General features: G+C 40.9%; 3 protein-coding genes across 3 annotated transcripts; 1 reads left to right on the forward strand and 2 right to left on the reverse strand.

Moving 5' to 3' along the window:
- Positions 1–3,963: 3,963 nt before the first annotated feature.
- On the reverse strand, positions 3,964–8,466 carry bambia (BMP and activin membrane-bound inhibitor (Xenopus laevis) homolog a). Its single transcript, XM_055037894.1, has 4 exons — positions 8,100–8,466; positions 7,874–7,962; positions 5,860–6,141; positions 3,964–4,987 (listed from the first exon to the last, which is right to left on the reverse strand). The coding sequence occupies exons 2-4, from the start codon at positions 7,947–7,949 to the stop codon at positions 4,569–4,571; spliced, it is 777 nt and encodes a 258-aa protein (XP_054893869.1). The 5' UTR covers positions 7,950–7,962; positions 8,100–8,466; the 3' UTR covers positions 3,964–4,568.
- A 5,455-nt stretch (positions 8,467–13,921) lies between these two features.
- Positions 13,922–34,118, reverse strand: waca (WW domain containing adaptor with coiled-coil a). Its single transcript, XM_055037729.1, has 13 exons — positions 33,888–34,118; positions 33,655–33,685; positions 32,238–32,430; positions 27,067–27,158; positions 26,583–26,698; positions 26,377–26,492; positions 21,829–22,083; positions 19,474–19,596; positions 19,219–19,367; positions 18,246–18,370; positions 16,081–16,273; positions 15,450–15,577; positions 13,922–15,363 (listed from the first exon to the last, which is right to left on the reverse strand). Exons 1-13 carry the CDS (start codon positions 33,926–33,928, stop codon positions 15,294–15,296), a joined length of 1,632 nt encoding a protein of 543 aa, XP_054893704.1. The 5' UTR covers positions 33,929–34,118; the 3' UTR covers positions 13,922–15,293.
- Positions 34,119–36,024: 1,906 nt separating this feature from the next.
- mpp7a (MAGUK p55 scaffold protein 7a) lies at positions 36,025–109,121 on the forward strand. The gene is given in 20 exon segments (XM_055037306.1): positions 36,025–36,282; positions 65,687–65,843; positions 72,455–72,573; positions 77,033–77,110; positions 79,832–79,912; positions 81,718–81,849; positions 88,380–88,461; positions 88,933–89,018; positions 89,224–89,298; positions 89,952–90,148; positions 90,649–90,713; positions 92,479–92,499; positions 93,168–93,200; positions 98,669–98,839; positions 101,782–101,862; positions 102,725–102,781; positions 102,784–102,817; positions 105,096–105,204; positions 105,489–105,632; positions 106,620–109,121. Coding segments are annotated over 19 exon segments (1,782 nt in total). The 5' UTR covers positions 36,025–36,282; positions 65,687–65,806; the 3' UTR covers positions 106,800–109,121.
- The last annotated feature ends 11,852 nt before the right edge of the window (positions 109,122–120,973 follow it).

Consider the following 120,973-nt stretch of genomic DNA (forward strand, 5'->3'; position numbering starts at 1 on the left):
CTGTTAAAATATTTTAACAACTAATCTGCACTGCATCACACATGCTCATGTTTCAGTGGAGGAAAACTATTGAAGCTTGGAAGGAAGGAAGCCATGTGAGCACTTCCAAAGCTTTAATGAAAAGCCTTTTACTACCCCGGGTGTTCATCCATTACCATGCGCAGGTGTTAACAGGTTCCATGTGTGTTTACACTTCATATATTGTTCCACATGTTGCTGCCTCCACAGTGGGCACAAAGCTTTTCAGGACAGTTACAGGACCTCTGGGAGCGCGGGGAGCAGAGCGGGAGCACCACCCAGATTTAAATCACTTGCATGCTTGTTAATCCGGCGGCAGGAATGCAACTCACCTGAGGAGGCAGGACATGTGGGAGGGGGTGGTGAACAGACGCGGTGCACACACAGGCTTCTGCTGGAAAGCAACAAAAATGAAAATGGCGACCTGGTGGTGGTGTCAGAGGGGTTGCTTGTAGTTCCTTTGAAGCAAACAGGGGCTCTTTTGACAGAGGCCAGTCGGTCCTCTCATTACATTTGCATATGAATGTAAACAGTTTGAGCGGCTTCTGCTGCACAAAGAGGCTAATGCTAATAACTGAGGTGACTGCTTGTGCGGGGTAGGCTCAGCTCTGGCACTCTGATGTGTGCGTTTACTTGTTTTTCTGCTTCTCTGGGACCTTCAGATAGGAACACTAATCTCATCAAGGCCAGTAATCCCTATGGGGACCACATGCATGTGGTTATTGGGACAAGTTCAGGCAAAACTCTCTGGATTTGAGGTGATCATTAGAGGAAACTGTTACAACTTGACTTATTTACAGCTAAAGTTAGTGATGAAATTTGGTTCAAATTAAATGTAAGTGAGTGGAAGGTCTTATTATAGATTGTCACATGGCTCTATGTGGCGATCATGGTGTGTGCGTATGTGTGCGTTTGTGTGTTCTTGTTGAACTGTTGTTCTTAGGATCATATTTATTAACAGGACTAAGGCCTGTCCTAATATGGTGGAACCCCTTGTTTAGGATTCGGTGTTTGGTCGAGATGTACGGTGTGAATTAAGTTTCAGTTAAATGGACGTAACTCTTGTGAGTTATAATGTGTTTCCCTCATCAAAAACATATCTGGGGTGTTACTTTGGTTCTTTCATGCATGTTTGAAAATTCCCTTAAGCAGTGCAAAATGCCAGGTTGGACCTAGCTCCACCTTCGAGCCTAGAACTCCTCTTTGGAGCTGCAGTTTTCAAGCTTCTGCGATTCCCCCACTCAGTTCCTTCAGACTAGCCAACAGCAATTAGCAAACACCTGGTGGAAATACACATCAGCTGATGTCATTATACCAGTTACTTCAGCTACTTTATAACAACTGGAGGCAACATAGTAACTTGATTGTGCTCTACATGGAACTACATGCATGGAAAATACACTTTAAGTTTAGGGTTAGGAATAGATTAGTACAAGTTAAGGATAAAGGGAGTTACTAAAATGAATGGAAGTCAATGCAAAGTCTTCGGTTTAAATCGAAGTACAAGGATATGTGTGTATTGGTGTGTGTGCGTGTGTTTAATCAGTGTAATTCAATCAAATCTAAGGCATAAGAAGGAACTGGTTGCTGCTAGGTCTTGTAGAGTTCTCTTCGCCACCTCTGTTGCCACAGGACACCCCTGGGTCAGCCAACAAAGTGGGATCAAGCTAAAGAAAACAGCCATCACATTAGGCTGCCAGCGGACAGTGTTATTATTACAAGGGTAATAGTCCTCTGGAAGACCCTGAGCCTCAGTAATGCATGCTGCCGCTAAGTGGTCAGTTGCTAATAGTATTTTCCTGTCCTCCTAATGGACAAAAACACAGGCTGAGCTCTGCGAATAGTGGACCTCAACTTTTAAATCCTTACAAGATGTCTTAGTTGCGGTTTCTACGGTAACCACGAGCCCTAGGGTGTGAACTTTTCAACCCAAACGCCCCCACTTGTCCCAATAATCCATTGTGCGACGCAGCCAGTACTCACGGCACCGACTTTAGGCGACTCCTGTCATGAGCGCTGCTGCATTCGGACTCTCAGAAATGTAAATAATCGAAAGGGAGTTTGGAAACTCCTGCGCCACAGAGACCTGACCTCAAGCTCCACACAAGCTGTCACCGGTGGGCTCTGACCCATCAGCTCATTTCTGCTTGCATCCCCACTTGTAGGAAGATTTGGCAGGAAGGAAGAGCGAGTGGTTTCCCAACGGCCATTTGCGGTGCTTCGCCACAAGCAAGTGGAAAGAGAGACAGAACAGAATGTGGTACCCTGAGTCCATCTTCCCAAAAACAATTTACAGCTAATTTTTTTATTGAACTTAGTCGTCTGACAGACCTGAAAGTACTCTCCTCTGAGTCAAATAAAATTAGTTGTCCTGTAGACTGCAAGACCAAACTGACCTCTGGATGAGTGGAAAAACATTTGGACTCATTTTTGCATTTTGCAAGGTGGCAACCAGAAGTTTGAAACGTGGCGTTTTATTTTGTTACCATAACACCAAAACAAAATAGAGGATAATAGAAAACCTGAAGAAAAATTATATGTTTTTTTTTTTACATAAAATTGCAATGGGTCTGCTGCTGTGTTCCTGTTACATGGGAAGTGGGAATTTGGAGACTGGTTTGATGTCAGGTTAAGAAGTCAGGATTTCATCATGCCAACACCAACAGACATTGTTCTCCGTGCCTCTTACCACCATTGTTTAAAGCTTTACCTTCCATTAGCCAAGGTAAAGCTTGGCTAATTTAAATTTTTTATAGCTTAGACCTGCAGTTGCTTCATTTAACATTGACTTTTTGCGTACTTTTACATGCTTCCATCACGTATTGGTACTGTTGACGCGAGGAGCAGCCATATTGAAACAGGAAGTCGGCCTTACAAAGGGACATAATTGGAGTTGCTCCCTCGTTCCCAGTGGGAAATACAACTTCAGAAGGCATTCCAGTTGAATTTTCCTCATGGGAAGTTGGAATTTCCCAGTTCTGACTACAACTTGAACGCAGCATAAGTATTCATGCCCTTTTTCTCTGATACCACTGAACAGACTTTGTGGCCTGCACATGAAAAACAAATGTTCGCAACTCAGAACGCAATCACGCTGAATACACCATCTTTACATGAAACATGGTGGAGGTAGAATCATGCTGTGGTGAGGATTTTCTTTCGCAAAGAGAGAGAGAGAGAGAGAGAGAGTAAATGAAAAGTATTTGGAGCTCAATACATTAAGATACTGGAGCAGAATCATATAGGCTGCAAGAGATTGAAGTTTTGGGTTAGAATGGTATAGTCAAAGTTCTGCAGTGAATCCAATAGGGAACCTCTGTCAAAATAGTCAAAAACCTTAAACTCTAGATGTGCAAGGCTGGTAGAGAAAGACCCCAAACCCATCTAATCTGCATACTGCAGCAAAACGATTGTCGACAAAGAATTTATTCAGGGAAGCTGGATTCAAATACACACCACACTTTTCAGATTGTCATTCATTTTCATTGTACTTCACAATGTTTTATTTTTTTGTATGCATCTTTTAAGTAAATAGAATACATTGATGTATGTGGTTGCAATGTAACAAAGCGAGTCGTATGGATATGTTTGCAAGGTAAACAGTAGTTTTCCAGGGAAAACATTCCCAAATTAGGGGAAAGGAAATTATTTGGTGGTCATGGATAAACGAGTCCCACTGTGGAGCTCATTTGGCTAATGTGTCGATATAAGTGCAAGTCAAACAAACTAAGTTTCCAGATTCATTTCCATTGAATCTTGCTTTAAAAAAAAAGGCATTTTATAGGAAGTTTATATCCTGATGGCTCAGAAATCCATCCTCAGTGTAAACCTGTTGGTGGAATCATGGCAGACAAAACAGAAGCTCTCCACTGCTGTGGCTGTTAAGACTCCTGTTATCACTGTCTAATAACCAGGAAATGTCAAGAAGGAAACAGAGAATCCAGATTTAAATAAAAAGTCACTTTAATTGAAGTTCTTTCACACACACGCGCACGCATCCACACTAACACACACACATACAATCAAGCTTTTAGTCTGATCACAGAAAGAAGTTGGAACATTCACTCTGAAGAAGACGCACACCGGTCAGTTTTCTCAGACAAAAATATATATAGATATATTTAAATCTTTACAATAAGCTTGAATCATGAAACATCCAGAGGAGTGTGCACACCTACAGTCCAAAAGCACCGAGATCTCTCTCTCCCTCTCTCGCTCCTCCTCAGTCAGTCCTTTTCTTGTACCCTGGTGTCAGTGTAAAAATCTTTTGTTTTTTGATTTATTTTTTATTAAAAAAAAAAGAAAAAAAGAAAGAAACAACATCAAATGTGCAAATAAGACAAAAACTTTTGGAATCCTTCAGCGTTTCAGTGTAGAAAGTCCAGGATCCTCAGCGAGCCCCTCTCAAGTTTAAATACAGATCTGCCTTTTCATTTTCAAGTAAAGTGCTCCTCTAGCAAAAAACAAACAAAACAAAACAAAAAAAAACACGCGGCATGAGATCAGTCCCGCATCGTTTTAGCAAAACAAAGGAATGTCGTTAGAGGCAGTCAGACAAACTCCAGCTTGCCGTGGCCGCTGTACATCCCCCAGTGCACCAGCGACAGGATCTTGTCGCCGCCGCCGCCCGGCTCGGCCTGCCGCATCTTGTCGCAGGTCAGGCAGCAGTTCTCGTGCCCCGACACCGGCACCATGCACTCCAGGTCCAGCTTGGCCACGTGGCCCTTCTTGGTGTGGTGGCCGTGGAAGCTGTAGTGGAGGCGCGACAGCATCTGCTGCCGCTGGTCCTGCAGCCGCTTGTTCTCGCTGCGCAGCATCCGCAGCGCCAGCATGATGAGCAGCACCAGGATGAGGCCGCCGGCGATGGGCACGGCGATCACCGCCGCCCGGAACCACACCTCCTTGGCCGAGGCCAGCTCCTGCACGCGCGTCACCAGGTTCCGGTTGCCGTCGGCAGGGTAACGGCTCTCTGCGAAGGTGGAGACAATTGGACGGTTAGCGTCACGTCGTTGAGGAGCGATGCTCGGCTTTTAACCCGCGCCCGACAGAAGAGAAAAAGCAAGGAGGAAAAACGACACAGAGGAAGAGAGAGAGGAGGTGAGGAGAGGCGAAAACAAATGAGTCACCTTGTCCCAGAGATTAATCTGAGCTAATAAACTACCGTCTGCTCTGCCTCTGAAAACAAAACAAACAACCAAAAAAAAAACAACAACTGAAAATCCCTCCGTCTCAGGTTCTGAGTGGACGTCGGGGATGTTCGTCCTGCGAGGCACATTCCAGCTGGGTGGGAAAATTACACAGCGCGCACGTAATAAAAAAAAAGAGAGAAAAAAAGAAAAGAAACATCTGATCTTCTTCCAAGAGCTAAAAGGTAAAAACTGCCCGGCTCTCTCGCCTCTGCAGGCGTGGAGCTGGGGCTTGTTAAAAGTTTAAAACGTTAAGTTCTGCTAAGCTGGAAAATTAAGAATGAGGCGGGATATGGAAAAAAGAAAGAAGAAGGAAAAACTCAGGACTGCTTCTGAAACTGAAAGAAGGAAAATCAGAACTCTCAGAATAACTCAAGGGAAGCCTGTCGCAATTAATTTAATTAATTGATTCAAATGAGTGCATTAATTTCCATTCTGATTGATGTTTTTTGAAGGGCAGCTTTGTTTAGAAACATCATAATCCATTTATTCATGGTTTGAGTTCTGTTTTGACCATCTTCTGGTTCCTGTCAGTTCTTTACTAAACGAAATCTACTTTTTCCTTCTTGCGTCATTATTCGTACGCCATCGCTTCAGCACCGCCGCGAGACAACGACGTCATTGCTTATCGCCACACTTCATCGTGCTGCCTCACCTGTGGAGTCTCTGGTGTGCGCCAGGTCTTGCAGGCCCCTGTAGTTGCACATGTCGTCGTGGCAACACTCCAGCGTCAGCGCCCCGCCGAGGGGGTCGGCGGCATGGCGGCCGCTGCCGCACACGTCGGCGGCGCCAGAGACGGGGTCCAGGCAGCCGTGGGTGAGGGGCGAGTTGGCGCTGAGCGGGTCCAGGACCTTGGTGAAGCAGGCGTTCAGCTCAGACTTGCACATGTAGCCGGTGGCCACGCAGTGCGGCGCGTCGCAGTAGCACCTGATCTCTCCTGGACGACGAGGAGGAGGAGAAGAAGAAGAAGAGTAAGAGAAACTACATTTCATGTTTGCTTTTATGGAAGTTGGTTTCATTCCATCCTCCTCCACATCCTCCTCTGGCGGCTAACTGTTGCTAGCTTCTCCTACAGTAGATGCTAATGAGTAGGTAGCTCCACCAACCAGCAGAGTTAACTCTTCCCAGCCTGAAGCCGAGCTCTGCTGGTTGGCAGTGGGCTCGACTAAAGAGCCTCACGCTAACTTCTCGTTATGGCCGCCTCGCTCTTTACAGCAACACACAACCCAGAGGCGACTCGCCCAGCAACAGCATTCGACCTGCAGGTTGCATCATCACGAAAACAATACAATGCATCGACCTGAATGCTTCAGGTTGATACATTGTATTCAGAAGAAGAAGAAGAAGACGGGTCAATGGCTGCTGGTAAACTGCACCAACTTGCAGTGCAAGGCCCACATTCATCAGATCAGTGTTTTCCCTGTGAATGATTGGAGCAGCAGGGCTAAGGCAGGTCATTTGGAGAATATTTCATTAGAGAGGAGAGGCCCCTTTGTGGGCTGCGCAGAGGGAGGGGCCCTCAGCCAGGCTGAGCGCTGAGGCTCTCTGGGCCCCTGAGTGGGTCCAATACACGGATGGAGGCTTCGCACCCGGAGTGAGAGAAGTGAAACATGGCAGATGAGATGTTATGGTTTGGGTTGTTTAACCCTCATAGGGTAAAGTTAGTTTATCTGACAAGTTAAAGTCATTCATTTTCAACGATTTTCAGCTTCTTAAGGAGACTTTACTCACTTTTGTCTTTTAAAGGTTTTTGTTTGAATATTTGCTACATCGTCCAGAGGTACCAGATGGATCTCAGAATCTGATTTGGAACTTTAATGAATTTGGTTTCTCATCTTTTAAATTTTCGTCGGGTTTGTTTTTTGCATGTTTTTTAATCCGTCTGGAAAACGTTTTGACTCTCTCCGGATCAAAATCTAAATTAAGTTCAGTAAAAATGTGGAACGCCTCAATGTGCGCTGACCACACAGTTTGTGATTTGTCAGATGTTTATTGATGTGTGTGTGTGTGTGTGTTTATATATATATAAAATAAAGAAAAAGAAAATAAAGTTTTTTTTCCTTTTCTTTTCTAACTTTTATAGGAACAGTGCACCAATCCAAGCTTTTCCTGAAAAGTACCAATTGTTCAATAGTCACTTGTTAGTTTGTTGCATTTGGTTTGTCGACAAATTGAGAAAACTAAATCGTTTTTTCCAGTATTTGAAAAACCTGATCCCGACCTCTGACCCACTAATTTAGACTGGATTGGATTAGATCTTCTATTAAAGAAGTGGGAGATAACTTGGTCCACTTTTTAATCAGACTTTGTGGTCCAACTTTCAACCAGAAATTCATCCAATTTGATCTATAAACAACAACAAAAAACGTATCCTGTTTTTTTTTTTTTTCCTAACAAGTCAAACTTTTCATTCATCACAACCGGTTGTCATCTTTGCAGCGTGATTCACTTCGGTTTAAGTGTTTACATCACGAACCAATGCAGGTGAACCAGATCAAAATAAAGTGGCGGAATTGTCCTTTATGAAGTCGCATTCTAACTTCAGCGACCGGAACTCGGAACCGCGGAGCCTCGTTTCATGTCTCCCCTTGAAACAGAGCTTCTCCCGGTCTGGAGAGGCCGACACACAGCCGAGCCGACCCAGAGTCAGAGTCAGAGTCTGAGCGTACCTTTGGTCAGAAGAACCGCCATGGCGCAGAGTTCCAGTTGGAGCCAGATGGAAATGAAACTGGACTGGCGCTCCATTTACGCCGAGTTCCTGCACAGTGACCGCGGTTATATCCAGCGGCGGAGAGCCGCGAGAAGAAGAAGAAAAAAAAAAAAAAAAAACAAGGGTTTGGGGGGAGAAGGCTTACATGGAGTTATGGTAAAAAACGAGCCATTCAGCTCACCGACCTGACAACTCCAGGTAGGAAAAACAGCTTCCGCTCCCGCATGGAGACTGAAATGTTAGCCGGCTTGTTTTTCGACGCGGTTCGGCATTACCGGAGTTCACCACCGCCACAAAAGTACAAAGTGCTCCAAAACACGGTCTTCTTCTCCAGGACTAAAAAAAAAAGAGACAGAAAACAGAAAAAAAAACTGTGAATATACTCCTTTGGAAACGGCTGAAGGGGAAGTGAAGTTGTCCCCACTGGTCCTCTTGTTCCTTTCCAAGAGGCCGGTCACAGTGAAGCGTCGCGTTTGTATTCCTGACCGTTGAAATATGAGGTGGAAAAACAGATGAGTCAGTCCGCAGGGCTGCACACTCAGACTGGAGACGGCGGAGATTTAACTGGAGAAGAAGCAGCAAGCGGCCCAGGCTCCGCCTTCCTTCCTTCTGATTGGTCCGACCACCCGTGGCAGAACGTTGGCCTGAGCGCAGCTCACGGCACTTCCGGTAGTTTCATTTCAGAATCGGACCAGCAGGCTGAGCGATGTGAGCAGAACAAAATGATTCAGCCTGCATGACTATCAAATAATAAAAAGGTTTATGCAGGACAACTGCAAAATGTTTGCTGATGGATTGAAGGGTTACGTTTATATATTTATTTGTGTATTTGCTTGTTTAAAGTTCTTAGGCATTTTTGATTACTTGAAATCTACCATTTTAAATTATGCAAATTTAGTCTGTTCTTCCAAGAAGAAACTAGCGGCTCCTAAAGTGTCAGAAAGTTTCCACACAATTATGTCTTTTACAAGCTGGGAACGTAATTGTGCCTTTATTGTACAAATAAAAATGTTACTTTCGTGATCTCTCAAATCTTCTCTCTATTTGCTGCTTCGCTCAAATTAAGCTTTTATTTTGTACATCACTTCACCCAACTTCCGGTCTGACTCGCCTCCCTCCATTCTGACCCGATCCCAGCAGATCCCCTCCACCTTTCATTCATAGCCTTTTGTTTCCATAACAGCGTGTTCCGTGTGTCATCACAGGACCGGGCCGGGTCTCATTTAAGTGACTTAATAATTAAGGCGCCGATGTAATGAGTAATATTATGGTATGTCTGGATGGTCGGACCTGTTTACGCTGCAGCTCCTCAACATAAACAGTTTAATGATTTTTTTTTTTTTTTGGCGTATGAATGAAAATGCCAGTGTGTGTGTGTTTTTTTTTTTTTTTTGTACATATAAATATATTTTTAGAAAAAGAATAACGGGATCAAAGGTGTAACCTTGAAGCTAGAATGTGACGTCAGGTCACTGTGTCCGGTATCAGCCACCTGCAGTGTCATCGCGGCAGCAGCCAGGTTGACGCCAGGCTGAGCCGCCTCCCTTCAGGCTGACACCGCCGCCGCTCGCCCTGCCGCGCCGCTGCCGCGCCGCCGCGCTGCCGCTGGGAGGAGTGGACAGCCGGTTAGAGAAATTAGCAATCCAAAAAGCGCATGGCGCCACCCAGTCCACACACACACACGCACACACGCACGCACGCACGCGAGTGCGCGTAATTACCCCTTCACCAACTGGCAATGCAAAACAAACCGGCGAAAGATCTGTATCAAGCCTCACGCGCCATCTGTATCTTACCATAAGGACTTCCCTTTTGTTTTTTGTTTTTTTTTTGTTTGTTTTTTTCCTCGCCTTTAACTTTAATTCACTTCGTGAATGAGTTCAGCCTCATCGTGACTCCGCGCCTCAGCCTGCAGGTGTGACTGCGCGGCTCCGCCCTGATCCGGAGCCACAAGCCTCGCGGTCCAGCACAGCAGGCTTCTTCATCGCGCCTCTCAGGAAACAAGACGAGGATCCTCGCTCCGGGCGGAGGAGAAGACGACCCTGCAATTACCGCAATTATGTGCAATTCCGCGGAGGCGCCACTCCACGGCTGGTGTTACATCCCGTGCAAAGGGCAGCAAAGGTGGAAAGAGACGGGTTCAAGATGTCAGCTCACGCTGTTTGCAGGATTTGTTGAGAGAAAAGATCCTGAGAGCCCCGCATTCACTGATGAGCATCCGGATAATTTAACTCTTCACAATAACGTATTCAGTGGTTTACATTTGATTTGGTGTTAAATGTTCAGTTTGTACTAGACTGTGAGTGTTTACATTTTTATCTAAGTATTTCTAGAAATGCCCTTTTAACGTCGACAGCTGAAAGTGCGACCTTACCTGATCTTAGCTAAATACCGCCATCTAGTGGCCACAGCTGATACCAAGATCTTTCCTTTTCAGTCATAACATGGAAGAAGTTATTTTTTCCCCTCACAAAACAAAAGTGGACTGACAATCAAAACCCAGCCAGATTATGAAGTATATACATATCTCTCTCCACAGCAGGATTTCACAAAATAGAAAGTTTTAGATGTCCGTATTTTACCACGTCTGGGCCAGAGTCTGAGCCAGAGACTGGATTTACCCCCTGCCTCCCCCAAGCCATGATGGATGCTGTCGTGGCCAATGGTGACAGTAACAATAATTATCTTCAGGACTTTAAAGGATAAACATCTGTTTATATTCTGGCTTGCACTGCAGGCAGTTTGAACTCATGCAACTCCAGTTTACCCAAACATCCTCTCTGCCTCAGACTGCTAAGCGCTGGGTCTTCTTTCCTGGTGATCAGTTTCAGCAGAAACCAACTTACTCTGAAAAATAAAGGTGGCAGATAAATGTGTCATCATCAGACAACACATTTAACAGGTTTGTGGTTGGATTTCAGTTTTACATCTGATTCAACTTTATGTTTGGGTAAAAAGAAATAAAATTAGTTTGATCAAATTTCACCGCCTGATCTTATGCTAACGTGGTGTGTTTTCTTCCTGCTGAGAGGATGGGTGTCACTCAGCGGGGTGGGTTTCATGTGAGCGGCTTTCTTCCTAGGTAGTCATGGTTCCCTGCAGGTTGCGTCTGGTTTCACGCATTAGGAGACGCTTACTTGGAAGTGTTACCTGTTAGCGAGCCGCATGACAACAGCTCATCCCCCGCCTATTGCAACCTCATGACTGGAATGCTGTCGCGGGAACTTGGAGTGATGAACAACTCAGTTATTTTTATTAACAAAAAAGAATTTCACATTGAATTTCCTTAAAAGCAAACCATTTGAAGGGGTTGTATGTGTTGTGCCCCGTTGTCTCAGCCAGGTCATCTCCATGCAGCAGACAGTGAGAGGCCAGACGGGGCAGAAAGGCCTCGCTCCACAGTCTTCCTCTGGTGCTTCCTGTCCTCTCTTTGATCTGAGCCATATCAGTGTCTCCAAAGAGACCCAGACAGGCAGACTGTCTCCGTCCTGCATGATCTCGTTTTGCCCTCCTGACTGTAACAAAGGGAAATGTTCAGTTTGCAGAGAGAGAGAAAGAGAGAGAGAGACTCAGCCTCTTTGGCAGCTTTGATGTTCCAGATTTGGTTAAAAGATCTGCTTATGGACACTGACTGCTTTTGACAGGAGATCTGTTTTCTTTCCGTCTGTCATCCAAAAGAGACTAAAATTTGCTTTTCTAATTTGACTTCAATGCTTTTTTTTTTTAGTCAAAATAGTTTATGCTAAGCGGTTTTTACTTACACAAAATGCACAACGCCTTTATCTTGCTCAGCGACGTCAACAAAGAGAGCGGGAAAAAGCTTAGGGGTTGACTTCCTGTCCATGACCATACCTGCAGTTTTGCCTTGATAATTGACCACAAACCCAACATCCAACATTATGGCTGTATTTGCTACAGTAATGTTCTTGGGGAGCCAACTGTCTTCCTGAAATAATCTGTTTCCAGTTTTGCTGCATTTCTCCTCTTTTTGTGTGTTTTGATAATCAGGAGACAAAGGGACTGAAATCGTTTCTGATGGCCCCGACAGAATGCTGACTGGATCCTGGAGCCACTTTGTACATAACTTGGCAGAGCTCTCAGGGTTCATGTCAGTGTGAACAACCTTTATGTGCTCGAACTTTACATTCTTGGATAATGTGGTTTCGTATCTCCATATTTCTGTTGCATGAGTTGTTCCTATCCTTCCTGCAACCCGAAGCTGCCACCACCGTACTTCACGGTCAGCATGGTTCCTGTTTTTCCTCCAAAGTTATTGACGCTCATTTTAGCCAAAGACTTTGATTTTGTACTATCGGGCCACAGGGCATGTCTGCAATCATTAATCTTTGTTTCCATGTGAATTTGCAAAACGCAATCAGGCCTTTTCATTCCACTCTTGTAGTCGTGGTTCCTTTCCGAACGGCCTTTCAGCCCATGTTGGTGCACGTCTCGTTTGGCTCCGGATAATGACACGCTCTTACTCATCCTTCGCCTTTGTTTTCGGGTTGATACCCACATTTTACACCAGAGCACATTCGTCTCGGAGACAAAGAGTCTGCCTCCTTCCTAAACAATAGAATGGCTGGATGTTCCCATGCTGTTTGTACTTGCATTTAATTATTTAAACAGAAGATTGTGGCCCCTCCGGGCAGCTGTACCTAAAGACAAACCAGGCTTTTAAAGGCTTTTTTATGACTCCATTATCGGCTGTTTTTAAATGAATGTTCTCAGAGGAAATAACTAAATCACTGAAACCCAGACTGAAGACTCTTCCAGCACACTGTAAGAAGAAGAAGACAAAAAACTAATTTATGACTTAAAGTCAACATGCTGGGTTGAGTTGGCCCTACGAAATCATTTTAAGAATGGAAACAATAATGCTGCCCTCTGCTGGCAGAAACTATGCTGCTCCAGGATCATGATGATTTAAAAAGACCACATGTATTTATAATACATTTCTTCACCCAACCACTGTGGGAAAAAGTTAAATATAAATTATTTGTAAAGTTTTTCTCTTAACAACCCCACTTTCAACAATAGTGTGAAAAAAAAAAAAGGCTGAGGCTTTGGACGGAAAACGCAAAAATAAATAAACTTCCTTACAAGAAATGAACGTCGATGTCATTTCTTACTGCAGTTTAAACGTTTTACCACGAGAGGGAGCCAGATTGCTCAGTTCTACATGCTCGGTTTTACGCCACGTTTCATTTACATCGTTTTTCACAACATCCGGAAGAAAATGTATCCGTCATTTTTGCTTAAGTTCTTCATTGGCTTAAAATATATTAAAAAAAAAGTGAAATGGTAGCTCTAACGAGCTGCAATAAACGGTCCTATTGTTAAAAATAATAGATTTTCTCACTCAAAACGGTAAAACGGTTCAGGAAAACTGCAGTTCAGTAAAGCATCAGCAGGTGTCGCCAGAGGAACTGCCCTCTTTATGAAGCAGGTGGGAAGTAACAGCGCTGCTCTGGAGGCACATTTTAATTGTAAACGATGCATTAAGGGCGACAGTTGCTCGTATATTCAGAATGTTATTGAAGGGGCAGCGTTATGCAAAAATAAACTGTTATAAAGTTATTCCCTCATGAAACCATTCCAGGAACGTTACCTTGATTTGTTAATTCATATTTGAGAAACCCTCTAATCTGGCAAAAGTTTAGGTTTGTAAAAGCTTTGGTGGGATCTGCGAAGAACAGCCCCACCCAGCTCCTTCAGACTAGCCGGTAGCAACTAGCAAACACCTGGAGGAACTGCAAATATGCTGAGCTTCTTATACCAGGTACTTCTCAGTGAAACGCTAATAAAAACTTCATTAAACGGTTAATGGGAGAGATGTGATAACTTCCTGTAGGCAGTTTAAAAAAACAAAAGCAGGAGTTCCTCAGGAGCCAGAGGCCAAATGTCAAGGCAAAATAAGATTTCTTACAAGTCATATCAGAGGTGAACTCCCAAGTGTCTCTTTACAGAAACGCTTCCCAACCAGGCACCAATAAAACATACAAGCTTTAGTTTAACATGTTTATTACAATACGTACATTTCACATTTGAGCTTTGACCTCTCGCTGCCCTGCGTTGACTGAAGAGGTGCTCCACATGCACCCACCTTGGACCTGCTGAGGCCGTCCTACCGCTCCTCCACCGGGGCGCTGGTGAAAATGTGTGGCTGTCATTGTGATTTTCCGCTCGTCACTACAACTCTTATAAATAAAACCTTTTTTTTGTTCTTGTTCTTTTTTTATTATTATTTTTTAATTCCGTCTCTTAAAACTCCACTGTTATGTTAGCAACTGTACAAAGGAATGAAAAAACTAAAACAAACAAACAAAAAAAAAAAAAAACAAGAGGCGCAACCTCAACTTGAAAAGTCAAGAGGTGTGGGAGGGGGAAGAGAGGAACAGATGACAGAGAGGGAACCCAAAGGAGAAGAAAGTAAAGCAACAGCACAGAAAGGTGGGATGTGTCAGAGAAAGAGGCGTGGCGCGGCGGGCGGGCGGGGCAGGTAGGTGGGTGAGTGGGTCAGGAAGCCAGGGCGGGGTGGTGGAGGTTACCGGGAATGGTCCAAAGCAGCACGCCGTCACATCCCACGATGGATTTTTATTTTATTTTTTTTTTCCTTTTTGTATTTTTTTCTTTTTTAAATAATCACTCACTTCACCAACCACCAGGCACTGATATTTTTTTTTTTTCAGACTGGATAATGCAGGGCCAACAGAAGCTGCTAGCAGATCACTGAAGCATTGGGAGCAGGAACCGGTGAGTTTACCCAGATTTGACCAGCTGAAGAGATTGTTCTGGTTGATTCCATGCCTCAAACACCTTTAAGTCAGCTTGCAGGCCACACACTCACTCAGTCACACACACGCACACACACACACCAGCTGACTCAATGGTTCAGAGATCTTGTGAAGTGACAGAGTGAAGTCAGATGAGTTAACGTGAAGGACCGGAGCCGCCGAGGCGTTGATTAGTCTGGATGTCCAAAAAGCTTTGATAGGCATGGCTTTCCATGGCTTCAATCTACAAAACATATTTACAACATAGATAATAACATCTACAAGAAATCTACAATGTTTTTCCACCCTCCCCCACCACGGGTTTTCACAAAAACCAAAGTCTTGTGAATCAACCCCCCTCCTCCAACAACAGCTCCTCGGTTCTCCCTCTCAGGTCTCCCAGTCCAACGGTCCAAACCAACCCGACTCAAACTTCGCTGAGAGAGTGTGTGTGTGTTTATGTGTGTGTTAAGACTGGGTTCAAGAGGAACCGAACAACTGCTTTCTTTCCAGCTTTCAACTATGTGCAATGGGTTTCCCCCCTTCCATAAACCCCCCCCAGAAAAAAACAAAACAAAAACATAACTCTCGACCCAAAAGTTCTCAAACCATGAAGGAATTTTGATTCTTCAACTTTTCAAGTTCTTTGATTTGCTGTCTCAAAAACAATATCCTGAGGGGAGAGAGATGGAGAGAGGAGAGAGTTAGACGTGTGGATGTTTTGACCGAGTCGTGACTGAGGGCGACCGGCGCTCTCACCTCTGCTCCCGCAGCGTAGCTTGGATTTCACAGACTCTGACCAACGAGCGCAGATTCTTGAGCTCAGTGCAATTCTCGGACATGCAGATGCTGCCCATGCTGTGGGCCTCTTCACGTAGCCTGGACGCCTGGAAGAGATCACGCCACAGGTCAGCCCATTGGTGTTCCTCAGGGAGTTCACCAAGTTTTTTGACTCAAAAACATGGTAAGCTGCTGGATGCTAGCGCCAGGCTAAGCACATTTTCTAGGAGAAACCCTGAATTCAAAGTCTGTTCATTTCTATGCAGATGATTCCCTGATTCATGTGGCTGTCGACCCTTCAGAGCTCTCTACATTTAAACTTGCCCTCCGTCTTTTAGACATCAAAACCCAGATGTCTGGTAATTATGCGTTGCTCAATAATGATAAAACTGAGTTAATGGCATTTGGACTCAACATCGACATTAAGAGAACGTTACTAAAACTGATGAATCCTCTTCCTCAGTTAGACCGGGGTCTTAACTGTCTTCATTTAAATAATTAGTTAAAACTTACTTTAAGTATTATTACTAGATGCATAATGTTAGTTGAGAATGTTTGGTTGTGCAATGTTTAAAAAAAAAAAAAAAAAAAGATTTCAGGAGGTCCTGACCTGCTTCTCTGCATGTTCTGCAGGCCACCCCTGCACGTGTTTGATAAGGTTCTCATTAAAGTGGGTGGCCAGCGTGGGGGTCAGGGAGCAGGAGGGCCGCACCGCCGAGGCGCCGGGGGGAGCCGAGGCCGCGTTGGAGGCGTTGCTGCCGGAGCCGACGTGGTTGGGTCCAGGAGAGGGACTCCTCTGACTGCTGCAGTTCACAGGAGAAAACGGAAAACACGTTCATGAAAGAAGCGCCTCCCTCTAAACCTCCTGCAGGTTTTATTCAGAAAGCAACGTTTTCGGTAAGTTTCAGGAGGAGACTTCTGCTAAATGCTGAAGGTAAGAATTTGATGTGCTGTTCACACACAATCTGAAATGACCAAAGGGGGAAAAGTGGTGGGTTTAAAAACAAAACAAAACAAAAAACATAAAACCTATTATTTTACTGCAAACTGCAAATGGAATTAGGGAGACCTGTCACAATATCAGCTATTTAAAATTGAATGTAATGATTTGCTTTTGTTTTTTATGTTTTAACTTCAAGGATCAGAGTAAAACCCTCTGCTTTTTTAAACTCAGTTTCTACAGATTTTAATTTTAGAAAACTCATTTCTAAAACCATCTGTCGGATTTTACAAAATTCTGCAAAACGTGTGTAGCTGGCTTCAGAAGGGAAGTTAAACAAAAACAAAACTATTTAACACTTCATATTTAAACAAAGATTAAAACCACTATAAAATCCAGAGCTGAAATTCTGTTTGTAGTTTCTGATCTTTTGGTTTCTTTGTAAAAGTTCAAAACCACAAAGCGTCAAAACTTTGATGATGATCTAAAGTTCACAACATCCGACTTCAAACCCATTTGAAACCCTGATCTGTGAGGCAGAAAAGGCGGCAGAACGGTCCTTTTGTAAAATGTTCTGATTTGGAGTATATTAACTGCTAAATTTGATCAGTATCTCATATACAAATATAAAATTAAAGATGAGTCAGCATCTTATTTAAAACTCTGTAAAATGTCCTTTTAGGACACAAACAAATTCATTGGCAGCAACAATCTCTATTTATGAATTCAAAACAGGTCTAGAAAAACAGCTGTTTAATTCTTTGACTTTAGAAATAGTTGAGAAGATTAATGTGGCATTAATTCAGCGCTGACGATGTCAAGAGCATGCAGCAGGCTGCTACTGTGGAGCAGGTCGGCTCACGCTCTGACGAATCAGGTTTCTGCTAGTGTCACTCAGCACAACTACAGCTTTAAGAACATTTAGACACGTCTGCATGAGAAAACTATGAGAAAACTATGCTTTCAGCTCTGAAGCTAGAAAAAGTAAACAGAACTTAAAAAAATTAAGTTAATAAATGAAAGAGAAAGTGATGGCATGAGATTCTATTGCCTTATGGAAATCATTGCAACCATCATTAATGTGACAATTATATATATATATATATATATATATATATATATATATATATATATATATATATATATATATATATATATGGTTTGGATATACAATAGGGTACACCCTAGACAGGTTGCCAGGGCGACAGTAACACAATATCACGGTCAGATGATGATAAACTGTCACTGAAGTCATTGTGAGAAATTATTATATTGTTGTTTTGAGACAATTTTCAAGTAACTTAATGGTAACGGGATAATAATACAAGAAAACATTCACAGAGATCAATACCTTAATTTCTAACATTGAACAAAGACATTTTAAATATTCTTAAAAAAAATACACAAAACCACAGAAACAACTAATAAAGTGAATTATGAGTCTGTAAACCAAATTATCCTTAAAGAAAAGTTTAGATGAGACCAAAGAACCAGACTGAAGGCTTTTATCATTCAGTTTTTGGTTGATAAAAAACCCCCAATTGATGACGCATTCAATTGGTTTATTGCGACAAGCCTAATACAACTGATGACCTGTGATTATAGGGATCAATAACAGCTCTCAGACTGAAGCAGCAGCTCTGATGCAGGGAATCAAAATAAAGCAGCTTCTCTTTGTTCCACTGATGACCAGCAGGTGGTGCAACAACAGAACACATTGAGACACTGGCTGAGCTCAAACTGCCCTTCCACTGGAGGAAGGAGCAGGAGCAACAGGCAGTAAGTGAGCTAAGGTTAGGGGTCAACCAGCTGAGTCCGGCGGTGTCGGTACTGACCCTTGGCGCTGAAGTGTGCGTGGGGAGGCCGCGGTGGCGTCGTGACCGTGCGGCTTCTCGCTCGACAGCGACTGCTGAGACGAGGGCTGGGAATGAGGCGGCTGCTTCGCCGCTGGCGTGCTCACCTGAAACGCAAGTTGGAAACGCTGCGTCAGCACAAAACGCCGACCCGTTCCAGTCAAGGTTCTTTAACATCACTGGAATCAGCTGGTGTCACTGGTACTCTACCTGAACAGAACATCGAATCACTCTGTGGTGTGGTTAGCTCCGAGACAACACATGCGCTCGTTTGTGCTAAATGCCGCTTTGCATATTCATATCACTACTTTCACTTCTTGTAAAGCAAGACAAAAAAATAGCACATAAAAGCAGTGATGTTTTAGTGAGTTACTAATAGAGGCACTGAAACGATATTAATGTCTGTATCAGTCTTGATATAGGAATAAACAAAAATCTCTATTGATGATATTTTGCCTGACTCATCAGGGCAGATCTATTCAGTTTGATTCTACGCTTTGTGATCCGAGTAACATCATGCTTTATTATATCTTCTACATTATATTTAAAATTTCTAATTGCACTTTCTGAACCATTTGAAAGATTTACTGCAGTTTATTTTTACAGTTAACCTGTTGTGTAGTCAGTTTCAGTTTCTTTATTATTTATTTTCCATTTGCTAGTCCACTAATAATTCCACTCACAGAACAAATAAAAAAAGATTTTTTACATGTTTGACCAAGCTAGCTAGCTTATGAAGCTATCGGTGTATTTAAGTGTGTTTAGTGAAGCAGAGTTATCAAATAAACTTGTAATTCAATACATTTCTGTCTGTGTTTAAAAAAAAAACAACATTTCAAGTCAATTCAGCACTGATTTGCTGTATAAGATCAGTACTAAACCCCAGATATCCGTATCGGAAGTAAAAAAAACAAACAAAAAAAAAAACAAAGTGGACTGGTGCATTCCTGCTTACTTTGGGTTGTGAGATGACGGGCTGTGCACTGAGGTGAGACTTTAAAGAGCCGACGTTCGTCTGCGGCGTGCTGATCCTGGGCGACACGTAGGATCTCGGCGATGAGGCGTCTGACGTTAAAGACATCGGTGACTGATTTGATTGTTGAGCTTTTGGGAGAAACAAAACCGTAAGGGACCCGCAACGAGCCGACCTGGCAGAAACAGCAACTGGAAGCACGACGCTTCCTTTCAGCTGACGTTCAACTTCCTTTACCTTGGTTAGAGAGCTGAGCAGCTTGGGAGAGGATAGTAGTGATGTTGAAAGCTGACGGTCCAGCTGTGAGGATCTTGTGGAGCATCGACTGTAATGAAGCTTGTGTGACAGCAGCTGTGAGAACTACAGAAACGAAGAAAACCACAAAACATGTTGGTGATGGATCAGATTCCGAACCAATTTAAGAAAATTGTGACCGACTTATTGGTGCACTCCATACTTCTTTTTTCTTCTCTCTTTTATAATAATGTCGCCGCTACACTTTGTCAACTTCAACATCTCAGCTGCTAGAAATATGCATCAAAATTTGGCAGTAAAAGTCTACCCAACAGACCTGATCTGTAATAAGCAAATGTTCAGTAAGCAGTGCTGATCTGGTTCCAGCGGGGAGTTGAAGGTGCTGTTCTGGATAAGGTCTGTGGTGAACAGCATTTTTATTGATCTGCTTTTCACACAATTCAACCCCACGTTTTTTAAAGTGTAAAAGAAAATAGGAATGCAAGCAGTAATTTTATAATTCTGACAATAGAGGGGTTTTTCACAATGAGATTGCATCAACATTTATTCCCAGTGTCCTGTCTTAAACACAGGTGTCCCACAGGGCTGTGATTTGTCCCCTCTGTCATTTGAATACAAATTAGGCAAACTGTAACACAAAAGGCAAACTGTAACATGATAAAAAATGCTGTTGATATGATTATTGAAGCTCCACCGCTGGATGCTAAACACACTACTTTCAGCAAGTGACTCATCAGGTTTCTTATTTTAAATGCTACATAGTAAAAGTCTTACCGACTGGGTCCAACACTTCCATGCAAATCATAACCAGCTTCAGGCTAATTGTTGTTGATTTACTTTTTCTTTATACAGCATTGTCAGTGATCAAAAAAGCAGGTAAAGCTGGGTGTGTAGCATGTAGAAAATGTGTCAAGTATTTAGTGGTTCACACGCAACTATAGATTTGTTGGGCTTCCAGAGATTGGCGTTGAGCTAGCAGTGAGACTGATGTGAGCGCATGCATCTTTGTCCACAAGGAATAATGTGTGGCATCTCAGCACGCTCACTCAATGTGTGTGTTCTGGCAATGTGATCTGCGTCTGTGCTTGTAAATTGATAAAGAAACCACACCACCAGCCAATCACAGACAGTTATTTTTCACAAATCTGCATTTGTTCACTTGGGAAAAATAACTTATCCCAGCCAACACAAAACAGCAAGCATTATTACAGACAATGTTACAAAAATGGACTATTTTTGTGACATTATTTTGTAAATCCTACAAAACAGCAAGATTTAGAAAAACACAAGGAAACTTAATGCAATAAGTTTTGTGACCAAAAAACATTTATTAAAATATTCTCACTCCTCTTACTTTATGTTTTATTTTTTTTATTTATTTTTGAAGTTTTAAATATCTATGACCAGCATGACCTATTTTGTCTTATGATCCCCTAGCTGACTAATTTGGATTAGCATTGTCAATAGTAACACAATCACAAAGTCAAATTTCCGGTCAACTTTAAGCTTTAACACAAAAACATGGCAGGCTGCTGCTGGCCTGGGCCCCATTACTGGGACCAGCAAGCTTTCTGGAGGAAAAACCTGAAATTAAAGGTCAAAATGAAGTCTCCCTTATGAGCAAGGGCTGACTGTGGTTTAAGTCATTTACTAAGAGTAAATATCTTGGAATGATAACTGTTCCTTTCGGCATGAAAACAAGTTCAATCAGGTGATCGATGAGGACAGGAAACAACTCCCACCCTGATCAAGAAGGCTGCTTAGTTCTATAAGGTTGGCTCTCATTCTATTCACTCACTCAATTAAATTGCACTTTTCAAACTCACTCAGAAAAATCACTTCCATTAGTTGGGAAAACTACAATTTCTTCTCATTCACACATTACCAAGCTGCACCATGTGCCACATGTTCAATTGATTTCATTTGACTTGTTAAACTCTCTTAGGAGACATTGAGCTTGAACAGGAAGTTATAAAGAGTGTCAAACTAAATCACTCGCACAGCTAAAGTCTCATTTCTCAATAAGTGCTTGATTAAATTGCTCACCAAACAATTTCGAAGTGCTAGGAATCAGCCTTCCTCTAATTGAATCGAACATACCTCACCAGTGAGCTTTTCTCATTTAATACATCAAATACACAAGCTTTACAACACAGATTATTTCCACTTAGATAGAGGGCAATGGTCCTCTATCTAACTTCTAGGTGAAAAGTTAAGCTGTAAACATGCCACTCTTCCACTTGCAAAGCAAAAAGCGTCACAGCAAACGCTTTGCAGACTAAGGCCAAACGACATCACATGTAAACTTGCATCGTCGACCTGTAACTTGTTTCTTACCCTCGTTGATTTTCGCCATGTCCACGCTGGCGTTGTTGAGCTGCAGGGCCGTCTGAAGCGCTGGGAGAAGCTGGCGGAGCAGGTTGGGGTCCTGAAGGATGGGGGGCGTGGAGGACTGTAGGACCGGGGAGACGGGCACGGTGGACGCTGACGAGCCTGGTGGCGCCGATGAAGGGTTCACGCTCCCCGCACCCGAGGAGGAGGACTGTGACTGGCTGGGCAGAGCCGCTGAGGGCTTCTCCACCTGAGTCGACTCTGTGGGGAGAGAAAAGGAGGAGTACTTTGAACCATGTTACCTTCAGTAATATGGTTCGTCTATTAACCTTTGAACAGTTTTTTTTTCCACCAGGTGTTTGCTAATTGCTAGTCAAAGGAGCCTCAAAGATGGTTCTAGGTCCACACTTTGAACAGTTGAATGGTTGCTAAGGGAGATTAAAGGATTTCTCAATCATGCCTGAAAAAAAAAAAAGCTCAATACAACACATTAAGCTGTGCATGTTTTTTGAGCTTAACATGACATAAAGCTCAAAAAACCAGATTGTTATACAATACTGCCCCTTTAAAACTGACATGCTGATGGAAACCACAGGAAGAATATATCTTCTTCAACAACACGATTCAAAGTCCATACAAGCAGTCTGACAATCAGCCTCCTACAGAGGCTCACCTGAACAACCGCTGGACAAAAACTAAGATGGCCAGCTGCATGTGCAGCAACCTCAGAACGAGCCTCTGGGACCATTTCGTGGACAAGGTGAAGGCTGAAGTTCTGTTCTGAGGCAGAGATGAGGAGTTTGGGCTCAGAGGCAGGAGAGCAGGAAGAGCCCAGAAGCTAACGCTTAAACCGACACACTGTCGTTTAAAAAGGACAGCCTGGCTCCTGTAGCTGCAGCGGTGAAGGAGGGGATATATCAGATGGTATAAAATCACCCGTTATGACATATGATATATATCATATGCTTCTGGATCAATCAGTGGCTGGCAGAAAGTAAGAAAAAACGAGTCTTTGTACAGCTGGATCTCTGACTTCATGTTACAATTTCTTCTCATTCACACATTACCAAGCTGCACCATGTGCCACATGTTCAATTGATTTCATTTGACTTGTTAAACTCTCTTAGGAGACATTGAGCTTGAACAGGAAGTTATAAAGAGTGTCAAACTAAATCACTCGTACAACTAAAGTCTCATTTCTCATTAAGTGCTTGATTAAATTGCTCACCAAACAATTTCGAAGTGCTAGGAATCAGCCTTCCTCTAATTGAATCGAACATACCTCACCAGTGAGCTTTTCTCATTTAATACATCAAATACACAAGCTTTACAACACAGATTATTTCCACTTAGATAGAGGGCAATGGTCCTCTATCTAACTCCTAGGTGAAAAGTTAAGCTGTAAACATGCCACTCTTCCACTTGCAAAGCAAAAAGCGTCACAGCAAACGCTTTGCAGACTAACGCCAAACGACATCACATGTAAACTTGCATCGTCGACCTGTAACTTGTGAAGGAGGGGATATATCAGATGGTATAAATTTGTGATTACGTCACAAATTTACTCTGAATGTCCAAATTCTTGGAATGCCGATTGGGGAAACAGCTGATGCAGCTCTGTACACTAACCTTCTGCAAAAGCTGTAGACTTCTGCAAAAGTTGCAGACTTTTAGTGAATTACAGAGATTTTTATTTTTTTTGCTGCCAGTAACATTCATCTTTAGACCCATTTTTAAAAATTTCCCATACATACAATAAATAGGAATGTTATGTTATATATTTGTAGATTCATTTGGATCAGCAAGAATGTAACATACGCAAAGAGCACCTTTTCATGCAGAATCACAGTGGAAAATGTAGATTTAGATTTGTCTTTCATACTCATTACTTCCATATTTGGAAGGATATAAAAGTTTTCAACTTTCTATTTGACTTTATGCAAGCTAAAAACTGGATTAAACCCCACATTCGCAATATTTCCCCATTTTACTTTTTTTTTTAAATTTACTGAACAGAGAAATGCAATATATGTACAGAGATGAATAATCAAATCTATTAAAACACAGATAGAATAAAATGTAATGACCTAAATGCAATTTCTCTCACTAAGCAGAAATGTAATTAAGTCAGGTTTAAAATGCCAGTAGGTCAAAGGTCATCCATTTTTAAATAACTTTCTATATTTGATGTTTTGCATACATTTGTAATGGAAACACAGATTAAGGTGCTTCTTTCAGCTTCTTTCAAACAAAATTTTCTTCTACAAAATGTGAAAGAACACCAGATTCTTCTTTTTGCACATAATATTGAAGATGTTTTTCTTTTTTAAATCACAAACACCTCATAAAGTCATTCAGTCCTTTGTTGAAACACAGCGCTGATATTTGTGAAACCTGAACAGTAAATGTGAAATTTTTGCTACTGATTTCTTCAACTGCTTTCATAATTACACACTTTTTGGATTAATAAATATGAAAAAAATTGAACAAGTTGATTTTGTGAATAAAAACAGATCTCACACTGTGGATTAGAAATTGAGATCCTCTTACCACAGCTGCTCTGCCGACGCGCTACAGTCGTTTCTGAGAACTCTTCGTATCTCCAGAAAACAAGACCTTGCTCTCCAAACTCTAAAACAGAATCCCCCCATGTGTGCTCAGAATTTGTGTTTTAGTCTGTCGACACACGGCTGTACTGACAAATGCAGAACATAGCAGCTCGTCAAGTTCACTGATGGAAGAACACGGCAGCTATGAGCAAGAGCCTGCTGAGATGGAGACTGCTAACTTGGTGAGCTGGTGTGGAGATAACCGTCTCTGAAAAGGATAATCAGCGCTGAACACCATGTGGTAGCCTGGATTCAAGTGTAGCTTAACCTCGGCTCTGAGATCAGGAAATGTTACAAACAAAACAGATGACCACCAGAACAAGAAGGAAGGTAGTTAGCTTCCCAACAGCCCCGAGTTTGACAGAAATAGACCAAGAGGAAACATAACCGATTAACTGCACTGGGCTTTTCATGGGTCCTTTTCATACATTATATGTCCTGACGCTCAAGTTCTTCTCATACTCCAGGAATGTTCTTTTCACCTAGAAACACAGATCTATGCCCAACAAAACAGCAGCATCCATAATGCTTTAATTAATAACAGCGACATTTTACACAACGGCATTAATGTTTGATTCCTGTGGTCTCAAAGCCGCCACTCCAAACTGTGTGGAATCGTGGGCGTTTTTAAATGAGCGACACTCCAGACTGAAGGAAGATCGGAGAAGAACGCTGCATTTAGAAACACAACCTGCTTTCAAAAAAAAAAAAAAAACGCAACAGCTTCACAAAAACATTGAACACATCCTGGGATCTTAATGCACTGAAGTCTGTGGAAGAAAAATGACATACACACGATATGTCTGCTCTGTTCAAACTTGAAATTCTGTCTGAAAAGGACAGCATAAATTTTGTAAAAGCAGCCTAACGTTCCCAGTTACTGCTGGGATTCTTAACGTTGAATCCATAAATAAATTGTCCCAGAAATAATTGAGATAATGTTGTTTTGACACCAGTTTCAAGTAATTTAACAATTATAACAGTATGATAACACAAGCTTGTCTTCTCAAAGAACAGTAAATTAAAAATTTCATAAACAAGCAAGACATTTCAAATAATCAAAACTAAACGACTAAAAACAATAAATAAAACAGAAATAAAAACCATGCACAACAAAAACTATCAATATATTAGACAGTATCAAACAAAATTGCTCTTCAAAAACATCAGAGTGGAAATTATTTACTTTTCTTTTTTATGTTTGTCTTTATAGTTTGTGTTAGTGGAAGTCCCAACAATACTCAACTAGCTGGTGATAGTTTCAAATTTCCTGTAAACTTGAAACTTTATCAACTCAAAAACACATCAGTCCCCTGGATGCCTGCTGTAACAGCCCCCTAAAAGCAGATAATAAATAAATAAAGCATGATTCTCAGATTGGTTACAGTTTAACCCTTCTAGACTGAACTTGTAGTCAACGACAGAAAACTGTGCAGTACGGTAATCCTGCAACATTTTGTGTAATCTGAAAACTAAGCAAAAAGATCCAGGTAGAGATTTGAAACTTAGGACTCTTAAACCTCTATCTGTTTAAGTCGATAGTTAACAGAGCTGGTTCCCACAGTACAACTTCTCCTCAGATCAGTCAAAAGACAACAGAGCAACTTGTGAAAGCAACATTTTGGCCAACTAAAACCAGCAACTCAGATTGAATCAAAAAGCAACCTAAAGGCGAAACGTTGCACACAGCTTGGTTCGATATTGGACCTGTCATCTTTAGAAACCTTGAAACTGAACAACGTGGGCTGGATAGTGGAGGTAAAGTCTTTGTTATGAAAACCAAAAAGAACCAGCAGTTCTTTCCGCAGTCACAATCGGAATACATCACCCTTTGAGCTGCCGAAGCAAGCCGTCTTCAACAAAGACGGCACAAAACAAAGCATCTGTGATACAGGCAGATCAAAGACCGAAAGCTCGGCGCTGCAGAACCAGACGCGGTACTTACTGGGTCCGGTGAAGCCGGGGGCTGCCGTGACTTGCATGGCCTCCCTTCTGTAGTCCCTGTCCTTGGGGAAGCTGTTGACAACGGCGCTCTTTGTTGCCTCCTTTTGCCTCTGTTCCCTGCAGAACACAAAGCAACCGGCGTGAGACGGCAACAGAGCGCAACGGACGGGACGCGCAAGAGCGCCGTGCGTTCGTCCCCGCGGCTACCTCTCCAGCCACTCTTTGGGCTTCTCCCACTGGGACACCTCCGTCCTACAGTTGTAGTAGTATTTCTTTCCAGAAGAGCTGATGTGCTCCGACCAGTCGTCGCCGGGCTCGTAGGGCTGGGTTGAGTAACGCAGAACCCAAAGGGCAGCGAGAAGAGAGAGAGAGACAGAGAGAGAAAAAGGCAAACGTTCACATTGTGACAGTCTGATGCAAGAGGCTGTAATATAATCTGAGAGAAAAAGACTGTTCCTGTTACTGCTGCTCAACTTCAGCTTCCAACATTTAGGATTTTCTGATTAAGATGTCATTTAGGTTTGTTTTTATTTTGCGTCAAGTAATAAAAATGTGTCTGAAATGACTGCAAAGTGCAGAAAATAAAACTGGAACTTTTTTGTGTGAAACTATGCGCTTAGAGGTCATTGTTGAGATCAATTCTATAGCAGTCTGTCATCGGCTCTTGCGCTCCAGCAGAAACAATACTTACTGTGTCTGATGTCTTGCTGGGGTTAGAATGTGAGTTGGAGCTATGGAGGGAACTATGGTTGTGGGAATTTTCTTGTGGAGAATAACTGGGTCCTGCAGGAAAACACACAGAAATTCATCATAAATGCCCGCGTCCAGTGCGGGACAAAACGGCAGCACAACGCAATACAATCCAGCTGTGATGCATTTAGCTTTACTGTAGTGTCCTAAGACACTACAGAAATAACCTGTCATTTCACCTGCATGATGGTTTATTTAGTCCCACTGCGAATGAGGGGGGAAAAAGTGAGGAATAAACTTCTGCCAAAAATTAAAAAAAAAAAAACTCAAAGAAATTTTATGGTTGATCTCAGAAATTTTCTAGAACAAATTCAGAAATTTTGAGTTTAATTTCAGAATTTATTTTTAGAAAAAAAAAGCATTTCTGGGTTTTGAAAGTCAAAATGTTTTAGTTTTTAAAAGTTACATTTCTGAGATTTCTAAATTTGAAATTTTTCAAGCAAATGTTTCAGTTTTGGAGCTCAAAAATTTTCTTGCTTTTTCAAGAGAATTTCTGACATTGATTTCCAAATTTCAGAGTTTTTTTTTTAAACTTGCACCTCAATTTGTTTTCTCCTCTGCAATGGCCCTAATACTCCATCATACTTTATAGATGCTCTGTCTTTCATTCACTTGACAGCAGTTCTGCATCACACTGCCTTTATTTCTTGACATTTGTTTCATCTTTAATTCAGGATCCACAGTAAAATCTGTATTTTTCAGTACGATAAGGAGGTACTTCCTTGGTTAAATGCATGTACCAGCTGCTTCTTTCACACTAAAAACACTGTTTGAATGCAAATGTGAACACCAAGCGGACCGGAGACCGCTCCGAAGGTAGGAAGTGGACTAAAGCGCAGGGCATTCTGGGTAAAAATAACCAAAACAAATATGAGGGTCTATTTATGCAAAGTGTTCTGTAGGTACTTACAGCCAATAAAAAACAAAGTGCCAATCTACAACTTCGATTAGGGATTTTCTGATCCTATTTGTAATACCAGCTTAGCGATCAAGGTGTTTTGACATGCTATTCTGGATTTGGGAGTCTCTGCCGCCACAACAGTCCTGAGAGAATATTATGTTTGACGGCTTAAATTTAATCAATCAAATCGATTTGCTCAGAAATAAATTAGATACTTTAGTAAACAAAACATTTTACTACTAGATGTCACCTGACTGAATAATATTGGTAGTAGTGTCATTTAAAGTGGTACATAGAAAATAACTTAAAAGCTCTTCACTGCCAATGCCTTGCCTGAACACCTATTTTGGACCCCCAATGAATTCTGGGAAATTATGGGATATGGTGGGTTGTGAAGGATACGCCAGATTCATCTTTTAAATCTGAGGAAAAGAAAGATGCATTTGGAGGAGTCTTCGAATTCAGACAGTCCTTTTTGGTTTTTATTTCGGACACGGCTTCCACCAAATTCATCAGTTTGTATTTAAACAAAAACAGGTTTGTGCACCAAATTCTGTAACTTAAATTACCAGGATTAGGTTTGTTTAGCTACCTAGCTTTTCTTTAAAAAGAAAATAAATAAATAAAAGAATTGTTCAAAATACATACGGCAGCCGAGTGGACGAGTAAAGCGATTCGCAGTATACTCGCGGCAACTTAAACGCATTTCGAAATCAATTTTGGAATATTCTGAATCAATTCGGAATTCCCAGGACAAGGATTTGCAATATTTTTTGTAATAGAATATCTGTTATGGCCTTCTAATAAGATATAGAAAATATCTCACAATCTACTCTTGCTAATGGGCTGTTCTTTGTCAACACAGTTCTTAACATCTGATCGTTTAAAATCCAAATTCCATGTCATGTAATAGATTACCGGCATACAGAAATCAATATTTTTCTGCTGTTTTTTTTGGTTGATCAAACCAAACGCACTCGTCCACAGAGAGAAGAAGTTCATCAACAGAAACCATAGAAAGGAAATTGGACAGAACCCTGAACAAGATCTCCGATCGAGTCATTTTTCTGTTTGTGACGATGTACACCTAGAACAGGAATATCCTGCAATACTGTTTATCGTCATATGTTTCGCTACACGCTGTCAAAACGCCCAGTTGCTTTAACATCACAATTCTAAAAATGTAAAAGTGACTGTAATTACAGGGGAATTTAAAGACATTGCTAGAGAAGCAGCTCTGAAATGGCAACAATGCTGCAGGTCATGTAGAGAGCAGCGTGCTCTCCACGTGAGTGATCCAGTCACAGAAAACCAAACATGAAAGCCACAAACTAAACTTTGATCTTCTGAGTCTGACATTCTGATTTATGCAAAAAAAAAAACAAAAAAAAAAAAACAGAATTTTTATAAGAGCTTTATTTTATTGTAGCATAAGACAAAAGGTTGTTTAATTTAAAGCAACAGTTCTGGCTGCCTGAATATATATATATTTTTTTAAATAATAAAAAAAGAGGATTGCAGATCTTTTATGCAAATTATGCAATGTTATTGCATAATTTCGATTTTAACTATTTTGGTGATGACAGTGACTCAAGTTCAGAAAAATTATTTTTGCATTTCAAGAGCAAATGTTTTTCAAACTGACTTTTTTCTCTTTCAAATCTCTTATTTGACACGATATTAGCTTTTTACTTTCATGATCAAAAAAAAAATCCTACGTCAGTTAATTTGTTTCTTTCTGAGCCTCTGCTCTGTCTGGCAGACAGACGGCCTGGTTCTGGTTCTGCTGGAGGATTCTTCCTGTTAAGGGGAGTTTTTTCTCTCCACTGTCGTACATGCATGCTCGCTATGAGAAAAGTCAATGTTGCAACTCAAAGACTCCCTCCTGTGACTTATGGCTGGATAAAAGTGTATAATGTATATCACAATAGAAACGTGATTAATATCAATACATGATACATCTGACAGCATTTTCATTAATTTGACTAAACTCTGATCTAAAACTGCACAGCATTCTGGGAGATGAAGGTTGAGGAAAGGTTTTAGTAGCTTGACCTTTATTGTCCAGCAATATCCGCCACCTTAAACTGGTTAACAGTAAAAACGGGAGACGCGTCTAAACTGCAGCGTGACAACGATGTAAACTGCTGCAAAAAACAGTAAAACGTTGTGGCTCCCTCACCTGCAGGGCTACCAGTTGAAGTCACTTTCACAAGCTTACATTAGAAGGTTAAAACTTAGAACCAATATGGGAAAATATTAAAACTTGGAATATAAACCAGCAACGTTGAATTTGATCAAAAGCTTACTTCAACTCACAAAAAAAATCCTCGACCTTCAGCAGCGTTTTCTGTGGATCGACAACAGGTGATGTAATAAAACACCAACCCAACTGACCGGTTCTTTCCAGACACATAAACCCAGTAGAAATATTGCTGACCGCTCAAGGGAGGAAGGCAACTTCTTTACTAAATCTCATACTACAGCCTGCTGATGTGGCATGCTAATGCTAGCTTGATTCCTCTCAGCATCGACCGTTTGCTGGACTCAACTTAAAGATGCATGTTCTGCTTCTCAACGTACATCACATCACGCCGCTGGGAACGACAAGCTCTGCTCGTTCACGTAAATGTGTGTGTGTGTGTCTGTGTGTGTTGGAGGAAACAGTGCACTCCTCTGTCCATGCGTTCAGCTTCCCGGATGGCAAGTCCTGCCAACTAATTTTCATAAGAATCATCTTTTGCCTGTTACATCATTCTCATGTTCGTTTGGAGCAGAAAAGTTATAGTTTTAATAGTCATGAAAGTTGAAAATTCAACTCGGCTCTGAGGCGATTCTGTTAAAATATTAGCATAAATTGTTTGCAACAGTTTCCATGATTTTACCGCTGCTTTTTCTTAATTATGTCCCAGACCACAAGCTGCAAATATGGTTCACTTAAAAGTTTTGGATCTTCCATAAGCTGACTGCACAAACAATCTTAAAACAAAACACATATCTTTAAGTACAACATAGAAAATGTAAACAGTGATTCGATGTTTGCTGACTGTATTTCAGTTTGACACAAAGTATTTTCAGCCTTTAATCTTTGCAATTTATGAGTTAATAGTAATTCTGGTCTGAACTAATGTCTAGTCTAGTATCAAGTCAATTTAACCAAACATCCAAAATTATAGATTTCAGATTTAACCCCAATTCTGATACCAAAAAAAGAAACTATTTCTTCAGGCTCTGTCAATAACATAATACATATAAAGATCACCATACCTGTATAAATATGCATTTCCTGCAGCTACATATTACTTTTCTTCCCCCACCTCGTCATTCAAACAATGAGCTCCATTTGATTCATGAATGAAGTGTCTGCAGAAATGTCCAAATGAAGCTGAAAATGATAGCTGTTCAGAAAGTCCACACAGCGCCTGGAGGAAAGCCCGGGTTAACGAAAACGACTATGTACGTCAAACCACCAATTAATTCTGATCTGGGTGTTAAGAGATCACCAGTGGAGCAGTGATGAGCCCTGGATGGTGGAATTTACCTCAGCATGGGTCTGAAAACGTTTTGACATTAAAAATTGGGAAGGGAAAAACAAACTGCCGGTGTTCTGAAGCTACTAAAGTTAAAAGTCATTTCACTTTATAACTCAACTCGAAACTGCAAGCATGGCTTCAACAGCCTGAATTGCAAATAAGCGAATTTGAGAAAAAGAGAAATGTTCAAACTTAAAAAAATAAATAAACAAACCTGTCACATTAATACATTTTACTGGACAATAAACAGTTTCAGCAATTATTGGAATAAATATTGTTGTTTTGAGGCCATTTTCAAATAATATAATTTTATAATAATGCAATTTTGTCTTGTCAAAGGTTGAGAAGCTTCCACATTTTGAATAAATAAAACACCAAATACAACAAAAATAAAATGGATTTTGACGTCTACGTAAGCCAAACTGCACTTCAAAAATATTAATCAGACTGAAAGTTAACAAGTTCAATTTATCATAATTAGTTCAATATTTGAATCCGACTCCCTCCTAAAAATTCACAAGACGCTGCAAAACTCAACAAAATTCTTAAAACGTTGGTTCATCTATGGATTGTTCCCCCCCTACCGAAGAGAAGTAGAGTTAGTCGCTTCATCCCACTGCGTAGGTGTGTGGCTTTAAAACCCCGGAACGTGTGTGTGAACACCATCGGCCTCCTCACCTCCGTCCCGTTCTCTGACGCGGTGCATGTGGAGAGCCTTCGCCCTGCTGTGGCCCATGCCGTCCGTGTGCTGGTTCTCCGGGCTGTCTGACCTCCTGAGCATTTTGCAGGGAGGGGTGACCTCTGTGGGGTCGCGCGTCTTCTCGTGGCGGTGTTCCCCTCCCGGATGGCTTTTGGATGAATACTTGAGAGTCTGGAGACACGAAAAGGAAGGAGCTCGCCGTCATCTGGTCGCCAAAGTTGCAAACCGGCTTCCAGTTGTCACAGCTCCCTAGCCAGCTCTATTACTATACTTTTAAATTGAAAGTACAGTAATACTTTTGATAATCGTACATTCCAGTACGATTATGTGTACTGGAATGTAGAATCACTGCTAAAGCAAATGTATTATAAGTCTGTGATACCCAGCCGTTCTCACAATACGTAGCACGGTTTGTTAAGAAAAGAGCGTTGTAAACTCTGGTGTCACTTTAACTTTTACCAATCCACTGCTGTTCTACAAGCCTTATCTTACTTTACATCAAACGCAAATATCATGTTTTGCTTTTCTGTTTTTTTATGTCTAAAAATTAGCACACAACAAGCCACAAAACATTCTCAAAATCTGAGTCCAAAATTGACATAATCAAGATTTCTTAAAATATCAGTCCCATTAGCGGTGAGTGGTATGATTCTAGTTATTTGTTGTAGACTTTTCCACTTATATTAGTCAATCACATATTGACAGATATTAGGTTTTTGTTGGGGTTTTTTTTGCAATCTTTCACTGTAAGTTAAGAATCTAAACCTTTTGCGGCTATCTGAAATTAGCAGCTTAAATCATAGCAAAGCTAATTAACTCTTCAAATTTGTTGCATATCGAGGCGTAATTGAGCGTTTTAAACACTTAAATATATAATTACGATGGCTAATTATGTAATAGCGAAGGTAAACAACATTTCAAAACACAGACGACGAATGGCCTCCACTGTCAACCGATTTTTTTTGTGTGTGCGTGTTTTGGTTAGAAAATGTTGGTGTTGAGAAGATATTCTTACGACTCCTGTGTTAAAAGCTAAGCTGACTTTATCCTTAAAATGACAGATTGCGGTCGGGCCCTGATCGAAACAGCTAGCAAGAAGGCTAACAGCACCGAGCTATCGTTAGCTTTGATCTGCAGTAAAACTCCCTCTGCCCTGACCCTAAACCTCTTCCTTCGACGGACTCATGTCTCTATGTGTTCTGTTGACATTCAAATGTTTGCGTTGTGGATATTTCCCATGCTTTGTCCCTTATTTCGGGTAGCATGCCCACTACTTTTTGGTGTTATTTTCCGCACCGACTGAGGCCCGTGCTTTCCAGAAGCCCGAGCTAGAGTGTCCATTTTAATCTTATTTGCTGCTAGCGAGCTAGCAGGCTACGGGGAGCTAACAAGTACCTGATAGGGCTGAGAATCTCTTCGGTCGCACCTGAAAATAGAAAACAAAACGGCAAAGAGTGAGAAGCTTTCAGTGCTAACGTCGAAACACGACTTTACGAGGCCGCGAAAGCAGCACGTCCAAGTTTTAAAATACTTATTTTGGTTTCGGCAAAAATGGCGGATTGTCAACGCGTAGCTACGAGGAAAGGGGGAAAAAATTAGAATAAGTAACGTAAGAGAAGGATGTTTACCCATCGCCGAGTCTCGGTTGTTTCCTTGCATACATTACCATCAATGCCGTGTTAGTGTGTTTAGAGTGGGATGTGAAAGACTTGGTAATGGCACTATGTTTTCTTGGGATTCGACGACCTGAAATCGTCTGTTGGCATAGAGCAATGCTATCGGGAGCGCTGGTGTGAAGAGCGCCCTCACTCAGTCCATCTCCCACTCTGAAAACACAGCTCAACCGCTTCCAGCAGAACGGAACAGTTCAGCAGCGAGCCAGGTTGCCACGTCGGAGGCAAGCACCCATACGGGATCATCTTCAGAAATCCATGCTTTATGAGTACCATCTAATAACAAAATCCAAACGTTTGCTGGATACCTTAAGTAATTCTTTATACATGCATTTATGAAAACAATGCACATTCTAATGCCGTTTTATTATCATTACTCTTACAGTTGCAAAAAAAAAAAAAACAACAACTACGGTCAGATGTAATTATATTGGGGAAACATACATAAATAAAAAAATAGAAAAATATAAATAAATAAATAAATAAATAAATAAATAAATAAATAAATTGGTTACAGGTCAAACTGGATAGCTTTGGATGTACACCATGAGAGCCGCAAACGTCAATTATGGGCAAACATGGCAACCTTGTTCCTGATAACTCATAACGCCCCCTCTGAAGTCGATGTACTGATTTAAAACAGTACATCTTTTGAAAAGTTAAAATCAGCACATTTTCGGATTGATTATTTTTCAATACCGTTATGACTGCGAGAACAAATGCTTACTTTTATCATTTGGAAACCACCGAAAACAGATAGTTTGTGCTTTAATGAATGAGGCAGGCAATGAAGTTTTCCACTCCTGACATCTAGCGGTGGAATTGTGACATTACAATCAACATTTGTTCAATGTTTATTGAAAATAATCAAATATTTATCCACTTCACTGAATAACTTTGCTATATCAAAGCTTTTTTTCTTTTTTAAATGCATAATGTCTGAACCAGAGTTCACCAAATCAAACACTAATTTCACAATTTTTGTATTATCCCAAAGCAAGTTGATTATGTGTACTGGAATGTAGAGCTACTACAATAAAGTAGAAAGTATTTAAGCAGGGGTCAATACAATATGAATTAATAAGTAAGACTTGAAAAAAAAAACTAACAAAAAAAAAACAAGTGAAGACTTCAAATATCGAAATCCATGTTAAAGAGCATCTATGTGCCCTGTTGTCCATTTTCATATATCTGTCAACAGATACATGAAAATAGGTCGAATTCATTCTATTCGAAAAGAATAAGTTTCAAATGAGAGCTGCTTGTCATTGTTCATAAACAATGTGTCTCACATCGTTTTGTAGGTTGAGGACAAAAGACACAATTGGCTCTGGTTCTCAATGCATTAACACGAGGACCTATGAATGGGGGTGGCATCTATTGTCAGCGAAATTCCTGCAACTTGTACACACAGGCACACCATGTCTTTCCCCACAAATCTACTGGGATGACATGTTTTAAAATGTCTTTCTCTTTTTCCTTCTTTCTTTCTGGATGTCTTAAAATTTAGTCGAAATGGTCAAATAATCAAATCTGCATTGATTTCTCAAAATAAGGTCACTACAGTTTGACCACCTATTGGGTTTTCTCTTCAATTGACCTCTAGAGGGCGATATTTCACCATTTTGTAACGTGAGCGCCAGAACTTTACAAATTGCTGTCAATTAAATTGAGTTTATTTAACAAATAGGTATTATTATTATTATTATTATTATTATTATTATTATTATTATTATTGTTTTTGTTGTTGTTATTATTATTGTTATTAAAATTATTGCTCTACAAGTTCAGTTTAAAATTCGGCTTGATTAAAACCAATACATATTTTTGAATGATTACAGCGGCTCTAATGGGATCTTTTACAAACAAGTGACATTGTTGCAAAGGTTTTGTTTTCTTCAGTCGTATCGAGGAGCCATGCTAATTGATGGTAAAATCATCGAATCACAAAGAGGACCTTCTCATCAAGCCCGCCTCAAACACATTTCAACCAATGAGAGCTCAAAGTGGGCGGCATCTGAAAGGGAAACCCGTCACAACGCAGATCTCAGATCAGCTCTCGGAGGAGACTTGTCTCCGGCCCAACATTGTGTCCAAATATGCAAACCGCTTCCAAGTCAGCGCGTCGGCGAAACACTTTCTCTGCCTCGGGATAGTAGGACCCGTCGAGGCGTAACATTTTAAAAAGATTTTCGTCCGCGGTAGGCTGAACCGGGAATAAAATAATGGAGTGCAGAGATACAACCCGAGACTTTAAAAGCGGAGAATGAAGAAAGAGGACGCTTCGACTGCTGAAGGAAACGCTGGAGTTGCAATTCAGTGAAGGAGAAACCATTCAGCTCCGACACAAGTGAGTGGCTCACATGCTTATTGTTTTTAGTTCTGAACTTGTATTTGTAATAGTTAGGACAGTGAAACCGACAGACTTTCCCTGTCATTAAAACAAAATAAATAAATAAATAAAAAAAAAGTTAGCCAACGTTAAAGTTTTTGAACGTGAAGCATTGACCGTGGCTCAATAATGACGTATGTGATTTTATTTGAGCGCGTGTATTATGCGGAGGCTAAAATAACAGCGACTCAATATTTATTCACTACGAGGTCACCAAATACTGAACTTCTGCTGCAGTAGAAGTGTGCAAATATGTACTTGTTGCAAAATATGTGCAACAAGTACATATTTTGGGTTTACACACAAAATATGTCTATGTATATATATTTTATTGAATTTAAACTATATCCTAAAACAATACGACACAGGGATACTGTGGTAAAACACGCGTAGGTTGTTTGGTTGTTTGGTAGGTTGTCTGTGGTAAAACACGCATAGGTTTCCTCATGACGCGGCTCTCTACTTCCACTCCCACACCCTTAGCGCGCAGTTCCTCCACTACAGGAAGTGCTCCGGGAGGGAAAACAGAGCCGTGGTGCCCTGCAGTGTCAAGTGTGGTGACATGGAGCTTGTCACTGGCTGACGACAACAAGCCTCTGGCCGGCCTTCCTCCTGTAGGAAACCCGGCACTTGGTCAAATTCCACGGCACCCAGCTGCTTCTTCAAAAAGTTTGTTTGTTTTTGCCTGTTTCATGACACACGCGAGTGTTCAGGAGAGCGGCAGTCCGTTCACCTGAGGACAGCACATTTCAGCAGCGTCCTCGCTCCACCACACCTGATTCAAATGGGGAAACTGCCTTGTCAGCCTAATCCTCCGGAGGCCAGGTGTGCTCAGTTTTGTAATCAAGTTGAAATGTCTTGCGTGAGACAGGCCAATGCAGATCAATAAACATACTGTTTGTCATTAGAAAAATAATCCGATCCGAGTGCGCCTCATTCAGACCTCAGTTGATGGTTAACCTTGTACTGTGACTGCTGGTCCTTTGACATCCAGACACCAAAATTCAGGAAGGAGCATGTATGTGAGCAATATTTCCACAGATTCTAAATTGGATTTAGATCCAGGCTTTGATTGGGCCACTCAAACTCAGGAATATACTTTTCACTAAACCATGTAACTATAGCTTCATGGTTATGGACTGCTGTCTTTTGCAGCCTCTAAACTTTAGAGTTTGAATGTGGACCAAAATGTTGTTTTTTAGCCCCATATGGCCAGAGCACCATCTTTCCCGTGTTTGTTCTGTCCACTAAATGAGTGGACAGAGAGAAGCTTGTGACAAGCTTCAAATGTGAGTTCTGATCTGGATGGGAGTTCAACAAAGCATTCTTCTACAAAGGAGAGGGTTGTGGAATGTATCATTAAAGGTTTTCCTGTTGACACATTCTTATACTTGAATGGATTTCTGTAGCCCGTCTTAGCTGCTTCTCTAATTGGCAGGTTTGCCCGTTTAGGTTGATGGTCATAACTTGGGAGGTCTGCAATTATTCCATATTCTTAATGTTTGCAGATGGTGGACTAAACCTCTCCACAACTTTCAATCATGTCCACTGTGCTCCTTGGTCATCATAATTCTGTTGATTCTCTAACAAACCTTAGGAATGGATTTTATTTAGGTTTATCTAAGCATAGCATTTTGCATACACTACAAAAGTATGCTAAATTTTTGATATTTTTATGTAAGCAATTAAAACCCAATATTTTCTATGCACTGCTTTGTCTCAGACTCTTGCACAAAATATGTAGTCATTTGTGGTTGTAATGCAAGGAAATGTGGAAAAGTTCAAGGGATGTGAACACTTCTCTGCAGTAGTGAGAATAGCTCTGTGTTGCTGTGACTGTAGATGTACCTCGTTTCCACTGGTCCGGTCGGTGCAGTACGCTGTTTGTCTGTTTCCATTGTAAAAGTGGCCCATACAACCAACCAGTTCGGTACCATTTCTGGGGCCCATTAAGCTGTAGTTCCATGGGTCAATGGTACCGTTAGAGTGGCGCTACTGGCGTCACACAATACAGTCCATTGACTAGAGCACAAGAAATACCCGTGTGCCACATTTTTCATTGCAACGTTGGTAGCAAACCTGCCTCCCCACTGAGAGTCCAAATGGTGGTGAAATGCTCACATGAATACACCAGTCCATAAAACAGTGTACTGAATTACACTAACACATGCCATCCCACTCAATGAAAATGAGGCATCAGACCTTTATTTCGAACAAATATCTACACTGGTTCGGAAGAATGTCAGAAAGAAGAGTATTTTCAGAAGTAGGAAAAAAGTTTTTAAAAGCAAAGTTGTATTGGATATCATATTGTTTTTGTTCCAAAATCTCTGATTATGTTTTTCAGTAAAGTAATTTCTAGGTGCCTTGGTACCTTGTTGGCAATTGTAAATACAGAGATGGAGTCCTGTCATGTATGTTTGAAAGCCTTTATGGAAAATAATGGAAGCCTTCATGTTTTAGCTGCTGTTCTGCTCTGACTGGGAGTAACTCGGATCTTCCTCTGGATCTCGACTAGAGAAAGGTGGGAGGCCTTTAGTCTGCATTCCAAAAGGGTAGAGAGAGTCTCCCTGGAGACTTTGATTGTAAGTACTTAAGTCAAGTTCATTGCTTGGGTCTGCCATGCAGTAAACACCCCAGCATCCTGGCATGGCTGTGATGATTTTATTAAGCCTTTCACTTAATGAATGAGTTCACTATTGGCTGAGGGTGTTGATCTGCAAAGGTTTACTGCCTAGAAATCAGCTTGCTGGCTCTGACCTCGGTGTCAGCCTGTGGTAAGAAAACACACACTTATCTGTTGGATGTTTTTTTTGTCCTGAGTGAAGTCCAAGACTATGTTTGGGTAGGTGGGAGTCAGGATGGTTTGTGGCTCTGAAAAAAACCCAGAGTAGGACAATGTGCTCCTGCCCGATGTCTGAACAGCTGAACAAGAGCCTCAGAGCTTCAGTCCTGCATAGCTTTCATTCCCAGAATTTGGTTCCAGGTTTGGACAGTCATTGCTTAGTGAAAAAGGAGGTGTGTGAACTCAAAATTCTATTGCTGCAAGGATTAAGTTCACCCAGGCAACCTGCTGATAGAGTCAAATGCCTCCTGTCATTGCTACATCCAGGGTTATGTTGATGAGAATAATCTGAGCACCCCTGCTGCAGAACTCATGGCAAGGGAATAAAGCTAAAGGCGGGCTTCCATAACTGCTTGTCAGCAGGAAGGCTGTTTTCCTGGAGCTTAAGGGTGGGTGGGATTCAGTGCTATAAGACGCCTAATCCGAGTATTAGTTTGGATCGCTATCGGCTCACTACGAATCATGAGAAACTACCTTTGTCTGAAGAAAGAGGTTGATACATTACCCTTTAAAAGACTTTCATTCCATTTAAACATTATATTATTTTACCAAAACCTTCTAATAAATCCAATTTTGATGTTAAATAATGTCATGACAAGTAGGTAAAAGCTTCTCTGATCTACTGTCACTCTGATGAAATGAAATCATAAGTATTAGTTATGTTGCTGTCTCTTTGTGAGTCTTTAAGAGCTTTTCCAGCACCACAATGTGAGGGGTGTCTCTGAGTGAATTTTACTACGAGCCACAGCTAAACATGGCATCACATGAAATATGAATACCAGGAAGCTGCCACAGAAGTGTATATAAAGTCTTAAATGAGACGCATGAAAAATTGTACTCTATATTTACTTGACTGAAACCCTGAATGTTGTTTTTCTGTGACTGGACTGGCAAACTGTTTTGGTTTCTGCGAGTGATAAGTTTATGAAGGCAAACTTTCAATGAGTCTAAGCTATGTTTTGCATGTCTGGTGCCCGAACAGTTTGGTTACCGGTATCTAGGTATACCAAGGTGTTCATAGTTATGTTTTCATGCACTGCTAAAGTTTTTATTGTACTTACAGCTTAAAATCCTTTTTATGAGATGACTGGAGATTGCAGAATAAAGTAAGACTGCTGTGTCCTTTGGCCACTCGTTGCACACGAGCCAGCTGAGAGGAGACTGCTGGACTGTTCCGTCCCTCACAAATAAAATACAATTTCAGGAGGAGTAGTGGTGGGACTTAATTCATATTTTTAATCGAGTTAATTACAGAGTCTGTACTCTCACGTTTTAATCGCTAACTGTGTATCAGCAATGTAAGAATTTTCCATTTCAAAACGTTTTTTCTGCTTAAGTGATAAATAATCATATTATTCACCAACAAAGATCTACTGTTTTTCATCCGTTACTTAGGTCATTCAACCATCAGATTGAATAAAAATGCTATTATACACCTTTTCAACTGTTTCGGCAACCCCCTGACATTAGCATTGGGGACGTTTGTGCTTGCTGCAACAGGTTTAGGACTGAGATAATATTTCAGCCGTGAATAGCTTTATGATAGGCTGAGTCCTTTTCGCACAACTTGCACACAACCGTCTTTAGTTCTGTCAGAATGTTTTTTGAAGTGAAAATTTACCCCAACTGTGAAACAAGACAGGAGGCTTTGTTCTCGACATCCATTGTTTTCAGATGTTGCTTGTGCATCAGATTTATGGGTGCAGCAGAAACGCACAAATATGAAGGTTCCAAGCAGGACCTTTGTATAATAAAAACATTATATAATAATTTTTTTGACATGTTAAAATGTGTGTAATTAATGAACAGAAATAATGTGTTAAGGTCCTGGCCCTTAGCTGCAAATATTCTGGTTGTGGAAAACATGGATAAAGAAACTCCACTCACTGTTTAAAGCTACTGTTTGCCAGCTATGCAGCCAACTGCAATTAACCAGCCCATATCAACTTGTTATACTTGTTGGTCTACAAAGAAAACAAAACAGAGAAAGATGCAATATTCTGCATAATAAGCATTTAGAACTCTTATTTATTTTCCATTTAACTTGGTTGCTCTAGTTCAGTAGAATGAACTTAATCATGTCAGTTCAACTATGCTTAGTTAAGCCAGTTTTTCTGTTAATCTGTTGTTTTCCTCCCTTTTCATTGGCCTTTCCAATCCATTTATTTATGTATTTATTTATCTGTCCATCATGCTATCCATTCATAATAACTATTATTCCCTATTGCTGCTAATCTCTGAAGCGACAGCAGACTTGGGAGCCTTCTGCTGCTCTGTGGATCCCAGATGGAGATTAAAATGACGGGCTTGTAAGGGTCTCTGTAAAGGTCACGGTTGAGGGTGATGGGCATCAGTGGTAGTGATGTTGTGTTGTTTTTGCCCCGGCCCACCCTGCAGAGGTGTAGGGTTGCTCCCAGGTTCACCCTAACCTCGCAGCGCTGCGGTGGAATGAGCCCACCCAGCAGATGCTGGCTATCAGACACCAACTTTGGCAGCGTAGCAAAGTCCGGCTCGTATACATGAAACTGCTTCGCTCACTGTTCAGACACGCCGACCTCCTGACTCACAGCAGGCTGTGTTTTCATGGAGAACGCCGTGAGACCGAATGAACGGCAGCAGCATGAATATAATTGCTTGTTGTGGGGTGACCAGTCAGGCACCGAACCCATGGAAAGAAGATTAGGCTACAATGTGTTACTGTGCTGGTCCTAACACAAATGCTCTCAAAGTGTGCTGTTCTTGTCTTGACAAAGTTTCATTATTGCTTTTAAGGCAATGCAAAGTTAATTTGTGAAATGGGCCAGTGATGTCATATGTCTATAGAACCTCATTTGTTTTTAATTTCACAATGAAAAGCATACAATCAAATAGTGCTGTAAATCTTTCTTTTTAGTCTTTTTGCTGTGAGTGGTTATTTCAAGTTGTCTGTGTGTGTCATGGTATTTGAATGTGAATAAACTAAATCCATTTTAGCAAGGTTAACATTGCTAACTGTGAACACAAGTCTTGCTAATCATTAGTGGATACAGACAGGCCTTTCCGAATCTAGTATTTCTTCAACAGACAAATGTGAAGACTGTAAAAGAATAAAAGAGAGCTGACATTATGTAATTCCGTGAGCTATCTTGCTATCTGCTACAGAACATTTCCCTCCTTCCCCAGTACAAAAAATATCCTCAGGTTGGGTAAAAATGATCTCCTATCCCAGGTGACTCCTTTTCATGCCAACAAGTTGGGTACAAAATGACCAAATCAACTAAACTACTATCCTTGTTCAAAACAGTCAAAATGACCAGCACCTATTTAAGTCTAGCTTTCTGCTGTAGCAATCTGAATAAACAGCTAACCTGCATTTATAGCATCTTAATTTTTAAAAGACTTCTTACAATGTGTATATTTTCTCTGACTTCATTTTAAAAACACCAGGATGACTCTAAAGGAGATCCTGTGTATGCTGCGAGCCATGCAGACGCCGCACACACTGCCTGCATGGTTGAGATTTCATCGTGAAGCATACCAATCGCAAACATTTCTCATGACAAATTTATTCATTTTCCTCAAATATTACCTCAAATATTTGATGATCTAGTTGGGTGTCTGTCCCTGTTTCTTCTCCACCAGAGAAACCAACAAACAAACACCTGTTAGTGCGGCAGATGCACAAAGTAGCAGTTTGGCTGTCGTGCGTCCTTATGACTGCTTGTGCCGATTCTCAACATTACTGCATATAGTGGAGTTAGATCTGGTTTTGGAGTTTCTGACCAGCCAGTTCCCGGGGAGACCCAGTCAAGCTGAAAATGGTCAATTCTGGACACCGACAATCTTTGTGGTGCAAATGTGAAGCTTGAAAAATTAAAGTTGATGAGCAAAATACCTTTATTTTTTTCCATTCACCCGACCTAGTATTATCTGTGGATATATTTGGGGTTCTTGTGCTGTCAGTGATTTGCATATAGCTCTCCATTAATGGTCTAGCAGGTTACAGAATCTTTTCGCTTGTGTTGACATTCAGAGTACGTTGACATTGAGAGTACTTCTCCACTACCTTGCACCAGTCCTGACCCATGTTTTCCATCCCCGCCTTGATCTTTATAGATGACAGAAATTTGAACACAAGTACCAGACTGTAATTTATGAAAGGGTAATTTAAGCTGACTTACATTTAATGACATATTCATGCCAACACCATCTGCCTTTTTACATGTGACTGAGCGCTGCAAATGACAGAGGTCACAATATTTTCATGACACGTTCTTATGCTGAAGTTTTGAACAACTTTTTGTCCTTTTCCAATTCAGACTCCTGTTACTTTTGTCATCACTCTGCTGCGTTGACCAGCATCCGTCAGCTACACTCTCTTTCATCCATGACTTCCTTTGATTTTGGAAAGGTTTCCATTTTTTGAGGGAAAAATATTTAAAACACATAATCAATGCTTTCAGGAGATTTTGCTTGCAACTTGGTCATGAACCATGGATATGTTCTCAATAGACCCATTCTTGTGAAATGAATCATTTCTTATTAGTTGGCAAGCAGTGTATTTACACAGCATTCCAGTTTTTTTAAGAGTAAATCCTGTGTCAGTGTGGGACTTCCTCCTTGTTGCTATGCCTCCAGTCACCACCTCATTCCTCCACAGCCACACAGGCTGCATGTTCATCTGTCTTTTACTACTTAACCCCTTTATTTGACTGTCCACTTGCTTATGAAATATGAAAATCTTTTTTTGTGGTGGAAAAGAAGCCTGTGTTTGGATGTGAATACTGGGTTTTGCCTCTGGAGCTAAAAGCAAGTTGTTAAGCAGCATGAATATGCTTGGATGTTCATCTGCCTGCCTGGTGTCCATTCATCTGTAGATCACCAGATAAAGCTATGCATAGGCCTGTCACGATAACAGATTTTGCTTGGCGATTAATTGTCTCAAAAAATTATTGCGATAAATGATTTTCAATCAGTCAAGACTGACACTCGCCACACGCATTGCAGGTAGATTGTATTAAGGAATTGATTAATGCCTGGTTTCAAAATTAGTGAACTGGACTTATTATTTTGTGTCCATTGTTGGACACCAGACGATTCGATCGAACCGTTATACCTTGGCTAATGTGTGGTCTCTCAGGTTTTGATAATGGGCCAACAATCGGCGACATAAGATCGTGCAGTGCGCGCTGGGCATTACACTAAGGAAATAAGGAAGGGAGGGTCAGTGGAGAGCACCCAAGTTGAGCCTTTTTTTCATTTAGTGTCATCAACAGAAAGAGAAAAAGGATAATTGAAATGAGGTCGATAGTTTCAATTTATCGTGCGATTAATTGATTTATCGTTTATCGCGACAGACCTAGCCATGCATGTATGCTCTTGTTGCTGCTGAGTGAAATTAGAGCAACTGGGGAACAAATACCCCTTTAAAAAGTGCTGTCTTGTTTCATTTATGACTAACTTCCTCCAAATAGTGGAAAACTGGGGTTTTTCATTTTTTTGTAAAACACCTTCTTTTTTTTTTTCTTTATCAATACAAACAATGCTTTCTTTGTCAAACAGGTATTTTGCTAGGCTATGCTGACCTGGTTTTCCAGCTCGGCACCAAAGTTTGCCTTCATACAGTGAAGACATAAAACCAACACGTGGGCTTGACATATTTGGAACCCAACTTTGCCACAGATGTAATTTGGCAATTGCCCTATAGTTGAAAGGCATCCTAAAATTCAAAACAGCTGTAATCTCCTGCATATTTTAGGGTGTGACGGACATCTGTGGCGTAGTCACTCGTAGCTCACCACTAATTGCTAAGTAACCTTATGTTGGTGCCTCTTAAGCTCGGGTCAGATTAAAGTGTTGTATTTTTAACTTGCTTGGCTTTGTCAGTCCTTGATAACACAAGGCAGATGGCGCTCATGCAGAGATCTAGTGTGCTCCATTGAGAGGTGGTTAGAACTACTTTAGATTTGAATAGAGTTTGAATAGATGTGCAGGGTGGAGTTGGGGCTGAGTTTGAAGGTTCACTGGGTCACACGGTTTCTTTAGTGGCTCATTGTTCAATACAGTGAGAGCTGCTGTTTTGACATCATGTTATGCTGCAACCATACAGAATATAACTTCTAATTTCAGTTAATACTGAAGACTATCCCTGACATTAAGGTGTGATTTCTTTTTATGAATTAAATGAGATTATTAAAAACAAAGCTCAGTTTCTCAGCTTTCTTGTTTCACTGTTGGCAATCAGAATGTCTCTGTTTTTCTATGTCCCCAGTTTCCTCTCTGCGTTTCCGGGGTCATCAGAACCAGAAAATGAAAAAAAAAACCTCAAAACAAATCAATTCTTTCTTTGTGTGTTTTGAAGTCGTTCTCTCAGAGGCTGCATGCTAATCTGACTGACCATCAGCAGCTTCTCATTCAGAGAAAGACGGATACAAAGGGAAGTGACTGAGATGGACCGCAGTGTAGGGAGGGGAGCAAGTGGGGGTTGCACGGAGGATGACTGGACCGTTTAGCATTCAGTGAACAGAGAAGTATTGTGTGCCAAAAGGTTATGAAAGAACAGAGTGATTTTATATACATGTATATATATATATATATTTTTTTACAAAATGAAAATAACAAACATTCTCAGATCTTAGGGTTACATCACTGAACATACATCTGGGAAATCCCTGCTTGCTTATATGTTGCTGTGGACTTATAAAGGATATTCACAATGTCTGTAACTCACTTAAGTTATTAAAGCTTGTAACTTGTTGACCTTCTTTTTTTAAATAATTTTTGAAGCTATCTTAAGATGGAAAATACCAAGTAGTGTAACAGAAAATCTGACAGAATGCTGCTGTTCAGGCCTGAGTATATTTGCTTACTTAGCATTTGTTTTAGTTTCCTCTATGTTTTCATTCATATGGGTGTTAGCAGTTTGCACTGTTTGGCAAGTTGCTTCACTATTTTCTTTCCCATCAGTTCCTCATTTAGTCCTAACTGCGATGCTTGAACAGTCGTACCTGATAAGGCTTGAACAGTCGTACCTGATAAGGCTTGAAAAATGATTTACCTTTCCCTGCTGACTTGGAGAAATGCAAGTGTTTATAGGGGGTCATAAAGCTCTGGCGCTTTGAGAATTTTTGTGAGTTGCTTTGTGTGTCGATTTCCAAATAATTCTTTAGCCAACGTCTGTGTGTATTCAGAGCATTCACTGGTCACCAGGCAGCATTTTTTTCCATCTTCATATTTCCGCTCTGAGTAAAGATAGCAGCCAGGTACTCCTCCACTAATCCCTGCACTTAGCAGGGGATTTTTAGTGTGAAGCTGAGGTCATTTCCAAGAATCGCCTCTCGGAATTTTCTAAATATTTCTATATTTTGCAGTAATGTGTACTCCCATTTTCATTCCAAGCAACTTCAGGTTGAAGTTGTGTTTTTGTAGGGGTTTTGTTCTTCCTGAACTTGGAAAATTTCCTGATATTTGAATTCCAGTTTGATTTTTAAATGGCATTAGTTCTTTTTCATCATGGAAAGTTAATTAACCTGGCAGTTCCAGTCAGATTTGTGTAGTCGCTTATTTCACAATATGTCTAAATGTGGTTTGAAAAACCAAATCTTCTGTGGTCAAATCATAAGATGGCACAACAGCAAGGTTCAGTTTTAAAGGTGACCAATTATGCTTCCTTGGACAGGTATCACCCATGTCTATGAGCAATACAAAACATGTTCATTACATTTTTTGCACAAAATAATTCTTGGATAATTAGATTTCAGTCTGCTCAGTTCTACCTACTTGGAGCTTGTTTCAGAATGAGCTGTTTTAGAGCCTCTTGTCACTTTAAATTCAAATATACTGCCCCCCCAACTCAAAAGGGCTGCAAACAGATGCATAATTACACAATTGTATGTCTGTGAAAAGCAGAAGTGGAGCAAGTGCTTTCTGAATGGTAAGTCAACAACTAAACACTTGTCTTTTCCAGCAGCCATTATACTGCGGGGAAACCAAACATACTGAAGCTTTGCTTAGGTTGATTGATAATGGGCAGTGCGTTGCTGGGGTTGTTAGGTAATGGGCTTTGCTTCACTGGGGTTGCTATATGATGGGTAGTACCTTCTGATTTGTGATGTTGCGTTCAGAAGGTCTTTGAAAATTCTCAGATTTTAAACTAAGTGTGTAAACAGCTGACAGCACAAGTCTTGCTCAGACTTGCGTTGTCATTTAGATTTCAGCTAAATCAGATCATCTGCTGTATTTGGTGCCATTCAATATCATTCCTTAATGCAAAATAAAGCATGAAGCATTAGTCAGTGTTGCATCACATCCTCAAATGTTCATGTGCAGTTTCTAAGCCCAACTTGAATAGTACTACTGAAGATAGGAGAAAGAGGAGAAAACATAAAACAGGTGAAAGGGAAGGTTAATGTACATCTAAATCATCAGACCTCCCCATTGATTTTCTTTGAGACTAAAACAAGGGATTGCTTTATAATCCATTGTTAGTTCTTATTTCAACAGAATCACTTGATGTTTAGGGCTGTACACTGGAATCAAAACCAGCTCTGGATGAGTTCTTGTTTTTTGTGTTTTATTTTTTAGAAAGAGCAGAAACCCAAATGGAAGTACAATAAATATGGAAAATGTAAATTTTAAGTATTACAGATTATCACAATAATCTGTAATATTTCACAGTAACTTATTGGAGGCACAAGGAGAGCATTAAGCAGAGAAGCAGCTTAGGGTCTCACTGTAACTTTGGAAGGGCAGCAGAGATTCACTGCTCAGTTGGAGGAATCTGGCAAAAGGACAACAGCAAGAAGCGACCCAAAACTTAAGGTTTGATTTGAATTTAGCCCCAAGTCATCCAGAGAAATAATTTGGTGATTGAACTCTTAATTTAACCAATCATCCTGAACACACTTTGGTGAAACATAAAGGTGGCAGCATTATGCTCTGCAGTTGTTTGTCTTTACCAGAGACAAGAAAGCTGTTCAGAATATGCTTTCCTCTACTCCCCACTCTTGTTCTTATTCTTTTCCCTTTGTCTGAGTGTCTTGTAACCCACTGGACTCATATTTCAGGGACAAAGCAGCAGGGTGACGTGAGCCAAGCCGTGGTAGTAGAACGAGATACCGTTTTGCTCTAGTGGAGGAGGAAGTGCTGGCCGCATGTTGCCATGTGTGTGGAATGCACAGAAGAGCAGAAACAAGGGCACTTCAGAGTGAACGAAGGAGGCAGGGACAGTTCGCACAGCGGTCTCTCTGTGCGATTATGGAGGTGCCGACAGGTGCTGCTCAGCTTTTCAGAGAGGCTGTTGTAGACAAATGGGGATTATTATTGACCTGAAAATGTCTCACAGTTCATGAAACTCTCCACTGTGGTAGACTTGACAAAGCAGGGAACAAATAACTGAAAGAAACAGTAACTAATTACTTCAATAACGGAAAACTGAATGGAAGGTCTGAATGGCAATGCAGATTTACCGACATTGTTGACTCTGCGTTAGAGCTCCATAATGATCCTTTTCAGCACTTTGATGACAGTTAACTACTGAAAGGCTGGTATTTAAATAGGGTGTGTTAAATTTAGAGTTCAGGGCACCGCTCTTGATTCTCAATTGAGGCATTGTTCTTCCCATTTCATGCCTTGTTCCCCTACTTCCTTGCAACCTATGCCAAGTGAGGTACCAGGAAATGGGGCTACACTCAACCATGTTTCCAGACAGCGGTCCAATATGTTCACACGTCGCCTTACACGGCGAAGGAATGCGTTAATTAGTCGATCTAACTAAGAGTAGGAAAAGTAACCCAGCTAACAGGCTTTCCCATGTGATCCACTTACTCTTTAACCCTTCCTCAGGTGTGTTTAACCTGCACAAATTCCCAGCTGGAGGAAGCGTCACCTTAACTAAAACCTCCACTAATACCTCTCGTTCTCATTCTCTTTCTAAATTTAAGCAGCGTCTCACTCTGCCCAATTACTGCATGCAAGACCTCATCCAGAGCTGGGTTTGATTTCAGTGTATAGCCCTAAACTTCAAGTGAATTTGTTCAAATAAGAACGAACAATGGATTATGAAACAATCTCTGTTTTTTGTCTCAAAGAAAATCAATAGAGAGCTTGGTAATGTAGAGATGCATATCGATCTTACCTTTCATGGTTTTATTCTTTGCCTTATGTTTTTTTTTCCATCTTTTGTCTTAAGTATTGCATGTTGAATTTAGAAACTGCATATGGACATTTGAGGATGTGATGCAACACTGACTGATGCTTCATGTTTGATCTTGCGTTAAGGAATGATATTAATGGCACTAAATACAGCAGGTGCTCTGATTTAGCTGAAATACTCTTGCTCAGACTTGTGCTGTCAGCTATTCACACATTTAGTTTATTACTAATCTAAGAATGTTCAGTCACCTCGCACTTAATCCCAACATCATTTCATCTTTTAGCTTCCACCCTGTTACCAGATTCTGAACTGCCTGAAGCTCTAACCAGGGCAAAGCCTCCTTGTTGAGTCCTGAACATTGCTTATTACGGGGCATATTTACATTTCTTAGTTTATGTTGCAACAAGGGGTGATCAAATGCAATTATTGCAGATGCATTTAAAATTAATGCTAGCACTGAAATGTTAACACTGCTGTGTTTTAACTGAGTCACAAAATGACCTGCTTGCATCATTTCAGTGAGATTAGGGGAAGGTTTTAATATGGCTACGGTTGCTGTTATTACAGGGTCATCCAGACTGAACAATAACAGCTGAAAGTGTTCTTTTTTTTTTTTTTTTTTTTTTTTTTTTTTTTTTTTGTGAGATTGTCCTTGAAAGTCTTTTCTTTTTAGAAGGAACTTTAATCAGAGAAGTCCAGCTGCTGTTTAGAAAAAAAGGTTCAGGGTGCCCAAGAAAATCAAGCAAGTGCCAGGACTTTCTTGCAAAGAGGATTTCACCAAGGGATTGAGTTGCTAGTAATGCCAGCAAGTAGGTGTGTTTTAGTTTGTGTGTGTGTCTGTGGCAAGCACAGTGAGTTGGAGTCTTTTGCTGACTGTCCTCGTTTCAGCAACTAAAAACTCTTCTCTCTACGTGAAAAACATGAATGATAAACTGGCATGCTTCCTTTTGCTTGTCAGTTTATCAGTGATCTTTTCCCAAGACTGGCCTGTGGATGATTGGGTTACAATATTTTATCACACTGAGCTCTTTAGGACATCAAAAAACAGGAATTTCCTTGGGGAAGTAAGAGATTCCCACCTCAGTTTGTTATGCAGAAGCATTCAAAGACCATTGATGTATGAGTTTGCCTCACATTCAAAGGAAATGGTCAATCATAATTTAGCCATAAAAGTTCCCAAGGGAAAAAATGTAAAAAATTATCCTCCACAGCAGATTTTACCTAGCAATTTGGTAAAGAATGGCAATTTGTTCTGGCGTAATTGAATGCCATGTGACAAGGCTGATATGCTAAGTCGCTCAAGGATCAAAATATTGAGATTTTGGCTTCAGAAATCTTTATCCTGTCATAAACATATGAAAGTTACCATTGAGACGTGACAAAAAGTTTCTAACAATGCTGAAGCAATAAAGTTTGTGAGAGGCAAAGTTTGTTTCAAAATGTTACAGAAACAAGTGGAAAATCTCACAGTTCCATGACTAAATTTAATTCATTTCAAAACTCAGGGAAAAAAATGGATGCCCACTTTATGTTTCTGCACTAAAACCTACAAGGTAACACAGCAATGCTAGTGTCATTACTAGCAGGGTTTCGTTATGTGGTTTGGCTGTGATTCTCTGTGAGGATGTGTGCACCAATTGCTCTGTCCCTGCAATTTACATGCTATTATTTCCAAATTAGGATGCCTGTTTGTAACTTTTCACATTTTTTAAACACAAAAAATGCAACTGAACAGCCTTCGTGCCCCTTCGACCATGCTTGGAAAACTCTTACTGCATATAATTTTTTTTGTTTTTTGGTTTTGGCTTGTGCAACTTAGCGCTCCTTGTTTGGAATCTATGTTGATCAGGAGCTTAATGTGTTACATTTTGGATATTGGGTGTATGATTTCCACGTCTTATCCTGGTGCATTATAAAGGTGTGTTTCAGTCTCATATAGGCCAATATAATTTTTCATGCTTGAGTTTGACAGGAAAGGCATTAAGAACCTACTCCACTTTAAATGCATTTGCATTATCCCTCATGACATATTAAAGGTGTCATTAAGCTTTTGGGGGAACTCCTCTGAGAAGTTCTTTTGAAGTGATCACTCCGCCCTTGAAACCAAACCCAGAGCTCAAGGTGAATGAGTAAATGTTTCGCTGTAAATGCAGGGAAAGCCTGGCTTTTCCTGTCTGGACTGTTGGATTGTCCTCACCTGCACCGATTCACACAAACTGAATCCTGTATGCCTCAGCCGTCTGAGCTCTAACATCACATTCTCATAAGACTTTAAAGCAGCAGGTATTGGCCAACAATAATAGCATTCGGAGTCCCATCAACATGACCACCATGCCCTGAAATACACTTCCCAGTTTCTTTTTCCTCCTGACAGTTTTATCTCTTACACTGAGAAGTCTGACCAAATGGATTTAGTGCTTTTACAGCAGCGATTCTAATCCTTTGTGTAAGTCGGCTTCCCTCAGACAGTGTTTTGTGTTCAGTTATACTTCTGCAGTTGTTTTAGAAATGCTGCCTTGTAGGGAGGGTCAGGGAGTGAGGCTGATTCAGGACGCTAGTTGGGTTTTTCTTTTAGGGAAGGAAGAATTACTCACATTGTTAAACTTACACACTATAGCACTGTATGAGTAGCTTTTTTTTTTTCAATACTACAAGTTACTATCAAGAATGAACTTGATGCAAGTTTGATGCCTGTTCTTGTTGATTTATTGAGACTCCAGTTCTGTTTCCAGTGTTGCTTCAGACTGTTGTCAGAGAGTTGCCAAACATATTTCCAATATGTTGCTTTTATAAAATCAGCATTAAGCAATCCTGCTTCAAATCACTGGATTGCATTTTGAGATGCAGGCATAGTTTCATTTGTAACTTGGCCCATAGTTTAGCTTAGCTGGATGCATAGTGCAAAGCAAAAGCAACAGTCATTAAGGCAGCTACAGTTCTGAGTCCAGCCTGGAGATAATGGAAGTACTGGTAATTATCCCAGTTATCTCTTCTAAATGTACCTTCACCATGACTGACCAAACTGTTTGTTCTTGACCCGTCATCGACCCTAGTTACCTGAAATTTGGTATCACACGACACGAGTCTCTTTAACAATATGTATGCTCTCTGAATATTCTCCTGTCATCTCAAATTAAAACAACATTCTTTAATGTGTTTGTTTGGCTTGCTTATTTTATTTTTTAGTGTTTTTTTCCCTAGTAAGGATTTGAAAAATGTGCTGTGCATTTGTATTCAGACCTCTTAAGTCAGGACTTTGTAAAACTACCTTTTAGTGCAATTACAACTTCAAATTTATTTTTGGAGTGTCCAATACATGCTCTGTCCATCTAGAAACAAATATTCCCCCCCCCTTCTTCATCACTGAATACAGACACTCCACCACTACAGCAAGGATTTAAGCTAACCATCAGATTTTAAGGCTTCGTACAGAAAGCTCTATGCGACGGATTACTGTCATGATGTTGAATAAGAGTAACAGTGGAAAAGCAGGCGAGCTGCTTCAGAGTGCATTATTCCAAAGCCAAGCGAGTTTAGGATTCTTCTGGTTTGATATGACGGCACAAAAATTAACAAAGAAACTCGTATTGGCAAACAGGAATTACCTAAGCAGCCACAGATTCATTTGAGTGTGAACAGCTCGTGGTGGCTGCATCAGAGGACAGCAGCCATGTCAAGGAAAAAGCTTCATTCCCTTAAAATCACCTCTCTGGGGATTAGTGAAATAATGTTCCTATTTTTAGAATGGGTTGTGACTATCGCATCTAATTTTAGTGATACTCTACCAAATTGTTTGCTTTCAGAGATGTTGATATGCTTCTATTAGTGTATGATTTTATCTTTGTATTATAGTGACGCTGAAGTTAATCTTTACCTCACATTAGTATGAGAACTGTACATCTAATCTGACCAATATTACAACAAAACTGTAATTTGGTTCTTTGAACATGAAAAGGGATGATGAGCTTGACAACTGAAGCTATGAGTTCTAGTTTGTAGATCTAGTAGATGTGTTTCCATTGACCATATGTGTGTGATTTGACAATTAAAAAAAAAGGTCTTAGTGGAATAACGGCAATATTAAGAAAACTCATGTTTTTCAATAAAACATCCTGGCGCTAGGATGAGGTGAGTTTTTTTTCTTTCTTTTTCTTTTGTGGCTGGATTGAAATTGGTTAATTTTACAAAACTGCAATGGAGACACTTTTTGGCATCACACAAGTCACAGGATCAATAACCGGATTTTGCCACTGGCAAAAACCCACAAAGAAGATGATGGGAAGTGGTTGGAGGATGGTGGCGCAGCAGGATTTTTAATGGCTTATTGAATGAATAACCTTTTTCACATGTGATTCTAATTTAATATCTTATTTAATGGAAACGGCACAATTGCAAAATTGTGTTTTTTCGACATTAGGGAAATGCAGACAAAGGTTTTACTTTTTTGTAATGGAAACACAGCTATAGTTGCCTGGAATGAGATAGTCCACCACTTAAAATAAATACCCTGATTTTCAATTTCTTTTAGCAGCTGTACAAGTCAGAGTAATGGAAACATTATTCATTTCTAAAGCAAACTTTCATCTAAACAGAGTTTTAAAATGTGTGCTCAAAAAAAATCTGCAAATTGAATTTCCAACTCACAAAGTCACACTTTGTGAGTTGTGAGTTGTTTTTGTTTCAGTGAAATACTGACAGAATTGAACGTATATAATGATGAAATCTTTTCTTGTAGTTTTTTTAGATTATGAAATTAGATCTGCAGTGTAACATCATACAAAATTATGACTTTTAAAAATTATTTTATTTTATCTACGTACATGACAATATTGTTTGGTTTAAAACTGAGTTGTTGTTTTTTTTTTCAAAAGACTGTTGGTTTGTACGTTAAGTGTGGCAGGTAATTAATTTGATCACTTCTAATTGTGTAATAAATTTTAATTGTGATAATGGGATGATGTTTTGTTCGTCTCGAACTGTCAGTAAAATGTTAGTAACTCAGTCTTGTGCCCGGTGAACACAGAGCACTGATTGGTATCTTTGCTTCTTTTTCCGTTCGCTGTTCTCCTCGTTCCTTCTCGGTTCTTTCACTCTCCGGCTCTATTAATTATTCATCAAATAACGGACTCACCTTCACTTCCCACTGATGCCTTGTCCTGTAAACATACAACAGCAGGCTTGTGTGTTGGCATGCTGTACAAGTGTCCATAACTCACTTTACCCTGTCAGCCTCTGTGTGTTGCATCACAGCTTTCTGATCTGCTTTATCTCATCTGTCCTTCTGTCAGACCAGCTGTCTCCTTCTTTGTCTGACATGTTTCGCTGCTGACGCTGCCAGTGCACTCCAGGTAGAGCAATGCACTCGTACTATCTGCTGAGGATGAAGGTTATTGAACCACAGGGACATTTCGGACTTGCATATTAGCGAGGCTTACTCCTCTCTGTTTCAGCCTCTGAATGCCTCTCATCATTCATAGTATGTCCATGTTTGTTAGAGCTGAGAAGTTTTCTGGGAATCCATCATAAACTTAATGTTGTAAAACCTGTTTTGGAGTGAATTTTACACATTCATTCAGCTATTATTAATATAAAACAGCTAATTGCTAATTTAATACTTTTGTTCACACACTTTGAGTGTTCTAAAGCTTTCAAAACACAATCAGAGAAAAATACAGAAGTAGATTAGGACCACTGAAAAAAAGAAAGAATTGGCACTCAGACATTTCTGGAAAAAAAAAAAGGAAATTTCTAAGTCTGTGAAGTCTGATTTTTACTAGTAAAATAACTAAGAACATTTTGATTAATCTCAGTTTTATAGAAAAAACAATTTAAATTTCTGTTTCAAAAGTGCAAGAAAAATTTGAAAATGTATTTTGTTTTCTAGAAAATATGAGATTAATCGTAAGAACTTTGTGGGTGAAAATTATTTCCTTTTTTGTATGTAAAACGGGCCTAATGTGCTGTCATACTGTCCTGTGCTGATGTCCAAATTACAGAGTAGTGTTTATTTTTCTATTTTCAAAGTAACTGATCAGTAAAAACTGAACTGTCTGTTTACCTTGTTCAGGTGAAAGTATTCAATGGCAAAGAACATATTTACACCCCTTCACTTCTTTTTATGTTTTGTTACATAAAAAAATTATTCTGAAAACTGATTTAAGACTAGCTTTCATTATCAAGAAATACTAAATTGATGATGAATACATGTTTTTACTATTGCATCCTTTTCTATGAGATTCAAATTTGAGGCCTAGTGAATCTGATCTTTACTTCATTCACACTTTCAATACAGATATCTGAGGTTTAGTTCAGGTCTATACCGATCCGATACATAAAATCGGTGTTGACTTTTCAAAAAACAAAAGGAAGAAAAAAGAAGAAAAAAACCCCAAAATAGACATAAGTGTACTGAATTGCAAATTTATTTGCACAAGTAGATGCACAATTAGCTTCACAAGGATGTAAAAATAATTAGACTTAAATCAGTTTAGTCAGTACCTTTAAGAGTAAAACAAAAACAATAGGTTTATTGACTTGGTCAGAACATGTAAAAAGTAAACTGCAACAAAGCATCTTTCAAATAGTTCAGGAAGTTCAATTAAGAATTCTAAATATAATGTAAATACAGCATATAGACTAATATAGAATTTGATTGAAGAGATCTGCTCTTATGAATTGGGCAAATTGTCACCCCATGCTTGATCTGAATAATTTTTTAATATTATGAGCGGTACTTTGGCAAGATTGGTGCATCTCAAATTATTGCAAAAATGAAGCCCTGGGTGTGAATATTTGAAATTTTGAGTTCACAAGTTTTGCTGTTAAAAAAAAAACAACAAAAAAAGCACATTTTCTAAAAAAAATCTGTTTTTCTGTGATTTTTTTTTTTTGGGGGGGGAGGGGGTACTATGTGTTTCTCTTTAAAGAAAATACATTGACTGTACTGTAATAATGTGCGGGTCAATTGAAGGTGTGTATGTGCTGCAGAGAGAGAGGGAGATGCCAGAATGTGTCAGCAGAGACTGATGGCAACTGTTACTCCCCTTCTTGGTTAATGGGTCTGGGAGAGACAAAGAGCTGCTGTGTGTGCATGGGAACCAGAGAGGGATGGGGCTGGGACAAAGAAGGGAAGAGGTGTTAAGACCAGAAATTGACCACGACGCAGAATGTCCAACCGGTGCGTTCAGTGACTATTGTGATGTGGCAGAGTTATTTTTAGAATGAAGCTTTTGTTTATAATTTGAAAACAAAAGGTCAGAATCGAAGATGCTTCCTTTTAGATATTCCTGTGAATTGAGATTTAATGATTAGTTCAGACATTGCAATGATTAGTTCAGACATTGCAAAGACCGACACTGATAGTGTGGAAATGATGTTAGTGCTGCTAACATTAATATGAGAACTGCACATTGCTGGCCTCTGAACATAGACAGAAAATACACACACGAAACATACCGTTTGAAAAGCAACACTGGAAACCAACAAGGAGACTTATATTTCTTAAAACTGTTCCATATTTTATTTCACAGCTCTAAAGCTAACATTATTTAGTGGTCATATTGCTCCATCTAGTGGTGAAATGGTGTCACTACACGTATCCATGTGTAAGAAGAGTAAGCAACATGATATGTTGCCCCAGTGATGTTCATAAATCCAATTCAGGAAGTAGCTAATTAGTATCTTGTCATATTTAAAACTTAAATTCGGTCATAAACTGTTTCCTCCAGTGTGGTTTGATCGGAAACATTGTGCCAGGAATAAGTTTAAGTGGAGGGGAATGCTAAAGTGCATTCTCACTGGTCAACTATCTGAAAATGGTTCATGTCTTTCTGTTTCCGTGTGAGCAGTTAGTGAAGTGAAAAGGGTGGAGTACCATGAGCCTTTAGGGAAGTGGAAATGCAACAGAAACAAAACAGAAAAAAAAACAAAACTCGTGTTTCAGGTCTGTTCAGGTGAGCGGAGACTCCCAGCCAGACAGGAAGGGAGGGAGTATTCATTTTGTGGGTCTACGTTTTAGTGCCTGTTCTTGTTGGTGAAACCGACTCTTCAGAAAAAAAGTGATCCAGTGAGACGCTGTGCGGGTTCTCTATTCATTCTGATTCATGTTGTCAAGATAAGAGGTTCTGTGTACTCCTTCACATCTTTGTGCTTTGACAGGTGAGCTCCTTTATTTTCACGTTTGCTTGTGCTCGCAGCAACAAGTGTTTTTGGTTTTCATTTGTGTCTTTTTGAGTGCTCAGTTGTCCATTTGTGGATGAAATTCAGAAACAAACTCCAGGGAGGCATACTCTGTAGCACTGTGCCAAGAATGGGAGGGAAACAAATGTCACCAGACTGCGTGCTTGTTTTGGTTTTCAGAGTGCTTTGACTCGTACTCTTCCTTGAATGAACCCTGAGCTCCTGAAGTACACCTATTTGTTTAGCTGTAAATTAAATTAACTACTTACTGCTCCAACACAACCTTCATTACTTGTCCAGCATGCCATCAAGTTTGCAAGCATTGGATTCAGCAAAGCAAAGTGTAAATGCAACATAGAAGGAAAATGAGAAATTATTTTCTATTTTATTCTATTTATTTTATTTAGTACACCTCTGAAATTTGGAGGGCATAGTCAAGCCCCCATGAGGCAATGCTTTGAACAACTATTCACTGCACTAACAGACTGCAGTACTCGTCTCCAGAGATGAAGATCTTTGTCCCTGCGTTCATCTGCAAACTGCAATCTGACTTTTTATGTTTCTTTTGAAGTAAAGGCTTCTTCCTTTCAGCCCAGGTCTGCACAGAGCACCTTTCACAGTGGATAACGATTCTGACCTGGTGTAGATTCAGCAGCATCTACACCACGTCTTTTGCTTTTGTTCTTTTTCTTTTGGACTGCACATTTTGGACCAAACCCTGTTTATCTTTGAGACGCAGATCTTGTCTCCTCCTCGATCGTTATGAAGGTTGGACGTCCCCATCGTGTCCATACTCGCATATGATTATTGGAACAGATGAATGCGATGCCTTCAAGCATCGGTAGATTGTTCCCACAGATGAACCAGACTGGTGCAGCTGCATGATTCTCTTCCTGATATGGCTGATTTCTTTTGACCTTGCCACCGTATCAAACAAGAAAAGTGTCGCCTTAAAATGCATCAACAGCTGTGACAACCAGTTAACTCTAAGGATCAAAAGTTTGTGGATAGAAGCTCAAAATGTTTTACATTTCAAAAGACAGTTTTCCCAAATTTATGTAAACTTATGATTTCAAGGGAAGTTACAAAATACTAAAAAATTAGGAAATGGAATCAATTTTGTTAATTCTAAAGAAGCTAAAACAAGCAAAGTTTTTGGTCTTATTTCACTTCAAACAGTAGAAAAAAGGTTTTAGTTATTCAGTGTTTATACATACACACACTGTATGTTGTACAGGTAAATATCATCAAGTTCTCGTTATATGAGAATCGCCGACCACAATTTTTGAAGAAATTGTGGTCGGCGATTTTACAAGACCTTTGGTCTCAACACATTTGAATGACAAGACTTTTTATGAACTGTTCGATGCTGTGAGAGCTCTTTTGGAGCCAGCTGCACTGTCTGGGGAGAAAAAAAAAACATCTTTTTGCTGTTTCTCCTCTTCATTGTTTCTGTCAGTTGGTAACATCCAGCTGTTGATCATGTGACTTGTGATGTGAAAAAGTGTTTCCATCACAGATTTGGGAAATGCATCCATTTCGACAAGGCTACAGAAACCGACACATCCTAGTGCAAAAACATGAATTGTGGGGAAATGGGAATGTTTTCATTAAGTACATTTATTTCTGTTATTTCAATTTGCACAATACAATGGTTAATGGAAACACAGCTACTGTGGACACACAGGAGTTTGGGGTGGAACATTTGCCATTAGCAAAGTTTCAGCTTAAATCAAGAGACGCTAACTCCTGTTTGTCTGTCGACCTGTCTTACGATGCAAACATTTTGAATTTAAACTTCTCTTTGTCAGATATTTCACTTTTACTCAACGTGAGTAAATATCGCTCCTCTATGTGGCTATCATCTGGATTAATTGGAGCTTCCAGGAGGAATTACTTCAGCACATACCACAGTGTCGTACATGTTAGCTAGCAGCTATTAAAGACAAGACGCACTCCAGAAATCACAGCCTTTGTGAACGTACTACACCTACACCTCCTTGGTAAAAAAGGAGAAATTCATTATTCAACTAAATGTTTTTCCACAAAACTGAAAAGAGAAAGAACAGTGCTGTCATACATTTCACTTTATTTTCTTTCTTTCTTTTTCTTTATTTTTTTTCCTCACAAAACTGTTTCTTTCTCCAAATGCCATGTGGATGAGTATTGTCTGAGTAGCTAATTATATGCAGCTCTCCAGAGCAGATTGAAACGTAGTCCAAGTGTGAGCCTGTCTGTAAACAAATGTCGGTCTTCACCGCAGCTGGGTCCTCTGCAATCATCGTCTGTTGGTTGCAACTCTACGTGGTTCTGTCCAACTGATTTTGCATCCTGCGGTCGCTACAAGTTATGATCACGTACAGCAGCTGAAATGAAACCTGATTTTACATCCAGTCTGTCTTCACAGATACCTCAATAACAAGCAGAGCTGAAGCTCAACACAGCAGATTTATATCAAATTAACTTTATTAATCCACATTGTAGATCATGTTTGTTACTTTCCGACAAACATGAGATGTGCCTGTGCATTTGCTGCAGGGTTGCGTGCTTAATTTTTCCTGCTAACATATAGCTGTTTACTGCACACCATTAATCTAATGTCTTGGCAAATATTTAATTTGTTTCTTTCTATAGTAGTTTTTTACAGGTTTCTGGAGAACTTGAGCAATTTGTCCAACATCTGGGCCAAATCCTAACTTAAAGGGACCCATTCTTGCCGTTCTTGGTCTTGAGTGGACCACAGTTTTTCAGCTGTTTGTCATTCTACTGTTAGAGAACAGCCCACGGCATCTTCACACAGTTTCTGGCCACACAAGGAAATTTTTATTGCTGTGATCTTTGACTCCCAAAATCATTTGATCCTTACGTTTGACCCTACTTTCCTGGACAATAACCCAATAACAGTACATATTGCAATAGACACATAATATCAACAGAAACTGACATTGATATAATTTTGATCATTTCACCGACCTCAACACTAGCTACTCGGGGGATAGAGGCAGAGGAGTAGCTTGTGTAGCGGCTCCATCTCTCATTGCAAGATAAGCATGGCTGGTGGCAACAACTGACTCGCTCTCTCTTTGGTTACCTAGCAACAACCTCTTGAGTAACTTGCGCAGCAGCAGTTTCAGTTTTCACCAACATTTCTAACTGCTTATAAATAACAAAAACGGCGTGGAGTGAACACTGTGGATAAAACAGGAAAGGTCACACCATCAGTTTGTCAGTATTTGATAAATTTAAAACAAAACAAAAATGAATATCGCGATGCATTTTTTTTGCTGTATCGTCCAACACTGCTCCCACAAAGCAGCTGCAATGTGTGATTTCAATCAAAAGACTTTCCCTACAAAGTAGCCTGTGAATTACTGCACTTGTAATCATACATAATGAGTTATTTTAATAAAATATTTGGTGGCAGGCATTACTTCGACCTTATTTTAGCTTTGTTTTTTGTTTTTTTGCCAGACTTTTTTTGCTTTGTTTTAGTTTCTATATATATATATTTTTTCCCTTATGTTTTAACATGAAGTTTTTACTAGATCACAGCTTATGAAACATTGAAAATATTCACTGTTGGTTTGTTGCAAAATGCTAAAAAGTAGAAGAGATAAGACAACCTGCAACTCTTGCAGAAGGTGCAGTGGGAGGAGGAGAAGCTGCAGGAAACAGTCAAAGTCCTTTAAGATGCATCACTTCTGACATGACGCAGCATATATAAACACTGCTATCCTTTTCTGGACAAAATATTTTCTAGATGTCTCAAACGAGCAAAAGAAATATTTGTCAGAGAAATGAACTTTGCAGCAGCCTTTTGCCGTCTATTCTCTTTCTTCTTGCAGAATTTCAGTCTGTTCTGTGTTTTTCTTGGACAAATGTTGCCTTATTTTTTTCCCCCCCTTTTGTCACGTCACTGGTGTTGTGTTGATGCGCTCACACCCACCTGCTGGCCAAGCCCTGGGTCTGTAGAACGCCCCTCTGACACCTGCTGGCCAGTTTTGGGCAACACAAACACTTGGTGATACAGAAAAGTGTACTTTGAGTTGCGACGGTGTTAGTGATATTCTTTGCATCACTGCACACTTTTCTTTGAACATAAGACTACAAATCCTGGAAGAAACTGATTTTTAAATCTCCCGACATATTTTAAGTTGCTAGTTGGATTAATGGTGATTAAAGCTAAACTCAGTCACATCTTTAGCATTGCTTTTGATATTACTAAACTGAAATGTATTGCTTCTGTGAGAGGACGAGCAATATGGTTACTACAGAATTTTATTGCAGGTTAAGTGTTTTATGGGCAAAAATCATTCATTGCAACAATTCAAAATATGTGTGGTCCATAATGTTGTCAACTAACATTCCTAAAGTTTTTTTTTTTTTTTTTTTTGCAAACATTTTAGTTTCAGGTTCTCATTTGTCAGTTTTGAAAAGCTTGACTTGCGTGCTCCTGGTTGATTTAGCCGTGCGCCAAGAACTGAAAGACAAAGGATGCCAAAAGTTGAATGTGTTAATTGTAAATTTTAATGTTGGATGTTAAAAAAATATTGGTAACTACAAAATCTCTTTTTGGCCCTCTATTTTCAAATGTGGAGCACATTCAGAATTGAAAATCACTCACAATTTCGGTTACTGTGGTTTTATCATTAAAAATAACTTATTTTTTCTTGCATACATTGTCTGTTAAGATATTTTTTGAAGAATGGCCTCAATTCATGCATAGAAAACTTTTAAACAGCTGTTGGCCAACTTCCTCCTGAGTAAGAAAAAAAGGAAAGATATGTTTCTGGACAAATAATAACTCTGCTTAAAGATTTTTTTTATTGATCACAAATTTGTGAAGACTTTATTAAGCCTGTCACAATAAGCAATGACTCAATAACTAATAAACTGAAATTAGCTTTTTACGAGATTGATTGTTTTTCTCTTTCTATGAAAAAGGCTTCAGCTGATAAAAGGCTTCAGTCTGGCATTTTGGTCTCAAATAGCCTCCTTTTCTGTTTCAGTTATCTTGTTTTAGATATTTATAATGACTTTGAGTTCTAGTCCTAATGTTCATTAAAAATTAGAGTTTGTTCATCATTTAGAGGGTGAACTTTCATTAAAATCCCTTTATTGTCTTTATATTATTTGAAAATGGTCTCAAAACAATTTTAGCGTTTATGGCAATAACTCATGGGACAATTTGTTGTCCAGCAAATATTAATGTGAGGTTAATAAAAGTAGGCCAAGTCACTATCAGGTGTACAGTTAAAAAATAAATAAATAATTAAAAAAAAAAGGATTCTTTCTATTTAACATTTAACACAGATCAACTATACGCCTTAAAATACAGAAAATGTTGAAAGTGACTGGCCAACTGTATTTTCTGTCCTATGGGTTTGGAGCGCTTGGTTTAAAATAATGAGGCTGAATCTGATCAGCAGACTCTGAAGCTGGCAGACAGCTCGGCAGCACATCTGCTTGAGCTGTAACTGGAGCAGGTGAGACGCTTCTGGGTCTGGATGGGTTTCCAGTCATGTGAAAAAGATCATCTCTGCTGTTAATGTTGGGCAAATAAAATCCATCACTCTTAACTGACCTTCCTGTCAGCTACTTCAAGTTTAAATAGCAACATTGACCTCTCCTGTAGTTGCTCTTCTTGTCCAGGTGTAGCTGGACGGCCCATGAATGTGGATCTGTTCCACCCAGTGGAGGGATTGAAGAAACACACTTTTTTTTTTTTTTTTTTACTTCTTTAGCTTCCCTGATGAGGCTCTAATTGTCTTTTGGCCCTTTGCTTTGAACGCTCGTCATTCCTCTGAACAGTCCATGGAGAGGAACAGGAACAGATTGAATAATAAAACTGATGTTAAGTTTTGGAGCAGAACTTTGAATTGATTGGCTCTTTCAGAAAGGTCTTGCAGGTCATTTAACTGTCAGTCCTTCACCTCCTGACTCTGTTGTTGTCAGAGGAACTTTAACAACATCCAGCTGAGAGCCGAACACCTCCACCCATGTTGCTCCTTGGTTGGATGGACAGGCTTGTTTTGGAAAAGTGAGGAAGAAAAACAGTTTCCTACACCTCTGTGTTCCCCATGTCCCATCTATCCATCCACCACCTGGAGCTATTTTCTCTTTAAATACTGATCAGACTGTGTGTTTCACACATCAAGGTTAAGCAGGAACAGATGGGCTGTCTCCAAAAGATGTTTTGTCTCAGTTAGGACTAGACAGCTCCAAAGTCTAAAGTTAAAAAACATAAACAAAATTCCCCACTAGATGGCAGCAGATTCATTTGTTTCTAAGACTTTCATTTCAAGAAGGTGGAATACCCTTTTTCAGTTGTACATACCATTCCATTATACCACATGGTAGAATGACTTTACTTCCCCAGAGACCATCTGATCCTGTGTGATCTGAGCAGACACCGTTGGAGCGTGATGAGGGTGGAGAATGTTTCTCTAAGCCCGTCCATCATGAGCCTGTTGGGTCTTGTTAAAAGTCCCAGGTGTTCCTGAACTGGTACTGTTCCTCCTGACCTTCTGAAAGCTCCACCAGAAATGACAAATCCTTCCTCAGACTGAAGATTATGTGGTCAAACTAAAAGTGACCAACTGATATTAGAGGGCTGTTAAACTGCTCCACTCTTCATGTCCTCTGTCCTTTGTCTTTCTCCAAGTCTGTCCTTCCAATCACCAAGTTTACAACAGAACTGTGCAGAGTCTCCCTGGGGAACACTGAACTGATTTAACATGGGTCAGTTCTCTTGGCAGCAGCTCAGTGACTGTCAGGTTTGGTCCTCTGTTCAGGATGTTGTAGTCGTGACTTGAGGCAGTGCTGCCCTTCTCTCCTCTTAACCTGTTTTATCGCTGATTGCAAAGACCTGAACTGCAGTGAACTCTGGTTTCATCAGGTTTTCCGTTTTCACTTCAGGCTCAGGCAAAGCAGTTTAAAATACTTGAGGAATCTAGACCACAAACTGGCATTTAATTGAAGCTGGGACTGGAAATCTGATCTAACTTTGTCAACTATGTCCTGTTTGATGATTCCACCATACTTTGCACATCTCGGTCCAGAACAACCCACCGATTTGATCACTTGCTCATGTCATCCTCTGACTGTCTGCTTTTTCTGAAAGGTTCCATCAGGGGCCCATTAGGTTCTGGCTGATTTCACACCTCAATAATTCTTATGCACATTATAATATATTTCCCATCTTGAAGATCCCAATTTTTCCTCCAGGTGTCACAGCAAGCAGCTAAGCAGTAACTTTTCTATTGTAGCATATATGATTTTTGGAATTCTTATGGTGGACAGAGGTTACAGACCAACAGACAGTCATTAATTGATCCAATGGATGTTAAATGGTGCAGTTGTTTGGGATGTTTCTTTTTATATGTTGCGTGGTTTGGGGTCAGCTGAACTGTGACTTCAGCTCCTGCCGTGGATTGGGTTCCCTTTGAACTTGCTCTTCAAATGTGGCGAATTTGTAAAAGCACCCCAAGGCCTTGCAGCTCAGCCGGGCAGTTGACGTAGGAGTCAACATATAACGGACCATTAAGCTGCATGCTGCAAAGAGCTCAATGTCCATTTTTCCATTCCCCGTTACCACGTAGTGTTTTTTTGGCTGGTTGCGTGACTGTAGATGGGCAGGATTTTATGGATGAAATTAAGGCCGACCAGATCTGTTTCTAGTATTTTGTGGCATTTTTAGAGGTTCCAGTTAATCAAACTACGAAGCCACGCACCTATTATAAACAATTTGTCAATGTGGCCACAATTATCTGGCTGCAGGAAGGATGTCAATCAGTCACAGACTTTGAAGTGATCATCAGATTCTTGTGTTTCCACATCTGTCAGTTTATCCTCAAGTTCCTTTTCCTCAGTGGATAAGGTTCTCCTTGTTTCTGCTAGACTGTGAATGGAGTGTGTGAAGCTGCATGTGTGTTTGGGTTCAGGCGAGGTGTGGTTGACTCATGTTCACAGCAGGATGTTCTGCAGCTTTGGGGAAAACCTGTTGGACCATAAACATCCAGGAACAACTTTGAACTTAATGTGCACACGCTCAGTTAGTCGTTGGCTCGCCTATAAAAGCATATGAATTTGCAACATGTTTTTTTTTTTTTTTTTTTTTTGGTCTGTGGTTGCATACTGCTGTATTGCCCCCTAACATGTATGCAGCTGATTTGCTGTTTGACAAGCAAGCTCTTGTTTCCTTGCAGGGCTCCATGGCATAAAGGCTGTCTTCAGGTCCAGCTGCTCTCTGGGGTTTCTCACCACTCTGACACGCTGCTGCCATTTTCCACAGCCTGAGGGGAACCAGGAAGCTGTCGGCAGGAGACATGCCTGCCCTGGCCACCGGAGCCGGCCATGAGCCAGGTACGGGACGTTCAGCAAGGAACTCATTCAGTAACACAGTTTTCTGCACAACCACACCCCAGTGCAGTATTTTTAGAAAATACATTGGCAGGCAGAATTTTTATTTTTTATTTTTTTAGCTTTACTGGAACGGTTGACTATTTTTGACAAATGTTATTATAGAGTTGTATCCAGAAAAATGAGAAACATATCACTGGAAAATTACAGTTTAACAACAAAATTATGTGACAGACACATTTTTTTTTCTTTTTCCTTTCTCTATGTGTGTTGTACTTTTTTGTGTTATGGACTTAGAATGTCTCTTGGTATATTAACCATTGTGGCTTCGGTCCAAAGACCTGTCATAAAGTAGTTGACCTGCATTGTAAAGGGTTAGAGGTTAAGGTTGGAGCAATGATACAAAATAAGTTGAGCTTAATTGAGTGGGTGGACAATATATCAATAACAATTTTCATTGCGACAGACGTAATAAATATCGGTAGATGATACAGCTTATAGAATATTCAATTTCACAGAACTCCAATCTGAAACCGCTCAGCATTCTGGGGGATGTAGGCAGAGGAAAAGCTTTAGTCGTTCAACTTCTCATCGCTAGCTAAGCTAGTCTGGTGGCATCAACTACCTTACTCACTCTTTAGTTACCTAACAACAACCTGTTGAGTAATTTGCACAGCAGCAGTTTAAGGTTTTCCCACCGTGTCTCATAACTGCTTAAAAATAAACAATGGGGTGAAGTGGAAATCATAGATACAACAGGAAAGGTCACATCACCAGTCTATCAGTATTTCATTTATTTAAAACAAAAAAAAAAAAAAAAAACCAACAAATAATTATTGATATCAGGTGAAATGAAATGCATGCCGTCTAGAGGTTAGGATGGCAGACTCAGACATGAGTAGAATTACTAAAATAAGCTGAAGTCAAATAAAAAGCTAGACTGAGGAACTTACCAGAGAGCACAAAGTCTTTCCTTAGAACCCGTATCCTTCTGTCACGCTTGCTTAACATTGGACAGCCAAACACTTTCATTACCATTTGAATAACCCCATTTTTCCTATAACCAACTCTAATATTCGTTTTTACCCGTAAACAATGAACACTACACATTAAAACTTAATTCACACCAACGGCCTAACCCTCAAAACTGATTTCTAACCAGAAGTAGGTTCACAAAAAGCCCGTTGGTCTTGGTAGAGATGATTATACCATGAAACAGTCCTAAAGAGGCACTTGCTGTTATAGTTGAAGAGAGCCACTGCAGAACAACAACAGGATATATAGGGCCTGTTCTGATGAATGCAATGTGTGTAATACTGCATTTTCTGAACAGACTGACAAAAGCCCCATCATTGTGGAAATCTCTCTGGGCAAATTAGAATGCCAGACCATCACTTTTGATTACGGTCATTGTGGGCAATTACCGGCAGGGACTCAGGTTTCCAAATAAAACTCCTCCAGCCCATCTCCTCTTCTTTCTCCTTGATGGTCCCGTGAAGCTGTGTTTGCAGAAGAATCTCGGTGAACTTTCTGCATGAGCGGTGCATCACTGATGAAGTCACGAGATCTAGTGCCCCGCATGGCACCAGGACAGTCTGGCCTTAAATTGGAGAATGTACAGAACACTGGTAGTGTCACGCCTAATATCACATTATACCTCCATCTGGATTACTGGAAGTTTCTTAGACTTCTTCGGTTCGGTTCCCACTATAGGAGATCCAGACAGACATACCCACCTCTCTGTCTGCTGCTCCTACCTGCACTTCATTAGCTGAAAGGTTGAGTTTAAGGTTAGTTTTCCCTTTACTTTTTCATGTTAATGTTGCTGCTGAGACCTTCTTACACCCACATCTGGTCTATTCCGTTTAGTAGTCACTGAGCATCCTGCTGTGAGTATTGGCTCCTTGTGCACCAATTTCCTGTCAGCATGTTGATGTCTGTGATTCTAGTTTTGTAGTGGTGGAGGTGCTTGGAGTAGATCATTCTTGCCTAGATTTTGTGAAAATAACTTTTTTTTTTTTCAGGGAATGAAACTAGCAGATTTTCTGAGGTGGTCTGAAACAAAGTGGAGAAATCTAGAGTTAGTCACTGTGTTTCCATTGACCAAAGTATTGTGCAAATTGGAATTAAGAAAATAAATTTGCTTTATGGGAACACAGCAATTTCGAAAACACTGAAGTGTTTTGATTAAAACAAAGAGTTAGGATGAGGTTTTTTTGGAGGATGGGTGGGGTGTTGGGGAGGGGGTTGTACTATGAAAACTAGCATATTTTGCAAAATTGCAAAGAAAGCACTTTTTTTTGCTTCACAAGTTATGAGATCAACAACTCGATGTTACTGCTGACAGACAAGACAAAGAAAATGACAGGAAGTGGTAGGAGCATGGTGGCAGCATGGCGGCACAGCATGTTTTTCATTACTTTTTTTTTAACAAACTTAATTGAAATTATGTTTTTGTTTTGTTTTCTTCTTACCAGAATATCGACAGAATTTTCCGAACATTTGTAATGGAAGTGTAACTAATCTTTACAAAAAAAGCCCCCTGCAAACAAAACAGAAGTGCAAAGACCACCACTTTGTGGATGGACGAGTACATTACAACCAGTTGTACACACCTGGCACACCTCTTCTTGGCAGATTACTGACTCATTCACCACATTACTTTCATGTTGTTATAAGCAACAGCCACATGAGTCAGATGAATGCATTTTGTTTTTGTATCTCATAACGATTGTTCAAACTGTAGTAGAAAACTTCGGTCTCAGACCTGCTTTAGCCTCTGGTGGAAAATCCAGAAGACATGAAAGCTTACCTGCTGCAGGTCACAACTAGTTAATCAATTCTTGGAAGAATGCCTCTTAAAAAAATCTGATCTGTGCTTTTCATGTCTTCTCCGTGTCAATGTTTGAATGGGACAAAACATTAGCAGATGTGCTAATATATCACTGTTTATAAATAATTTATGCCAGCATGCAACCTGTCAAAGTATGGGCATTGTTGACCTATGTATATGAATAAATATATCTGAGATTTTGCAGAATCCTAGTTTGTCAAGACTGACAATAAGTCACATAATGAGGCTTATTTATTTGCAATATTTCCTGTAGACCAGAACAGTCTTAAAAATTCATATAGGACTTTAAAGATTTTCACACTACTAACTTTGTATCACACTGTACAATTTTAAAATGCAACACTAATTAAAAGCTGGAGCAGAATCACATAAAAAAGCTTTGGTAGAGAGATCAATCTAGCTAGTGTGAGCACTTCTGGATTCAAAACAGAATGAAGAGGATGAAGAAAAGTGTTTAAGTCATGATCATAGCATGGAAAATGTAGAAAAATAAGTCCTTTTGTTGCAGGAGCAGTCACACAATTGTTTCTACGACAACTTCTGACACCGCTTTACATATATCGTATCAAGTCATCTTTTGTGAAAACGGTACATCAGGTTTTCACATGAAATAAACTCAGACTGATTCAGTTTTGCAGCTCTTTCAACATTACAAAAGTTTTGTGTGTGACAGTCGATCATTGCAAAGTGTGAACTTATAATATGATTGTGCAAGATGTGAGTGCATTGATGGCTTTTATTTTCAGGTCTTATTGATGCTTCACTTATTGTTTTTGTCTGGTAAATTGTTGAGGTTCCTGTTGAGTCGAATGCTAATGATCCCTGAACACATGAAGCCGGGCTCCGACCTTCTCCTGACTCTTCTAAAGATCCCATTGGCCTTTTATTAACCTCATTAAAGCTAGCAGTGTTATTCGAAGCCGGACCTGGAGGTTCTATCAAGGTTTACGGCTCCCACACAGCAGTTAAAGGTGAGGATGCTTCAGCCACGCACAGCTGCAGAGGAGGAGGCTGAAAGACGACACATGGAAATGTTTGAACGGGACAAAGCTTTTAGCAGACATGCTAATAACCACCGGCTGGATGTGGTAAAGGAGATGGCTGTATAATGACACGAAGTAATGAGATACAGATAATCTGGAAACCACTCTGTGTCTTCATTCTGACATAGCCATCACAGCCATACAAATATACGGGCATGTATAGAGAGAGAAAAAAAGTTTCCATCCTGACGGAAAAGAATCCTGAGCATCTGGTCTTTAGTCAGTTTCAGCTTGTTGGAGACGTTTGGAGGTTTTTGGGGCCGACTTGGTCTGTGCTGAGGGGGCTGGTGGATCCTCTGGGAGCTTCAGACATTTGTCCTGGTCAGTAGCCAGCAGGCGGCTCACTGCCACACTGATACTGTACCAAAACGCTGGGATTTGTTGCCACTGGAAGAGCTCCCAGTTTCCAGTTAGATCAGAGTAGTTCTAAATTTCCACTTCATCTTTACAACTGAATAACAGTATCGTCAAAGAAAGCAGATGGATAAGAAATAAATCCAGAGAGCGCAACAGAGAGGGACAGACGAAGAGCAATGATATCTTTTATTTGTTTGAATATGCACAGTTCTTCTTTTTATTGGGTTATGGTGATTTCCTTCCTCCATCATGCTCTTCCAAACCCTGCTGAGTATGAAATCACTTATTGTTGAGCTGGACATGCTCACGTATATTACAGAGAACCTTAAAGCAGCTTCTCAGTATTACAAATACAGAAATTATGGGACTGAGTGTCATATTTGTTTTGAGCATTTATCGACTACTTGTTCTGAAAAGATGGATGCAATAATTTGATTGAACCTTTTCATAAAGGACTGTGTTCACAAGTTAGAATTTCTACTTGAAATCTCAGAGTAAAATGCATACATACAGATTTTTATAGATATGTGTATATGCTGTGAAAAAGTATTTAACCCTTTACAGAGTTGCTATTTTTTACGGTTTCTGATGATCAAACAAATTTTAATTTTGGACATTGATACAAACGCATCCATACTTACGTTAGTTTTCAAATGATTATTCATTCAGAGGAGAAAAGCTATCCAAACCACTTCTTAGCCTTATAACTAGCTGTGCTATCCTTGGCAGCAATGAGTGACTGATAACCGGTGAAAAATCTTTACAGAAGTCTTTTTATTCAGCCATGTTGAAAGGCTTCCAAGTAAACGGTGAGTTTCAGGTAAAATGTTTTGGTTGATTGTTCTGCTGCAGAACCAAAGAGGAATTGGGCTTAAGGTTTATGTAATGATGGCTGGACATCCTCCTGCAAAAATTCCTGGTAGAGAACAAAATTCATGTTTCTATCAACTATGACAAATCACCTGGGACACAAAGCAGCCCCAAACCTCAAATCAAAGGCAACTTCTGAGAGATAAATAAACAAGAACAAAATAACCAGTCCAGTTTGTTTTGACCATTGTCCGCAATAAACCTGTTTAAACTTTTCTCTCATGATCTGTCCTAATCACCTCACTGTGGTTGAGTTTAAATCTGCAAGCCATTTTCTGATGGTTATTTTGAAGCCCAGTTTGAGTGATTGCTCTACAATATCCACCAAACTGAAGACTGGAGCTGAGAAACGACCATGTACCTTCTGCAGCTCCTGAAACCACCGGATCTCAGTCTGGTTCTCTTTAGAGGGAATTTTAAATATTTGTTCCCTGTATATGACAGCATGGTGATGTCTGAAAGGCCGTTTGAATTTCAGGCATGTGTTGTTCGGAGATGACTCAGATTCAGTCATGTGCTTCTTCTCGCCGCCACCGATGCACTCTGTTCGGTTTCAGCTATTTAAGATTTTTTTTTTTTTTTTAATGGGATTGTGGAAAAATGTCTGCAAAGAGTCAGGAGAGCAACAGAGATAATTTATCCCTAACACTTTCCAAAACACAGAAGCACACATCCACTTCAGTCCAAATATGAGTGTTTACATGCGAGGAAAAATTTGTGGCTATAAAGTAGAAAGACCATCTGTTTCATGGAAAAAGTCTTGGAATAGATGTTTCACCCAATCCTAAAAGAAATTGAAGATGACTGGTGTTGGGTTTTTATTCGTTTCTGAGAGGAGCGAAAAAAATAGATTATGGGGATAGAAAATGGAAGAGAAATGCTGGAAGAAATAAATCAATGTTAATGTAACCTTAGACAGTTACATTAACAGGTGACATTCCTTGAAAAAGTTAGGATAAGTCTATGTGTGTCACAAAACACGTTAATGACATTCTTGCACAAAATCATTCTTAAATGATAAGATTTTAGTTTTCTCGGTTCTCTTTTTCTTTCAGAATGAGTTGTTTTAGGCCCTGTTGTCACTTTAAATCCAAATAAACTTATGACCCAAAAAATGGTTGGGTTTTTTCTTTTTCATGTACTTGTGCTGTTTTTAGAAGCAATAGAAACCTAACTGGAAGTACAAAAATGTGCAACATGTGAGTTTTGCATAATGGGTCTCCTTTAACTGTTGACTTTTGCTTTTCTTGATGTGTGTTTGAGTGCATTGGTTGTACTTTCAGCTACTTGTGCTTCATTCTGGTGAAAAAACATCACAGGTCCTTTGTGAATGTAGTCACTACATTGCCGTTTGATGGGGTGAACATATTCATGAGTGTACATAATATTCATCTTTTTAAAAAAATGTTTGCTGTGTTTAATCAACCTGCAGGTATTCACATTGATTGTTACTTCTCTTTGTGCTGATGGGTCCTTTTCCCTCTCTGCAGGTCTGTATGCGCTGCTGGCAGCCCTGCCATCCCAGCTGCAGCCCCATGTCAGCCGTCCAGAGGACAACACCTTCCTGCAGGACATGTTTGGGGAGAGAGGTCTGCACTCACTGGTGAAGGTAAAGACATACAGATCTTCTTCAGAGTTGTACTACTATTTGGGTTTTTCCACGACTGAGACCCAGGTTCAGCGAACCGACCCAATGTTCAGACCATCTCAGCTTACAGCAGAGACTCGGTCAGAACCACCATTCAGGAGAGACTAGCTAATGTCAGCAGCTCACCTTTAAAAAACCTGTAACCTTCCTTACACTCCACCACCAAACCTCCACAGGTTCAAGCTGATATTAGACAAGGCAGCAACTGGGATAGTTTGCAAAACTGAACGCTGCAGAGAAAACACACACATCCTGTTAATATGACAGATTTTCCATCGTGAAAAAAACGCTCAGGTCTCACCCGTTTCAGAAATCCTCCTCAGGTTCTGCTGCTTCTGTCTGGAGATCAAAAACCAAAGGAGGTGATGGAGATGGAGAGAGGACAGCTTTCAGTCCCTGATGAGGACATGTCTCTGGTCTCTGACACCGGACATGCTGCTGAAGACTCTATCAGAGCTTTGGGATCAGATGATTTCATCCAGATGAATCACTTCTCTTTGTTCTCCAGACTTTTCATCAGGAACAGAACAGACAGGAAATGGGAGCTCTGCTGTGGAGCGCTAACCAGCAAAACTAAACCATCACAGCTGACAGCTAGTTAATTTAGCTAGTGTTGGTTTAGCAAGTTGTGTGACACAACTAAACTAACACTAGCTAAATTAGCTAGTATATCTGTTCAATATAGCCTCTCTTGATAAAAGCAGGTCGCTGAAGGAAACAGTTTATAAATTTAGCCTCACTCATTGTTCTATTGCCAAAAATCCACAGGAAATCTAAAGCAGTGTTCAGTTTCCACCTGCCTCAGGTGGAACTCTCTCCTCTGACCAAGTTTCTGTCAGCAGCCTTTAGGCGGCCTCTGAGATCCCTCATTTCGTGGTCAGTCAGCTTGCCATAAATCCCTCTCCTGTTAGCTGCTAATAGGCTTGGCTCCTGCTTCGTTCTTCCTCTGCATCATTGATGTGGCCTCTCCAGTTTGTTCTTCACAAAGTGCTGCAGACCTTTAATGATGGCTCACCTTGCTGCTGGGGATTCATGGACCCAAGTGGAAAGTTGAGACGGGTTTCAGTGAATGAGCTCATTTCCAGTCTGTAGCTGTTGGGTACCAGGCAGACCACTCGCCTCCCACATTTGACTCACCCTATGATATTCAGCTCTGGAAACTCTGTAAGCCAAACACAGCCAGACCGTTTTCCCATTATGAACTTAATAAATGATTTGATCCTGTTTTCTACTGTCATGTAGGATGAAGAAAATGTACTTTGACTTTGCTCTGAAACCCTCTTAAGTTTTTAATGTGTACAAGCAGGAACCTGCTTACAGCCTATTTTCCATCTAAAATGCCTGCAAAGTGCTTATCCTACTTTGGTCACAGGAGAGTCCACATATAGTTTAAAAAGCTTCTGAGGTGCTTGACCTTTGACCTGAAGCAGCCCTCAGCTACTGAGGTATTTTGACAAAATAAAGATGGATATTCAGCTCCTGTACCTTCTTGGCACGTCGTCCAATCCGTCCTTCCCCCATATTCCAGGTTAGTTTTTGTTTTTTTCTTTTTTTCAGACCACAAGTTGCTTTTGGAACTACTCTATTTGTTTAGTTTTTATTCCACCAATTTTTAATCAGCCATCAGCAGTGTTGCCTCACTGTGTAGACAGAAAGTGTTCTGCTCAAAGTTTAAAAGCCATGAATGCGTCATGGACAGAAGCTTGGAAAGCCTCCTGAACAGTAAATAAAGTGTTTGCTCACAGATGAGAAATTCCTCAGTAAGTGGAGGTGGAGGAGCAGCAAGTAGCTCAGCAGATGTTCCTGGGACTGTGGTATGTTGGAGCGTTGAACACACTGGCAGCCTCACTCGCTCATTTCACCAAGTTTCCTCCAGAGACGATGATGAGGACTGATGAAGGAAGCGGAGCCGCTCCTGCAGCAGCAGAAGAAGAGATAGAAGAGTCTTAGAGCAGGGAGGAGAACCAGAGGGTTAATCAGCAGCTACAGAGAAGCTCTGCAGAGCTGACTAGCTCAGTGAAATTAAAACTGCGACAGGAGCATTTAATAGAACCTCTTCCTGCCCTCATCTTTGCTTTACTGTAAATTCGTCACGTCACAGTGGCATCACAGGTCCACCGCTGTCTGCTGCAATACAATCGAAATACAACACCAGCCCTGTTTAGTCCACTTTAATTGAACCCTCGTCTGTTTGTTGAGAACATCTGGTTTGTTTGTTTGAATGATCAATCTGACTTGGACCAAAAAGTGAACTTTGGTCTGCCTAAAAACCTCAACCTTAGTTCAACCTTGAAGTGAACTCTACTCTGCTCCAAAAGTAGGAGGCAAACTACAGCACAGGGCATTCTGGGAAAATACAACCAAAATAAGCAGGAGAGTCTAGTGCTAGCTAGAAATGTCTTGTGGTCTTTTGCCAAAGACAAAAGAGAAATCCCACAGCTGCTACAATCTGACGCCGCTCCATTTGTGTTTCTATTTTGTGAAGACGGACGTTGCGCTCTGTGCCTTCTTCAGAGGTTTTTGTGCAATTTCCTTCAGTGGTTCTTGGTGCAGCGCCACCACAGGCAAGGAGGTGAACAGGCTTTACCACAGCAGCTGAAAGTGGAGTAAATGTTGCAATTTTGGTCCCCAATTGTAAAGAGTCAGGTGTGAAAACACTCTTAAGTTTTGCTGTTTAAATAGTGACAGTAAATCTTGCAGTTTTATCACAATAATTTTAGAGATTCATCTGCATGTGTGTGTTTTGTAAATCTGCTGCTGCAGACATGGAGCTCGGAGACCCTTCTATGTCACCACGGGGCTTTCTGTACTTTCAGCAGGAGGTTTCATATCTGAAACCAGACCTATTCTGTCCACATTCTGGGCAGATTGGGGATTTGGGGAGTTGCTGCTGGGGGTGGAAACTGGTCCCAGTCTGTTCTGTGATGAGAGCCCACAGTGACCTGCAGGCTGTCATTATAATGGCTTCAGTGTTGCTTCTAAATCAGAATACCAGAGCCATACAGATTAGAACCACTCTGTATGTCGGATGATGTGTAATGTGCTGCTCCAAAATTCAACTTTGGACTGATACAAGTGTTTCTGCGAGGACTATAATCAATGTTTACACACAGTTGAATGTGTTTGCTTCCAACTTTCCATTTCAGTAACTCCTCAGAGAAACAGCTTTGTCTCTCAACATTAAACAGCTGCAATCCTGAAGGTGATATGGAAAAAATGAGCCTGTTTTCTGTGGAAATGATTAGAACGCCTCTGTGGCCAATGAGCTTATAATGTGCTGCTGGAAAACTGGTTGATTTGTAAAGTGGGTGCAAGAGTTGTAAAAATCCTCTATTGGAAAAGCATTTTGTTTGTCTAGACTTAAAAACACCAGGAGTTTAATTTAATTCTAATCACAACGAGCTACTAATAAAAGTGTAACTGAATTAATATAAGGAAAAAACTGCAAGGACAGATAATTGATAAACAACCTATTTCTAATTATATGAAAACATTTTCACCTGATCTGACTTGTAATTGATTTAAGGACAAAATGGGAGGAAAAAGTTTGAAATTCTTTCTTCCACATTTGTTCCAGGTGCAAGAAAGAAATTTTCCACCTCATGTCAGATTGGTGACATCACATAGTCTGGATTTCTGCCCAGATTTGCTCAAAAATCAGTTTTAAAACTTAAAAATGTGGTCTTTGCTGCTCCTGTTTGCAAGTACACTGCATGTCAGATTTCTGTAGGTCGAACCACTTGGTCGTCTCACCCATTGTATTTGAATAATTCTTTTCTATTTTTTTTTTCATTTGGAAAAAAAGTCAGGCAGATAAGCTAACCTAACATTGATCATTTAAGTTACTGAATTGTACAAACAAACCCTATTTTTGCTGAAATGTAAACTGGTGGAATCTGATGCAACGCAGAACCTTTTAAACAAATGTTCTATTTTTTTACAATGTTTATTTCTCTTGTCAGTCACGTCATTTAAACAGAATCTCTAGACTGTTTGAATAGAACAAAATGCTCTCTGAATGGAAAATTGTGAGCCTAAAAATCAGTGAAAGATTTGCATTTCCAATCAGGTCTCAGCTTAAGATTCATGTTTATGAGATATGACTCTGGGCTACAAAGAAGCAGGTGGAAAACATGAATGCACAACACCCCAGAGAACATGACCCAATCATAATTAATAACCAAAGCTACCAAGTCAGAGCTTTCTAGGTCAGGAATGAAAAAACCAAAAACAAAAAAACACACACACAAATTCTAGTTATATTAGCATCAGACCTCAAGGTGTGAAATAACCATGAACATTGATTTTCAGACTTCAATTGGAGATGATCACGTGTCTGAATTGAGGAGAAAGTGTTCAAAGAATCTCCGCTCTCAGACGATTCTTCCCAAAGTTTGATGCAAGTGTTTTGCTTTTGTAGATCCATGAACGGCTGCAGCATTATGAGGAGAGCAAGCCGGCTCCAGTCCTGCACAGCGCCGCAGTCCTGGCCCAAGAAGTAAGCCTCTTCAGCTCCTCTTTGCACCCGTTTCACATGGTGATGCTTCTGGATGGAAGGAAACGCAATGTACAATGTTTCCATGCCAAAACCAGGAAACCAAAATGTTGAAAAGAAAGGGGGGGAAAGAAAACTCAGATTGTGAATCATAAACCTCTTTTTCTCTTTTGCCAAGTCTCTCTCCTTCCCAATTACATATTTTTTTCAGCTGAACTACAAACGGTTACCTTTGTGCTTCCTTGTAAATGCCCTGCAAAGCGTCTCTCTGGGATTACTGGATATCAGGCTGGAGCCCGGAGACGGTGAATCAAAGCGTCTCTCGGCCCGCCACAGACCCGAGTCTCCTGTCGGCTCAAACACGATGTGTTTTTTTAAGAAGCGGATCGTTTTTTGGCCCTCGCGCCGCTCCGAATGAGCTCTGCTGAAGCTGTGGCCGAAGACGAAAGAAAACGCAGAGAGATCCACGGTTTGATTCATCTCAGGCTTTGGTTTCAGCTAACGGGGCTGAATTTACTGACTAACACAAAACAACACTTCAACACGGCCTGGCTGCCCGGGGTTCATGTCTGATCCAGATACAATACAGTACGAGTGAAGAGATCCTGTCAAAGGTTTAATGAACTAACATCTACTGCTGGTTAGGTGGACTGAACTCTGGTAATTTCCTCGCTGGATGTTCTGCTGGTTCTCTCAGTTGAATTCAGTTTATTTGGCTCCACTTCACAAGCAAGGAATGTTAGAGAAAAAAAAAACAAGAGAAAATGAAATTTAATCATTCAAACTGAATCAAAGTCAAAAACTTCCATTCCTAGTTGATTCTAGATTTAATTGCGATCATTTCTGGGACGGTTTATTGTCCAGCAGAACTTGTTACCGTGACAGACCAAGTTACGAGACTCATTGACGCTAGCATAATATTCCAGCTGCAGGTTTCCATGAGACAAAATCAAATGTGTTCCTCACAAGTCTTTGAAGAAAGATCCGATGTTCAGTGAGCCACATTTAGCTGCTCTGCTTTTTGTCCAGTTGAAATGTTATTTATTTTCAGCGGATTCTGGTCTGTTTCTTTTAGGTTGGTTTTTTTAATCTGTTTCATTTGGACAAGACGTTGTCCCGTTGGGATAAAGCGTGGGTAGCATTACAGAAGCTGCAGCTCTGCTTCCTGATCTGAACCCTGGCTCGTATCCTTGCTCCCTTACAGAAACCTCTGGTCAGCCTCCCAAAGCTTTTATTGCCTTTCCTGTTGTTGCTGTAAAATCCTCTGGGTGTCCTCAGTGACCTGATCACTAGCCCACGGTCAACAGAAGTTAAAATAAGGCTCATTATTTATTGACTTTGTGAAAATGTAATCTAAACTTTTGTGTTTGCCTTTGTTGAAAACAGCACCTGTTTTATGTTGATCATCCAGTCTGCTCTTTTAATGTTCCCCGGGATTTTCCTAGCCCACATGTACTAGAGTTCCTCATTCTTCAGCTTTTTATTTTTCCCCCTTCCTAGCATCAGTTTGTTGAAGCAGGACTGACTCAGACCCGACTCTGACCTCTGCTGCTATTTATTAGTCCAGTGTTTTCCCTTCAGGGAACGGAAACTGGTGGAAATAATGAAGATGTTTCCCCTCGTGTTTTCTCCCCCAACACTCCAACCTGCTCCTTGCTCCTGCAGCCGTAACTCAGAAATACTTTCTCCTTCATCTTACTGAGCTTTACGTCTGAAGCTTGAATCTTCTGTCCTCCTGCTTGATGACGACACGGACAGAGAGGTGATCCATGTGTCTCTTGGTGCTTTAGGTGCTAAACGTATCATCCTAATGCCAGAGAGAAACTTCTGCTGTTATTTTATTTCCTCTGGAAGGATTTAAAATCAACTCATTCTAGTGAAACTACAAGTAAATGTATAAACTTTTCATTAAAAATATGAGTTCTTTGCATATATTTGTTTTCTGCCTTGAAACAAACACATATAAACTTTAGTATGGCAATTGGAGGTTTAATTTTAAATCTCTTCCACTGTCTGAATTGACCGCCAGGACTTCATCTGTACCAGCTTTCTTTTAGACTTGGCTTTCATCGGCTAACCTGCACACCTCCTGGATGTTCCTGCTGCTCTGAAATTTTCCTGTAGTTCCTGAATCTTCCTGCAGCTGGGAGATCGTCCTGCAGATTCCAACCTGAGCTGCTCCCTCCTCTCTACAAAAGCATCCAACTAAAATATGCCATGGCTTTGGCTTGGTGCTCAATGTGAAAAATTATATATTTTTTTATTCAGAACTGTTCTAGAATTAGAGCCTAAACAGTCTTAAAAAAAATCATTAAGCTAGAAAAGAAGTTGACCCGAAGTTGCTGATTCGGGTGGTTTTTGTAACCACGTTAAGGAATTCCATCTTCTCACTTTGTTGTATTGTTTTTTTCTGAGTTCAGGACCGCAGACAGCGCCTGAGAGGTGACAACACATCAGTGAACCCCTCACTGTCATCACATCACACTTTATTATTCACGAAGCGTTCAAAGAATGCTAAGTTTCCCATGAAACCTTTTTTCGTAACCAGTTGTAAATCTGCCGATTAAAATCGATTTACTTCAAGTTTCACCTGCTTGTAAGATGTTTAGACCTGAACTCAAACTACAACAAGTCAAGGAAATAAATCTATTACATTGCTGTTTACTATATCATATGTGGATATTGTTTTATTTGAGTCCCCATTCTGCGTGTGTTCTCTTTTAGCTTTCTAAGCAACTCGAGCTAAAGTCTGAAAATGGAGACATAAAAGAACTCACCACGCTACTGGAAAACCCCCACGTGAAGGTAAGATCCATTCCCGCCCTTTTTTATTAGAACAGTATAAACTGAAATAATATATCGTTCTCTGAATGATTAAATTATAAAAATTGGCAAAAAACATGAACAGCTTTGTATTTGTGTCTTTTCTGCTTTTGCATCATCAACACTACCGCGAACCGCAAACGGCTTCAGGCCTTTTCTCTTGTTTTTCTTCTTGGCTGCAGCCGCTGACCTCATTAACCAGATGCAGACGGCTCCAAAATAAATGTCCACACTTTTTGCTTTTTAATCCCGAACTCGGGCCGTCCATCAAATCCTCCAGGTGTCTCAGCCAGACGGAGCTGGCTTCACCCTGGAGGATCAGGTTTCTCAACACGTTGTCCTCAGGATTATTTGGCTCCTGCCAGTAATAACACTTCATTCTGAAGTTCCTTCCTAGCAGATCAGACACACACACAGCGACTGTAGGGGTGTGAACAGATCAATCATCTCCAAAGATTCAGGCTCAGAAGTAGATTTTTTTTAAGTCTGCACTGCTGACAGGAATTCAGTTGTTTTGATTCATTCTAAAAGGAAAACTGACAGTTTCTCAGAACGTATCTCGACCTCTGCTACACAGAGAGATGGTGATGATCTGCTTTGCCTGTGACAACCCCAAAGAGAAAAGGGCTGACAGATGACAAATGACAATGTCTGAGGTCCATTCATCACAGGATAAAGCTGGTAAAAGCCATCAGCTGTAACTGATGAGGTGAAAAAAGGTGGATGAGGCCGAAGGTCGGATTAACACACCCGCACAGTGAAAATAACTGTTTAAATGATTGTGTTTCCATGGCTTCCATCCATGTTTTCATCACTTGTTTTGAAGAATAATCTCCTGCTCCCTCAAAGCTCATCGAAGTTCTGCAATTTAGTTCGCTGCAGATCCATGTGCTTCATATCAATATCTCCCCCAGACTAATGAAAATAAAAATAAATCTAAAATTGTTATCCTTCAATTAAATACATTTTGCAACATTTTCAGCCAGGCTTTATTACCTCTGCAAATGGAAATCTCATCAATCCACAAGAATAAAGTTTTTATTTTTCACTGTAAAGTAAAACTATTAGAGAAAACATAATCAGGACCACACTTGCTCTTAATCTCAGTAGTAGTGGATATTTCAACATTATATTTTACTACTGTGTATTTATGCATTTATATAATGAATCAATTTTATTTTTCTTCCCAGTGGAACAACCACTATGACGGGTTTAAAAATCAGCTTGAGAATAATGGCATACTATTTGTCAACAAGAAAAGTTGACAAAGAGACTTGGTGGAATGAGGAAGTACAGAGAAAGAGAGGAGCTAAGAAGAAGTGGGACAGTGTTAGGACTGATGAGTGACCAAGAGTACAGGGAGATACAGTATAAAGTGAAGGGAGAGGTAGCGAAGGCCAAACAAAGTACGTACACTGACTTGTATAAAAGGCTGAAGCAAAGATTAGTAAGGATCTTATAAATCAGAGATCTGATGTTCAGCAGTGGAAGTGGAACAGAAAGGATGCATAAAGATGTTTCCGAACTCTTTGGTTGGTACTGATTACCAGCATGGCTGACCTGAGATTAGCTATTTGCACCCAAAAATTCTTTCTATGTACCTCGGTTGAGACATGCGGTCATTAAAAAGTTCTACATTGTTCCAACTTATTTTGCTAACTGGATCCAAGTTCAATTAACTAAATAAAGTAGGACCAAACTAACTATTTAAGCAAATCAATAGATCTCCAGTTTGACTGATAACTTGAACTTGCGTCTTTTTTCCCCCATTGATTTCTCTCTTCCAGAGCCTTCTGTCCGTCCATGATACAGTTGCTCAAAAGCGGTACGACCCTGAACTCCCGCCGCTGCCTGAAGACCTCGATGATGAGGAGAATTCTGTGAAGATTATAAGACTAGTCAAAAACAAGGAACCTCTTGTAAGTCACTTTTTATCGCATACTCAGCTGCACTGTCTACAGAAGTTAAACGTCCGAGGAAAAGTTTGGTCTCTCCAGTCGTTAATCGATTAGCTCATGGAGGCCCTTGCATTTTTTTGTTCCCTGTTGCCAGGTGTTGCATAAATAGCCTCAGTCCTCTGATGGCATGATTGAGGTATTTCACTACAAAGCCCGGTTCATTGTGGGAGGTGTGAATATTCTACTGAACTTTGATTCTAACCTGGCAAGCACACTCTGGTCTACCTGAAAACCGAAGTCTCGGTTCAGGGGAAGTAACCCAGAGACTGCTATAACAGGAGGAAATGATCTACAACGTAGGGTATTCTGGGTAAACACAATCAAAACAAACACTTGTGTATCTCTAGTGGGATAAATAGCTTGTGGTCTTTTGTCAAAGAAATCCTGTAATAATTAAAATCTGACACCACTTAATTTTGCTTATATTTTGTGAAGAAGGAAGTTGTGCGCGGTGTCTTTTTGTGTCATTTCTTTCAGCTGTTCTTGGTGCAGCACACGACAGGTGAAGAGGGGAACAGGTTATTCAGAGTTTGGCTTGCTAGATACTGTGCAGTGTGAAAGTGAACCACACCATCTAATGTAATAAATATCGCAATTTTGGTCCTCAATAACCCTAATAAAGTCTATGAGACTATTATCTCTAAAAACACTTTAAATTGTCATGGACTAGCAACCAGCTCTTGGAGTACACTGCCTTTTGCCCAATGGCTGCTGGAGATGACAACTAATGGATTAATAGATTCAGTTAAGTCTGATTTTTGAGAGCACTTTTTCTCAAAAATGGTAAGAATGGCTGGCATTATAAAAGTTCGGATGGAATTAGCATTTTCATCAAATCTCCAGAAATCCATTTGGCTTAACAAGGGATTCAGACCACATATTAGGCCAGGAGCAGACATGTTTTAAGTTAGTAGCCTGTAGCTGTTCAACCCACAGCCTTGGAGTTGTAACTCAGTAGATTAACCACGGCTGCCCTTCTGTTGGCGACGAGTATTTTTAGTCAGTCTACGCTTGACCTTTGTTCTTCCTGTGCCTCATCATTAGAACATGTGAGTCTCATTGTCCCAGACATAACGACCACTTTCCCACTCTTTTCTCTCATTGTTTAATTCTCTCTGCACCCCTTGACTTACTGTGCGTGTTTGTGGTATCGTTGCCATTTCAAACGTTCCCAACAGCTAATTGGCTGTTTAGACACTTGGAGAAATAGACTTCTTTAATGACTGGGTTTGCTTGCATGCCATACCTCCTTTTTTCTGTAGCTTTTGTCTCTATTATTGTGTTGACTGACCTCAGTGTCCTACAGCAGAATAAACACTGAGCTACACACACATATGTCCTCATTGGTCTGTCAGATGTCCATCTGTCCTCCCAGGGCTTTGTTGTGTGCTGAGGTCCCGTCCGTCTTTGATCTACAGCGGACATGTCCTGGATCCGGCCGCCTCTATTTTCACTCTGTGGTTTTCACTCCGACCGCCACCTTGGCTCCAGGCCGGCGTTCCTCTCACCACACCCTAAAAGAAGGGGAGGACAAGGGGAACACACCTCAGCCATTATGGCTTTCCTGACTGTGCCTGCTGCATGTTCTCTGGAGCTGTTGGCCTCACCAATGAGGCTTGGAGGAGGTCTGGGTTTCTGTCTCACTGCACACATTGGTGAGGACACTTCCTGCTCCAGGTTTTCCAGAGCAGGATGATGTTTAAGAAAAACATTATGGTTTTCTGAAACCATAATGTGATGTCTAGCAGCCACAATCTACTTCATCATCCAGCTCCTGCTGTTCCAGGAAGGGTTTTGATGAGTTTTGTCTCGGTGGACTGAGAATGTCAGAACAAAAATTCCAATGTGTGATCTTGTAAAGTTGAGGCTGGACCATTTCTTTTCTTTGTAATGAATGCTACATGACAGCAGTTCACAATCCTGATTATATTCCATATCCAAGTCAGTCCTAAAATTCAACATAGCGCTATCCGCTATAGCTGTGGGTGATATGGACTTCTTTCTATGACAGTATTTTGTGGTACTATTGTAATGATGACAAAAGTGATAAGAATTTTTATTCTTTTATTTTTTGGGTAACTATGGCTGTGACTGCGTGTCACTGCAATTACACAAACACAGCTCTTAAAAAAACATTCCAATTTGTAATTTGTTTCTTCAGGCTTTTGGATACAAGTCACATGAAGAAGACTGATATTTATATATTACTAAACTACAACTCATAACAGCATTTAATTATGTTTTCAAATTTATTGATATTCAATTATATTTTCATTGAACAAACGGAGGGTTAAACAATAAAACTAACAATCTTGACAATACGGACAGCTTTAGGGGTTTTGAAATCATTAAAGGGGCAGTGTTATATATATTCTAGGCATTTAGTTTCTGCTTGTAGCACAATCAAGTAACTATGTTGCCAGTTCTTATAAAAATGCTTTCTATATATCATAAATGATTTAAAAGAAATTTGACTTTATATTTTGGCACCTTAAAATTGGGCTTCTGTCTCTTTTAAAACTCCTTCTCTTTCTGAAACTCCACCTGCAGGAAATCATCACAACATGGCTTTTCATATAATACTGTCCCTTTAATTGTCATTTGTCACGGCAACAATGTCCCCAGAAATTTATTACGATAAATGATAATCATTTAGATAAATGCACATCCCCAGTTTGATTATCATTCTACAGTCCCTTCAGTCATTTACTTTGTGATCATATGCATGCCTTCAAAGAACATTATAGCCTAAGACTGAAGACGGTAATATGCATGAATTTTTCAAATGCAAGTAGCAAATATTTTTTTCAAGTTAAGAACTGAACGAATGCAGACAAACTTTTAGACTTTATATTTGCTTGTATCGCTATTAAGTGAGGTGTAGAAGTGTGTCTGTCCTGCTCAGCGGCTGAACCTGATATGAATAACTTGAAAAGTTAAACATAAAGTATATATAATAACTGAACGCCTCCAGATGGGTCCCCACAGCTGCTCAGGGTCACCAGGGCTACGACGTGAGAACATCAGAGGCCAACAAGCTGCTGTGGTCGACTCTGTTTCTCTCATTTGGATCCACTTGAAGTTCTGGGACGGATGGAGAAAGCAGACTTGGAGCTTCTGGCTGTGTGTGCCCCGCTGCGTCCGCCTTCTTCTCTACATGACTGCTGTGTCAAAGCCACTCGGTCGGTGGAGGCTCCTGTTGCTTCATTCACTTCCTGCTCAGTTCATCTTCAGTCATCCTCTCACTGACACGCCATCTTCCTCTGGTTCAGTTTAACCTTTAATCATTCTGCTCATTTTGCATTTCATTTTTCTGAGATGATGGATCTGATCAAACCAGCGGCTGCAGCTGAACTATAATGTTTGTTTTGCAACAAAATATCACATTTTTGGTGTAAAATGAACTCAGTCCTTCTCTTCCTTCATCAGATCAGATCAACATCTGAAGTTGTTCAACATCCTTAGCAGCCAGGAATATGACAGCATTAATGTCTGTCTGCTCTGTTTGTTGAACAAACATGTTGGGTTTTCCTATTATAGCTGAGAGTCGCTGGCTACCAGTCTGTGGAAACAGGAGACTGGAGGTTCGGTGGCATCCAACTGGCATCCAGCAGACGCATCGTCCTGCCTGGCATCAGCTATCACCAATCAATCCGTGCAGCTTCAGGCCATCAGCCACCTCAGCCACTAGGAACCAGCGGATCAGCTGGACTTCTCATTATGGGACCACAACTGGAAGACGTTCAGAGCCGGAGCAGCGACTGCATCTATGAACGCAGACGACATGTTGAACATTATTACTGTCTGAGTTCCAGCTGCAGGATGGATGTCTGTGGATTCTGTGTGTTAATAATGACTTGATCATGTTGATGAGACGGTTCAGAGCTGGGATCTGTCCACTTTGGTTTTCCATGAATGACAGTGATGGGAATGAGCTGCTGGCACTCCACGGTTTTGCATCGCTGACACTTTCAGGACAGTCGGATCAGAGCTGCTCTGGTTCCAGTTCATCTGGAGATCTGCTCTAGTCTCAGTCATCGTCTTCCTCCCTTCATCCTAAAAGCCACCCTCATTATTCTGAGCTCAGTGTGGGCTGATGTGGAGACAAAGGAAGCCTTAGAAACGAAGTGGCCTCCCAGTTTGTCTGCTGATCTTGAGAGAAGATCCTGATTGAAACATTGTCCAGGAAGAAAACCTGATGGATGTCCATGTTTTGAAAAGGAGAATTCTTTGTTGTCTGTTTTCATCTGATTGTTGAAAGAAAAGGAATGACTCAGACTGGAAATAAATGAAGCAACTAATGAGACTCAAGCAGACGGCACACATGTTAGTGTTTTACAGACCGACCCACGAGCTTTAAAAGCAACATATCTTCCACTTGATGGATTGCTCACAGTGTCTGTAGGGGTGAGGATACCACAGAAGAAGATGGAGAGCTCTGCTGATGTTGACTGTCATTTTTCTCAGCCTCAGTTTTAAAATTGTGCACAAAACTTTGTCAGTATTCCACTAATGTTGAGGAACACAATTTTGCAATTGTGGTATTTCCATTAAATAAGAAATGCAGTTAAAATTGCATGTGAATACATTTGTTCACACAATAGGTAATTAAAAATGATGTTGCCCCATCATCCTCCAACTACCTCCATTTGTCTTGTCGTTACTGCCTATATTCACATCCAGTTGTTGACCAGGTGGTGCGAAGAAAGTGGTTCCTTTGGAATTTTGTGAAATAAACCAATTTCCATGTGGTCAAAAAGTCCACCTCACAATTACTCATCTTTTTTGTTTTGTTTTTTTGTTAGATTGGGGTGTTTCCATTGGGTGAATGTTTTTTGAAATTTCAAATTGTTAATGTGGAAACAGTTAATGTGGTTAATTTCTCTCCACAATTTAAAAAAGACTGAGTTTTTTAATTTGTGGATAACTTTGTTTTTAATTTGCAATATTTTTTTCTTTTCAAAATTAATAATAATTCTCTCAATATAAAAATACAGCATAGACAAAGATTTGTTTGTCAGGAGATGCTCTCTATACGCTGTGTAAAATTAGTATTTTGTAAACTTTAGATTTTTCAAGGTTTTCTACTTACAAAGAATTGAGATTTGTAGTATTCAATTGCGAGACTCGGAATAAAAAAAAAAACATCCACAGGCGGTCCTGTTTCTATGACATCCTCTTGTTGGATGAACTCCGTCTTTATATGAGCTCATCCAGCTCTCACACAGACATCCAGAGAGAAACCTGTGGCTCTGTCCAGCTTCTAGCAGGGAGATGGCATTTCCACTCATCTTACACAAATCTCTGAGCTCTTCACACACTGAGTCATGGCAGCAGCATGGAGACAGAGACACACGCTTGATGAAATTCACAAACCCAAACACCCCCACCTGTCTGAAGCACTGAGGTGGAAGTGTTGTCATAAGATCTGGGTAAAGACCAGTTCTAACATTAAGGTGTGAAGGTTCAGAGGAGGAAGATAAATGAAGGTGCACCTTCCTGTCAAAGAGTCGTCTGTGGTGAATCAGATGGCAGCTTCTCCTGGAATCGCTCCTGCTCCTCATAATTATCACAACAAGTCTTCAGTTGACTTGTTAATGATGAAGGGAAGGTCCAGATGGGGGTTAAGGAAACAAAAAGGAAACCAGAACCGGTCCGGAGGCTGACAGGGAGAAAGACTAGAATAGCATGAGAAGCTGTCATTGGTCACTGCTGCTGTGAAAAGGGTCTCCCAACAGGGGGCGCTCTGTTACATCACCCAGAAACTCAATAGAGAACTTTACGTACCATAACAAAGGTTTAACAAACAGTCCAACAGCAGATATGATTGCAGGTAATTGTACTTTTATGCCCATGTTTCCACTTTGTACTTGGTTCCTCCTGGTATTTAAGGTCTGCTGTGAAGGTCACCATCTTGTGTTTCCTCTACATCAGTGTTTAGAGCTCAGCAGGAGGTCATTGTCATCGTTCCACTTGTGCTTTATTTGACATCAGGTCTAAATATGTGCGTCTCTCTGCCTCCTATTTGTTTTTCCTTGTCACTCTCAATCGAGAGGCGAACGATGTTTGTCAGATGCTCCGGTGTTCGGTTGGGTTCATGGCCGATGCTTGGAGTGGTTGTTCCGGCCAGGCGGCTGTGAGTTTAAAATGGAGCTTTGTTTGTTTTCTCTGGCAGGTCAAGAACAGTAAAGTGGTTTTAGTTGAGGCTGTGGCTGAGCTGCAGAGGTTCTAGTGCCCCTCTTTCTCCTCGGTGACCAGTGCGTTTTTAACACAGGAATTGAAATTACTGTGTTAAAAACAGGAATTTCAATTGAAAAGAGGCCGTTGCTGCAAATTACCTCACTATAAGCATCATGATACAGGCATGGAACGGCTGCTTCATTATATTTGTTATTGTGTGTCTGTTCCAATTAAAATAATTAACAAAATAAAATAAATGTAAACTCATTTTGATGTGACTGATGTTTGCAGCCTCTCTGTTTCCTCTGCAGGGAGCAACAATAAGACGTGACGATGGAACAGGAGCCATCATTGTGGCCCGGATCATGAGAGGAGGAGCAGCAGACAGAAGCGGTCAGCTCCATCTTCTCTTCTTCTTCTTCTTGCTCTTGTTCTTTCCACGTTTGTCTGTCAGCGGGTTGGAGGTGTGACAGATTCTGACTCTGTGCTTCAGAGAAATGATGTGTTTGTGCCATAGATTGAATCAATCCACTCTTTAAAAGTGAACACAGACGGCAGAGCGCTGCTGCTCGTCCACATGTTTCACATTTGTGTGTGTGTGTGTTCACTCCGTCCAGCCTGTGTGTGTCGGCTCTACCAGAGTCGAGCCAAAGGCAAATTTCCACACATGTCCTCAATAACATCATGATTCTTTTCCAGGCCCACTGATCACCGTCACTGTAAACATTAATCTGCTGTTCTGTACACAACCTCAGGCTCCGAACACGCTGCACTTTCACACAGTAGCTCACTAGAGTTGGAAGATTAGAATAATCAATATCAGGATGATCATAGAGATGTAATTCTGGTGTTTTTATATGTCAGGGCTGATTCATTCTGGAGATGAACTGAAGGAGGTCAACGGGATCCCTGTGGATGACAAGAAACCAGAAGATATCATTCGTATCCTGGTAAGGCTGGTGTTTTATTTATCTATTTATTTAAATATGTCAAATGTTTGTCATGTTTCAGCTTCTCTTTCTTGGTAAACAAGAAAAAAAAGTCTGTGTGTGAAAAAATGTTCTTAATCTTATTAATTCCAACAGGAAATGAAATACTTAAGCAAAGGAACAAAACTCTAATGTGTCTTTATTATATAATCTTCCCACAATAAAGGCCCAGTCACAGGGAGCCATCACTTTTAAAGTTGTCCCTGGTTCAAAGGAAGATGGACCTATCAGAGAGCCAAAGGTCAGTATTTTATCAGTAAATCCAAGTTTGGATCACTCTTTTAGAACATGCACTCAGGCTGTCTTGGGAGTATTTCTGAGATTCGACTGTATGGGGTAACAACAAACCGTTTTCATCAGTGCTGAACATTGTTGTGCAGCTTCTACCCTTCTTGACAGTTTTAACAACTACAGACTTCCAGATGACCCCTCAACAAAAACCCCTCACCTTCCTGGCTACTTTGATGTTAGCGCATTAATTGGCCAATATGGTGATTTTCTTGGAATCCCCCTTGTGTAGAGCAATGTTGTGTTGATGACCAGGTTCTGCCACCATTGTCTGTAAATATGTGTTATCCAAAATTCCTCAAGTGGCTTCGTTCAACTTAACTAAAGGAATGCGGTGCTATGCTAAATGTTTTTCTTATTTAAAAATATAATTTAATTATTTTCTTATCTCTATATTTTAATGTTTTTCTAATATTGTATAGAAATTAAAAATTCCATTTTATAATCTCGATTATTCTGACTATATCTCATCTGAATAATTATGTCATCTATCAACTAATTGATTGCTAATTGTTAGTTTCAGCCCTACTTTCATTAAGGCCTTCCAGATTCTGCATCAATAACCAAGTTGTTTTCTTTTGTCCGCCCTACCGCTGGTTTGTCCAGGTGTTTCTGCGAGCACTGTTCGACTATGATCCCAGTAAAGACAGTGCCATCCCGTGTAAAGAGGCTGGTATGGGCTTTAAGAAAGGCTCCATCCTTCAAATAATGAGCCAAGAAGATGCAACATGGTGGCAGGCAAAGCATGATGGGGATGCTAATCCCCGTGCCGGTCTGATCCCATCCAAACAGTTCCAGGAAAGGTGAGAAACGAACTCCAGCTGTGATGCCCTCATGTTCCAGCCTCGTTTTCTTCCTTGTGCTGGCCTTGGACTGCCAAACGTAAGCTGGAATTTCACATGGTCAGGTCCGCAATAAGTAATTACAGTATTGATAACAATGGTGCTGACACTAAGGGAACGGAAACCTTCACTCGATGTGGAACACATAACACTGGGTAGGTTTTCTGATGTCATTCAAAAGTCCTTGAGGTTGAAATGGAGAATGTAGCCTTTCACATCTGATCGAAGGGTAAAGTAGTTTTTGGGTCCTTAACTTTTGCTACTGTCTCCTCTTCTCTAATTATTAGTTTCTGTTTTTGTAATTCTGTCCTAACCCAATAAAACTGCTGGTCATTGTTGAACTGCTTCTCTGAAACTTAGAGAAGAATGAAAATATTCATCAATGGCCATGAAACTTGGCGTTTCTACATTTTCTTTATTTTTTTTCATGTCCTCCTTTGTTCTTCTTTCTTATTTTCCAGGAGATTCGCTCTACGGCAGCCCGCTGCAACTCTGCCACTACAACGGACCCTCAGCAGGCGGCCATGTAAGCATTCATCACCTGTTGTGTTTTTTACTCAACAAATCTGAACATGACAGTTTCAGTTTCACAGAGTGTGAGCATAATGGACATTTGGGTACATGTGGGACATGTCCCACACACTTTTAATCCATTGTTTAGATGGGGTAACTTGATTTTCTTAGCTGTCTAAGCTTCAACAGTGCTTCTTGGTTCTTTAAATGTCACCTTGGATGTCATGACAAACAGCTCTATGAACTGAGGTCAGACCGTTTCTTGCCTGATAGAGGAGCTCCAATATCTGAAGCTAGATTTTATATGAAGGCAGAAACATTTGGTCCAAACTAAAAAAGTTTAGTTTGGACCAAACTCTCCAGCTGCCGTTCAGAGATCTTTAACCTGCTGTTGATGCAACTCAGGAGCATCTGGAGGAAATTTAAAGGTTTTAAATTCTGGTGAAACATTTCACTTTAAGGTCCTGATTTCATTGTTTTGATTTTAATCTCCGCTTTATACAATAGTATCAAATTATTTACAGACATTTTAGCAGCACATAGTTACATTCCTTTCCAAGGTTTTTGAATCTGAATGTTTTTCCTCACAGTGGCTTCTCCACAGCCGTGCTTCACAGATTGTGTCACCCTAGGTAATGAACTACCGTAGATATCCATTAGAGAAATAGTTGCATTAGATCCATATTTAAAAATATTGAAGAGATTCTACAGTAGTTTTCACATTGACAGTGTGGCAAACATCTAGATTATCACCTTAAGTAGCATTTCCGGTGATCTCAGTGCGATGAAGGTGGCAGAGTTGGAGGTAAACTTGAATCAAAGGTCTTGACACTAATTACAGAAACTAGTTTGTGACCAACATTGGTCGATCAAAGCAAAACTGAAGAGCCACCTTCATCCCTCTGCAGTCGTCCATGTGGCGTAAATGCTTAGCTACACCCTTACCTCAAGCTACAGGGGGTTACTTGTTCTTAAACACAGCGGATGAACACGTGACTTATCCCCCTTAAAGTCAGCCAACCTTTAAACTGTCTCTGGTAGTCATGGTTATGTGCATTTATCTTGTGGTGTTAAGTTTAAGTAGCATGTTTTTAGCTGTTTATTACAGAGTGATAGGTCTGTTACTCACATTAGTGAGTAACAGACCTAAACGCTTTACATGTAGACCAGTGGATAAAAATAGCCTCAACTCAAGTGACCGGCACACATTACTGACTTGAAATGTTAAATCAATTTGGTTAATTGATTGACATTTTTCTGTTCTTTTTGTGCACAAATGGGAGGTTTCTAGGTCCTCTGCAGTTTTACCGCCAACAACATTATCATCAGTTTATTAGCAGCATCAGAGGATAGAAGTAGTTTCTTGAGCAGAAGCTTCATCCGTTCCTCTTCCTTTCTCATCCATCAGCCTTACCCATAATGAGAGCAAGTGTTTCTTATTTAGTGTCCAAAAGGCAAATGAAGGCAACAGAGTATTATTGCATCTATAAGGCTGTGGAGCATGGATTGGTCATTGCAGCTGAATGATCATCATGCTCTATCACACGTTAAAGGGAGACCATATTAACACAAATCTAAAAGACTCAAGAAAACAGTACCAATGGTATCCAACCTGCTGGTATACTGCAGGTTGTAGTGGGATCTTCATGTTGTGTGTGCATGTGTGTACGCACAACATGGGGGGCTGTATTTTGGTGAAACCCTGGCCAACATATGTTTTTTTATTTGCAGCATTATGACTTATTATATTTATCCATTTCTTCTTTTCCCTCTGCAAGATGATGTGGAGATAGAGCTTGGTAGGTTTCTTCTCTTTTTTTTCTTACCCCATTGCTCAACCGGCTTTTCAGAAACATTAGTACTTTTTAAAAGCAACTAACATTGCTTCTTTACCCTTTGTCACTCAAAGCTACTGAAATTGAAGGTACTACAACTTTTCCATCTGCATCTCATATTTTATCCATGTACTTGTTCTGCTGTCCAAAGAACCCTTGATGACTGCCAACCCCTTTATCATTTTGGTGTTCAATGAAAGGTCAACCTCAGCTTCCTGTCCTTGTGTTTCCTGCTCCTTCCTCTTCTACTTACTCAGAAAAAGAACTTTCCACCTTGTTGGAACATATTGGTTCTAACTCTTCTAAAGGTACTAATTGACAGATTTATTGATAATATAAAATGAAATCAGACAAATGGCAGGACTGAAGATAGTGTCAGCGGCCGTAACATTATTTATATTTGGTTTTGCATCTATGGATATTACAAAATGCATATCTAATAAAATTAATCAGTTTGTCCTGCTACTCTCCCCAGATAGTGTCCCGTGTATTCCAATGAATGCTTCATTTTCCCCTTTTTTACTTTGTGATGAAAGAGGTAGATTTCTGTTGCTCTCATGATTGATTCCTCTTTTTAATCAGTTGTTGTTCCTCTCTTTTGGATTCTTCTTTCCTTTCCTTCCCGTCACCAGAAGAAGCTGATTATTGTAGCGGATTCCACTTAGGTGAGAGATTCTCATCATCCTGTTTTCCAGCTTGTCCTCTCCTCTCTTGGTGTAGTTGTTTCATTGTTGTAATAACTGTGAAAGTTACAAAATCTGTCCTATACAAAGTCCTTCCCCATTCCTTTGGCAGCTCTCCCTTCATTCATCAACTTTGACCTCCTTTGATTTAAAATGTCTTCCACAGGAAACAGAAAATTCCACTTACTGGTTGTTATGGCTGACTTATTTATTAGACATATTATGTCATTGTTTTCAGTCTGAGGGTTAAATTATGGAGCCACAAATTGCATTCAGAGATTTGTATTTGTATAAAAAGTCATAATATTGGCACTACTTGAAAATGAATGATTGTTTTTGCACTTTTTTCTTTTGGAATCCATAATATAATAAGCAATAGTTCCAGAAACAAAACTAGGCAAGAGATTTTTGGGGGGTGTTCAGTTCACTAAGCCTCTTCCTGGACATCCCTTCTCGTTGGAAGAATATAAGAGAATGAATTTATCTCTAAAGCTTACGAGACTCAAAACTGGAAACATAGTTTCATTCAGTTAAAGATTATTATATATGCATCTAAATAAAGATTTTCTTTTCTGCTTTTTTTTTTAAAGCTTGGTCTCTCAGTCAAAGAAACACAATCTGAAAGGAAAAAGAATCTTACCATAGTCTAATATCAGGGGCTTTAATCCATTCAACATGAAACAGACAGAAGAGTGAAAGGTGGTCATTTAGGTGCAAAATGTTGGATTTGTGAGGTTCTGTAAGGCTGTGCTTGTTTGTAAATTTCTTTACCCAAATGTCTTCATAGCAGTTTTTCTCTATTTTATTTTATTTTTTTAATGTTTGGGTCAAAATTCAAACCCCCCTCTCTTTACACTATAGACTCTTTATTTATAAGAAATCCCTTGGATGCATGTTGATTGTTTCATTTGGATCAAACATTAAAGAGCATCACCCTTTATTTCTCAGCTGTATTTTCCACTCTCTCTGGGGATTCGTTCTATCACTCTGCCCTTCACAAAAGCTCAGTGACCTCATCGTCTCTTCTTCCCTCTGTTGGGCCCAAACGACATCCCGCACTGTAGTGGGTTCACAGCTTTTCTCGAAACCCAGTAGCTCTCTGTGAGACTTAACCGAAATGAGAAAACCTCAAGAGAAGGGAGAGAAAGAAAACAGAAGCCATTCTAATAACACGTCCTCTGGGTGAGTACAGCTGCGTGGCTTCTCAGCCGGTTGGATGTGGTTGTAGGATGTAACGTTGGCCCGTTCTCAAAGGTTTGAAACTCTAGAAGCTGCAGATGTTTTTCCAGTGCTACCAAAGCTGAACGGCGGAATAAAGGAAGTGGTGGAAGGCGAGCAGTTGTTGTTCTCAGGTTTTAGTCTTTTTCCTTCCTTCCTTTTTGTTTTTTTTTTCTCCTCCTCTCCGGGGGTGTGGCGCTCAAAATTGTTTGTGTCAAGGTGAGGCTGAACAGATTTACTTTACACAAGCGGAGCATTTTGCCATGATATTCCACTTGAGACACTTCAATTCTTTGGATTTATTTCAAATGCAATTCACACAGAGATGACAAGGAAGAGAGAAATGTGGGGAAAGGGTTTCAAGGGAAAAGGGGTAGTAGCAGTCGTGGAGAGAGAGAAAGTAAAGTCTTCCTCTAAACCTGCAGAAAGAGAAACCACGACAACAAACATGTGCATAAATAGCAGTTATGACAATCTTTCCTTTTTGTTCCTGCTTCTATCAATGGCTGAAAGATTCAGAGTTAACAGGAGGAGGGACGTCTATAAAGGCACTGGACTTAAGAAACTGTAAATGACAGAATACAGTTGAACCATTATCCAGCCAACATCATTAAAAAAAAAGATTCAACTTGCTTTTTTCTGTGGCCATCTTGGATATTTTTTCAATTTATTTTTTGTAGATATAACTTTTTATTTATTTGCTTTCAGTGTTTCAAGACTCTTTAGAGTTTGTATCATTGACTGTGGCTTTAAAGTTTCTCCAACAATCTGAGCCACTTATTTTGTCAGTGTGAGTTTTATTCTTTTTGCTGACCCAGCAGCAGCTTCTGGGTCGACCAGCACGGTTCTGAGATGAGACGTCTCTGAGCCCGTAGAGCTGCGGGACGAGACGGAGGGGAAACATAGATTGCTTCTGACGCAAATAGACTTTTAGCAACCTCAGCTCTGGAACATTATTCCACCATGTAAGCCTGTAAGAGTTGGGTTCAGACCATTTCCCTCATCCTCTGTGAGTCTCCTCTCCCCATATAACCCAGTTTAAACACTGGGATGACCAACGCAGAAACTGATTAAAGATGTGAAGCATCATTTGGTCTAACCCCAGCTCAACCTCCCTCTGTCAGAAGGTCAGAGTAGCAACCAGACCAGATATGTAGGCTGCTCCTGGAAACAGATGCTGGATGCATTCACAAAGATCAGAACCTGAACTTCACTTCAGTGCAGAACCATGATCATTTCTGCAGACGTCTGTTGTTGTAGGAGGAACATTTGGAGAACTCGTACAGTAGAGTTTGGGCCGGAAATGCTTTTCTGTGTGGGGGAAGAAAGTTTGATGTTAGGCCTGTTGCAAACACAAAATGTCTGCACACTCTTTAAACCAATAGTACGTATGACTGCATGAAGAAAATAAAAAAGAATTTGTTTTTTCATATGTAAAACCTTTCAGATCTTTTTTTCCAGTCTATAAAAACAGTCTGGATTTTAAGATAAGATTGTCTGCAAAAGTTTATTGGTAGCTTTGGACGTTGTTGATATTAATCTGAGAAGAAGAATTTCTGCTTCTCCACAATAAATATATTCAGCTGATGCGATTGGAGGATTTAATCAGAATCCTAAACGCTTCCCTTTAAATGAACCCCTTTGGCAGAATCATAAATCACCGTAGAACCATATTTTCACTCTGGCCTGAGAACTCTTCAAGGTTCCAAGAACAGCCTGAAGAGTGCCATCTAAGGATGGATGGATGTTTCATCTCTTTTGCTGATTGTTCATAATTTCTCTCTACTTTCTACTCTTTTGTGTTACGCAGAAGCACAAAGGAGATCACATATTAGAAAGTTGACGACGAGCAGTTCTCCTGTCTACTGTCAGATTAGAAGAACTGCAGGTCTTCTCTTTCTTTTCTTCCATGTTGCAATAATAATGGCTGACAGAATGGAAAGCCTCCACTCCTCCCTGGCTGCCTACCTTCCCTCCTCCTCATCCTTCCCACCAGTCCTGTAATCTGGATGTGTAACAAGGCAGGAAGAGCTGCTAATGCTTCCCACATTTGATGTCCACCTCCTGGACAAAGTGTTACAGTGTCAAACCGCAGCATTGAGCTGAGAACATAATGCTCACTTCATCGCCCAATGCCATGTCGGGTTACCTCCATGGATGTTGTCTCCATTCAGTCTGAGAAGGAGAACCAGGATGGTTCTGGAGCCCAGTTAGGCCCCGGGCCCCTGATGGAGGGTCCCTCACTACAGCAAGCTGGTTTCACTGGGAGCTTTTTCCTCTTTGTCTCACTTTCATTTTATTCTTTGAGTGAAATGATTTGTGATTGGAGGGAAAACGGCTGCTTGTCGTTTACTGATGGCCTCCCAGTGACGTCTGGAAGACCTGATGCTGCTCTCTGCTGCCAGGCTTTGTGACGGTTTTCTCTCTCTGCTTCACAGTTGTAGACGTTTGTTTTCCAGGTCCAGGGTTGTAGTGGCTCTCAGTACGTTGGGGTCAGAGCGGGTAGTTTGTAGCTTCAGCTTACACAGGCCGCCGGCTGCTTTCCTTACACACTTGCTGAATTTCCTACATGGCTGTGAGACATTATCAGACTGGAAACTGGGCTCAGAGGAGCTCTGGTGCTGAATGAGTAGATTACTCACAGGAGAGATGGCACAGACCATGAAAGCCACAGCTTGGCCAGAGTGGAACAAAGTCTGCCTCAGTTCAGTGTAAGACTATATCCAGGCCGCGTGCCTTCACTGCTTCTTATGCACACACAAGCTTCTCCAAAAGCAGTGTTGCTGTGCTGCTGTGACTTACAGCGTGTTTCATCTGGAGCTCGGAGTTGGTCGGCGGGTCCGTCTCTTATTAAGGGACTGTTTGGAAAAGAACAAGCAGAGAAAAATGTGACCGAGAAACAGTGAAACACAGCTGTCTGAGGATGTTGTGGAAAGTATGAGGCCGGCTGTTATTTAGTCTCTCACTTCATCATTTCATTTTGCTTCATTCGTTCTGCATCATGCATCTGACTTTTTATTTATGACTGATTAAAATTGAGTGAAATCATAAAAGTGAAATGAAGTCTCAGTTAAAGGCAGCAAGCAGACAGAGAGATTTAGAACTTTTCCGGTTGCAGCAACGTCTAATAAGTACGAATGTCTGCTTTTAATACTTGAAATCATTATGAGATCAGCGTTTGCACAATGAATCAGTCTATTAAGAAGTCTTTGTGTCGCTTTAGATACAAGAGACCAAGAAATTCACTCCATATGCACATAAAGAAACAATAAAAATCCCAAAAGTGGAAAATGTGAGTGAAGCGCCCGAGTGTGATCTCCAAGCTAAGTGTTTGGCTGAGGGTTGTGCTCCATTTCCTTCACCTCCAGTAAAGATGGCTGTCATCAGAATAAACTGAGCTCCTGGACATGGATGCAGAAACACACACAGAATGTGAAGCTCACACCTGCAGATGATCAGCTGGTCTGACAGCTGCACAGGAGTTTACAAAAAATTTCATTTTGTTAAGCTGCAGCCACTAAACCTAGATGCATTTTAGTGTGATTTTTATATATGTAATTATATTTGTGATGCAAGTATGCTAGCTTACTCTACTTTTATAAAGCAGTTTTCATTACCTGCGTTAAACTGAAATTGCACAATCCATCAAGTACCTCATAACATTCTTCCTTTTCTAAAGCCAATTTTAAGGAAAATACTCTCATTATGTCATGATAAACTGGAACAAATGATGTTTTTGTGGAGCTTTGACCATGTGTTTGGATGCATAGTTGGAACAAAGAGTGGCGGGTTCAACCTTTGTTTTTGTCCAGATTTATTAAATCTGTCTCTTTGCATGTATAAAAATTCTGGTGCAGAATTATTATGCGTGTCTCTTATCAATAACATTAGTCTGATAAAATCCTACATGATTCTTCAGACAGAAGAAGGTCTCTGAAAACCATCAGATATGTATTCAAATCAGTACCATATAAAGAAGTGGCTCAAATCAGATCATTTGTTTTCCTTTTGGATGAAAAGATCAAAATTGGGCAGATTCAAATTAATGTGAAAACGCTGAAGATGCATTGAATTTTCCTGCTGTGAGAATGTAGCCTCAGACTTCTTTCATAATACTCAGTTGTTGTGCATCACCTTAGGTTTGACAGTGAAAAAACGGGAACATTTGAAGTGACATGATAACTTTTGCACGGCATTGTAATGATGGCGTTTCTTTTAATCTCGACCTCCAGCTGGCTTCCGGAGAAGTTTCCGTCTCAGCAGGAGAGACAGGAAGACCAACAAGTCCATGTACGAGTCCAAGAAGAGCCAAATGTACGATATGGCCGACGTCCCCACCTACGAGGAGGTCGCCCCCTACTGCAGGCAGAGCGGAGCTAAATACAGGCTGGTGGTCCTAGTGGGTGAGTAAAGAACCTGAACTGCTTTAATGAAACTCCTCAAACACTTCTAGATGTGTGACCTCTGGGAGTCCAGAAGCTCCAGATGGATGGGCCTCAGTCTTCCATGATCCAGGAGAAACATGTGGTCCTTAATTTAGCTCTCAGAGGGACAGACGGTGCAGAGCTCGCATTAATCAGTCCCATTAAACGCTCTCACCTCCTGCACCTCTCTCTGTGTCCTTTAAACCCGTCCAGATGATGGAACTGGTAGCACCTGCCTGGAGCAGCAGCTGCTGCTCGGCTCTCCAAAGATCTTCACAATGATGAGCCGAATTTAGTGGTTCCTCCATCTGGGTTTGTGGTTGGAAGACGAGTGTTGGCAGTAAATGTTGGAACGATGCGCTGAACCAGGTGCAGCAGTGAAGCTTTAAATCTCCGCCGCCTGATGCTCCGTTCTCTAGCTGTCGACTTCTCCTCGTTTTCCCTTTTTAGGTTTCTGATGAGAACAAAAATGAGAAGAACGTCTCAGACAGAAACGGAGAAACAGCATTCCTCAAGTTATCACTGGGAATCTCTTCATTGTTTCCATTAATCAAGGGAAAGCTCATGCATCTGTTCCAGCAGCTTCAGCCGAAAAACATCTAAAGTTAGAAGGTGGAGAACATTTCCCTCTTTTATTTCTCTGCTCCAAGCTGTCACCTGATTGGCCGGGCCTTGGTACTCGGACTATGGGCTTCATCAGATCAAGCTGCTAATCAATCACCTGTTCAGCTCTGTGGATATTTGGACACTCAGTGAAGTGGAGGAAGAAAGACTGTGGAGAGAATGAAAGTGTTTGATGAACAGTACCTCCTGTTTTCTTCCTATCTGCTATTAAAACATGACAGAGAAAAGCAAAGCTTCAAGGAAAATTCAGCGTCTTTCTGCAGAGAAGTGAGGTATTTTTTTTGTTTTTGTTTTTTTTTTATCTGCAGATGGGACACAGTTCAGAACTTTCTCCTGTCTTTAGCCTGACAGTCTTCTCTCTAAAAGCTTTTTCCTAACGCCTGAAGATGTTTATTCATTGAGGTCAAGGCAGCGTCCGAAGCTGCCTCTAATGCAGTGCTTCTCAAATAGTGGGGCGGGCCCCCTTTGGGGGGCGCGGTGCGATACCTGGGGGGGCGCGTGTGATCCTGGGGAACAGGCTTTTTTTTGGCCGTACTAGTATAAAGTGTAATTGCGCACAGTAGGCGGCAGTGGCCCTCTCATTGTTACTTCTGTCACGTTTGTGACAGTGCAACATTTTACGACTTACAAGACAACAGGTTTGCCTTGGTTGGCAGTGTTAAGTCAACAAAAAGCTCCGACTACGTTCTGTCTATGGCCTCCGTTATTCAACAACCCCCAACATGAAAAAGTTTTTCACAGGGATGAAAAGAAAAGCGGAGAGAGACAAAGATAATGAGACAACAGAAAGTCAACCGAAGCTAAGAAGAGGAAATACGACGAAGCGTATTTAGCGCTTGGCTTCACTGTGACTACAGTTGGAGAAGAGGAAAGACCGGTGTGTTTGCTGTGTCTAAAAATGCTCACAGCGGACAGCATGAAGCCAAATAAATGAGCGCGTCACTTAAATACGTTACATCCCAATAACGCCGATAAGCCGCTAGAGTTTTTTTAGCGAAAAAAATGTTAATAAGGAAAAAATGTTATGCAGAGATGGATAGTCACGGTGGGGAGTGGGGGGCGCGAATAGTTTTCTTCTTGCTAGGGGGGGCGTAACGGAAAATAATTGAGAAGCACTGCTCTAATGACAGAGCTACAGCCTGCCTCTCTGACCTGACTGGAGCTGAAGAAATGAAGTCTGGATCTAGATGAATCCAGATGCTTATTTGGGCTAAAATCAGTTTTATATAATGTCAGTAGAGTTTAAAGAAACCTGATTGTTAAAGTTCAGAGTGGATGTTAGCAAACAGATCCACAAACAGAACCTTTGGAGCTTCATTAGAGCTTCTATTGATGAAATCCTGCAGGCCTGTGAGTGGAGCCATAATGTGAACGCTGCTGGGATGTTGTCTGGTTCTGATGAGAGCAGCTGGAAGGCCGGGTCGTCGGGTCGGGCTTCGGTCTGTTTGGCCTGGAAGTTGTTCAGCTCTCCACCGTGAAGGCAGCTTCTCTAATGAGAGCAGTAATGCAGTCTGACACTTTTAGTGCTGAAGCAAACTGCGAGCAGAGAGAGAAACCCAGGAGCACAGCTCAGAGAAAACAGCAGCACTTCTGCTTTATTGCTGGCTTTGGCTTCACACTGGAGCTGCTGGTTCTGTTGGACCTCCTCTGTGTTGGTCCCCCTGATCCAGAGGCTCCATGTTTCCCCCTCAGCCTGTGTGTGCAGGTCTGGCTCCTGCTGGACTGACTGTCTGCACCACTGAGATAAGGATCACTATAGAACCTTTAGTACCGCGCTCTGCCACCTTCACGGCTACGACAACAGAACCCGGTTCAAACGGCAGCGCTGCATTCCTCCCACATTCCTCAACCCGAGTCCAAACGAACTCCACTTCCTGATCTGAATAAATCAGCCGACCACTCAGCTCCTCTGTGAAACTGGTTGATTTCTCTGTGGAGGAAGGAAAGTTGGAGAATTTCACTGGAACTGAGGTCAAATTCTGTTCAAGTATTAAAGCATGTTTGGTCGTAATCTACAGCCGTCCAGCAAGCTGGACGAGTTCAGGAACAACCGGCTCTGGTTCTGTAGGATCAGTGAGAGGCTGCAGCAACAACAGAACCCGGCTGTGAACCCATCACTCATCTGACTCCTAGTCACTTTGTGCTTTTCCTCCTGTAACATATCACAATGTTTGCTGCTGTATTTCCTTTTTCCACCTGAGATCTAGAAGAGCCTGAATCTTCAAGGAGACGAATGTTTTTTTTTTTCTGCTGGTTTGCTGAACATTTATGAGACGTTTATATTTTTTTCTTTCCAGGACCTTCAGGGGTCGGCATGAATGAACTCAAGAGGAAACTGTTGATCTCTGACCCTCAGCACTTCGGTGTAACCATCCCACGTAAGTTCCCTGCAGTCGTCTGCTGCTTTTATACAACGACTCATCATGGACGCATGAAAATGCTTTACAATTAAAAACATCATACAGTCACCAATGGTGAAACAAGCAAAAAACTTTGCATTTTGTCAAATGCCATAATTGCAATCATCTGATCTACTAATCAAAGATAACTCCAAACAGTTGGACTTTCAGCCTTGATTTAGAAGAAGTCAGTGTTTTAGCTGTTTTGCAGTTTTTTGGAAGTTTCTTCCAGATTGAAGGAGCATTGAAGCTGAATGCTGCTTTTCCATGACTCCAGTTTTAGATTCAATCATTTCAACACATTAAAATAGACACAACATGAACAATGCTCATAACTACATTAAACCAACACCATAAAACAATGTCCAACCATTCTAGTTTTAATCAACTTGTCTCTGCCCACAAGTGACAAGTGTCTCTTGCACTGTGGGCAAGAGACACTGTGGGCAGTGTCACAAAGAGAGTTCCCTCTACGCTCCGCTTCCACCGCTGCACAGTTATTCAGTGAGGCGTTCGGGTGCACGGCCAAATAAGTGGGTCGCCTTCCAGCTGCTAACACCACGGCTTCTGCTGCAGGTGGGAGCTTTTAGAGCCTCATAGATACAAGACCTGGCATTTCCTGTAAGCTGCTCCTCAGGCCTCCTTCTGTAATAATGTGACTCAGGTTCAAACAGTTTGTGTAGCAGCAGGGAGTCACTCAGTCTGAGTCCATCACTCTCTCTCTCTCTCTCTCTCTCTCTCTCTCTCTCTCTCTCTCTCTCTCTCTCTCTCTCTCTCTCTCTCTCTCTCTCTCTCTCTCTCTCTCTCTCTCTCTCTCTCTCTCTCTCTCTCTCTCTCACAGATACCAGTCGGCCCAAGAAGAACCAGGAGTGTGACGGTGTGGAGTACCACTTCATCTCCAACATCTCTTTGAGGCCGACATTCACAACAACAAGTATGCATAGAGAGAAAGTGAAGCCTTTGCTGAACCTCCAACTGTTTCATGTTGATCAGACATGAAGCTGCAGAAACTCATCACATCCTGAGGTTTCAATAGAAATACAGCTTTCCTCTGCTGCTCTGTTAGAGTTTGACTGAAAAATATACAAACAAAATCAAACATGATACTGTAAGGATATGAACAATATCATCAAGACCCTTTAGAATCAGGTCTCAGTTTGTCTCATACTGATGGATTGTGTTATTGTAAATTATTGATCACTGGTTGTGATTATTTTCTGCTGTTGACATGACATGTTTATGTTTCTGCATGAACTTGTGTCAAAAGTCTAACATCAAACTCAGAGCCTCTGAACTCCATCAGTCCATCTCTTTTGTTTCCTCTCCTGTCCACTAGAGGCACTAGTGGACAGGAGAGTGCCTCAGTCACAGAGAGCTGGGAGTCTCTGTAACTCAGAGTGATCTGCTGATGTCGGGGCCGGCCCCATCATCTCCAGACAGCGGGCCCCAGGTCTCCGTCTGGGGTTCCTCCTCTGCTCTGGGGCCTCTCTCTCTCTCTCTCTCTCTCTCTCTCTCTCTCTCTCTCTCTTTCTCTCTCTCTCTCTCTCTCTCTCTGAAACTGGCCCCGGTGCCGTCGCTTTGCTTCCATATTTGTGGCCCACTAATTAAAGTGCAAGTTGTAAAGCTCAGAAGGGGGACTGAGAAACAAACACACAGTTCCATCCAGAGTTGGACATGGAGGAAGTCTGTGGTCCTGACTGAACACAGACAATCCCAGCATGCAGAGAGCAGGATTGGAGGGTGGTGGCGCTGTTGGAGGCGGTGTTATATTTAGGGCATGCTGCGGTTTAGGTGGAGACATGCGATGTTTTTCACTGAGTCGGAGGGATGAGTGGCAGAGCTGTGATGTGGGCTGGACGAGTGGAAATGTCCACTGTGAAATTACAGGCAGCTCAGTGAAGGAGAGGAGATGAACTTGTTTGTGTTGTGGCTCATTGCAGCAGCAGAAACGATACTCTCAGCTCCCAAATAAGAGGCCACAACAACCATGTGCTCAGCTTGAAGAGCTTTCCCAGAGGAAATCCTCAAACCTCATTTAAAGGGAAAGTATTATGTAACTTTTTTGAGGCTTGCATCATGCTAAAATGTCATTCCCTCATCAGAAACATACCTGAAGTGTTGCCTTGATTCTTTCATACATGTTTGAGAAACTCTTTAATCTCCTTGGCAGTCATGCACCCGTGCAAAAGACCTGGGTGGACCTAGCTCCACCTTCAAAGACAAAACTCCTCCTTTGCTGCATTTTCCAAGCTTCCAAAATTCCTCTTCAGAAACACCTCTGTACCCCACTCAGCTCCTTGAGACTAGCCAGCAGCAATTAGCAAACACCTGGAGGAACTGTGCATTTACTAAGCTCATTATACAAGCTCCTCCTCAGTGAATCGCTGGTAAAAATGTTGTTTAAGGGTTAATAGAGGACAGATGATGTGATGACTTCCTGAAGCCGGAGTTTCAGAAAGACAGACTAACCCATTTTCAAGTCTAATTTCTTTTGGGTCAAATTTGACAGATAGAGCCTTTATATAACAGCTGAAGGTAACATAGTTGCACGACTGTGTTGTAAAATGGGACTATGTGCCTGGAAAATTCTTAATACTGCCCCATTAAAATCAGAGTACAACTCTCTAATGTGGAGGATTAACAGCACGTCTTGTTTTTAAATGAAATCAGTCCCAAAGCATCATAATAGCTCCAAATTCTTTCCACCTTTTTCCTTTTTTTTTTTTTTTTTTTTTTGCTGCTCTAGTTTCACTCTGCTTGTTGTTTTCAGTTGTAAATTCTCCTGCAGCTGCTCTTGTGGCAGGAGGAAGGCGATCTGGTGGAAAACTTGTTGTTTTCTTCAACCAGTGCAGCTGCTTGAGGAGCTGAAAACCCGGAGGGTGAAAGTATGGATGGTTTCGCTGTTCAGGTGCCCGTATGGTCGTCCTGGAGCAAACGGGTGTCGCTGGGCTCCTTTCATACTCACCACCGGGCCTCTAAACGAGCAGCGTGGTAAAGCAGACAACAGCTAACATGGAGGCTGCTCTTCCCTTTAGCTTCCTTTCAACATCTAATATCTTCAAACAAGAACAGTTTTTCTTCGCCCCGGTGCTCTTCATGTGCCAATTGACTTACAAAGTGACTGGACTTTCTCCATCTCCACCCTAGAATTTCACCTCCTTTCCATATGTGGGCCAGCTTTTCAGCTGCCGTGTTGTCCTGTCCCGCCTCAGGTTCGTGGAGTACGGGGAGTACAAAGGGAATTACTACGGAACAAGTCTGGACACTCTGCGCGGCGTCCTCGCCAAGAAGAAAGTCTGCCTATTGGATGTTCAGCCCCATGTGAGTGACATAAACCCACCTAGTGCATCTGGAGCAGGTCTGGGCGACATGGCTGGAAAACTTCATTGGACATGAGCCTTTCATATTGATCGCTATAGATAATTATTGACTGTGCAGTTCTGGGCCAGAGTTCAGTAAAATTCTATCAAATGTGTTGTCTATTGGTTTTGACCTTTTCTTTTGGGAAATAAATAGTTATTGATTCATTGTCCAGCCCTTATCCCCCTGTGACATCATCAGATCTTCTCCTTCTGCTGTTTTTCTGCTCTTCTATTTGCTCATAGGCAATAAAGCTTCTGAGGACGGCTGAGTTCAAACCCTTCATTGTGTTTGTGAAACCTCCGACAATGGAAAGACTGAGGGAGACGAGAAAGAACGCCAAATTCATCTCAAGCAAAGATGACAAAGGATCCACCAGGCCCTTCACGGTAGGAGACCCAGAGTAATCTGTCAGAGTTCTTTATGTTTTAGAATACAAATAAGTCATCATGACTTTGTTCTTAAAAGTTAAAAATGATTGTTTTAGAGAACATGAATGTTAGTTTTACATAACTAAATCCAACAACCAGTGTGACAAACTGTAACAGCAACTGAAGGCGGCGTCTCCAGGAACTGATCTGTTCAGGAGTTCGAAGATCTCACCAGCCTGTGTGTTTGGGTTCATATTTTCTGCTCCCACTCAGTTTGAATCCTGCAGGATTGTTTGTGTCTCTGAGTTTCTCAGCATGAACTTGTCTTTGTGTGTTTATAATTGTCTGCTTGGGAAAGTGGTTCTCTATAAAACCATATCTGTCCTCCAGTCTAAAGCTGGATGTTCCCAGTAAAACCAGAAGGTTAAATGAGTGCAGCCATGTTCCCGCTCTGCTGCTGCACTGAGGGGGTCAGGGTCATGGGGGTCAACCAGAAGCCACATGGCTTCAGTCGGTTTAGTGAGCTGTGCAGCCAGTTCACAAACTCCCATCACAATGCAGACTGACACAAATGTTCCCTTTCCTTTCTGTAAATTACAGCTGTAAGTTTTGCTTTTTGCCTGTTTGGAGGAGATTTCTGAGGATGTCTTGTTTTCTGAGTGGAGTGGATATTCCTGTGAGTTGAGTGGAAGGAAAAACTAAACATTCCTTGAAGTTTCAGAGCATTTCATGTGTGAGAATCATGACTGCAGGAGATAGAAAAATCTCTGCACACATTGCTTTTGGAGATGTTTTTTGTTTTATTCTCTTTAATATTAAAGCTGCAGTATGTAACTTTTATTTTGATTATCATTATTTTTTTTCTACATATTTGCTAAAAAAAAATCTTTTTATAAAAGTTGCATTGTGCAGTTTTAAGCAGATAGTTGAAGCTTTTGACATTGTCTTCATGGAGCTGATTTTCCTCCCTGGTTTCTTTCTTCCTCTGTGGTCTTGACTCTGCAGGAGGACGACTTCCAGGAGATGTTGAACACCGCTGAGATGATGGAGAGTCAGTACGGCCATCTGTTTGAGAAGGTCATAGTGAACGACGACCTCAGCACGGCCTTCAGCGAGCTGCAGTCGGCACTGAAGCGAGTGGAGACGGAGACTCACTGGGTTCCTGTCAGCTGGACTCACTCCTGAGACCCACACTGTCCAGGAAAGGACAAAAAGGGAAAGGTTACAACAAACAGGATTTATTTTTTTCTTTTAAGTCTCTTTTATACCAACTGATTCTGACACTACTGTGAAGAAGACAAGATGGCACAGATTGTGTTGAGGTGGACCTGCCTTATGTTTTTGGAGGAGCTGGATTCAGGAAGTGCATCCGGATCGCAGAACACCGACCTGGAACAGAGTTTTGTCTTTGTAGAACCAGCAGTTTTGCCAGCAGAACAATTGAGACTCAAATTTTAGTGTTTTTTTTTTTTTTTTAATAAAACCAGTGGAAAACCAAAGGGATGGATGTTTCTCTGCTCGGTGGACAGATTTGATAGAAGTAAAAAAAAAAAACTGATGGAAAACAGAGAACATAAAAACATGTTTCCTGTCTTCTTTCTGCGTTTCAGTGACAAGTGGAAACACTGCCAGGTACTCTCTCAACAAAGGGCAATAACTGTCATTGTATTTAAAAAGAAATTAATATATTTTCTATAAACTTCCAGTACTTTTTTAAAAATACTTTTGATGACATTTTTTTTTTTTGACACTAAGGGAAACTTTTCCTAGCTGTAGCTCCTTGAAATCTGTTCTTTCATTGAAGTGTTTGGATCTCGTTACTCCAGAGGCATTTTGTTCCTCTCCATCCTGGATCTGTTTGAAACAGCAGCTTTCTCAGAGCGTCTCCAGCAGACATTTATAGACCTGGTCGCATTTGTCTTTAACAAGAAACCTTCACTGTAATGTTTCATGAGGGTGGAGTTTTTATTTAATTCACATAAAGGTGGTTTCAGTGAGGCTGCCAGCAGCGGCTCCACGGGACCTGCAGGATGTAGCTGCTCCTGATTTTATGATTTTCACAGCTTTATTACTTGTCACTCGTTCTTACCAGCTCATGCTTATTAATTACCATTTTCTTGACTGTGTATCAATGCCATTCTTTCATTCCTTCTTAACTGGTTTCTCAATATTCAGTTTTCTCCTTGGCTGCTTTGGCTCAGATGAGGTCACATCCACACACACAGTTACTTACAATACCAGTGATGTATTTATATAAAATTTAGGAATGATTGATTGTAGAGTTTATTCCTCATAATTATTGAACCACATAAAAACAATGTCCCTTGAATTCATAATAATAGGAAAATTGGTAGTTTGTGATGTCAATGTTCAACGTTTTATGGGTTTATTATTAGCCGTGTCTTTTTTCAAAGGTCAGTGGTGGGAACCTCTGCCACTGGTTTATGAGAAGCTGAGTTTCAGAACCATTGCTTAGCGATGGGAGATCTGGCTGCACAACTCGGTTCTGTGACTATAAAATAAAACATTTAGAACCTCACAAACACAGACACTCTGAAAATACAGCACAGGCCGCCCACTATAAAATACACTGCTTTAGGATACCAGGAACATTAAGCAACAAACAGTTTTGCATTTCTTCGTATTTTGACATGTAGTAATATTTCTGCTCTCTGGGAACCAGCAGTTGAAATAAATATTAAGCTTGCACAAGTAACACTCTTAACCAGTTTTTTGTCAAATTTCTCAGTTTGCAAGCATCTTAAAATAAAGTTTATGTTTACTTTGATGAATCACAATTTTTGTCATGACAATTATATCTCCCAATAACAATAGAGAAATAATTACCAAACTGTACAACACTTGTAGTCTGATGTAAGAGCTTCAGCTAATCAATTAGCTCTGTTCTGTTAGCAACATAGACCAGATTGGTTCTTCTGAGGAAGTTTAGTTGTTCCTGCTTGTGAACAAGAACGAACAGTTTATTTCTGAGCTCTGTTCTGCTTCAAGTGGAGCTTTGGGGCTCAATCTTTACTCTGAGCTAATTAGCTATGTGGATCTTTCTGGTTGCTTAGCTAACTTATTAGCCTTAAACCGGACTTCTGAAACTGGGAACGAAGAAGAGAAAAGTACCTGAAATACTAAATAAATTTTTACTTCAGGCTTTTTTTTTTTTTTTTTGCTTTTCAGTGTCAGCTTTATTCTTAAAGCAGTTGCATCATTAACTACTTAATGGCTTCAGACAGAGAAAAATCTTTCTGTCAATCTGAAGGTGGATCCCTGCAGAAGTTATCAGCATTTCTTCTTGTCTTTGGTCACATTCAGTCGGTGCTTCCAGTTTTTTTTACTACATGTTGTCTTTACCTTTTTGACGCCTGTTTTATGATCAGAATCCAGTTTGTACAGTCTCTAGAGAATCAACGGGTTTGAGTCCATTCTGTAAGTGATGTTAATCAAGCAAGTTGTATAAAATGATACTACATTTCTTATTAAAGAAAATTTAATTTAGTTGTTCTAAAGTTGTGCTAATTTTTGTGCATTTATCAAAGCTCTTGGAGATTTGGGAGGAGGATCATTAAAAACGATTCCTGTGGTTTAGAGATTTGTCCCACTGAGTGTCACTGGGATCTATTTCAGAGAAAAATATATTCCAGTTCATATATTTCATCTAGTAAATGAGAGCACGAGAGAGCAGTAAGTCATTCAACAAATACTTTCCGTACTTGCATACTATCCCAGCTGAATTTGAAGAACTTTGTCGACATTCCAACCTCAGTTAATTTATGAATCCAGTTGGTTTATTGCATTGCAGTGCAGCTCACTGGATCTCCTGTCTCACCTCAAACATAAAGCAGACTCGTGCATTAAGAGCCAGACTAGAAGCTGACAATGTTTTATGTATCACCCAAGTATAAAATGGTCAAAAATGGTAAAACTCCAGTTTCATGTAAACCCCTGCAATGCAGATACAAATACCTGGAAACATGAATTTTCTCCCTTTTTGTGACACCGAAATGTATCAGAACAATAAATACATTTGTGTATCAAAGATACCCTGAGTGAACATAACATATGAGATAATATATAAATATATAAAAAGGAAAAGACTTTCCAATATATATATACATGTATGTATTTGCAAAGCCAATATATATATATATATATATATATAATTCCCTTCTCACCCACCGCGGGTGGTTCTTATCCTCTGAGCTCGGGTCCTCTACCAGAGGCCTGGGAGCTTGAGGGTTCTGCGCAGTATCTTGGCTGTGCCAAGGACTGCACATTTCTGGACTGAGATGTCTGATGTTGTTCCTGGGATCTGTTGTAGCCACTGCTCCAGTTTGGGGGTTACTGCCCGAGGGCCCCGATGACCACAGGCACCACTGTGGTCTTCACCTTCCAGGCCCTCTCCAGTTCTTCCCTGAGGCCTGGTATTTCTCCAGTTTCTCGTGCTCCTTTTTCCTGATGTTGCAATCGCTTGGTATTGCTACATCTACCACAACGGCTTTCCTCTGATGTTTATCCACTACGACAATGTCTGGTTGGTTCGCCATGTCTGGATCTGGAAGTCCCACAGGATCTTAGCTCTGGTGTTCTCTACCACCTTTGGGGGTGTTTCCCACTTTGATCTCGGGGTTTCCAGTCCATATTCTGCACAGATGTTTCTGTACACAATGCCTGCCACTTGGTTATGTCGCTCCATGTACGCTTTCCCTGCCAGTATCTTGCACCCTGCTGTGATGTGCTGGACTGTCTCAGGGGCCTCCTTGCACAACCTACACCTTGGGTCTTGTCTGGTGTGGTAGATCTGGGCCTCTATTGCTCTGGTGTTTAGGGCCTGTTCCTGGGCGGCCAGGATGAGGGCCTCTGTGCTGTCCTTGAGTCCAGCTTTTTCCAGCCATTGGTAGGATTTACTGATATCAGCCACTTGGGTTATTTGCTGGTGGTACATCCCATGTAGGGGCTTGTCCTCCCATGATGGTATCTCTGGCACCTCAACCTCCGTTCCCTGTTGTCTGAGACATTCACTGAGCACATTGTCTGTTGAGGCTTTGTCCCTGATGTATTTATGGATCTTAGTTGTTTCGTCCTGGACAGTGGTTCTCACACTCACTAGTCCTCTGCCTCCGTCCTTGCGGCTCGTGTACAGTCTCAGGGTGCTGGATTTGGGATGGAACCCTCCATGCATGGTTAGTAGCTTTCTAGTCTTAATATCTGTGGCTTTTATCTCCTCCTTTGGCCAGCTAATTATTCCAGCAGGGTATCTGATTACTGGCAGGGCATATCTGTTTATCGCACTGATTTTGTTCTTGCCATTGAGCTGGCTTCTCAGGACTTGCCTTATTCGTTGGAGGTATTTAGCTGTGGCTCCTTTCCTTGTGGCCTCATCGAGGTTGCCATTTGCTTGTGGTATACCTAGGTACTTGTAACTGACCTCTATGTCTGCTATTGTTCCTTGTGGGAGTGAGACTCCTTCTGTGTGGATCACCTTCCCCCTCTTTGTGATCAGCCGACCACACTTCTCTAGTCCGAATGACATCCCAATGTCAGTGCTGTAGATCCTCGTGGTGTGGATCAGTGAGTCGATGCCTCGCTCACTCTTGGCATACAGCTTGATGTCATCCATTTTTGAGTCGGTATCCGTAGCCAGTCTTGTTGATAATTTGGCTGAGGGGGTTCAGGCCTTTGCAGAACAGTAGCGGGGACAGAGCATCTCCTTGGTATATGCCACATTTGATGGACACTTGTGCAAGTGGTTTGCAGTTGGCTTCAAGGGTGGTTTTCCACAGCTTCATCGAGTTTGCAATGAAGGCTCTCAGAATCCTGTTGATACATCTGTAGGCATTCAATGATCCAAGTATGCGGCATTGAGTCATAGGCTTTCTTGTAATCGATCCAAGCCATGCACAGGTTGGTGTGTCGGGTTTTGCAGTCTCGGGCAACTGTGCGGTCTATGAGGAGTTGGTGTTTGGCTCCTCTGGTATTTACACCGATACCCTTCTGTGCCGTGCTCATGTGTTTATCCATGTGTCTGTTTATCTTGGCCGCTATGATGCCTGACATGAGCTTCCAGGTTGTGGAGAGGCAGGTTATTGGTCGGTAGTTGGGTGGGACTGGACCCTTTGATGGATCCTTCTGGATTAGGATTGTCCGCCCTTCAGTTAACCATTCAGGGTGAGTCCCACTTTGTAGCAGCTGGTTCATTTGGGCTGCCAGTCGCTCATGGAGAGCAGTGAGTTTCTTTAGCCAGTAGGCATGGATCATGTCAGGCCCTGGTGCTGTCCAGTTTTTCATGCCTGAGAGTCTTTCTTGAAACATCTGTCACAGTGATGGTTACCGGGGCTTGCTCAGGGAGGTTGCTGTGGTCCTCTCGTAGTCTTCTCGTGTGCATTGCTGTTGTGGGACGCCTCCCTTTCCCATATGCCTTTCCAGTATTGTTCAGTCTCCAGCCTTGGTGGGTCTGCTCTGTTGTTATTACCCTGCCATTGAGAGTACACCTTAGCTGGTTGAGTGGAGAAGAGCCGGTTAATCCTTCTGGATTCATTCTCCCTTGTGTATCTCTTTAGGCGGCTGGCCAAGGCTTGGAGCCTCTGTTTGGCAGTTTCAAGTGCTTCAGGTATGGGCATCTGCCTGTACTTTCTGGGTACTGGTCTTTTCATTGTACCCTTGTGGAGCTCTGACAGTTGGCTCACTTCCCTCCTTGTTACCTTGATTTTAGCCTCTAACCGTCTTTTCCATGGTGGGTATTGGGTCTCATGGTTGCTCTTATAGCCAAGTATCTCAAGGATCACTGATGCTGAGTTGTAGATCAGCTCATTGGTTTCTGTTATGGTGTTGGTAGGGATCGTTCTCAATGCTGCATTCACATTCTCAATGAGACTTTCTGATGGTACTTCACTCAGCCGTTGTAATTGGCGCCGGGGAGGCCTGGTGGTCATTCGGGTCATGATTCTCTCTCTCAGGTCAGCAGCTGTTTCGCTCATTGGGGCCGTGTATCCCCTCATTGGGTGGGGACTTGTAGTTAAGTCCCCACAGTCCTGACATCCGGGTTCCTCCCTTTTGCCGTAGCATTTGTGTTGTATCTCGTCAATCTCAAGTTGTGATAGCAGTTGCCGTTTGCGGATGTTGGAACACTGAGCTACTAGTTGTTTAGCGCTTAGTGTTGACTGGGGATGTCGAAGTAACCATTCCTTCCCAGTCTTTGCATGTAACCCCTCTGACTAGGGTTACTTGAGTAGTAGCATTCCAACAGATCCACATTTTTATCTCTTGCCCATTTCCGTCTTGTTCCAGTAGCCCATTTGTCATCAAGGTGCTCTGGTTCCCCAACACCTGACGCAGACCTTGTTTGGCCGGGCGACGTCTGAGCCGGCATGTTACGCAACTTAGTATCTCTCATGGTATGAGGTAGGCAGTAGCTTGAAGGGTCTTGCCTAAAGACCCAGACTGGATTCGAACCCTGCCCTCTCGGGTGATATACTGATGCCTTATATTGAGCTATCCAGTCAGTCAATATATATATATATATATATATATATATATATATATATATATATATATATATATATATATATATATATATATATACACACACACACAATATTACTGGAATTTGATGTTTTGTGTCACATGGGTTGAATCTTGGCCCACTCGCCTTTGAAGAAATGTTTTCAATTCAAACGAATCATAACGTCTTTCCGCAGAAAACGTCAGTTTATGATCATTTTAAGAATCTAAATTCAAATTTTACATATGAATTTATTTTTCTTTTATTTCCTGTCTGTTTTAATAAAAGTTAATTCACACTTTAACAACACCGTTGTTATTGTTACAGTGGCACAGAGACAGATATCAACACAGTTGGGTTCACATTTACAGAGTGTTAAGCTTTGTGTTGTCACAACTAAGAGACATAAGATGTTCAATAAATGTCACAAATGTTCTAATTAAGTTCTATCTGACCTTCAGTAGAGGTAAACGGTGCTATGATGTAGATTTAAAGAACACAACTAAATGTTCAAGTTCTGCTTTTATCCTCTTATTTGTTGTTGCCTCCATTGTCCAACTCAGGCCAGTTAAAGTCAAGTGTTAAATGATCAAGTATTTCATCTGCTCCAACATTTCTGTGTTTTTTGACTCTGTTTCACTTTAAGGAATCTGAGCCGTGTTTTCATTCCACTCAGATTGCTGTAAAAATGGTCTCTGGACTCTTCAGACATGTAGTTTTCTTCCAGTGAGTTTCTGATGAACTGTTATCATTGGTACTGATGGACCCTCTGGTTCTGCTTGTCAGTTATTGAAATCCTGTCATCTTATTCCAGGAGGAGTGTGTTGCGTCGGCCCACATGTTGCTCTTTATTTACTTCCAGTTGAAGATGACAGAAACATGTGTTCACAGATCAGGCTGGTTAATGAACAGAGAGGATCAGCCACATATACCAAGGTACTTAACATGAGCGATGATGCTTTAAAACTATGTGTGTACTTTACATGTAATGTATTAAATGGCACTGCACAATATAAGCACAGGAATGAGAAGCTTTAATAAATCTTCATTTAATGCAGAGAAAGGAGGCCGTCTGGCCTTAAGTGAGTTAAGATAACAAATCCCTGTTTTCCCTTTCTTCATGTTTCTGACGTCCTTTGAAAAGTGAGCTGCCGTGCGAGTAAAGAGCAGCCAATGACTTCCCAGCTTGGTCATGACCAGCCACCAAATCAAAAATCTGCTCCCCCTCCTGACGACCAGAACGCTTTAACAGAACGTGCTGGAAGTCTGAAGATTTATAAGAAGTAAAGCTCTGCTTGTATCTCAGATCCAGGAGATTCATGTTGCTGTGTAGAAAGGTCTGATGAAGGGGCTTTCTTTCTGTGTGATGAATTTATAATCTCCATAAATCTATGAAAAGCCATTGTTTAGCAGAAGGTGGAAACAGCCAGAGAAGGACAGGAGGAGAAGCAATGGAAAAGTCCCAGTCTGAGTGAGCTGCCATACTGGGTCTTGCAGCGTTCCCCTGATGCATTTTAGAAACCATTAAACTGAAATGTCTCTGTCTCCCGTCTCGATGTATGCTGCAATCATTTTTATTTACGGACCGTGTCCCGACCAGGGCCCGGTCTGAGGAGCTCTGTCTGGATAATGTGTCTAATTGTTCAGCGCTAGCATCAGAAGGACTCCTGCTGAGAACTCTGGGCTTTTTCTTTCAGAGGGTCCTGCTGCTCTTTCTCTCTTGTTTCTCTATCCTGCCTTTTGCCCAGCCTTTCATGTGGCGACTCAGTCCATTACCTTTACTGTACCACAGAAACCAGCCCGGGACGCTCCGTTTTCCTCATTTTCTGGTAAATGGACATGGAGATGATGTTGCTGACAAATGGAGCATCAGGCCTGGAGTTTCCACCACCTCTGAATCCTCCAGCTGACAATCATCTGAAACTGACCTGAAGAGAAACTGAGGAAGGTCAGCGATGACGGGTATCTTAGCTTTCAATTAGCATCTTTGAAAATCATGAGTCGAATAGTTGAAGGTGTTTAACAGATGTATATTATTCCAGCTGAAGTTTGAAGATCCATCAGGGACACACATTCCTCGACTTCTTAACTTTACCGTGATATCATTGTTTGTCCAAGTCAAATTAAAGTGACCAGAGCAACTTTTCCTGACTTTTCACCGACCCAGTCTCTCTATTTACGACTCCATAGAGTAAATTGCCATCATGATGCGTTCAATGTTCTCTGATCCATTTCAGAAACTACTAAACAGTCACATTCATCTCCAGTCTTGGCTGGTACAAACTTCAGTCAGTGCTAAACATGTTGTGTTCATGGATGTTAGGAGGAAACCCAAGAGATCAAAAGAAGAGAAAACTTTTCACCAGTGGGACCTTTAGCTTCGAGTAAAGACCTTCTAACAACCATAAAGACTTTATGTTATTATTGCAGAACATGTTGATGTCAAGAACTGTTTCCCCTCAATGTATCAACAGAGTCCAGGCCTGAAGAGGTTTTTGATAGTCAGACAAATCTCTAAGCCTTAAAACCAAAGTTTGACCCCTGAACCTTCAATGTTTCAATCATCTTGGTTGATGGAAGATGGTAGGTATGGGAAAGAGTTCAGGGTAGCTGCATATTCTCTGACTGTTTGCTGGTGTGTGATTCTAATCAGAAACTTGTCCTGGTTTAATGGACCACCAGCCCAAAGAGAGGCATGATGGGAATGCACCTGACAGATTCAGATTCGGACCATGAAAAAATAAAAGAAAGGTGTGAGACTTTCTTCTTGGTTAAGAAAATCAACAAGTAGCAGAGTGATTTTGTAATGAGGCCTGTCCCTTTAAGAGCTGATGTCATTTCCAGTAAAGACCCACTGGTCCACAGAGGATTCCAGTATATTATGTGTTGAGCAGGCAGCAGACGGTGCTACCAGGTTCTGCTGAGACCCATCCAGTGAACAGAGAACGGATCTGTAAAAAAGTGGGTTCCATCCAACATCGTAAACTGACCAATCAGTTTGCCTACTGACAGAAACCATGTGGCCGGGTCTGAAGACAAACAAACCATAAAGCACAACACCAGTGCCAGAGACTTTTATCCTCCAGTGAGAGGACTTGAGGACCTTTGAGGTGCTGATGAGGAAGTACAGCATGAGGTCAACATGAAATGAGTGAAGAAAGAACCTTCTAATGTGTAAAAGTGTCAGAGAGAAATGTTTGGGGACTCATTAACCAAAGGCAGCAGAACCAAAGGGAATCCTCCAAGTCGACGGTCAGAACCTCCATGTCAGGTCTCAGTAGGTGTTGATGGTAGGGAGTGGTTCTGCAGTGGATGGGGAGCTTTTCAGCTTTTGGCCATAATGAGTGGTCGTCCACAGGGACTGGTTTACAACCACTTATATGATGAGGAAGTGGAGCTGTGCTTTCCAGAAACTGGAGCTTTCTGAGGAGGAGAAATGCTGTCAGGCTAAAGTCTGACTGCTTGATGCTCTGACCACTCTGCTGAGGGTTCTCATTCATCTGAAGTTCCTGCTTCAAGGCTGAAACTAAACCCTCTTTAGTCAATGCTGAGGGACTCTCACAATGACTGCAGACAGGCTGATCAGCGCTTAGAGCTCTGGGATTCAGCTAAAGGGTTGGTGTATGAAAAACTCAGTCTGGATGTCTTGGTCTGTTCAACAGTTGTACAGAAATATCTTCTCACTTTCCAACTTCTTAAACAGCAAAGTGGTCAGAGAAATATTCCCTAAGAGCTGCTTTGTTGGAGCTCTGGACACATTCCTGTTTGGGCCTAATGGGTTACTGACAGCCATTATCTGAGGATCAGGTTTTACCTTCTTGCCTTAGATTATTGCTTTAAGATAGGAAAGAAATGCCTCAAGATGCTGAGTTCCAAGGCTTTTAATGTGATCAAGCTTAATGTGTTTCATGTTACTTTTAGTTTTCTCTAATTATAGAAACTTCTTTTTTTATCTCACCTTTGGAATTTCAGGTTCTTGAATGTAAATGACACAAATGCCTCACAAATCCAACCTGCTCCAGTAAATCTTTGAATAATCACATTGGAGCACATTGGCTATTATACAGTTGAATGCAGTTTACTATTTGCCAGTACATTTAGTTTTCTTGTAAAACACCCTTCCTGTGCAGCAGCTTGGTCGGCTCCAAGCACATCAAATGAACACGAGGTTTTAGATAGAATGGTCAGACAGAAATTTCTCCTTCTGTAAAACCAACATGGGTCAGCAGAGGACCATCAATGTTTCTCAGTCATGAATCTCTGCTCTTGCCGCCTGCTGAGGCTGATATTGCTGCATACCTGCAGCCTGCTGTGGCTGCATGTTAGTGCACAGTGTGGGATTAACTGAGGCTCTTAAAGAAAACGATAACTAAGGGTCAAACATGTGAGTTCTGCTGTGAAGAAAATGAACTACAGCTCAGCCGACATGTCCATGGCAATACCTGAAACAGGTAAAACCTGTTTGAACATTATTAAGGATCAATGTTAAGACCTAATAGGTCCAAGATCATTTTGTTAAAACCAACAAAACAACAACTGTAATCAGAACAACAGAGCTGCACTCTGCTGGGCCCAGAATAAAAGAGGCGATGAACAACAGAGTTGTCTCCAGGCAGAATCTGCTCTCAACTGAATGAATCTGTTTGTAGGAAAGTCTCTTTTCCCTCTTCATGTCTTTCATAGTGATGTGTCATTATTTCCCAGCAGCAATATTCCTCTCCTGTCCTCTCCCTGATTGGTCAGGCAGCAGCAGCACTGGAGCTGCACCAACATAAAGGTCTCAGGCCGAAACTCCTAACGATGGGAGAAAAGGGAACCAGCTCGGACTCACCTCGGACTCTGACATGCTGTCTGTCCTCTTTGTCCTCTCATCAACTTCTCTTCCCACCTTTTCCATTTCCCATCTTCCAAGCAACATTCGTCTCCATGTCAGTCTTCTCTTTTCATCCACACGTTCTTCTCACCAGCAGGTCAAGATGGATCAGATACATCCTCACAGCAGCCTTCATGTGTTTCCTACAAGGTTTTATGGAAAGTGTTGTTGCCATGATTTTATTATCTTTCTTCTATTTTTACATAAATTGACAACCTGCACTGAAACCAGCCAATCAGAGCAGCTAACAATATTCCAGTTTATGATGATGTGATTTTCTCAAAGATTTTGTGGTCACATGTTCACATTAAGCTCAACGTTTTCTGAAAAAGGAGTCGAGTTCTGAGCAGAAGTAGAACCAGAAAACACATAAAAATGTTGAACTCCTGTATGCAGAGTTTGACTTTGGGTTTCTCCACAAGTTTTATGGCCATAAATCTCACAATGCTTCTATATTTGACAAAAGTCTGTCCCCTCCAAAGAAAACAGTGGCACCAAGGCCTCAACCCCTTGAAATACAAACGAACCACATTATTTCAAAGCCACAATTACAGGTTTGTGTGCATAAAACGTCCAAGCAGTGATATTGAAATCTTCTCAGAGGTATCAGGGTTTGTTTACTGAGACTCATTTAGATCAGAGCTAATTGGTTCTCATGCAGCCAACATTATGTCTCAGTTTTAAGTTGCATGCTGTCGTTTCCACTTGGGATAAATCAACATAATTAGGGATTCAGGAAGTTTGATCATTAAAGGAAGTTTAGACACCAACTGTGTTTTCATTAAAAATGAATTTTTAATGGAGCGTTTTTAAACGGTTTATTAAAAAATAAGGTTTTTTTCCAAGATTGCTGTGTTTCTATTGAGCAAATTATTTTCAATAATTTTGAAAATATTGTGATTGATGGAAATGCAGCTACTGTTGCTGCAGATCAATATAAGAAGATCGAAGACATTTCTGTGTCCTTTCAGCCACAAACAGGTTTTATTTCATCTCACTGTCTGATGCATCTTTCTAATAATAACTCAGACATTCATCTACAATCATTAAATAATCTTTCTACTATTATTAGATTAAAAGGCTCTGAGCAGCTGGACTCTGACCACAACATGTGAGCCATAATGAAGAAAGTTACCGGTCATATTTAAAGAATCTTTCAGCTCCACTTGACCAAGTTTAAAAGGTTTTAGAATTTTCCTGTTTGTCCTAAATCACAAAGGATTGTGGGAAAGGACAGGCTGGTTTCTGGGAGTATTTTACAACTTTGGGATTTGGTCACACATATCTAGCAGCTTCTTCCTCCAATGACCAGAGTCACCTTCACATTTCCCTGCTTTAACCACATGAGCCCCACTGATCTGGATTTAACAGAGAGCCTGGAAAATGAGCAAACTCCTCACAAGAGAAGAATGTGACTGAAAAATGACAACAGAGACCCGTTCTGACTCTCTCCAAACCAGGAACAGGAGCGTAGTAGGAGTCTGAGCACCTTCATCACTCTTACTGCTCACACTCCTTCTGTGTGTGTTTCATTTGAGCTTTAATGGATTGTTGGACACACTGAACTGATGCAGGCTACAGTAGGTTTCTGTGTGTCATCCAGAAGTTTCCATGAAGCTTAATCAAGGCCTGAGCCTGCAGTGGGAGAAACAGTATGGAGAGCAGCCTGTGTTTATTATGCTGTATTAAGTTTTAGTCACAGAACATCTAAGAGAGCAGGTGCTTCTAAACACGCTGCAGATCAGTTTTCCTTTGGAAAAGACCCACAGATCATTCCATTTAATCTCTGCTTTAACAAACAGCAATTAGGTCGGCTAAAGAGACCTGGGTTAGATATATAAAGACCCTCGTTTATCCTGCTTCTGCTTCCACATTTTCACCCAGTCTTCAATCCATCTTTTCTTTGTTTTTCCTGTTCAAAGCCAGTCAGGTGCTCACATTAAATCATGTACTAAGTTAACTCTCTAGTGTGTCTGAACTCTGTTGCTCACAGAACTCAACATTAGCTCCAGCAGCCAGTGGCACATTTTCAGAAACTCCTCCAAGTAAAATACCTGCAGAAGGAGGAAAGCTCATAAATTCACTTCTCTAACAACAACGGCATCAGAAATGATTTGTCTTGTTTCTGTAGAAGAGCTGCTGCCTCTCCTCCCCTCAGGGGGGAATTTCACTGATCGATTCACATTCTGACCCCATCAAGCTGATTCCTAAAAACTGTGGAGACAAAGACACTCCACCTGCTCTGACTTTGTTCTCAGCGATCTGAAAGACAGAGCTCACCTTCCTATTGGTTCAGCGGGAAGATAAAGAGCTAATCAGGTCAGCATCAGAGGAAATCATTGATTTTACTGATGATCAGAAAAACGTTCTCTGGGTCAGACATCATGACTGTAGAGGATGGTTGACAACAAGAAGGTTGGGACAGTATGGAGACTGGAGATGTCTCCTTGTCTCTGTGGAAGATCAGTGTTTGGTTTCAGTGGTTTAATTACACAACACCATAGCATTGGTTCTTATCCTGTTGAGGAAAATCAGAGAATGCTGAGATGAAACACCTGAAGAAGAACTTGTACGTTCGTCTTAAAGCAGGACCTTCCAGCCTGTGGTGAATAACTCTGAACTGAGTGAACCTTTGGGTCCAAACAGAGAGAGTGAACACAAACAGAATATTTTCAGTCCTCAGTGTTTGTCTGCAGTACCAAGCCAAACCAGGAGCAAGAGAGGAAACAAGCTCTCAAATATGAGCTGAGGTGGACGATCTTATTGAGATAATATTTACTTATTTTATTTTTTCACGTCTTCTTGTTGCATTTCAGCCTCACATATCAAGAAGCTTGAAGTCTGTATGTTCCAGGGCAATTCTGCTTTACAAAAAAGACATTCTAAGTTTCCTATGTGTGAAAAAAAAGGCGGTATTAAGGCAGATGTAGCTTTTGTCTGGATCTGTTCCCCTTAGATTCCTTCATTGCTTTGATC

The sequence above is a fragment of the Poeciliopsis prolifica genome, unplaced genomic scaffold (genome assembly GCF_027474105.1).
Source record: "Poeciliopsis prolifica strain line A6 unplaced genomic scaffold, Auburn_PproV2 SCAFFOLD012, whole genome shotgun sequence".
Taxonomy (NCBI): domain Eukaryota; kingdom Metazoa; phylum Chordata; class Actinopteri; order Cyprinodontiformes; family Poeciliidae; genus Poeciliopsis; species Poeciliopsis prolifica.

Bases quoted from the DNA above. Each gene is read 5' to 3' on its own strand.
- bambia (XM_055037894.1), bottom strand. From the start codon at position 7,949: ATGGAGCGCCAGTCCAGTTTCATTTCCATCTGGCTCCAACTGGAACTC. The intron at 6,142-7,873 runs GTACGCTCAGAC...CTCGTCGTCCAG, and splicing joins GGCGGTTCTTCTGACCAAAG to GAGAGATCAGGTGCTACTGC. The intron at 4,988-5,859 runs GTGAGGCAGCAC...CCACCTTCGCAG, and splicing joins GCACACCAGAGACTCCACAG to AGAGCCGTTACCCTGCCGAC.
- waca (XM_055037729.1), bottom strand. From the start codon at position 33,928: ATGGTAATGTATGCAAGGAAACAACCGAGACTCGGCGATGG. The intron at 22,084-26,376 runs GTAAGTACCGCG...CTCTCCCCACAG, and splicing joins CCCCGGCTTCACCGGACCCA to AGTCGACTCAGGTGGAGAAG. The intron at 18,371-19,218 runs GTAAGCAGGAAT...CTTGCGTTTCAG, and splicing joins CCGTCATCTCACAACCCAAA to GTGAGCACGCCAGCGGCGAA.